Source organism: Mesocricetus auratus, unplaced genomic scaffold (genome assembly GCF_017639785.1).
Source record: "Mesocricetus auratus isolate SY011 unplaced genomic scaffold, BCM_Maur_2.0 Super-Scaffold_2245, whole genome shotgun sequence".
NCBI lineage: Eukaryota > Metazoa > Chordata > Mammalia > Rodentia > Cricetidae > Mesocricetus > Mesocricetus auratus.
The window spans coordinates 50,414,263-50,536,158 of NW_024429180.1; the positions used below are offsets into that span (position 1 = coordinate 50,414,263).

General features: G+C 42.5%; 2 protein-coding genes, 1 long non-coding RNA gene and 1 pseudogene across 3 annotated transcripts; 2 read left to right on the forward strand and 2 right to left on the reverse strand.

Annotated features, from left to right (window-relative positions):
• Positions 1–15,943: 15,943 nt before the first annotated feature.
• On the reverse strand, positions 15,944–20,185 carry Dok2 (docking protein 2). The gene is made up of 5 exons (XM_005070979.4): positions 19,982–20,185; positions 18,787–19,068; positions 18,474–18,561; positions 17,512–17,696; positions 15,944–16,971 (listed from the first exon to the last, which is right to left on the reverse strand). Exons 1-5 carry the CDS (start codon positions 20,051–20,053, stop codon positions 16,357–16,359), a joined length of 1,242 nt encoding a protein of 413 aa, XP_005071036.1. The 5' UTR covers positions 20,054–20,185; the 3' UTR covers positions 15,944–16,356.
• A 7,773-nt stretch (positions 20,186–27,958) lies between these two features.
• On the forward strand, positions 27,959–119,012 carry Xpo7 (exportin 7). The gene is given in 29 exon segments (XM_005070981.4): positions 27,959–28,068; positions 76,993–77,139; positions 79,407–79,500; positions 79,931–80,097; positions 81,410–81,475; positions 84,934–85,038; positions 86,858–87,023; positions 87,869–87,942; positions 89,559–89,678; positions 90,820–90,966; positions 92,529–92,701; positions 95,142–95,335; positions 95,975–96,080; positions 98,300–98,435; positions 98,942–99,015; positions 100,149–100,229; positions 101,233–101,296; positions 101,642–101,750; positions 102,870–102,976; positions 107,308–107,396; positions 108,672–108,779; positions 111,001–111,083; positions 111,451–111,665; positions 112,009–112,147; positions 113,210–113,370; positions 115,031–115,129; positions 116,548–116,675; positions 117,454–117,542; positions 117,545–119,012. Coding segments are annotated over 29 exon segments (3,438 nt in total). The 5' UTR covers positions 27,959–28,050; the 3' UTR covers positions 117,724–119,012.
• Positions 63,192–63,315, forward strand: LOC121138796 (annotated as a pseudogene).
• On the reverse strand, positions 102,153–103,443 carry LOC121134638. Its single transcript, XR_005871741.1, has 2 exons — positions 103,378–103,443; positions 102,153–102,294 (listed from the first exon to the last, which is right to left on the reverse strand). It is a non-coding gene; the product is annotated as an uncharacterized LOC121134638 (long non-coding RNA).
• Positions 119,013–121,896: the final 2,884 nt, after the last annotated feature.

Consider the following 121,896-nt stretch of genomic DNA (forward strand, 5'->3'; position numbering starts at 1 on the left):
AAACAAAAGAGGTATTTTATTCACTTGGGTGTCTGGAGAGAGACAGACAGGGAGAGACAGAGAAACGGGGAGAGAGAGAGACAGAGAGAGAGAGAGAGAGAGAGAGAGAGAGAGAGAGAGAGAGAGAGAGAGAGAGAGAGAGAGAATATTGAGGGCAAGAAAGGGCCAGGAGGAAAAATCAGCCTTGACAACCTAATAAATGTCAATTTCTGAGGGGGCTGAGTGGAAGATGAATCCTTAGAACTTTAATTGGAGACATGATGCTTTCCCTTTGCCAGCAGCCCCGCCTCCTGCAGATCCCTCTACAGATAGTGAGTCCCTTGCCTATCTCTAATTGATGATAGGCCTCTGTCTGCTAGGATTTGTTTCTGAGCTGTCAAGATGTGGGTGGGATGGGCTGAGGAGCAGGAAAGCAGCAGGATAGGGACCCCAAAACCCAAGAAGTTCAGCGGGGTTAACAACCGCACAAACAGGGCTCTCAGAAAAGACATGGTCCCTCCTGACTGGAAATATTTACTCTTGACCAGGCAGCAAGTCACATGGTGTTTTAATGGCTCCTAATCAGGGCAGGATGGGAAGAGAGAGCATGTTAAAGAGACATCTTTTATTCTCTGTTAGGGGTAGACCCCAGAGCCTCTGGGATGGTAGTCAAGTGCTCCACATTGAGCCACACCCCAGGCCCAGAAACGTCTCTTGATGAGCACTGAGCATTTCAAATGTTTGCCTGTTGCAAACATTACTATAACAAGGAATCAGAAGCAGGTCCTTGGCACTTATGCAAATGTATTTATAAGATACATTCCCAAAAGTGGAATTGCTAGGTCAGAAGAGACACATATTTAAAACATTGATAGCTATTGCCAAATTACCCTCTGTAGAGGTGATACACATTTCTCTTCCCATGAGAATGATGAGGGTGCCTATTTCCTCACAGCATCGCCATTACAGTGTGTTATCAACGTTCTGGCCCGTTGCCAATCTGATAGGTGAGAAAATTGTTTACCACGGTGTAATTTTAATTTACATTTCTCTTATTCTAAATGAGGTAGTGAGTAGTCATCTACATTTAAGAGCCATTTGTATTTTCTTACATTAGACACACTTTGCTAGCCATTTATCTCCTTTGATCTTCATAATATCCCTCTGAGGTATGAGGCAAATATTCATAATATCTGCATTTTAAAGTGATAAAGCTAACACTCAAAGCATATAAGATTCTGACTCAAAGTTACAGGTTGACAAGGCCGATCCAAATCACCTTGTAGGGTTCCCCCTATCCCCACCCCCCCACCCCACCCCCCACCCCCGTGTCAATAGTCTTATTTTTTTCATCTTACCTTCTCAATTAAAGTGTGCAAGTTTTCCCTGCTTTTGGATCAGCACAAGAACACACACACACACACACACACACACACACACACACACCAGAAGGACACTGAGATGTGTTAGGAAAGCAAGTCAAGGACCAGGGATCAGAACCCAGGCTTCTAGCATGGTAAATTACTGGCTGTGTGCCTCTGAGCAAGTTCCTTGACTCTCCAGGAAGACTTTTCATATCTGCAAAACCAAGATTTAAACAAAATCACCAAAGCCCCTTCTAGGGAATGTTTATAGTGGGCAGAACTCCGTGAATTTTTTATTATTATTTCTTTTTTAGTAGAGAAAAATAAGCATCCTAAGATAAGAACTTTCAAATCATAGGCATTTATGTGAACCTAGTTTAATCAAGGATGAAGAATAAGACAGCAGGATGGTGACAGGGAAAGGGACTTCGGGAAGAGTTGGAGAGGAAGGGGTGCTGCCATGGAAATATGCTGGAGCCAGAGGGATGTAAGAATCCATTGTAGAGTTTGCAGTGTTTCAAGCAGATTGATGCTCAGGTGAAGGCTTAAAGTTGGCCATGGAGGAAACCAGGCCACAGTGGAAATATTTACACCACAGCACTGAGCGAGTGCTGCAAATGAGAGGATTCTATCTCGCTTGCCCAGAGTTACCCATTCACCAAATTCATCTCTGCCTGAGGGGAAGCAAAATAACAAAACAACAACAATAACAATAATAAGTAACAGGGTCACCGAGGCATTGACAGACAGTGCGGAGGATAGGAGTACTGAGAAGATCTCAAAAAACAGCATTGTCATGCTTAGACATGGGCTACTGAGCACACTCTAGTTATCCAGGGCATCAGATGATTCCATGTTACTTCTAGGAGGAAGATCACAGACCCTAGAGCAAACATCAGAATCCCTACCCCCGTTCCCATAAGCTGGCTGTGTCACCTTGAATACGTTAACTGCCACACCTGAGGTTCTCCATCTGAAAAATGGGGAAGCAATGACCACTGTAGCTCTCTTGGTGGGGAGTGAGGACGAATGAGTTAGTACTTCAAAGGTGTTAGAACAGAGCGGTATGGCAGCACAGAGTCCTGAAGCATGAGGTTTTGGTCCATCTGTCACCATGGGATCTTGGGCAATTATCTTCTCCCCTCTGTGCTTGATTCTATATCTATAAACAAGGGAACTGGATCCAATCAGCCTTCTCCTCCTGTAGTGCCAAGGTCCTTTGGTCCATCATATGGGCTGTGCTCACAGTGAACACCACGCTAAATAAAATTTCCTCCCCAGGCTACCTCTGCCTTTCTCACAGCAGACCACAATGTCCTCTTCCCCTTCTTTCTCACAGTGGCCTCTCCTGTGGCTTGGTGCCCTTCCTTTCCCACCACACTCAAAGAACGTACTAAAATGACTAAGCATGGGTCTGTCAGCCTGCAAGGCTACAATTTCTTCCTCTAGCTTAGTGATACTTCTGTGTCACCATCCCTGGAAACCTGTGATGCTCAGGTGGTTGAGCCTCCTTCCTCTTGACCACGGTACATCCCCTAGTAGCATCCTATCACACCCTGGGGAGCTGTCAGCCTCCCCCATTAGACTCTTTGGGCAGCTCTGTGATGTTTTCTTCTGTGCCCCTCACCTAGCTAGAGAAGACCCTCGATAGCAGTAAGGGAGTCCAAGCACTGTGTGATACAAGCCCTCACCTACCCAGCCTGTCCTCATACTGTCCTCACACCATCTCAGCCTGGTGATTCCCCCCAAAGTTGTGAATGTTAGTGTGGAAAAAATCAGGAGAAATCATCCAGATTCAGACCTGGAATGGACACTCCAACCTGCTGGGCTGCTTATAGGCTGTGCAGTGTGCTCAAGTTTACAGCTTTTGTGAGCTATCGCCCATACTAGGGTGGGTCTTGGTGATGTAGTTGTCTTTGAGTCTTTTCTGCTCCTGTGAGTAACTCCTCCCCATACCCCTCTAAGTAACCCTAAGAAAAATTATTGGTTCACCAAGCTGGACTTTAGTGGTATCCATACTTTGGTCTGTTGCAGGGTCCCTATCTGGGGTGAGTAGACACGAGTGTTGTTTCTCTCCAGAAGTTTCGTCACACACACACAACAGGGAACAAATCATGTGAGGTAAGCTGGCACCTCATTCCTTGGTGTAGTAGCAAATCTGAGTTATTGGTTGGATTGAAAACTGTGTGCAAGCCAGGCAGTGGTGGCACATGGCTTTAATCCCAGCACTCGGGAGGCAGAGGCAGGCAGATCTCTGGTCTACAAAAGCTAGTTCCAGGACAGGCTCCAAAGCTACACAGAGAAACCCTGCCTCAAAAGAAAAGAAAGGAAAGGAAACTGTGCATTAGTGGAGCGCACACCCATGGATGTGTCTATGACAGTGACAGTGTGTCCAGAGATTAGCATGTATGTCACCAGGGTTGAATGAATTCATGATCGTGTCATCGGGTTAAATTGATGAGTTCATCGATCTCTTGAGAGATTGATAAGACTGCAGCATTACTGGAAATTGTGAAAAGTAGGAGATGGTATCTAGTTGAAGAAGGTAAGTCACCAGGTTGTATCCTTGAGGCTATATTCCCTGTCCCTGTCCATCATGAGGTAAACAGCCTCTGTTGCCATAATATTCTGTCTCACCACAGGACCAAACCAGGTGGCTGTGGACTGAACCCTCTGAACGTGTGAGCCAAAGCAACATTTTCTTCTTTTCACTCATATTTTGATCATAGCCAGTAAAAATAACTAATACATCCAGGAACTGGCTGGTCTGGAGACTGCCAAGCTACTCTGACTGTCGTTCTGCCTGCCCAGGAAACGCCCCGTCTATGGCTTCTCTTCTGCTGGGCCATGGGAGCTCTCTGATGCTTACAACGGAGGGTGGAGGAAGAGGACACATAGAGGGGGCAGATTTCAGTGTGCATGCAGCTTTAGCATCAAGTAAGGGTCCCTTCAGCGCCACGTCCCAGGTGCCTTCTCATCCTGGCATTGGCAGTCACAGGCTCGTCCTTCCCCCATAGCCAAGCCCAAGCCCCGCCAGAAAGTTGGTGTCTGTCTCCTCCCACCATAACCCCCCACTGCATTTTTCTCCACAGTACTTGCTGCCACCTGACTCACCTTCACCTCTAGATCTGCTTTGTTTCTTGGCCTTCTCCTATGAAAGTAAGTGAGCTCCACAGGGGCAGAGGTGTTTTGCTTCTTCATTCTCCAACCCTGCAAAACCAAGATGACCATCTGACAGTCTATTAGTGTTTGATCAATATTTGTTAGATGAATAAAAAAAAGTCCTGCCCTCAACTCAAATACATGCACACATGTGCACAAATACATGTCAATAACTATACCCGTGTGCACACATGTAAACCATTAAGGTCAGATTTCTGGGTGCCACCTAATTCCTATCTTAATTGGAGTGTTGGCTGATAATGAACTCCAGGCACGACCACTTTATGGGGCATTTGCCTTTTATAAGGTAGGCTTTTAGGAATGATAAAATCTTTTATGAGTCCATGGAAGGAAGCCATCATGGATGAATTATATGACAGAGGTATTTTGTAGTCCTTCTGTCCCAACCTCAAAGTGCTTTCAAGAAGGTCTGCACATGGGAGTCAGGCCCCCAAGCCACACAGCACCCAGCCTCAGTGCCTTGCTGGAATCACTTAGCTCTTTAACTCCTAGAAAAGACACATCTCAGTTCTAACCTTGTCCCCAGCTTCTAAAGCTCCTGATACTCCGGTGAGAAGTCATTAGGCTAGGGACCCTCAAGTGAGAGAAGAATCAACACACTGGCCCGAGCAGTAGACCCCACAGCAAGGGCCACAGTGATGACAGGTGAAGTGAGAGACCTTATCAGGAGTGTCCAACCTTTAACATGGTGACATGCCACCATCATCTACAAGTTCAAGCGATAGAACTAAGCAATCAAGTTAGAGAGAGAGAGAGAGAGAGAGAGAGAGAGAGAGAGAGAGATCTCCCAGTGTCTTGAGTAAGTTTACAACTTTGTGTGTTGGGCTGCATTCATAGCTACAAATGTGGCCTACCAATAAAAGGAGCCAGTGAGTTTATTCCACAGAAGAGGGCCCTGGGATAACTACCCCCTGCCCCTTACCCTTGTCTGTTCTGATCTTGGCTAGGCACTGACTTCAGATGATTCAGATAGGAACACTTCTGAAAAATGAGGGGGACTGCAGATTGTCCCTCTTTATGAGACATTCCCCTTAGTTAGGGACCCCCATCATGATTGGCAAAATGCTACCTCACCTTGGAGACAATGTAAAGTGAATAGACCCCACACATCTCCTGCAGGAGGAGTTGGTGAGGTAGCAGGATGTAGCCCTACCTCCAGCAAAGACCTACAGATGTTCACAGATCCCAGCAGTGGCATGTCTATAGACATTCAGAAGGTGTCTGCTTGCAATCCTGCCTGGTGAAGCAGAACACCTCTTAACTACTAGACACTGAACTCTAGCTAGACACTACAGTATAAGGATCCCCTCACAAGCCTGCCCTGTGTGAGCAGAACATCCCTTAAGCTACCAGAGCACTGGATCATAGATTCCCACACTCTCAGGTCTGGAGCAGAAAGACTCATTTCTTGAGTGTTCTACGGGAAGGGTTTCTGGGTTTTCCTAGAGTTGTAGGAAAGGCTGGAGCCAACACTGCTCCCCTCTGCAGGGGTAGGGCAGTAGATGCCAGGCCCAGAATCCAGGTGCTCACTACTTAGTCCCTAAGTGCAACCTACCATGCAGATGGTCTCCATTGATCTGCCAGAGATTTTGCCAACTGGTCTATTCTCCAATCAGTTCTTCCATCTCTCATCCCTCCTCCTCAGACCATCATCCATCTCTCTGCCTGGACCAGCAGGAAAGGGCAAGCTCTTAGAGGAGCCAGAGCCTACCCCTCAGGCACCTGTCAGCTGCCAGAGATAGCAAAGCCTTCCTCTGTCCTGGGGCTTTGTCATGGGTTGGTTATTCCTGCAGCTTCTGGCTGAGCCCCAGAGAGAGCCATTGGAGCCAAGAACAGGTGAATTATCCAGGAAGGTGGTGCATGCCTATCACCCCAGACAGAAGCATTGTAAATTTGAGGCCAGCTTGGAGGAAGAAACAAAAGGGAGCCAGTGAACTGAATTGTTTGTGCCTTTTGTGAGTTCATCCTGTCCTCTCTCCATTGTTCTACTTGATGACTCATGGAGACTATCCTGAGATCTGAGAACATTGGCATCTGACTGTCATGAGGTGCTTTGGGGGACAATGAGGACTTGCTATTGAATAAAGGGACACAGCTTCCACTCACCTTATTTAACCTCTTGGAGGCTGATAGTAAATGGCTACTACTCATAGCGTAGAGACAAAACGCTAAGGCTGGACCCTCTTTAAGCAGTCCTCCCCCATTCCTGGGGGGTTCTGCCTCTTGGTGTGGACCCAGAGTCTCCCTAGTTCTTTTCCACCACCCATTTCAGACATTGTTTCCAGCACATGCCCAGTCCTTTGTGATTTCTGCTGGCTCATAGAAACACTCTATCAGGGTCCCCACAGCCACCACACTTGGTTAGGACACAGAGTGTGCAACAAGCAACCAAAGAATAGGACACCCACCCAATAAAACACCCCAAATATCGCAACTCCAGATCCCTAGATTTCTACACACACACCAAAAAAAATACAATATGAATAGCCAAGACAAAATGCCTCCCCCAGAATCCAGGAACACTATTGCAATAGGCCCTGAAAAACAACAATTTAGCTGGAGCACAAAACAAAGACTTCAAAATTTAGCAATAAGGATTATGTTAGTGACCTTAAAAGGATATGAATAAATTCCTTCACGACACCATGACCACAAACAGTCAAATTAAATAATAAAAACAATTCAAGACATAAATATAGAATTTAACAAAGAAATACAGTCACTAAAGGAAACCCAAACTGATCTAAAACTGGAAATGAAAACCTCAAAATAGCAAATAAATCCTCAGAGGTTAGCCTCACCAACAGATTAAAAGACGTGGAAGAGAGAATTTCAGGTCTCAAAGACAAGGTAGAAGAAATGGACACGCCAGTCAAAGAAAATGCTAACTCTAAAAAGATCTAAGCAAAAAGCATCCAGGAAATCTATGAATAGACCCAACCTACAAATGATAGTACAGAGGAAGGAGAAGAAACCCAGGTCAAAGGTGAAAAGTTTCTACACCCCATATGCCCCTTTGCCGATGCAGCAATCCAAATCAGAACAAACCAAACTGAATTAGAAGAAGTTCATGTTTAAAGGATACAACGCTCCCAGTGGTCTTCCAGCCACGCCACCCCCCACCCCAGCCAGAGAGGAGACTGGAAAGAGAGACCTGAAAATCACTTGTCTATTTTCTGGGGGGCAGTTTCCTGTGGGAGTGGTCTTGAGCATCTCTGTGGGAGAGGTCATCATTTGGCATGCTTTCTGAGATGAAGCAGGGTTGGGAGGGAGAGAGGGAAGGGGGCTTGGGTGGAACTTCCACCATAACATTCCAGACTCTTTGGGAATATGGATGCCAAGGGCTAGGGTGAAGCTGCTACCATAACAAAACGCACAAAAATAATTTTAACAAAGTCATAGAAGAAAATTTCCCCCGTCTAAAGGAAGCGATGCCTTTCAAGGTACAAGAGGCATACAGAACACCAAATAGACTGGACTAGAAAAGAAACTCCCCACAACTTTTCTCAACAGGACACCAACAGCTCAGGCATTAAGACCAGCAATTAATAATGAGACTTCATGACACTGAAAAGCTTCTGCATGGCAAAGGCCACCATCATTGTGGCAGAGGAGCAGCACACAGAATGGAAAAGGATATTTAACAATTATACATCTGATAAATGCTTAGCACCTAAAACATACAAATAACTAAAAGAAAACTGATTAAAAACAATAACCCAATTTAGGATCACCTAGGAGATGGGGGCACACTGTGGGTATGTCTTTCAGAACATTCCAGAAAGAACTGGGAGGGAAAGAGTCACCCTGAACGTGGGTGGCATGACCCCCCCCCCAGGGCTTGGACAGATTAAAAGAGCAACGCCATGAGAAAGCATCAGCACTCCTCTATCTCTCTCCTGGGTCCAGCACGACGTGTGTCTCCTCTGCCCCACTACACCACAGCCACGGACTGACGCTTCTGAAACCCTGAGCTGAAAGAAATTCTTCCTCCTGCATGTTGTTCCTGTTGACTATTTTGGTACCTCAGGTCCGGACAATCCAACCTCCTCAGTCACTTGGTAGCTGCAGGAGTCATTCTGTTTCTCAAAGGAAGGGACTGGTGGGGGGGGGGGGGTGTCAAAGAGATAATGGCCCTAGTTCAGTCCCCAGAACCTACATTTTTTTAAACCAGACGTGGTGGCAAGCATCTATAATACCAGGTGAGATGGGAGCCAGAGACAAGAGAAGCTGAAGGGCCAGTTAGGCCAGAGTACACAGCGTAGCAGCAAAAACAAGAGAGATCCTATCTCAACAGCTAAGAGGCAGAACCAACTCCTGAGAGTGGTCTTCCAGTCTCCACACCGATGCCCCGGCACATGCACCCCGCCCCTCGCAAACCGAAGAATCAAAAGGAAGCGGAGGAAGAGAGAGGCAGAAAAGGAGGGGAAAGAAGGAAGGGCTTCCGAGCTTTCTAGAGCTTTCTCCGGGCCTGAGTCAGGCGGAGTCCTCTACCTCAGCGGCCTCCTGTAAGTGACCCACAGCCCCTCTCGTCCCTCTTTCTCTCTTTGATACAAGTCCATTACTCATGAGTTCACGTTGCCCAACACACCTTCCTACCCCCTGCCTTCTCTCCTGTACCACTGTCCTGGACTCAGAGATTAAGTTAGGGGGAAACAGGGGCTGGTTCTTGTGCAAAACAGAGCTCCACGGGGACTAGAGCACTGGGTAACGGGGTGGGGGTAGGGGAGAGTCGTTACCAGGGGAAAGCTGTCCCTATAGCTTGCTTTTGGTGCAGATCAGTCAGGGGACCAGCAGGAAATGGACAGCCTGAGTCTCAGCTGCCCTGAATTAACCCAAGCCTCGCACACACCCCTGGGCATTTGCTCAGGGACTTGCAGGGTGATGTTGTGGAGGGAAGACATCCCTGCTCACAGAGACCTGTCCTTTTAGTTCCCTTCCTTGTGGTGCCTCCCGATCCATGTGCAAAGTCACAAACCAACTCCCTGTGGATGTTCAAAGCCTCTGCGTTAGAGATTCTGTCCTCTGAATCCAGCAGAGATTCTCATAAAATGTAATCATGGCCGAGAGAGATGGAGAAGTCCACACGGCCTGTGCTTCCTTAGGGAGCAAATGAGGCTGTAGGCCAGAGGGGTTGCTAAGGCCCCTTCAGGCCCAGACATCCTGTCCCTTGCACTCCCAGTGTTAACGGGTTCCTCAGTCCCGGGGGCCTCCATAGAGCTCTAGGCTGAGCAGGCATAAAGCAAAAAGGGGGAACTGGGGAAAATCGTGAGCATCAGAGGGGACACGGCAGTGCCCAGAGTTCTATCTGTGTCTCCTACGACCTCAGCCCAGGCCGCTGTTTTGTTTTTTGTTTTTTGTTGTTGCTGATGTTGTTGTTTTTAACCAGTCAGACCCTGGCTCCAGGGGTAGGATTGGCCATCCTCACCTTCATCACTGCCTGGTAGCTCTAGGGGCCTCGTTTGCTCTGAGGGGTTGGACACTCCAAACATTTCACAAGAGGGTATTTTAAGAGGCTGAATGAGTACATTCTGGCCCTGGGTTCACACACACACACACACACACACACACACACACACACACACACACCCCACAGGTGCACCAGGCATGGAAGGTGAGAAGTTTCTAAAAGTACCATCATCCAGAGTACCACAGATCATTGCATATTATTGAAAAGAACCTTTATTTATCCACCTCAAGAAAAAAATGAGTTTTATTTATCCTTTTGATCAGAGTCACACACACTTGCAATCCTAGCTACTTGGAAGAGACAAGGTCTCATTACGTAGCCCAGGCTAGCCTCAAACTAACCACCCTGCCTTAGCCTCCCATCTGTTGGGATTATGGGCCTGCCTGCCATACTTGGGTTCAACAGCCTCTGGGCTTATGCCCACTCCTCCTCAACTTCCTCCTTCATTTCAATGAGTGCCTTCCGGCTGCAGGACAGTGTTCCCAAGATCTCCACTGACCACACCAGTTAGCAGGCACTAGCTGGGCCACCTGGTGCTTCTTCCCAGCCAGAGGCCAGCTCCCTTGCCTGGTATGAGCAGATGCTGAGAATATGAAAGAGGCCCACCCTGAGGCTGCCTAGCCTCCAGCCTAGCTTCCAGCCAAAGCCTTCTAGGCTATACAGCAGCTTTCCTGCCGGGCTCCACCATCCCTAGGCATAGCAGATGATGTGTACATCAGATTCACCCAGGAGAGGCCCCTGGCCATGCTTTCCTGACCTCTTCTTGACCTCTCTTCCTCTTTTCTTTGCTCTTTAGAACCTAGGTCTCTCTCTTATATTTTGGTTGTCAGCCTAGCCTTTAATGGCTGAGCCATTTCTCCAGCCCCCTAGGTCTCTCTCTTAAGCAAACCCTTCCACCTCTACAAAGTCCACGTCCACTCCGCCAAGACCAGGGGGAATCTGCTTGTCTACGACCTAATGACCTGGTTAATAAGATGAGAATAACTTGTCTGCTGCTTTGGGGGGATGCTGGGGGTGCAAAGGAGACTGTGGGTGACACCAGAGCTCCGCATGTACCAGGCACTGTCCTGGAAGCTACTCGTTCATTTGTTCCTTTCATCTTTTCCATAAACTTCAAAGAAGTGTAATGTTACCCTCTCCTTTTCGGTGCGTAGGTTAAAACTGATGCGTGTGCCAAGGACGCAGCTGCCACTGAACCCAGGTAACCACACTGCAGCCTATGTGCCCAACCCACAAGAAGAAGCTGCCCCAAGCACTCTACAGACATGGAGGTGTTGCAAGCAATCTGCATACCACTCCCCTGTCTCCACCAACCCTGGCGACCGCTAGGAGACTGACGGACTCTGCTCTGCGCTGGACAGTAGAGGACCGCAGCCAAGCAGTGATGTACAGCCTCCTGCCAGGGGGAAGCCAGCCTGACACCTAATCGGATCAGACACCCTTCCCAGGCCTCATTCCTCTGCCTCCTCCTCTCGGCTCATACCCCCACCCCGAGCCCTGAGGTCTGCAGCTGCCCCGCTGGATTTTATAAATGGTCCTTGCAGGAGGTGGGCACCTTGGCTAATTGAATCAGCGCCCAGGAGGCAAGAGGCAGGAGGCTGGTTAGCATCACAGATGAAAAGCGCTGGCAGCAACAGCTTGAGTGGAGTCACCAGGGAGGAGCCTGAGCGAGCCAGAGAGGCCCAAGCAATCTGGGATCTTCCTAGATGCTGGAAATCTGTAGTGGAACCTCCTGAGACACCCCCAGTGTAAGCATGGGGGACGTTTATGCAGATCACACCCAACACACACACACAGAGCTTGTACACTCTGGAGGAAGTAGGAACAGTGGGAAAAGATGGGAGTCGGGGAGGAAAAGAAGGAGAAAGAATGGCATTGCACGTGGGCAGTCATGAATCTGGGTACAAACCTGTAAGCTGGGGACCTGCTGTTCCTACCTACCCTGATGCCACTGCACAGTGAAGTTCTCAGCCAACAGCAAGTTGTATATAAAACCTGTAAGATTAAAGATGAAAAAAATTCCCCCTGCTTGGCTTGGTTGGTTGGTTGGTTTTTCTGTGTAGCCTGGCTATCCTGGAACTCACTCTGTAGACCAGAAAACTGTTGAACTCACACATTTCTGTCTGTCTCTGCCTCTTAAAGGTTCAAGCCACCACACAACTGCCTGGCATTTTATGGTTCCTCTTCTATGCTTGGATGTTTATATACATAAATACCATTGCATTATCATTACATGTAGTATTCCACACATAAACAAGCTCTACATGTTTGTATGCTAAGTGAAACAAGCTATGCCATACATATATATAAAATATAAATATTATAGGTATAATGTGAATACTATATAATATAATTTATACATTGTGTGCATATACATGTATTTATGTCATTTACTATATAGCAAATATATTAATATATATATAAGCATACATACCCACACACCATATACCCTAGGTATGCAGTTAGATGTCATCTAGGTATAAAATTCAGTGGTGACAATGGGTAGTAACAAATTTCTCAGAGCAGGTCCCTTCATTAAGCAACCTATGATTGCAATTAAAATATTAAGGCCATCTACAAGTGTCTTAGATACAGCTAAGCTTCTCGTGATATCAACGGGTACCAAGCAGCTTGCCTTGAGCCCAGAGACCCTCTCCAGGCTGATGCCCTTTGCAATTCCATTGCTGTTTCCTTACCTATGAATTTGCTCCTAGCAGCCTAGATGGCTCAGCAGCTCATCAAGGAGCCCTTGCCTCCAAGTATCTGCCTGAGCTCTCTCACGCTGCTTGTTTCACGGGCCCACCATCAGTAGTGCTCTCTGCTCCATGCTCCACTACGAACTTCTTGAGTTGGGTCTGAGGCTTTGGAGCCTTCCAGAATCCCAGCTTCTGGGTAAGGGAAACATACAATTGGAAGATGCTATGTTGTGTTTGCTGAATGAATGATGCACACATCATGGCGCCACAGCCGCAGCTAAAGCTGGCTAGAAGACACTCATAGCTCCCTTGCAGAATGGGGCACGCCCACTGGCTCATTTCCTCTCAGAGGGCACTGAAAGCCGAGTCAGCGTTTCCCCAACAGCCTTCTAAAGACGTTCATTGCCCCTCCCAGCTTCTCTAAATGCTCTACTTCCGCATCTGCCAGCCTTCACCCCTCTTTTCCCCAGTCAAGCTGTCCACCACTTCCCCTTGTGAGACCACGTGATCTCAGAGTAGAGCAACCAGAAAGTTCTCTCTTAAAAGTGAAGGGCGCAATGGGACAGGAATCGGCTCAGAATCCCGTATCTTGAAAGCGTGTCTAAACTTCCGGAGTGGAATCCTGAGTATCTAAAAGGGACCCGCTCTAAAAGGCAGACTCTGAAACTGTCCCCAGACGCGTCAGGCAGGGAAATTCGTCCCTCAAGACTAGGCACCCACCACGCCTGGCAAGTTTAGCCACTGCTTGCAGCTTCCACGGGCTGATACTGCCCCCTGCTGGGCATGTCCAGGATGGCCACATCACGTGCCACATGAGGAAACTTGTAATGTGGCCTCCTTTGCTTTGAGATGCATCTACCCCATTCCTGCACCACTGCTCTTCACCCATAACCTGAGGAGCCGGGGCCTCTTGCAGAATTGAACCCACACGATCCTGGAACTCAGACGGGATGCAAGCCTGGGCACAGAGAAAAGGGGCCGAGAAGCCTCACCCACACCAGCTTACTGACTCCTCCAGGAAGTGACAAAAGCTACTGGAAAACAAAACTTCGGTGGCCACACACCTGAGGCCTTGAGGGCATCCATCTGTGTGTCTGTTGCCCATTGCTCTCCTGGATTCTAGCTCCTCCTCTCGCTCCAGCCCGGCTCTGGCTGCACATACTGAGGCCATCTTAATCTCAGTGTGTGAGGAGCCAAGTTCTGGCTGGAAGCCGCCCTTCTTCCTGGGCCACATCGAGCAGACACCCACGCCACCGGAGCTAACTCTGTAACACATTTTGGATTCAGGGAGCCCTTCCATCAGATGACCTAACGTCCACCTCCCGGAGCTGCTGGGGGTTACTGTCCTGAAGGGGATGTCCCGGTGGGAATCCTTATCCAAAAGCCTTGACCCCTAACCCCCTTCTTCTCTCACTAGAGACAGCTTCCCCACAGCATATTCTGAATCTGCCAGGAAGATGTCACTCCTTCACCTGTGGTGGGTTTCGGTGTTGAAAAGACCTCGCGGTGTCCAAGCTATCCTGAGTCAAAATCGCATGCGACGCACCTGACTTGGGGAGAGATCATTGCCAGAGCCCGGCACTGAGGAAAAGGAGCAGAGATTCACAAATGTGTTTTCTACTGGATGTGTGTTGTTTTCATGTTAACACTAAGTCAAAATTCCAACTGGACGGCGATGGGCCAGGGATTCGATAGTGCCGCGCCTTCCCTCCTCTGAGTGCCCAGCTGCTTCCAGACTCGTTCTGTAGTTTCATCACTGTTCTCCCCTCCCACACCCCTCAAGTACCATCAAACTCCTTCCAGCCCTGAAAGGCCCGCCTTAAACACCACCTTTTGCTATGCAACCTTTCTCGGTCTCCCAACAGCTGTCTCTCCGAAGCACGCAACCTTGTGCTCACGTATGTCCCCTTCTCAAGGACAGTCGCCTGTACCTTGTCTCTCTGAGCTTCTCACACCCCGAGGCTGGGGAACTAATTCTACAGCTTCACACACGTGGTGTGCCATTGCGTGGACTGGCTGGACTAAGATGGCTTGACCGTTCCTCTCCACCAGCTCAGGGTCTGATCCTAAGAGAAACGGTAAGGACACAAAGTCTGCGGGGAAACCCGGCATAGCAGGGCCTCCAGCCCTGAGGGTTTGGGAGAAACCGCAGGGCTGGAAGGGCTTTTGGCTCCCACGGTGCCACAGCCATCCTCACTTATAAACAGCAGGGCTGGGGCAGGAGAGATGTCTCAGTAGGTAGTTAAGTACTTGCTGCTCGTTCAGGGAGACCCAGGATTAGTTCTCAGCACCCACGAGGCAGCTCACAACCGTCTGTAAATCCAACACCGTCTTCCGGCCCCTGTGGGCACTAGGCGTGAGTGTGGTACACGAACACGCAGGAAAGGAGAGGTAGAGATGGACAGTTGGCCAGGGTCACACATCAGGCAAATCTTACTCCTAGTGCAGAAGGGCACAATAAGTAATTCCAAGTCTTGGATAAAGGTCACCAGTCCTGAGTTCGATCCCTGGAAGTCTCATGATGGAAGGAGAGAACTGACTCCTGCAAGTTGTGCTTTGACCTCCAGTGTGGCACAAAATAGTAAGCGAATGTAATATATATATATATATATATATATATATATATATTAACATCAAGTGTTCCCTGAAATTCGGATTTTCCACCAATGCTTCATAAGTCCACTGTCATTTCTCTGTCCTTGCAAAAAGTAGACATGTTTGGGCATTTTCCTGCTTTGAGTGGACCTCACATTTCATGTGTTGGAAACAAAATCTCCAGCGTTATCTGCACATGGGTTTGGAGGTGGGGCCTTTGAGAGGTGACTGGCCAATGAGGGCACCGCCTTCGTGGATGAATTAAGCCACTTGTGGACCCCGTGCATTATCTAGGGAACAGATTTTCTCTCTCTGGTATACTTGCTGTCTTCTTGGTACATGGTGACCTCTGTGGTATTATCATGCAGGAAAAAAAGCCCTCACTAGATGCCTACTCTGTGTTTGTGGACTCCCCAACCTGGAGATCCATGAGCTCAAAACAAAACAAAACAAACAAACAACAACCACTACCTAGCCTGTGGCATTCAGTTACAGGAACAGAAAGCATTAAGATAAACACTTTCCCAGGGCACCCAGACCTTCTCAGGCCTAGACAATGTTTAAGCCCAGGGAAGACCTCACAGCTAAGTGAAGAAGTACTCAGTCAGTCAGCCAAAGCACCCATCCCACCCCACAGCATTCAGGCCACAAACAAGTAGTTCAATTTAGTTTAATGACTAGAAAACGCTGGGAGATGGAGGGATGACAGTCACCCTCCTTGCTAACCAGAAGCCAGGGTTCTCCCAGAAAGGGAACATTTGTAGGCAGGAGGCCTGCACGAGCCAAGGAACCAGAGCATCCGTGGAACTCCTTTTGTCTCCTAGCAGACATGGCCCAAGTTCCCTTTAGACCCAAGGCAGCGAGAGGAAGTGGGAAAGTCGTAGGAGGAGGGTGGGTCCCTCCAGGGCCCTCTTCCTGCTCTGGGCTGGTGACTCACACAGTAAGCAAACACAGCAGCCTAACCCTAGGGCTCAGGATACACAGTGACCGAAAGAGCTCTAGCAGAAACCCCCTCCATAGCTTCCAAAAACCTCCCTGGGGACCACTCTCCCATCTCCTGGCCACCACCTTACTTTGGGACTTTCTTAAGTACAACATTGTCATATTCCGTGACCTGTGGCCAGCCAGGCACAGAGGAGTCTTGCTGGAGGGGGCTGGGCCCCCCATCAGCAGTGGCCTGCTCCCTCCACGTCTCCCCCCGAGGCTCCCGTGGTCTGTCATATAGGGAGAGGGCAGCCATGCCCTCAGGCTCATCGTATATGTGGTCAGGTGGCGGGACCACAGGATCCTCTTGGATGCTGTCATATAGTGGATCAGGAAGGAGGCGTCGAGGACCTTTCAGGATGCCCCTGAAGCCCTTCCCCAGGGAAAGAGCCACTGTATCAAAGGGTACAGCATATTCTCCCTCAGGGCCCCCTGGCCTTATGCCGGGCACCGGTGTGCCAGGGGAAGGAGAAGGCAGAGAGTCGTGGGGCCGGGAATAGGGGCTTTCAGGCCGAGGCAGCAATGTGGGCATCATAGACCCTGTGGCTGGCAGGGGTGGAGGCCCAGAAGGAGCAACATTCTTCTGGGCAGCAATGGCCTCTTCTAGGGCTTGGAAGATCTCATTGCCTTGTCTTGTTTCAAACTCAAAGTTGCCTTCTCCTGAGACACAGCGTCTGCCAGCCTCAAAGGAAAACGTCATCTGTGGTAACAGGGGAAGGACATTTATTGGCACCGTTGTTTTCTGGACCTCCTCCCAAACATAGATGTTCTGGCCCCAGCCCCCCTCTACCAGAAACTTGTGTTCAAGCTCTTGTCCCTCTGCCCGTTTGTTGGGGTTGGTTGTTTATTTGGGGAAAGGCTCTCACTGCGTAGCCCAGGCAGGGCCCCCAACTGTCTCCTGCCTCAGTCTCCTTAGTGCTGACATTATAGTTGTATGCCACTACACCTGGCCGACTGTTTCTTCCTGACAGGAACACTCTCTCTCTCCTGCCCTTCCTTCCACTCCTGCATGAACTGACATTCAAAAAGTGTCTCCACTCCTTTGCCCTCCCCAGCCCTTTACCACCTCATCCCTCTCCTCGCCCAGACCTCTTAGCCTTCATTCCTGTCCCCTCCCCGATTCCCCCACCCCAGCTGTCTCTCTGGCTGCCCCCCAGACCCCCATCCTCTCTTTCTCTGCCCCTTTCTGGCTGTTCCTCTTAGGTAGCTCATCTTTGCTCTCAGTCAGCCCCTCACTCACCTTATCACGACCAAAGCGCCGAAGAAACCTGTAGGGCCAGTCATACAGCTGTGTGCCTGGCTCAGGGCCACCCCACAGCTCCAGGGAGCTCACCCCAGCCCGGAGAGTATAGGACCCTCGGAGCCGGCACCGCTCACTGGCTTCTGTGGGCCTCATGGTCACGGCATATTGCTTACAGGAGACCCCTGGGGAAGAGAAGAGAAGGAAAGAGGCAGCTACAGGAAACAGTGGGCCTCCTTCCACGCTGCCCATCTGAGGTGAGCAAGCATGCCAGAAGTTCTCAGGAAAAACTTGCCTCGTGTGACCTATGACCCCACCTCTGATCTTAAAGCCTGGGCTGCTGACCCCCCCTTCTCCCCTAGAAGGCATTATTCATGCCCTCAGCCACATCACTCTAATTCTGGGCCCACATCCTTCCTGCCAGTGTTGCCAGAGCCACAGCTTGGTTTTCTGTGCTCCAACTCTTCCCCAGTCACGGCTGGTACAGCTACAGGTGAAGCCCAACCCATCCCATGGGTGGAGCTTAAATGGAACAGTCTCTCTCTCTCTCTCTCTCTCTCTCTCTCTCTCTCTCTCTCTCTCTCTCTCTCCCCCCCCATGTCTCCATCACCAGCCCACAAAGCAAGAACCCGGCCTCCCTTATCAGCATTGTATTCTCTATTCACAGGACACCTGCACAGTCAAGCCCAGACAGAAAGCTAAAGCTATTCTTTACACATACAATCACTCGAGTCCCGAGAGGGTCAAGACCGAGGCCCTAGGCCTCTGTCAGGCAGGACAGGGTGAGCCAAAGGTGTCACAGGGGCAGGCTGGGCTCCAACCACCTTTGGGCCACACCAAGCAGCCAGGAAGAGGTGCTGATAAGCAGGGCCCCCAGTTACCACAAAACAGGAAGACTTGACCCTGCAACGAGCCCACATCTCCTCCACCCAGATAGAGTGCCCTGGGATCCTAGTCCTCACCTGTAGTAGAGCTGCTATACAATTCATTCTCCTCCATGCAGGGCCTGTCATTCTTTTCCTCCAGTCCTGGGGGCTCCTTCCTCTGCCCCTGAGGAGGTGGTCCCAGGTCTTACCACCAAAACCCACCCCCAGGCCTCCCCCAACCCAAATTCTTCCCATGAACACCCAGCCTGCTGGCTCTGACTACACTTGAGATTGGGTTCCCAACAGGAAGAACTCCCCTAAAAGCCTTTGTTTCTTCAACCACTTGCCCACAGGAAGTATCTAATGTTGCCCTCCCCTGTGTGCCCATGGGCTGCTTTGTACCCCTCACCGGGAAAGCCAACAGGCAAATGGCTTGGATCCAGTCACTGCGTTCTGCCGAGGGGGCTGCTAGCAGGTACAGGCGCTCCTTGGTCTCCAGGACAAAGGCACTGGTGTCCCTGGGACTGCTGGCCTCACTGCCTGCCTCGGCCACCCGTAAGCAGTCACTGAGGCGGACAACCTTCCGAGTGGCCTCTCCTCGCCGAGTCTTCTCTGGGCCATCTTGGAGCTCCAGTCTGGCTAGGGCACAGCCAGACTCTCCATATAGCACGGCTGTGAACCGGCGCCACTTCTGAGCCCAGCGTGACAGGTAGAGGCCAGGAGGGATCCACCAGAGATGGAGAGACAGTCATCAAAAGGGAGAAGAGGAACCGTGGGAGAGGGAGTGGGCAGCAACCCCGGACGGGGAGACAGAGGCGCATATCACAGACGAACAGAGAGGCGGTGAAGACCACAGAGATCATGGAATGAGAGAATTAAAGATTAGCCAGGAGACCAAGATCTGCAAGCTGGGCAAGGATCACAGTACGTGGCCTATGCCTGCAGAGTGAGGAAGACAGCAGGCCACCTGTCAGGTGCTGGAGAGAAGAGCCTGCAGAGTCACAGAAGCCTCCACCAGGGACAAGTCCTCACCCCACAGGGAGGCTCTGACTCCAAGGACTTCCAATGACTTTCCCTTGTGTCTCACTGATTAAGGAGTTGGACCATGAAGGACAAACAGAGAGAGACCAAGACAGACAGAGCTGGCGACTGAGCGACAGCAGAAGGCAAAGGACCTTCTCCTTCAGAGAGGCTAGGGAAGAGGGAAGTTAGAACACCCTGGGATCACAGTTTAGTGGCAGCCAAAGGTAAAAGGAACCTCCACTGTCATCCCAAACTGTCCCCTAACTCTTCCTTCCATACCCCTCCACATTACCCCCAAATCCAATAATGAGCAAGAAAAAAAAAAAAAAAGAGATGAAGTCAGCATCTGCTTCCTTCCCCTCCCCACACTCGAGAACAAACAGCCCTTGCCAAAGAGGGTCACTTGGGGCCCGTTTAGCGGGCACCTTAAGAAGGTGGGCATCTTCCCCAAGTTCTTGTGGAAATTGGTGGAGCACATGGTCTCCAGAGGGTCAGGGACATTAAGATCCCCTCTACCCCAGGAAGTGACAACACCCTCCCCGCAGCTGCTCTGCCCAGCCCGAGCCCAGCCTTGCTCTTACCTTGCCAAAGGTCAGCTGCTGCTGCAGAAGCAGGAAGCCCTGCTTCACCGCCGCCTCCTCCATCCTGACCATCGCAGGCTTCAGTGCCACACTGCCATTGCCTCTGCCCTCTCTCCTCTCTCCTGAGCCTGTTCCCCCTTCTCTCTAGCTCATTTCCTCTCTGCCTAGAGTTCTCTACTCTATTCTAGTCTGCTTGATGACGACAGACTGATAGGCCCTGTGGTTTCTTGCTCTGTGTGTGCTTTTTTTTTTCTTTCTTATGAGTACACTTCACGCTGAAGCTTCCTTCCTGCATTTCCAGTGAGTAACATGCAATTTCCAAAAGAGCAACTTTTAACACTTCTGCAGAAGCTGGCGGGAGGGACTGAAACTTAAGAACACAGAGACCCCCAAATCAAGTTCTACAAGAAAGCCAGCAATGAGGGTCCTGCACTCCAGGCAGGGTGCTGAATATATTAGAGCTGGGGGGGGGACCTCTGGGATCAGTCTGCACAACCTACTCATTGGACAGAGAAAACTAAAAGTAGGGATGGTCACCAGTTGTGGGGGCACACGCTGGTAGGATTTGCTGACGGAGGAAGGGGGATCAAGAATTTGAGGCCAGCCTGGGCTACACATTAGAATGACCAAGATCAAAACTCTGATGACAGCTTATGTTGGAGAGGATGTGGAGAAAGGGGAACACTCCTCCACTGCTGGTGGGAGTGCAAACTTGTACAGCCGCTGTGGAAATTAGTATGGTGGTTTCTCAGAAACTTGGGAATCCGATCTACCTCAAGACCCAGCAATGCCACTTTTGGGCATATACCCAAAGGATGCACACTCACACCACAAGGACGTTGCTCAACTATGTTCTTATCAGCATTATTCATAATAGCCAGAACCTAGAATCAACCTAGATGCCCCTCAGTCAAAGAATGGACAAAGAAAATATAGTACATTTACACAACGGAGTACTACTTAGCATTAAAAAAATAAAATGACATCTTGAAATTTGCAGGCAAATGGACAGAACTAGAAAAAACCATCCTGAGTGAGGTAATCCAGACCCGGAAAGACAAATATTATATGTACTCACTCATAAGTGAATATTAGACATAAAGCACAGGACAACCAAGCCTGCAGTCCACAACCCCAGAGAAGCTAGGTAACAAAGAGGACCCTAAGAGAGACATACATGGATCCACCTAGGAAGGGAATAAAAGACAAGATTCTCCTGAGTAAATTAGAAGTGGGGGGCAGGGAGGAGTGTGGAAGGGGAAAGGGGGAGGAAGGAAGGGGATGGGGGGAATGTATAGCTCACTAAAAAAAATGGCAAAAAAAAGTAGGAATGGTCTGAAGGGCCTATAAGGCTACCAGCCGAGATCCCGTGTCTCCCAACTCAGGCAAAGCTAAGCCTATTCCCAGTAATGTACTGAGATAGGCACAAGATTGGCAATAGGGGACCCCCAGCCAGCCAGCCAGCCAGCCAGCCAACCAGCACGCGCGCGCACACACACACACACACACACACACACACACACACACACACACACACACAGAAAGGGGGCGGGGAAGGAGAGAGGAATACATGTGTATGCACACACCAGTTCCATTATATGAAAGTATTTCCTACCTGCCAACAATACACAGCCCGGTAGAGAGTCTAGAAATAAGAACATTTCCTTTAGAGAAGACTTTTCCCCCAAGTGCATCTCAGCTTCTTCCTCACAAGTGTCCCGCAGACACATGGGTTTCGTGTGGAACTTAACTTAAACCACAGGAGCATCAGAATTCCCGATTCTCTTCCACCAGCCACAGTTTACTCCTTGACAAGGCCGTGCAGGCATGAGCACACCTGTTTGCAACTTACCTCCAGACTGAAGATGCTAATTTAATATTGATTTATATACATTCTGGAGATCTGAACTCAGGTCCTCAAGTGGTTTACCCACTGACTCATCCCCTGCCCTAATGCAACCTTTGTAACGCAACATCTCTCCGGCCCTAATCAGAATGCAGAAGCCATGCAGAAAGAGAATCTCTTTAGGGTAAAGTCATGTTCCATGGAGAAGTTCACCTTAGAGCCAGATGACTTGAAGAAGCAGTCTAGAATAGCTGGGGGAACTGAGAAGTAGACCATACTCCTGGGGGTAATCCTATAAAGGGTGTTTATATAACTCAGCCCATTTCTTCTACCAAGGGGCTTCGGTTGCACGTCATTCATACAGTCTGCTAGACATGCCATGTGCAGACCAAAGCAGCTCAGAAAGATGAATGGGACAGCTCTGGGGCTTGAGGGTGTGTTACTCTAGCTATTACCCTCAACCTTGCTACCAGGGTTTGGGCAGGTTGAGCCCAAACACCAAGGAGAACCACGAATGTTGTAGTAGGTACACTGACTTGGGAAGTGTCTAGGAAAATGAAATAGGGCATAGCCTCCTCTGTCTTTAGATCTTATATACTCTTCACTTCCTTTCTTCACCTGAGAAATTCTACTCAAACCCAGGTATATAAAACAGGTACACAGGCCGGGCAATGGTGGAGCACACCTTTAATTCCAGCACTGGGGAGGCAGAGGCAGGCCTCTGTGAGTTCAAGACCAGCCTGGTCTACAGAGCCAGGACAGCTAGGGCTGTTACACAGAGAAACCCTATCTCAATAATAATAATAATAATAATAGAAACAAACAAACAAAACAGGTACACAAACCAAGCATTTACTGATGATCAATCATAAAGAAACATTTTTAAAAGAAGCATTTGGTGTATGTGCTGCCATTTATTAAAGACAGGAGATGAGTGCATTTGCTCATTTTTACACAAATAACTACATTTGATAATGTATGACATGAAAACCTCATTAATCAATCCCCACAAAATACTCATTGAAAAGGAGGTACACTGAAGCTACTGGTGGTCTGGAGGGCCTCTGCAAGTCTACCAGACCAGAGTCCAAGTCTCCCAATTTGGGCAAAGTTGAGCCACATACCTAGTATTGAAACTCTCCTGCCTACCTCCCATCTTGCCTGCGGGGATCACAGATGCTATGACAGTATCAATTAACATAAAAATTGTTCTCAGTGCCTTTCAGTTTTCTTTTTACAATCATCAATGCTAAGAATATAGTTCATATAGTCATATAGTTCAGCTGGGCATGGTGGCACACACTGTAATTCTACCACTTGCACGGTGGAGACAGAAGGATCAGGAGTTCAAAGTCATCCTTAGCTACACAGCTAGTTCACAAGGTAAGCCTTGGAAACAAAAGCCCCCCTCCCACAAAGAAACTCATACATACTAACTATAAAATGGCAGTAGTATGTTTAAGTCATTTCAGATATTGTTGGAAAATCTCTGCAAATCCCAAGCCAAAATAAATGTAATAATCTTTTGTGAAAGATGTCAGCAATTCAAAGTAAAGTGTTTTGTTGTTGTTTGGGGGACTTCTTTTTTTCTTGCTTTTTTTTTGTTTTTGTTTTTATTATTGTTTGCTTGCTTGTTTTTGAGACAACGTTTTTCTGTGTAGCCCTGGCTGTCTTGGAACTCACTTTGTAAACATGTTGGCCTCAAACTCACAGAGATCCACCTGCCTCTGCCTCTGCCTCCCAAGTGTGGGGTTTAAAGGCATGTGCCACCTCTACCCAGCTCAAAGAACAGTTTTTAAAATCAAATATTCTAACAATACAATCCAAGGACATACTAATTTTATAAGTTCTGAGGAATGATAGCAGAAAAATAGTTTTTCTATTATCAAGATATTATGTTTCTATAGCAGCAGAAAATTTGGTGTGTGCAGTAAAAACACAGCAATTTGTGGCATATAATAATCTTGGATCTGAGCTAAGCTGTTTCAGGCAGAGCCTTTGGCATTGCATGATTTGACAGTAAGCACTGGGAACAGGGAGCGTGCTGTCGGTTTAGAAGCATAGCTACAATGAAGTCTTGCAGATCAATGCAGGATAGTACTGCCAGAATCCCCTTAGATTCATTACACATTTGGTTTTGAATTAATTTCTAGTGTTGCATGTTCAGACCCTTTTACGGTTGCCAATCTTTTTTTGTTTGTTTGTTTGTTTTTGCTGCTCCCTCCCCCATGTTCAGTTTCATGATCCTATACAGGGTTATGACTCAAAAGTTTAAGATCCCCAGCTCTAGAGTGTCCGGTCTACCTGGAACCTGTGTGATTTTTGCTTCTGCCTCTTGGAGAGAGATGGAGTTTCGAGTCACCCTGAGTGAAGGCAGAGCAATAGCCTTCAAACTCTAGTAGGCTAATCTTATCAAAAGCATAGATTCAGGCAGCACTCAGAAGGCAGAGACAGGCAGAACTTTGTTTGGTTTTTTTGTTTTTGTTTGTTTGTTTGGTTTGGTTTTTTACGAGACAGGGTTTCTCTGTATTGTTTGGGAGGCTGTCGGTCCAGCCTGGCCTTGAACTCACAGAGATCCGCCTGCCTCTGCCTCCCCAGTGTTGGGATTAAAGGCGTGCACCACCACCGCCCGGCTCAGGCAGAACTTTGTGAGTTCAAGGCCAGCCTGGTCTACAGAGTAAGTTCCAGAATAGGCAGGGCTACACAGAGAACCCTTGTCGCAAAAAAAAAAAAAAAAAAAAAAAAAAAGTGTGTGTGTGTGTGTGTTCTGAGCTGTGTGGGAGCACACATCTATAATCCCAACACTTGGGAGGTAGAGGCAAGAGGATTGCAATAAGTTCAAGACCAGCCTGGCCTTAATGGTGAGTTAGTTCCAAGACAACAATGGCTACAACAGCAAGACTGTGTCTCAAAGCATCAGAATCAACCTAACCCAAAACAAGAATGCCGATTCTGTTTTTAAATAATTTATTTATTTTTACCATTTTATATACACATCAGTGCTTTACCTGCACGTATGTTTGTGTGAGGGTATCAGATTTTGAAGTTACAGACAGTTGTGGGCTGCCACGTGAGTGCTGGGATTTGAACCTGGGTTCTCTTGAAGAGTAGTCAGTACTCTTAAACCGCAGATCCATTTCTTCAGCCACCTAGAATACAGATTCTTATTGGATGGCTCTGGTGTGACACTGCTGTAGAGAGAGTCAGGTGTGCAATAAAGAAAAGATGTTCGCCTTCCAACCTGAAGGTAAATGGATATATCCCACTCAAAACCACAAGGGGGCACCCAAGTTTACCAGATTCCTTGGAAACTTTTTAAACCTGGCCCCAGGTAGTCTAGATACCTCATCCCATCCCTGGCATTCAGAAGCTGGAGGTACTCTTCCCACAGCCATAGTCTGAAATGGGTAAGGAGTTAAATCCCACTAAGAAGATGCATGTCTTCCATCAAGTTCAACTTCACCCAGTCGGGTTGGGAATGCGGGCCTTCTGCCTGGGGAACCACAGCAGGAATCAAGACACCGTTCTCACAAAACAACAGGGGTGCCGAGAATTACAGGACTTTGGGGTCTCCAGTCACCACTGTTGGGAGGCAAAAGTGTCACAAAGGAAAGGGATTCCCAAGATTCAGATGGAGGGACAGGTGGGCTAGCCCTTGGCTTCCTCACTTAGGGGTTGGGCAACTCCAAAAGATCTTCTAGGTGGGGACAGCCACCCAACAGGCAGCTCTGGGCACACAAGAGGAAGGTTTCAAATGGGCAGAGAGATGATGTAGGCATGGAAAGGATGAAGGACTGGGCAAAGAAGTAAGACAGCATGAAGGCAGATCTGGTGCCTGAATGTGGAGGGTAGGACAATGTACATCCCTGAATCCATTGCTAGCCCTGCCTTTCCCCCTTAAGTATGTGCAACAGTTCTCCTGTATCCATGCTTCACAGACTGTAATTCAAAAGTACTAAATGGAACACTCCAGAAACAAGCAATCCTTAAAAAAAAAGTATGATGTCATATTTCCATTGTTCTACTTTATACTTATTATTACCTATCTCTTACTGTGACCACTTTATAAACTTTATCTTGGGTATATATGGGGAAATCAGCATAAAGATGTTCCCTGCTGTGTAATTTCAAACAAGGTATCCTCCAAGGATAAGGGAGACATATTGGTCTAAAAAAAAGATAGTTCAGTTCTCTGCACCCTGAACCAGGAGAGGCACTTCATAATTTTAAGAGCAAAATGACCAGAGATGAGCCAGAAATGAACAGAGCATTGTGAGGGAAAAGGGGTGTAGGAGGTTTGAAGTCAGACCACATGGCATATATTCAATGAGAGTCCCCTTTAAGGACTTTAAACAAGAGTGCAAAGTACCCGTATTGTGGGGTTAATTTTGCAGAGGTATGGAGATTGAACTACCAAGGAGAAGTACAGAAATCAAAGTAGGGCTTAGAAGAAATGCAACCGTCTTGGGCCAGAATATCAGCAGTGAGGATCGGAGTCGAATGGAGTGTGTATTAAATATATGTTCAACTGGACATGAAGGCGAAGACTGTGGAGGACTCTGATCATAATCAAGATCATCCCTGAGTTTATTTTGAGAAACCGGGTAAATTGAGAGAGGTGTCATTAGAAGGGTAAGAGAAAGGAAGAACCAAATGTATCAGGACAGAGACCTGCATAGTCTAGCCTATCACGAAAGTAGGGAAGCCAAAGAATGTCACTGCCACTGAGACTCCAAGAGTCTACAACTGTAGAACAACACAAAGTCAGGAAGTCCCTGACACCAGCTCTCCCCCCCCCACACACACATACCTCTTTGCCTGCCTCTTTACACTCATGGAACTAATGATTAGCCAGTGGAAGGTTGAGAAAGAGGGAGGGGGAGAGAAAGGGGGAAAAAAACGTGCGAGGAAGAGTGATTAACAGGAAAAGCAGTCGAAAGCTCTACCTTCTGCGCCCTAAATCTTCTAAGTCAGTCACTGAGCCAATTTGGCAGGCTGAATTCCAGCTACAGGGAAGTCTGGGAAATGTAGTTTCTACTTGCCCGCCCTACCTTTGCAAACCAGAAGACACACTAGGAGGAAGACGGAGGTTGAAATGACTGCTGAAAACCAACCCAATATATCTGCAACAGGAATACTGTGGGCCTGTTACCATACTCATTTGCACCGCAAGCAGCAGCCCCAGTAACAAGGCAGGTTTAGCTCTGTTAGCAAACTTAAAATAACTAATGTTGTCGAAATCCTGCTGATTTCATCTGGGAGCCTTGAATATAAGCCCGAGTAGAATCCAGTGGAAAATAGGAATCGACATTATCTAGCACAGGAAATTGTCGGTGGGGATTCGGGCCTCGGCGTGCAGATATTGACCTCACCCGACCGAAGAGGGACAGCTTTCCCCTTCACACTGAGCCAGGGGATCCTAAGCACCTCTCCCAGCACCTGACCTCTCCTGGGGGCTGCCTGTAGCACTGGTTAAAATAGCAATCGGATTTGTAAGATTAAACGGCTGCTCTTTACATTTTTTTTGATCAACGTTAATTCGAGGCTATATCCATGGCTGTTTATGGAGGAGAAAAAGACACTAATAAAAACAAGGCGATCGCTACGGGGATTGCTGGTGAAACCCGGATAAGAAAACAATGACCCTGGTCCACTAGAACAGGCTAGAACAACACAAACGCGGCCCGGTTAAGCACAGTGTCCTGGGAAGTCACGAATGGTGCAGGTATCCCAGGTGGAGGTCTTTGGCCCTGGGGCATGGACGTCCAGCGGCAAGTCAAGCAGGCCGCACGTGGAACCCCGGGTGCAGGGTTCCGGGTGTAGCCCTGACAGCACGGAGCCACAAGCAGCGTGGTCCGCTTCCACGCAGCGCCTGCCCGCGCGAGATCGAGCGCGGCCCCTTTAAAACCCATGTAAACAAAGCTTTGTTCCCCCAGCTCCCCTCCCTTGCGCTCCCCCGGCCCTCCGCTTCCTCCCACCCGGCGTCTCCGGGCCGCTGACGTTGCCCGCGCTTCTACGCCGTCCCAGCTGCGCTGCGCATTCTCCAACCTAAGCCGGCCTGCCGGGGCCTGCGCAGCCGAGCGGCGCTACGCCACGAGCGTAGAGCGCCGAGCCCCCAGCGCGCAGGCGCAGCGGCGACGACGGCGGCAGCGGCGGCGGCGGCCCCGGCCGAGGTGCGCGCTGGGGGGGAAGGGGGGCCTGAGAGGAGCATGAATGGAGCAAAATGGCGGATCATGTGCAGGTGAGCGAGCGGCGGGGGAGGGGGCGGCCGCGGGAGCCGGGCCGGGGAGTGCGGGGCGCACGCGGGTCTCAGGGCTCGAGCCTGCCCGGGGCCCGACAGGCCGCGTCGCCGTCGCTCGGAGAGGCCGAGCCGCCGCCCGTCCCGCAGCTCGGGGCCTTTCCCGCCTCCCGGACCGGGGGCCTCCGCCATCCCCTCCCACCCGGCCCCACGCCTCACGCGAGGCGCTGGAAGGGCAGCGTGGTCAGCTGGCTCGCACAGCCGCGGCCCGAGGCCTCCGCCGAGCCTTTGAGCCTCCCCCCCCCAGCCTGAAAAGAGAGGACCCCTCGCTGACTGTCGTGAGGGCCCCCCAGGTCGCACCGCCGGCCCTCCGTGATCAGCAAAAAGAGAGCCTCACCTCGCGAACCCCTCTCTCCCGACTCTTCCCTGTCGCCTTTCTCCTCACGCCCCCGAATCCGAGAGACCCCCCCCTCCGGCCCACCACCGCTGCCCCGAAGCGACCTCCGCTCCCACTTCCCATTGGCACAACCCGGAGGCCTGAGCACCCCGTCCTCCAAAATGAGAGCCGAGGCCTTGGCCCGCCTCCCCTCGCGTCCCCCTTGCCACAGCCTGGGAGTTGAGCGCCCACACCTCCCGTGAAACACGGGGTGGAGGGGGGTGTGTCTGAAACCAGAGCCGCAGGGTTGGGTGCAGACAGCTCTCGGGAGGGTCTTGATCCTGCTCCAGAGATGACTGGGGGTGCTTTGGGGCCAGGCCACTTTTTCCTCATAGATACGGCCAGGCCACGGGGGAGAAGTAAAAAGGATAGCCCATACCTAACCCAGTAGTAACTGGAGCAAGTGCAAGCTGTTTCTTGCAAGCTAGGTAAAGTTTTTTGCTGTCTGGGGTTTCTGATAGTCTTTGACAGTTACTGATGCAGATCCATTGTCCTTTGGATTTTCTGTGTAACAAACCCCACAGTTTTGGGGTTATGGGAAGTAAAGATCAGGCAGCAGAGTCGCCTCTATTTTACACACTGTGTGGCATCTTTCCCCAAGTTCCAAGAGTAGTCTTGTTCTGAGTATGTTTAAAAAAAAAAAAGTGGTGTGGTGGGACTTGTAGTCGTTTCTACAGAGGAGAAACTGATTAAAGACTCGCTTCGAAGGCTTGAGATTGGTGGAGTGGCACTCTGGAGTGGGTGGGTCTTACCAGGATAGAATTCTATCGCAAAACTTAACCACAAATGGAAGATCACAAGATTCGTGTTCTGCAGCAATGGGGTGGCCTAATTCAGAAGGAGCAGTAAAACATGACAGAGTGATGATAATAATAATAGTGTAGAAGCAACAGTAATAGCTGTAAAGGCATGAAGCTGTTCGGATGATTTTTTTTTTATCTTTACATCTTTAAAAAGTAGGTAGTTCAGAATTAGCTCTTACACTTAAAGGAACAGACCCAAAGCCCAGTGAGAGAGAGACAGAGAATAAACCCAGGTTTTTGACTTTTGAGTCCAGTTTCTTTGCTGAAAGGGGAAAATGTGCAGTATTCCAGAACTTTCTGGTTGTGCTGGGGATCAAATCCAAGAGAATAGATCTCCTGAATGCTGCTTCAGAGAGTGCAGCAGTCATTACTTTTAAAAATATGTAAACGGCCGGGTGTTGGTGGTGCACGCCTTTAATCCCAGCACTTGGGAGGCAGAGGCAGGCGGATCTCTGTGAGTTCAAGGCCAGCCTGGTCTACCAAGGGAGTTCCAGGACAGCCTCCAAGACAATACAGAGAAACCCTGTCTCGAAAAACCAAAAAAAAAAAAAAAAAAAAGTATACGTTCATACACACACAAATGGCTCCCACATCCACTGGGTAGCTCACAACTATCCAGAAAGCCACATCCGGGAACATCCAGGGGATCAGATGCCTTCTGACCTCCACAGGCATCAGGCACACACATGGAATACATTCATACACACAAGCAAGCATTCATACATGTAGTTTTTTAAATTTTTAAACAGGAGTACATCTGTGGGTTATGTCTCTATCTTTTAAGCAATACTGTTGTTGTGCATTAGAATGTCAAAATGCATCAAAGCCATCTTCATAGACTTGTCACAAGGAAGGTCTCATTTTTAGGGGGATGTTTTTCTCACACCCACCCAAAAATAGACCACAGAAAGAATTGATCAACTTCCTTAACGCATCTTGTTTTTATTCTTTTCTAAGTCTGTAATATGTCTCTCTGAATTAATTTGGAGTGCTGGGACATGCTGGGTTTTGTTTTGAATTTTTTTTTCTGACCACCAGGTTAAGTGTTAGTATTGGATATTTAGACCATTTCTGGTGGCATTTCAATACAAAACCTTGCCATGAAAAAGATGCCTTCTTCCTCAGGTTGGTTAGAGGCTAGTCTGCAGAACACTGACAGTCGCACACACAGACACACCGTGTAATAAAGAAGTCTATAGCTGATGACCAGAAGCTATGTGCATAGAACTAAGTAGTTGAGTATACTTTGCTGAAACCACCAGGGTGAGCAGTTTTTGTTTTTTGATTTTTATGCCAAGTAAGTGTTATGGCTATCAGATCTTCTCAGGCTTCTGAAATCTTGGGACATTATTTTTCTAAGGTATGTAGGGTTTTGGGGTTCTTTTTGGTGGGGGGTGGTGGGGATGGAGCCTTGCTGATCACAAGCTTCCTATGTAGCCAGTCTTGGCCTTGAACTTCTGATCCTCCTTCCTCCACTTCCCAAATGCTGGGATTATAGGTGTGTACCACCACGCCCAACTCAGGTTGTGTTTTATTGCGAATTTTAAGTGCCATGAAACTTTAGTCATGGAAAAATTGTAATACTTGGTTTGTCTGTGAGCCCTGTTATTGTCATAGTCAAGGGTCTTTAGAAGAGTGGCCTTAATGTAATGCTTTTCCTAATTCAAAGGTGTGATTTAATTTTGAATAGTGTAGTTACAAAGCATTGGGGGGGAACTAAAACTAAGCAATCATGATAGGTGAGCAAGCAGACTAAAATTCATGTATATATAATCACAATAGATGTTGGAGGGGGAGAGAGAATGTTATGTAAAGTTAAGGTGATACTCAATACCTTCTCTTACTGGCTAGTGGACTGCAAAGAGATAAAGATAACTCAGAGAACAGTGGCATTGAAAAGATTCAGGAGGGCGGGCAGTGTTGGTATACTCATTTAATCCAAGCACTTGGGAAGCAGAGGCAGGCAAATCTCTGAATTTGAGGCCAGTCTAGTCTACAGAGCAAGTTCCAGGACAGCCAGAGCTGTTACACAGAAAAATCCTGTCTCAAAAAAACCAAGAAAAGAAAAGAAAAAAGATTAAGGAGGATCTTGCTAACTGGAACTTGAGAAGAAAAAGAAGGAATCCAGTATAATTAATTGAGTATACATACATATGTTAGACATATAAATGAGTTATTTATTGAGCTTTGCTTTATAACTATAGCAGAAAAGACTTTGCAAAGTAATCATAGTTTTAAATTTCAGGTGCAGTAATTAAATATTGACTGTCAGTGTAACTCCAGGGAGTTATGAAGAATCATTACAGCTGGCAGGTTAAAATTTAACAAAAGTCCAAAATTTTAGCCTGATTATATAGCAAAAGTGAATGTTGTTTCAGGTTTTTGAAATGTGCAAAGAAATGATAGGCACAATCCACCTTGAGAACTTAGAATGAAAAAAAAAAAACCCACAACTTTAGTAACTTGGGGGGAGGTAGGTTTTGGAGATAGGTTTCTCTGTATAACAACAGCTCTGGCTGTCCTGGAACTCACTCTGTAGACCAAGCTGACTTTGAACTCACAGAGATCCACCTGCCTCTGCCTCCCGAGTACTAAGATTACAGGCATATGCCACCACTGCCCAGCTAACTTTTTCAACAACTGTGCAAAAGATGCTGAAGGAGAAAGACCCTGAAGCTGAAGTGCTGTATTCTCGTGTTCTCTTTGCACAGCCACAGAGATGTAGATAGAGGGAATGTGTTCTTTCCATGCATGGTTCCCTTCCTCAAATCCCTCTCAAATGTAGATTTTCGAAATAATGTCTATAATCTATTTTATTTTGTCATAGGGTCTCCCTGTGTTTTCTCAGTTGGCCTTTAACTCCCAGGTTCAAGTGCTTCTCTTTCAGCCCCGAAATAGCTAGAACTATAGGAATATGCTGCTCTGCCAGGCAAATATGTCTATCTTAAAATTATCTTGTGAGAAAAGCCTTGAGAACAATTAAGGGATGTTATCTATGCATCTGGTACCAAACAGAAAGTTTATGACAAGGATAAAATAATCTCTTAATTTAGATTGAGGTAATAGACGCATCAAAAAGATCCCCATTTGTATCTGACAGGAAATAGCTCCCATAGTTACCAGCTGGGTTTTCTGTCCTGTTGAATTTTGAAAGTGACACTGTACTATTGTCCTTCAAGAAGTGAGAGTAGCCCATTTAAACCAATAAGCTAGTGTCTCTCTCTCTCTAGATACAGTTCCTTTGCTCCCTTCAATATGTGTAAAGAAGATAGTGTTTTTATTTTATTTTTCCCCTACTTTAAGGCCAGACATTTGTTATCTCACAGATTTTTCTCAGGGCCAGGGACCTGGGAGTGGCTTATCTCAGATGGTCCCTGTTCAGGGTCTAGTTTGTTATAATCTGTGCTGTCAGCTGGGGCTGCAGTTTCAAAGTTTGACTGAAGATGGAGAATCTGCTTTCAAATGCACCTACTTTGATAGGCTCAATTCCTTTTAGGCTGTTGGTTGGAGTGAGGGGTTTAGTTCTTCACCAGCTGCTGTTTGGAGGCTTCAGTTCATCACCAGCCTCACCTAAACTCTTTAAACTCTCCAGTGATGTTGGCTCAGTATAAGTGACTCGTCTATGTTTCTTTTTGTTGATTGATTGATTGATTTTTTGGTGTTTTCAAGATGGGGTTTCTCTGTGTAACAGCTCTGACTGTCCTGGATCTTGATTTGTAGACCAAGCTGGCCTTGTACTCAACAGAGATCCACCTATCTCTACCTCCTGAGTGCTGGGATTAAAGACAAGTGCCACTGTCACCTTTAATCCCTTTTCTAATTTGCTGAAATGTGATCTGCCTAAAGACAGGTTTAGAAATTTTCATTTTTCAGCATGATGAAGTTTCATCAAGTGAATATTCCTTTGTCAGCAGCTCCCAAATTAATATTGTCTACACAGAAGACCCCCTGATGCCTCTACTCATAGTCTGTCATCCCATCCCAAGATAACTCCTATCCGATGAGTTAGTTTTTAAATGTGCTTTCACAACTCAGGCTGAGTAACTTGAGGACTTCAACTTGAAAGCCAGGGAAAGGCAGTAGTTATTTAGCAAAGAGGATATTTTTACTCACTTTTTGAGAACACGATAGAAGCTATGACAGAAAGAGGAATTGTACCTACTCAAAATTTTGCCCATAATTTCAAATCATTAGTGAGACTTAGAACTAAGGTTATGATCCTTTTTAGGTATAAATGTCACAATATTTTATTACATTTACAAATTATTTACAGATGTTTCTCTTTAAACTTCTTTGTGACCTAGTGCAAGGTCATATGCTCCTGGACGGTTATACCAAAATGAATTTTTAGGTAATGAGTTATAGTCCTTATGTCTCCCACAGTACTAGAGGTTGAAACCAGGCATATATGTCAGGCAAGTGATCTGCTGCTCATCTACATCCTCAGCACTTTATTTTTTTTAAAAAGTTTTAATTATATCTGTGGAGGTATGTGCACATGAATGCACGTGCCCACAGAGGCATTGGATTCCCCCTGGAACTACCGTTATAGACAGTTGTTAGTTGGCTGGCATATGTACTAGGTCCAAATTCAGGTCCTTTGCAAGAGCTGTATACACTTTTAACCCATTAACAATCTCTCTAGCTACTACTTTTTGAAATTTGAGATAGGTTTTCAATAGGTTGTTCAGGGTAGCCTTAAACTTTGAATCCTGCCCAGCCTCCCAAGAAGGTAAAATTTCAGGCATGTGCAACCAAGCTGGACTATGAATTCCATTCTTGAGAAAGACTTGCAGTGACTACCATAAACCATCTCCTATATTGTGTTGTAGGGACTCAGGGAAGGGTGCACAGATATGGACTCTCTGCCTTCGGGGCTTTCTGTGTGAGCTGGAGAGATAATAGAAGCCTGGGTTCTAGAGTTAAGACTCTAATGAGAGGCTGTGGTTTTGTCCCCATGTCCCTAAATTTAGGATTATTAATTACCTTTTCTCATGTTGTAATACCTCTGAAGAATGTAATTCTCTTATTTATACCTCTTAAAAAGCAGGAAATTTTTAATAGAATGAGGATAGTACCAAGGGGCTGACTTAGGGTTTCTATTGCTGCAGTGAAGCACCATGACCAAAAAAGCAAGCTGGAGAGGAAAGGGTTTATTTGACTTACACTTCTAGATCTTTGCTCATCATTGAAGAAAATCAGGACAGGAACTCAAACAGGGTAAAAACCTGGAGAGGCCACAGAGAAGTGCAGCTTACTGGCTTGCTCAGACTGTTCTTTTTTTTTTTTTTTAAGTACTTGGTTCATTTCTTTTTTTTTTTAAGATTTATTTATTTATTATGAATACAACGTCTTGCTTCATGTATGTCTGCACACCAGAAGAGGGTACCAGATCTCATTATGGATAGCTGTGAGCCACCATGTGGTTGCTGGGAATTGAACTCAGGACCTCTGGAAGAGCTCTTAACTCAGAGGTTAAGAGCACTGAGCCATCTCTCCAGTCCCAGACTGCTTTCTTATAGAAGCCAGGACCACCAGCCCAGGATACACCACCCACACATGTTGAACCTTCTCCCATCAATCACTAATTAAGAAAATGCCCTACAGTCTTGCCTACAGTCTCTTTTTTGCTTGTGTTTTGAGACAGGGTTTTTCTGTGGAGCTTTGGAGCTTATCCTGGAACTGGCTCTGTGGACCAGGCTGGCCTCGAACTCACGTGCTCTATCTGCCTCCTGAGTGCTGGCATTAAAGGTGTGCACCACCACTACTCAGTTGCCTACAGCCCAATCTTGGGGAGGCATTTTCTCAGTTGAGGCTCCCTACTCTCAGATGACTTTGGCATGTGTCAAGTTGACATAAAACTATCTGGGACAGGCATATGTCAAAGTCATGAGGAAGGGAAAGGAATTGTTAGCCACAAACACTAGACCACTAGTTATTCTGATACCTGCATCCTTGGCTCTTGACCACGGCAAACATACATACTCTTATGTATGTATGCCCACAAAACGCATATGCTGTTACTGCCACAAATGAAAAGAATACACTTGAGAGAAAAAAATAAACTACACATTAGCACTAATTGAACTTTTATGTGCTTGCCATTTTACAGTGTCCTCATATAAAGTTCAGAGCCATTCTATAACATAGGTATTGTAGAGATGTTAGTAATGGAGTTTTCCTTGAAATGAGTTGACTAAACAAAGAACTGCTATCCCTAGAAGACTGGAAAACTATTGGAAGGTTTAGATATGATTGTGGTATTGTAACTATCAGACTTAATGGGGTTGGAGAAAGGAGGATATCAGCATTTGGCCCTTCATAGAAGTTTACAGACTTCTAATATATCTTCTTTGAAAAAATGTCACGTCTCACATCCATTGCCTGAATTTCAGGAAGGGCAAGTACTAACCAAAGCCCAGATTGGCAGGAATCAGACTCAGAAATTACTTGATACATTTTGTTTTCTGTGCCATTCTGGGATCTCTACTATACTATCAAATGATAATTGCTGGCAACAAGTCGCTGTTTCAATTAAATTAAAAATTAGGCTTTTCAGTCATATTATGTGGGTAATGGTTGCCATAATGCACACATAAAATATTTACATTATCATGGACTTTTCCTGGTGTGTGTGTGTTCATGTGCAGGCTAGAAGTAGACATAAGGTATCTTCCTCAATCCCTCCATCTTATTATTCAGACAGGATCTCACTTAATCTGGAGCTCACCAATTTTGGCAATACTAGCTGGCCAGCAAGCCCCAGGGATCCTCCTATATTTATCTCCCCCACACCAGGATTATCAGTACCTCCCACTGTGCCTGGCTTTTTAGGGGGGTGCTGGGGTTTCAAATTCAGGTCCTCATTTTTGCATGGCAGCATTTTATCAACTGAACCATCTCCCTAGTCCTATCATAGACATTGCTTTTGAACAGCGCTAATCTAGAATAAGTATGGTTTTGAACCAAAGAGGTAACAAGCAGAAATGGAACATGTTAAAAAGTTGTATTCTTACATGCCGATAAAAATAAGCTAAATTATCCTTTCAAATGGGTATGATACAGATAGCCATATTGGGTGACTTATTTAAGATTACTTACAGCCACAGTGGTGGTGCACACCTTTAATCCCAGCATTTGGGAGGCAGAGGCAGGTGTATCTCTTGAATTTGAGGCCAACCTGGTCTATACATTGAGTTCTAGGACAGCCAGGGCTATACAGAGAAACCCTGTCTGGAAATCTCCCCCCCTTAAAAAAAAAAAAGACTACTTTCTACACTTCCTTCTGTTCTCTTGGCCAAGAGATGACAAGAACCAGTGTACATATAACAAAATGTAATTACTTGATAAAAGTCAACTTAATGTTATGCCCAGAGCACTTAGCAAAAGCCTAGGTGATGCCTTTGTATAGGTGTAAATAAAAATACATCACAAACATGGTATCTTAGAACCTTCTAGAAAAGCACATGTTAAAACAGCTCCTGCCATTTCTGGTTTCAAATTAACTTGTCACCTTGTTACCTGACTTGCTAAGAAACAGACTGGCATTATTTAGGACAGTATTACTATAAGGTGAAAAAAATGGTAGCTAAATAAAATCATCAGTAAGCATTCATTAATCAGGTTTTTAAAATCATATTCTGCATCAAGATTGCTAGGCATATGAGGATATAAATGTGACTAAGGTATAACTCAAAGACTTTAACAGCTAGAGATGTATGTCACTAATGGTCATGAAGCAATATCAGAGACATGGCATATGTACACATAGAACATGAGACACGGGTGTCGGTTTCCTTCACAAAGCCAAGAAGGCTTCTTATTCTAAAGAATGGTCAAGCTAGCTCTAAAAAACGCCTGGCATTCTCCAAGTTGATAACAGTGCCATATGCAAAGTGATGTTCTTCAATCATTCCAGGTAAGGAGTGAGGTTGAAGGTGGGAGACCAGAACACGGAAGCCTGGTGGCACAATAACTACTCTGGCAAATGTGGAGAAACTGAATCAGTATCGATGGAGTAAGACGTGCAGCAATAGTAGATGCTGGAAACAAACAGATCTTAAACTAGTAACAGGAGAGTGAGGGGGTAATAGAAAATAGAGGCTAAATCAGGTAGGGGTCATTTGACAAGTGTGTGTGTGTGTGTGTGTGTGTGTGTGTGTGTGTTACAGAGGTCGATGTCAGCCTTCTCAATCCCTTATTCCCTTGTTTTGTTTTGTTTTTTCATTCCCTTATTTTTTAAAACTGTCTCAGAACCAATTAATAGTGATATAAATGTGGAAAGAAAGCAGGCTTCCATGTTTCTGGGCTGCTGAGTGGAGAGTAAATAAATAAAATACTGAAGCAGGGAGTGAGATGAGTCTCAAGAATGAAGTTTGAGGGCAGTGGTGGCCCAAGCCTTTGATCCCTGCACTTGGGAGGCAGAGGCAGGTGGATCTCTGTTAGTTTGAAGCCAGTCTGGTCTTCAGAACAAGTTCCAGGACAGCTAAGGCTGTTAACACAGAGAAACCCTATCTCCAGAAAAGAAAAAAAAAAAAAGAGCAGTGTTTGAGGTACTTACATACATTTGAACACAGAGAAATCCAGTTGGCGTTGTATCTGTACACACACAGACAAAGGTTAGAATCCATATTTTCTCTTGTGTGTTTTGTTTTGCTTTGCTTTTGGGACAGACTTTCGCTAAGTAGTGAGCCCAGGCCAGCAGCTGTAAACTCATGGTGCTGCCTCAGCCTTCTAGTTTCTGTAATTTCAACCATGTTCCACCTGTGTTCACTTAGAATCTACATTTTCATAGTAAAGGACATTTCGGTAGCCTTAGGTGTTATAAGTATGTTAAGTGTTAGTTGGTCACAATGGATAGTTGTCATATTCCCTTTTTTGTTTGCTTTTGTTTTTCAAGTCAAGTTTCTCTGTATAGTCAAACTGACTCTGTAGGCCAGGCTGGCCTTGAACTCAGAGGTCCACCTGCCTTGGCTCCCAAGTGCTGGGATTATGAGTGTGTATTACCACACCCAGCCTAGCTATCTAATTGCTGACAGTAAATGAAGAGTTGTGTGAAAGATGGTTTATTTTGCAACAGTAGTGTCGTGGTTAGGATTATCATTGCTGTGATGAAACACCATAACCAACATAACTTAGAGAGAAAAGGGCTTATTTGTCTTATACTTCCATGTTACTGCTCATTGTTGATGTACATCAGGACAGGAACTCAAGCAGGGCAGGAACCTGGAGGCAGGAGCTGACGCAGAGGCTATAGAGGTGTGCTGCTTACTATATGGCTTGCTTTGCCAGTGCACAGTGGGCTGGTCCCATCCCCATTAATCATTAATTAAGTAAATGCTCTACAGGCTTGATCTTACGAGGTGTTTTCCAACTGAGGCTCCCTCCTCATGACTACCTTGTGTCAAGTGGACATAAAACTAGCCATCACAACTGACTCCTTGTCAACAAACACGTCACTGTTAAGCCACAGCCTTTCCTTTCTTGTTCATCTCCAACATCACACATTAATATAAACATCATAGTATAAAACATTTTACAGGCTTAAAAATTCTCTTTAAAATCCAAAGTCTACTTCTGTGTGCTCTTACAAAATCTAAATTAAACACTTTCTTACTTCAAAAACAAAGAATCAACGGGGCAGTAGTAGTGGTGCACGCCTTTAATCCCAGCACTTGGGAAATAGAGGCAGGTGGATCTTAGTGAGTTCAAGGCCAGTCTGGTCTACATAGCGAGTCCTGTCTCGAAACCCCACACACACACAAAAAAAAATCAGAGCACAGTCATAATAATGAACGGAGCAAAACCAAACTCCAAATGTGTAAATAACTCAGGGTCCAATGTCTGGGATCCACTGGATATCTTCTGGGCTTCTTCAAAAACTTGGGTCACTTCTTTGACTCTGCCCTCCGCAGCACACACAGCTTGTTTCTAGGATCCAACTGGCTCCAGTACTCAGTTGCTGCTGCTGCTATTCTTGGTGGTCGTCCATGGTTCTCTGACATCTCCTAAGTGCTGGGGTCTTTGGCTGCAACTGGGATGTACCTTCATCAATAACCTCTCTTGGGCTCTCTACAAGAACTCTCACCCTGCCACTCAGTGCCAGACCTCAGCTGTTCTCTGACCACTTTGTGCCTTTAAAACCAGTACCAATTATGTGACTCTTACACTACCAAGTTTGACTGTCAGCATGTAGTACAACCTTGGCTGCCTTTGGAACACAGCATCTGTGTGCTGACTCTGAAGAAACGCTTCTCAGATTTCACCTCAGTGATGCTGATTGCCTCTTTATCCACTAATTTGTTTTTGTTTTTTGTTAGAAACAGAGTCTCTCTGTGTAGCCTTGGCTGTTCTGGAACTAGCTCTATAGACCAGGCTGGACTCAAACTCAAGAGATTTGCATGCCTCTGCCTCCACTTCCATCTCCCAAGTGCTAAGATTAAAGGCTGCCACCACTACCAAGCACCACTAATTTCTTAACTCCAGCTAACCAGCATTAATTGTCCCAGTAAAGCAAAGATTTGTTTCACTTGAGTGATTCTGGTATCTTTTAATCAGAACTGATCCATCAGCCTCAGCTAACCAGAACCACATTTTTTTTTTTTTTTTTTTTTTTCGAGACAGGGTTTCTCTGTGGCTTTGGAGGCTGTCCTGGAACTCGCTTGGTAGTCCAGGCTGGTCTCGAACTTACAGAGATCAGCCTGCCTCTGCCTCCCAAGTGCTGGGATTAAAGGCGTGTGCCACCAACGCCCGGCTAGAACCACACATTCTTAACTCAAAATATGCAACAGCCCCAGTAGTCTTTAAGTAACTTACCTGCTCCTTCTGGAACTTTGTAAGCTAGGCCTTCATTGTCTGCATTTCTCTCAACGGTCTTCCAGAACTCTCACAGAATAGCTCACCAAGCTTTGAGCACTCAGTGGCTCTTCTAGCCAAAAGTTCCAAAGTCCTCTCCAAAACATATGTTCTGGTCTGTCACAGCAGTACCCTACTATCCTTGTACAGGTTTTTGCTTTGTTGGGGTTATTGCTGTGATGTAATGTCATGACCAAAGGACCTTGGGAAAGAAAGGGTTTGTTTGACTTACACTTGCACTTCACTGTTCATCATTAATGGAAGTCAAAAAAGGAATTCAAACAGGGCAGAAAGCTGAGGCAGGGGCCATAAAGGAGGCTGGCTTGCTCCCCATGGCTTGCTCAGCCTGCTTTCTTACAGAACCCAGGACCACCATCCTAGGGGTGGCACCACCCACAAATCAATTACTAATTAAGAAAATGTCCTCCCACAGTTGGATCTTATTGAGGCATCATTGAAACGAGCCAGCCCAAGTAAACAAAGATTCTGTTAACATTGGCAAGACCAAATTCTTTGTGACAGTCAGTATTGAAATTGGCATGCAGTTATGCAAAAAGAGCTCATCTTCTTAGGGGTTTGCATAAAGGTTGCAACATTGGCCAGTGTGATCACTGCTACCTCTTAAAGCTTTCTTTTTATGTTAGAGACCAGGCTGGCCACCACCTCACAGAGATCTTCCTGCCTCTGCTATCATGCCCAGCAACTAAAAGTAATACAACATTAAACTGCCCTTGATGTTTTATCTCTGTAGATCAATGTGTGTGGTTAGTTTTGGAGTCTAGGGATTGAACCTAGGACCTTGCTCATTGTAGGCAAGAACTCTATCAAGTCTCCCCATCCTATTTTCTCCTGTTGGAAAACAGATTGCCTTTTCTATATTCACTTCATCTGTTGATTCCTCCATCAGTTTGTATGGGGAATATTCAGAAAAGGCCTCTTTTTAAAACTCCTTTCTTCTGTTAGAAGATTCTTCTAAATCTTACATCACAATGTGTCTGGTCTTTCTTGCTTGCTGACTTAATTTTCCTGAAAAGTATCTTCATAGTTTATACAGCAGTGTACGTTTGAAAAAATGAGTTGAAAATGATTTAGGATTCCAGAGACTGAGAAAAACCAGCAGTGTGTGGGGTGTGCATGCCAAAGCCTTTCAAGAAATATCCACTTATAATTCTTTTACTTGTTTTCAGAGAGTAAATATGGAACTGTGATTTTTTTTTTCTTCTTAGAATCAAAGTACAGGACTCCAAGATTAAGAATTTCTGATTTCTTTTATCTTTTTAATGTTCTGTTTTGGATTTTCTTATGCTCCTGCCTTTTTGAGTCTTCTAAAAGAGTTCAGAGTGTGTTCAGAGTTTTCTCGTGGGAAGAGATAAGGAGAGATGAGATGCTTTGTTGTGGATTTTTATGTCAGTAAGAACTCTGTGTCCTTTTTTGTGCCTGTATCCCTTATCTTCTCTCTCATTCTTCATAACTTTCAAATGTTTGTATCAGGAGGTAGGCTACATGTAAGTAGGCCAGAGGAGATTCTAAGTCTTAAAATACTAGCAGCTAGTATCAAAACTATAGGTTGTTCATTATGTGTATAAATGAGTCTATAGAATAAAATCCAAAATGAGAACATTCAAGGAAAGTTGGCTGTATGTTAACCTCTGTTAGGGAATCAAGGACATGTTTCTATGGAGCAAGAAAGTATCATTTTATGTATGATATCCTATCACACGGTACTGCCAAGATTGTAGGTACGGATCACATGTGAGGACTTGAGAAGATAGGTGAAGTTTCTTTTCATTTTGGTGGATTTATTATTACTATGTGTGTGGGTATTTTGCCTACATGCGTATCTCTACACCACATGCATGTCTGGAGACTGCAGAGGCCAAAATAGAACATTGGATCCCCTGGAACTAGAGATAGAGCAAGTTGTGAGTTGCCATGTAGTTGCTAGCAGTCAAACTCCAGTCTTCTAAAAATGGAGCCAATGTTCTTAACCATTGATCTCTCTCTCCAACTCCATCTTTTTACTGGATTTTATGTTAGTTTTTTACTCTTCTCTAATAGATGATGTACTATAATTTGGAAATTCCACTTCTTTGAGGCATCAAAGCTATATAAATCATTAGTTCACCCAGGCATATATACATGTTTGTTTTAACATTGTCCTGACCTTTAATTTTAAACAGAGACAGGGGCTAAAGAAATAACTCAGTAGTTAAAGAGCACTAGTTGCTCTTCCAGTGGATCTAAGTTCCATTCCTAGTACCCACATAGTGGCTTACAACTGTCTCACTTCAGTTGCAGGTGACCCAATGCCCACTTCTGACCTTCACAGGCACACAGTACATGTGATTTAATATGCAAGCAAAACACCCATATACATAAAATAAAAATAAAATTTTAAAGTATATAAACAAACAGACCTAATTATATAGAACAGTAGTTGGTCAGCCCGCCAGCTCTCCCTCATCACCAGCAGGGTGAACTAAGTATTTTTAAATAAACATTTCTCTGCCAGTCTGCTGCTCTTTTTTTGTTTGTTTGTTTACCTACAGCTAAATATTTGGGATCTTTCATTTATTAATGCACTAATTTCGCTACATGCCTGTATTTATCTGGATAATAACTATCAGGCTAATGCAACAGGATCGTTTTATGTATGTGTTTTCCTACATTAATGTATATTACCACATGTGTGTCTGGTACCTTCAGATGCCAGAAGAGGGCATCAGATCCTGGAACAGGAGTTAGGCAGTTGTGGACTGTCGTGTGGGTGCTGGGAACTGAACCTAGGTCCTTCAGAAGGGCAGCTAGTGCTTTTAATCGCTGAGCCATCTCTCCAGCCCATTTGTGTGCCATCTGAATTTCAGTTGCAGGGGTGTTATAATAGCAAAAAGATTAAGAGGTATACAGCAATGATTACCATTATCTGCATGGTTAATCAAAGAAAAGTTTGTTTTCATCTTTGCTACTTGTTAGAATTTGATCTTAAGAAATCATATAAGGGCTGGAGAGATGGCTCAGAGGTTAAGAGCGCTGATTGCTCTTCAAAGGTCTTGAGTTCAATTCCCAGCAACCACATGGTGGCTCACGGCCATCTATAATGAGATCTGGTGCCCTCTTCTGACATGTAGGTATATATGCATGCTGGAAGAATACATAATAAATAAATCTTTTTGTTTGTTTGTTTGTTTTTGTTTTTATGGCTGGGTTTCTCTGTATTGTTTTGGAGGCTGTCGGTCCAGCCCGGCCTCGAACTCACAGAGATCCGCCTGCCTCTGCCTCCCAATTGCCGGGATTAAAGGCGTGCGCCACCACCTCCCGGCTCATAATAAATAAATCTTAAAAACAAAAAGTAATATAAATTACACAGAGGAAACCTTGCCTGGAAAAACCAAAGGAAAAAAAATAAAGCAGGGCATGATGGCAGCACTTGGCATGCAGATTCAGGTAGATCTCCAAGTCTGAGGCCAACCAGGTCTACAGAGGAAGGTCCAGAACAGCCAGAGCTACACAGAGAAACCCTGTCTCCAAAACCCAAAAACTTAAAATTAAAAGGGGGAAGAAAAAGGAAGTAATATAACTAAACCAGCTGTGGCAACACATACCTTTAATCCCAGAGACAACGATCTCTGAGTTCCAGGCCAGCCTAGTCTATGTAGTAAGTTTTAGGACATCCAGAGCTATACAGAGAGACCCTGTCTAAAAAAAAGGAAAGAACTAAGTAAAAGGACATTTACATTAGTAAGTAAACTGTCTTTGAATATAATGCCATTTTCCCTCATGATGATTTTTCTCAGCACTAGTTATGATAATGCTTAACACCAGAGATATTTCAGATGTGAAATTTGTGGGGGAGGATGTTTGTTTGTTTTCATTTTGGAGTATAGGCCATATATATTATGAGATCTTAGAGATGAAACTCAAGTTTAAGCATGAAATTTGTTCTATACATACTTTTTGCATATAGTCTAATTATAATTTTATCCACTATTTTCAGTGTACTGAAACAGTGTACCTTCACTTAAGCTCACCTACAGAATTTTCCATTTGTGGGTTCATATCAGCATTCAGAAAGTTGGGGGTTTTGGGTTTTCAGACTAGGGTTGGCCTGCCTGCATATTTTAATTGAAGTTATATGTTGGCACATGTGTGTTCAAATACAGATGCATGTACATACAACTTACTATGCCATAAAATGTAACTTAATGTTTTTAGTTCCAGATAGCTCTTAATGTCTATTCTAATGTTTTACAGAAACCCAGACTGTTTTCATTAAAAATATTTAAGTCGGGCTGTAGTGGTGCCTGCTTTCAATCCCAGCACTTGGGAGACAGAAGCAGGCAGATCTCTGAGGTTCAGATTGAGTTCCAGGACAGGGCTGTCTTGGAAAAAACAAAACAGAATGAATATTTAATGTTTGTTGAATCTATTCCACATGTATTTACATGTAAAAAGTAGAAATGTACTTTTTTTTTAAATAAAAGTTATGTTGAGTCAAGATCTAGTCTTAGTCTTAACTTCGCCACCCCCAAGAACTTTCTTGGATTTTGGTAGAGCAGTTCTCTTACCCTTTATCTGGGATCTGAATCTCTGTCCCTGTTATATGAGTTTCCCTTCATAGTGTCTACTCGGAGAGAAACAGATCCTATACCTGTGATTTTCTTTTTTTGTTTTTTTCTTCTCCCACCCCATCCTACCCTTATTTAGTTCTTTTCTACAATGAAAAAGATTGATATTTTACTTCGGTGTGCATGGCCCAAGTTTTTGTCTGCTGACTTACTTACATAAGTGTGGTGTTTGGGGTCACAGCATCTTTTTCTTTCATTTATGTATAGTGGTCTGCCTACAGACCAGAAGAGGGCACCAGATCTGGTTACAGATGGTTGTGAGTCACCATGTGGTTGCTGGGAATTGAATTCCAGACCTTTGGAAGAGCAGGCAGTGCTCTTAACCACTGAACCATCTCTCCAGCCCCCGACTTAGCATCTCACACAGGCCAGGCAAGAGCTCTTCCACTGAGTTGTATCCCCACCCTACTAGGCTGATAGTTTGTAAGTGGGTCAGTAGATCAATTCAGGTTTTCTTTTCTTTACTTATAATAAGTTATATTTTTCTAAGTTGTTTTTGTATTTTCAAAAATTTCTAACAGTCATAATATCTACACAATTATTGTTTCTTTTCCTCTTCACTGATTTTCTAGGATGAACTTCCTTTTTCATGTGCATCTGCCTTTACACCTTATTTCTACAGGCATATTTTGAAAAACTGTCTTCTTTTGTCTGGAACCTTTTTTTCTTTTTTAGAGTTATTTATTAATTTAATGTGCACCTTTGTGCGTGCGTGCGTGCGTGCGTGCGTGCGTGCGTGCGTGCGTGCGTGTGTGTGTGTGTGTGTGACTGTCGGATCCCTGGAACTGGAGTTACAGTTGTGACTGCCATTTGGGTGCTGGGAATTGAACTTGGGTCCTCTGGAAAAACAGTCACTGCTCTTCACTGAACCATCTCTCCAGTCCCAGTCTGGAATGTTTTAAATTTAGCTTTCACTTTAGAAAAGTAGTAGAGCCGGATATAGAAACAGAAAACCAGTTGTAGGATTCTTTCACCCAGTGAGGAGATGGCTTCATTTTCTTTTTGAGACTGGGTCTCTCTGTAAAAACCTAAGTTAAAATTTATGTAATCTGGGATAGCAAATTTAAGACCCTACAGATGTGTGCTACCACAGGACTTTCCATTGTCTTCAGTTTTTTCCTTTATCCAGAGTTCAGATCAGTACACACACTTTCTTATCTCCCTGTGACTGGTGAGAAGATTTTAATACTTTTAGAATATTTTTTTTAGTGATCTATTTATTTGAGATACTTTTCTCCCTGGTGCAGATTAAGAACCCTAAAGATTTGCTTACACTAGAAACATTCTTGTAGTATTTATTTAAATACCAGCTGTGGAGGTTTCTGGCAGGAATATTTGAAGCTAACTAGTTTGCCATATTGACCTTGTTTGTTTGCTTGTTTGCTTGTTTGTTTGTTTGTTTGTTTGTTTGTTTGTTTGTTTGGGCAGGGTCTTGCTGTGTAGTCCTGACTGGCCTAGAACTCACTCTGTAGACCAAGCTGGCTTCACATTCTTAGAGATCTGCCTAGGTAGTGCTGGAATTAAAGGTGTACACCACCATGCCTGAAAGTGACATTTTTATCCAAAGTCATACAACCAAAGAGAGCTGAGATTTAAGTTTTAACTTCAAGCTCTGTGGTCATTTAAATGAGAAATGCCCCATAGTCTCTGGCATTTGAATATTTGGTCAGTAGGTGGTGCTGTTGGAAGGTTTAAGCTGTATGGCCCCCTAGTATGCCCTCATTCCACTAAAAGCATAGGGTTGTATTATTATGTATTTGGTATGTACACACTTTTCACTGAAGACAAACTTCTTCTTTCTCATAATTAGGACTTTAAAGAAAATTACTTATTTTATATAGTATAGTTTAGTAGAACAAGCATTGGATTTGAAGAAAGACCTAAATTTTAATACATTTAATAGGGGTGTGACCTTGGACAAGTAACTTTAGCCCTCGGAACTTTAGTTCTCTTGTATGTAAAATGGTGTTGAGGCTTTATACTAACTAAATCCATAGAACCATTAAACCTGTCATGGTCCCGGAGAAAAGAATGCATGAATGAGATCTGGCTAGCTGACCTTTCTGCTCTGCCCCTTGTCTATACCTAACTTGCATTAGGAGGTCCTGGGGACTTCCTTTTCATTTCTTTTTATTATTTATTTGTGTGTCTGTATGAGTGTGTGCTGTGTGTGGGTGGGTGCTCATGGAAGCCAGAAAGGGGCATTAAATCCCCTTGGGGTTGTAGTTACAGGTGCCTGTGAGCTACTTGACATGTGTGCTAGGATCCAAACTCAGGTCCTCTGCAAGAGAAACAAGTGCTCTTAACCTCTGAGCTACCCCTCCTGTGGGGCTTTCTTTTCAAAACAACAATAACAACAACAAACAAAAAGCTGCAGGGTTTCTCTTAGGACCTTTGTTCCCTCAGGCAGTTTTGCTATTAACCACTAGTAAAAGCAGCAGTCCCAGCTTCTCTGGTGGGTCCTAGGTATGTATCACCGACCCCTGCTCAAAGAGAATTCTCATTGTGGCAATTTGATTTATTTTTTAAATTTGTACCCTCAAGTGCTTCTAGATGATTATTCTTCTGCCATGGCCACTCATTCCATGTCGGTAGATATAACCAGTTGAAAATTTTTATCTGTTTCACCAGGACAGTTTGAGCCATAAACTCTGTGATCCTGCATAGCATCCAGGTTACTAGTTTTCTGCCCTTTAAAGAATGATTCTATACAGTGCTTTCCTTACACAGTATTAATGTGCCAGAATTAAATAATACAGTCAACAGTCTGGTAAGACTAATCTCAAAATGGGCCAGAAAAGCAGCATTTCCTAAGTATTTTATGCCTCATAGGTCATAGAAATTAGGAAACTGCATATTGCCTATCTCTTAGAAAGTCATGATGTGTATTAGCATATTAAAGACCCTTGGAAATGCTTTAGTTTGAAACTGCTTTTACTTTTCACTTGGTAGTTCCCAAACTCAAATTTCTTTGATTCATAGAATCTTAGTAGCAGATGTAAATTGTTTGTTGTTCTATAGGTAAAGTTTTCTGGAGTTGTTTGGTTTTGTTTCCATTGGGTATAGAATAATACCCTTCCTTACTATGTGGTGTTAAGGGTAAACTGTGGGTGAGAGTGGAGGAAACACTTGAGTGGTTTACTATGCTTCTGCTCATTGTCTAATTCAGTGCCTGTTACACAAGACAAGTGCCTTACTTAGCACAGTCAAAACTTACTCTAACACCTGTAGGATGACTGGATGTGTAAAGGCACTTGCTGCTAAACCCTTATGGCAGAAAGAGAAAACTGACTCCTGCAAGCTGTCCTCTGATCTTCACTTGCACAGTATAGTACATGGGTATATATACATAAATAAAGTATATGTCTTCTTTTTTTGTTGTTTGTTTGGTTGGTTGGTTGGTTTTTCGAGACAGGGTTTCTCTGTGGCTTTGGAGGCTGTCCTGAAACTAGCTCTTGTAGACCAGGCTGGTCTCGAACTCACAGAGATCCACCTGCCTCTGCCTCCCCAGTGCTGGGATTAAAGGCGTGCGCCACCAATGCCGGGCTCAGTATATGTCTTCTTAATTAAATACTTTTTAAAAGTTTTTATTTATTTTATATGTACAGGTATTTGTAATGTCTGTGTATCATGTACATACTTGATGCCCTTAGAGTCTATAAGACATCAGATTCCCTGGAATTGTATAGTTAGGGATGTTTGTGAGCCATATGGGTGCTGTGAATCAAATTCTGGTCCTCTGGAGAGGAGATCAGTCAGTGTTCTTGACCCATGAACCAACTTTGCAGCCCCTTAAGTGGTTAAAAAAACAAAACTTAATCTGTCATAAACCCTAGGACAGTCTTTCTGGTTTTTCAAGACAGGGTTTCTCTGTATAACAGCCTGGAACTTGCTTTGTACACCAGGCTGGCCTCAAACTCCCAGAGGTCTGCCTTCCTCTGCCTCTGAGTGCTGGTATCAAAGTTGTGCACTACCATGCCCTATTCTAGGTCAGTCTTGATAGACTCAGGCTTCATCAAATCTGGGTTCCAAATTGTGTTATCTTCTTTTACGGAAAGTGTTACAAGGGCTCAAAGGAAATTCAAACTTGCATATCTTCTGTATATTTTCAACATATACAAAAACTGTTTAGAATAATATACAAAATTTACATAATTATTGAGAGATTATAAATTATCACTGTGGAGCAAGCACAAACACGTATTGATTCAGTCAATTTTATTTGGGTATAAGAAGGTTATTTCTAAATATACTTGAAGCAGAGCATGATAGCACACACCTTTAGTCTTAGCACACGGGAGGCAGATGTAGGCAGATCTCTATGAGTTCAAGGCCAACCTGGTCTGCACGGTGAGTTACAGAACAGCCAGAGCTACATAGTGAGATCCTGTCTTTAAAACAAAACTTGAGATCCATCATGAAACTATTTGATTTTTAAAGTACTTTGAACCATTGTGTTCCAGCTGAAGCATTTTGGTCTGTATCTCAAAAGAAGAAACTTCTTAGTGCTCATGTCTAACAGGAAAGGCATTTAGTTGATGTGCTAGCAGACCTTACAGGGACTGGGTTTCGTATCCTTTTCAAACTGTGCTTGTCTAGTTCCTTTAGATTCTGTTCCCATCACTGCCCCTTGTCACTGCAGTATCCCTCTCTGTGGTAACTACCAGCTGGTGGCACAGTTATTTATTTGTGGAGTTTATTAGTTACTGAATGGTATGCTAAAATAACTAGAAGTTACTACCTACTAACTTGATTTGATTGTAGAGGATCAGGCAGAAACTGAAGTACCCTGAAGAACAAGAAACTTACTGTCTGATTCTAGGTGTCTTTGTTCGTCCTTGATAAACCATGAGATTTTATTAAGAAGATACTGTGTTCAAATTGATACTGCAGTTTTGCCAGTAGAATGTTATATGGATAAAGGAAACTCTAAGGCCCTGAGTAATTTACAAAGGAAACATAAATTTTGCATTAAATTCCCACTTTTAGGGCTGGAGAGATGGCTCAGAGGTTAAGAGGCACTGGCTGTTCTTAGAGATAAGTCCTGAGTTCAATTCCCAGCAACCACCTGGTGGCTCACAACCATTTAATGAGATCTGGTGCCCTCTTCTTGCCCACAGATATACATGGGGGCAGAACACTGTATATTTTTAAATGTAGACCCTTTTAAAAGGACAAATGATGTCTCACAGACCCAGTATTAATTTAGTATTTTGATTTTAATGTAATAGATATAAACAAACATATCTAGGTATGAATTCCTTGGGACTACCACTTTTTTTGTGATTTTATTTTTAAGCAAAGCCAACTGCATTAAAGTTAACAACATACATGTAACATGCTAGATGATACAGTCTGTATTACTGATTATGGTGTATATTCATTTTGTTTCTACTGGGGTAAAATTCACTACTACAAAGTAAGGCTTACAGTAGTCACAATGGTGTGCAAACATCAGCACTATCTAATTGCAGAGCTCTTTTTTTTTTTTTTTTTTTTTGGTTTTTTGAGACAGGGTTTCTCTGTATTGTTTTGGAGGCTGTCCTGGAACTCATTCTGTAGACCAGGCTGGCCTCCAACTCACGGAGGAGATCCGCCTGTCTCTGCCTCCCAAGTGCTGGGATTAAAGGTGTGCGCCACCAATGCCCAACTTGCAGAGCATTTCATACCAAAAACAAACCAATGACCACTAAGCAGTCACTGTAAATTCAGTTTAGCATGCTGGTACACTGCAATGCAGTGACCCAACTGTTGTTTCTGATATAATGCCACCATTATGGAACAGTGTGTCTTCTACATACCAAGCCTGCCTCTGCTCCTTTTTAATTAGCCCAAGTATACCTGTGTGTAAATAGGCAAACAAAAGCAGTATCTAAAAGCAGGAATGAACATGGTTGAGCAAGTGTCTCTGTGGTAGAAGAAACCTCCTTTGTGTACATACCCAAAAGTGGTTATCTCTGGATCTTGAGCCACATCAATTCTCAGCTTCCTGAGTAACCAACACACTGACTATCATGGTGGCTGTACACGTTGGCATTCCACTAGCAACATATGAGTGTTCGCCATATTCCACATCCCACCAGCATGAGCTATCACTTATTTTATTAATCTTAGCCATTCTGACAGGTTTTTCCATTTTTTTTTATTTAAGTTAGAAACAAGCTTGCTTCACATGTCAATCCCAGATCCCTCTTCCTCCCCACCTCCTCTGCCCCCCCCACCAGACCTCCCAGCCCCACCTCCCAATCCCCATTCCGATCCCCAGGGAGGGTGAGGCCCTCCATGGGGGATCTCTAGAGTCTGTCATTTCATCTAGGGCAGGGCCTAGGCCTTCCTCCAAGAGTCCAGGCTGAGAGAGCATCGCTCATTGTGGGATGGACACCCAAAGTTCATTTGTATGCCACATTCTGAAAGGTTTAAGAAGAAATTTCAAAGTAGTTTTGGTTTGAAATTTACCTGATGGCTAAGGATGACGAACAGTTCTTTAAGTGTTTTTCAGCCATTTGACTTTCCTCTTTTGAGAATTCTGTTTAGATCTGTACCCCATTTTTTAATTGGATTATGTGTCTCCTTGTTACCTAGTTTTTTGAGTTCTTTATATATTTTTGAGTTCTAATATGTTTTGGATATTAGTCCTCTATCAGATGTGTAGTTGGTTAAAAATCTTTTGCCATTCTGTAGGCTGCTGCTTCCTCCGAATGAGGGCATCCTTTGCCATGCAGAAGCAATCTCAGTTTCATGAGGTCCCATTTATGAATTGTTGATCTTAGTGCCTGTGCTAATGGTGTTCTGTTCAGAAAGTCTTTTTCTGTGCCAGTAAGTTCAAGAGTATTTCCCACTCTATCAGGTTTAGTGTATCTGATCTTATGTTAAGGGTGTGTGTGTGTGTGTGTGTGTTTGTGTGTGTGTGTGTGTCACTGTATGAATGAATATGTGCAGTAAGTGCTGTTGCCTATGAAGGTCAGAGGTATCAGATCCTATAGACCTGAGGTTACAGGCAGTTGTGAGATGCCTGACACAGGGGCTGGAAATTGAACTCAGCTCCTCTGGAAAAGCTGTATGTGTGTGCTCTTAAGTGTTGAGCCATGTCTCCAGTCTCGATGTTGAGGTCTTTGGTCCATTTGGAGTTGAGTTTTATGCAGGGTGGTGAGTATGGATCTGTTTGAATTCTTCCACATGCAGTGTGACCAACACTGTTTGTTGGAGATGCTGTTTCTCTATCCAGTATGTATTTCTGGCTTCTTTATCAAAAATCAGGTGTCTGTAGGTGTGTGATTTGTGTCTATTATGTGTGATCTATGTATCTATTTTTGTACCAATGCCACTGTATAATTACTATAGTTCTGTAGTACAGCTTGAAACCCAGGATAGTGAGACCTCCTACAGGTTTTTTTGTTTGTTTTTTGTTTTTGTTTTTATCATTTGAAAATGTTTTAGCTATTCTGGGTTTTTTTTGTGTGTTTCCATATGGAGTTGAGAATTGCCCTTTTAAGGTCTGTGAAGAATTGTGTTGGAATTTTAAATGGTATTACATTGAATCTGTAGATTGCTTTTGGTTGGATGGCCATTTTACTTTATTAATCCAAGTGATACATGAGCTTGGGAGATCTTTCTTAAATGACATAGTTTGTATCACCCAAGTTTTTCACTTTCTTGGTTAAAGTAATCCTAACAAACTTTATATTTTTTGAGGCTATTGTGAAAAGTGTTTTTCCTGATGTCTTTCTCAGTCTGTTTGTCATTTGTGTATAGGGGGGCTATTGACTTTTGTGAATTACTACGTTGCTGAATGTGTTTATCAGCTGTAGAAGTTTCCAAGTGGAATTTTAAGGATCACTTATGTGTACTGTATTATCTAAAAATAAGGATGTTTCGACTTCTTTTCCAATTTGTGTTCCCAAGTCAGGCGTTGGTGGTGCACGCCTTTAATCCCACCACTCGGGAGGCAGAGGCAGGCAGATCTCTGTGAGTTTGAGGCCAGCCTGGTCTACAGAATGAGTTCCAGGACAGCCTCCAAAACAATACAGAGAAACCCTGTCTCAAAAAATAAAACAAAACAAATGATCTCCTTCAGTTCTCTCATTCTTGTAGCTACGACGTCAAGTACTCTATTTTATAGGTATAAAGAAAGTGGACAATGTTGTCTTGTTCCTGGTTTTAGTGAAATTGCTTTGAGTTTTTCTCTATTTCCGTTAATGTTGATTATGGGTTTGTTGTAAACTGCCTTTATTATGTTGAAGTATGTCCTTTGTATCCCTAATTTCTCTAAGACTTTTATCATGGAGGGGTATTAGATTTTGTCAAAAGCCTTTTCTATATCTAATCCAATGATTATGTGGTTTTTGTCTTTCTATTTGTTTATATGGTAGGTTACATTTATCAGTTTTATTTTATTTTAATTTATTATGTATATGGTGTTATGCCTGCAGGTATGCATGCAAGTCAGAAGAGGGCACCAGATCTCATCATAGATGTTTGTGAGCTACCATGTTGTTGCTGGGAATTGAACTCAGGACCTCTGGAAGAGCAGCCAGTGCTCTTAACTTCTGAGCCATCTCTCCAACCCTCATTTATCAATTTTCATATGTTGAACCATCCCTGTCTCTGGGATGAAGCCTATTTGATCATGGTTGAAGATCATTTTGATATGTTCTTAGATTCAATTTGCAAGTATTTTATTGAGAATTTTTGAGTCTTTGTTCATAAGGAAAGTTGATTTGTGATCCTCTTTCTTTGTTAGGTCTTTGTGTGGTTTGGGTACCAGGGTAACTGTGGCCTTGTAAAATGAATTTGTCAGTGTTCCTTTTGTTTCTGTTTTACAGGATGATTTGAGGAGTATTGGCATTAACCCTTCTTTGAAACTCTGGTAGAATTCTTCACTAAAACCTTCTGGACCTGGACTTGTTTCAATTGGGAGACTTTTAATAACTGCTTCTATTTCATTGATTTTAGTACTGAGTTTGATTATTTCTTGCCTTGCATTCCTTTAGGGTGTTATTTCTTAGTTTTGTTCTAGAGTTTTTGGGTGTGCTATTGTGCTACTAGTATGATATCTAGCCTTTTTTGTTTGTTAAGAATTGTCACGGTCATGTTATCTTTTCACAGCAATAAAAATCCCAGCTAAGACACATTGTGTCCTAGATTTCTTGAATTCTACCAGAGTTTCTTGAGTGTTTGTGCTACAGTTTTTAAGATTTAGCCTTTTCTTTGACTGAGGTATTGTGTCTTCAGTGCCTGAGAGTTTCCCATCTCATTATTCTGTTGGTGAGGCTTGTCTCTGTGGTTCCTGTTCAAGTTCCTAAATTTTTCATTTCCAATTTTCCCTCAGTTTAGGTTTTCCTTATTGAGTCTATTTCCACTTTCAGGTTTTGGATTGTTTTCTTCATCTCTTCATAGATTTCTTTAAAGAACTTATTCATTTCCCCTAAAGGACCTCTATCATATTCATAAAGGCTATTTTAAGGTCTTTCTCTTGTGTTTCAGCTGTATTAGAATACTCAGTGCCTGCTGTGGTAAGGTTGCTGGCCTCTAGGGGGGGCAATACTGTCCTGGCTATTACTGTGTTTTTACTCTGGCATCTAGGCATCTGGGTTTGGGGTAATTGTAATTCTAGGTGCTGATACCCGGTCTTGTCTTTGTTGGGGGGGGGGAGTTGTTCCTTAGTTTTTGTTTCCTCTCTGGTTTTTAGGAGAGTATGGTGGCTGTGTGTTGCGTGGTAGGAAATTCTTCAAGGATCCTGACAGGCATGGCTACTAAAGACTCCAGATAAAAATGTGTTTCCAAGTATTGGGAGCTGACACTTAGGAATAAGGATGGGCTGGGGCAAGGTGAAGAGGTCCACTGAAGGGGGGAAGGCTGGGTGTTCCATCAGGATCTGCTTAGTTCCCTGAGAATGAGTGCAGAGAATGAGGAGAGCCCACAGCAGAACATCTGCTACAGGCCTGGGGATGAGACTGGAGGATTGAACTTGAAGCAGTGGAGGCAGAGGTGAAGATCTACATAGTTAGTCTATCTATTGCCCTGCCAGAGTGGCCTGTGGGTTCCCAGGGAGTACCTGCTAGAGTTGAGGTCTGAAAGAAAGCAATGAATACAGAAATGGAGGTTAGGAAGAGAAGATGTGTGTGATCCAGTAGAAGCTGGGGGGAGGGGATGACTGTCTTAGTCACTGTTCTTTTGCTGTGGAGAGTCACCGTGACCAAGGCAGCTATTATAAGAGAAAGCCTTCTATTGGTGCTTACTTACTGTTTCAGATGTTCAGTCCATTATCGTGACAGGAAGCATGGTGGCAGGCAAGCAGGCAGGCAGAGAGACATAGAATTGAGCCTGCCGTGGGCCTTTGTAGCCTTGAAGCCCACCCCCCAGTGACACTTCCTCTAACAAGACCAATCTTCTCCAACAAGGCCACACCTCCTAATCCATCTCAAATAGTGACACTCCTGATGACTACATTCAAATATATGAGCCTAAGGGAGCCCTTCTTCAAACCACCACAGTGGCCACAGCTAGTGGTCTGCTGCAGAGCTGGACACGAGACTGGGGGATTGGATTTGGAGGAACTGAGAGAGCTAAAAATCTGCAGTCAGCTTGCCTATTTCCCTGTCAGAGTTCTCATTTAAGCATTTTTAAGAACATATTAGGAAATACATTTGATCTAAGTTTGTTAACTAAACATTTGGGCCGAAGTCCATGAATTCTTAAATGATACTCTAAAAGCATAATAAAATAATTGTTCATCTTCAAGCAAGGTAGGGAATCAATGTATTGTCTTGAAAGCTGGCAAGGAAAATAATTGAGATGGGCCTGAAGAGGTTGCTCAGTGAGTTAAGAAGAATGTAAAGGGAATATTCTCTCCTTAGAGCCCCTCCCACTCTTGGGAATTCTTACTTTTTCTTAATAAATCTACCTTTACTCTGATCCCAAAATAAAAATGTCAAGGTTGCAAAGAGTTTGGTTCTCAGAGGTGACTCACAATTGTCTATAACTCCAGTTCCCAGGGATCCAACACACTGTTGTAGACTCCAAGGGCACCTGTATCTGTGTGTACGTATCCACATAAATATATACACATAATTAAAAATTAAAGAATTGAGGTTTACCCTGGCCGAGAAGTAGTTCATCAGACACTTGTTGCCAAGTCTTATGGATCTGAGTTTGATCCTGTCTTAGAGGATTTTTGTTGTTGTTGTTTTTTGAGACAGGATTTCTCTGTGTAGCTTGGAAACCTGTCCTGGAACTTGCTCTTTAGACCAGGCTGGCCTCAAACTCACAGAGATCCGCCTGCCTCTGCTGAGATCAAAGGTGTGTGCCACCACTACCCAGCTTTAGAGTTTTTTTAATTGCTGTGAAAAGACACCATGACCCCAGCAACTCTTACAAAGAAAACATTTAATTGAGGTGATAACTTAGAGTTTCAGAGACTCAGTCCATTATCATTCTGATGGGGAGCATGGCAGGATGCAGGCAGACTGGCTACATCTTGACGAGAAGACAGGAACTCCACTGACTCACTGGGTGAAGTTAAGCATGTATGATGAGACATCAGAGCCTACCTCCACAGTGACACACCTATTCGCACAATGCCACAGCTCCCTTTGGGGGCCATTTTCTTTCAAACCACCACAGATCCTCAGGGTCCACATGGTGGAAAAAGAGAACTGACTCCTACAGGTTGCCCTTTGACCTTCACACTGCAGCAAACCAGCCAACTGATAATTGAAAAACAAAGCTGGGACTGATGGTTTATACCTATATAATCCGAGTACTTCAGAGACGATGGGCTGGGGTAGGGGAGGGGTGTGTGTGTGTGTCTGTGTCTGTCTGTCTCTGTCTGTGTTGGAGCAGGTGGGATTGTTGGTTTTGAGACTGACTTAGTATATATAGCCCAGACTGACCTTAAGCACTCACCTACCTCAACCTAGTATTTCAGTTTTTGTAAATTTCTTTAAAATCTAGCTTCATAGAGTACAGCTTGTTTACTTTCATATTTAGCCTATGATGATACATTGTGTTGAATATGGTTATCTAAACAAAATCTGGTCTGATACAAATATTGTCATGAAAAGGGAAGAGTTTTTTGATAGCCTTTTGAGATTGTTGTGGGTATTCTGCAAGTGGTAGTTTTGTTAAAGTTAGTTGCATTGTTGTAATCTAGTCTTTTCTGAACATTCCTTCCCTGGTAAGTGAAAACCCATTGGTCTGCAAAAGTATTTTATAATTCTCATATTGTCACATGCAGTGTTTTTATTCCAAAATCTTATTGTGTGCATGCCAGAAAGTAACATGTGGGAGTGGGTTCTCTCCTTCCACCATGTGTGTCTCAAGTATCATACTCAGGTCATTGGGCTTGAGCCATCTCTCTGGTCCTCATAGTTAAGATTTAATAAAAGTAACTTTTCTCCATCAAGCACAATCTCAAGTAAAACTGGCTAGGTTTTTGTTCTGCTTTAAAGGAATTGATGGCAGCCAGAATTCAAGACTATCCATATGCTTTGAAGTCACGTCATGGTTTGTACTAAAGTACCATTGGATTTGCCTGCCGTTACTTTATTTTTTAATTTTTTATTTTAATTTTAAATAGCTTGTTTTACATGTCAATCCCAGTTCACTCACTCTCACACACACACACACACACACACACACACACACACACACACACACACACACACACACACACACCCGCCTCCCACCCTATTGCCAATTCCTTCCACATAGGGGATATCTAGAGTCTGTCATTTCACTCAGGGTAGGCTCTAGGCACTCCCCTAAGAGTCCAGGCTGAGAGAGCATCCCTCTTTGTGCTATGGGCACACGATGTCTGTTTGTATTCCAGGGATAAACACTGATCCACTGCTCAGGGCCCCATAGGTTGCCCAGGCCTACTCACTGACACTCACATTCGGGGGTCCGGATCAGTCCCATGCTGGCCTCCCCGCTGTTGGTCTGGGGTCCAAGAGCTCTCCCCTGTTCAGATCAGCTGTCTCTGCTGGTTTTGCCAGCCCATGCCTGCCATTACTTTAATGTCTTTGCTGCACAATTTGTGCAGGTAGTCATACAGCAAAAAGATAGGAAGTATTTAGTGCCATTGTGAACAATAGCTTACGTCTTATAGACCACTTAGAAATTTCAGGAACTCCAGGGATCTGTGAACCATGGGTTTTGGGGGGGGTGAGGGGATTGTTTTTTTTTTTGTTTGTTTTTGTTTTTTGAGACAGGGTTTCTCTGTGTAATTTTGGAGCCTGTCCTAGAACGCTAACTCTTGTAGACCAGGCTGGCCTCGAACTCAGAGATTCCCCCTGCCTCTGCCTCCCAAGTGCTGGGATTAAAGGTGTACGCCGCCACCACCTGGCTCATGAACCATGTTTTTAAGAACTATAAACTAGAGAATTTTGTGTATTCTCTCTGGCTGATATATTGACCACTCTTGGTTGTATTTTGAGAAAAAGAAAATTGAAAATAACTTGTTTTTAAGGAATTGGCACACATTATGGCTTTCCCTGGCTCATCAAGAATTAAGAACTTGATATTTTATGACTGTTCTTAAATAAAATATTTAGGACTGTAGTGTTAGATTGATTGACAGTGTGCTTCAAAACACTCTATTCCGCATCATCTGAGAAACATATAAGTCCCTTTACTCTTTGGATTGCTGTATCTGAGCACATTTCTTTCATAAGTGTATGTTTGCTGTAGTACATGAGTTTGAAGAAAAAATATAAGGATAGAAAAATAAATCTTAATAATACTAAGGGATGAGTTATATTATTAAACAGACACAATATTCTTTCTGTTCCCTTCTGTTTCGAGGGTAAAGCTAAATGTTAGTTCTGATTTTCTCCTTAAGTATCACAGACATCTAAAGTCCATGCCTCTATAATAAAGGAGTCTGTCTGTATTGGGGCTTGGTGGCTCTTGCCAGTAATCAAAGCTTTTGGGAGGCTTTGGGCAGAGAATTGTTGTGAGTTCAAAACCTTGGCAACCTACTAACCTGCAATAAGTGAGACTTTGTATCACAAAACAAATGACAAAAAGCACCTGTTTGTTGACTACATGCATATATGTGTATATAGAATTTATATGTTCAACATTATTGAATATTATAAAATACATTATAAAGTCATTAAACAAAGGATAAGTTAACATTATGGTAAAAAAATATGTATTGCTGAGTTTTTGATCAGTCTGATCTGAATATTCAGAAAAATTTCATAAGGGGTTTATTTTTGTTTTTGAGGCACACTTTCATTATGTAGCCCATACTGACCTCATATTTGTAGAAGATTCTAATTGGTTCCCACCACCTACATTGGAATGCTCACAGCCACTTGTTATTCTGGCTCCAGGAGCTCCAACGCCCTCTTCTGGATTCCAAGGCACTTGCACTTACATGTGCACCTAGACACAGACATATAATTTAAAATAAAATCTTTCTTTTTAAAAGTCAACTTTAACAAAAATTTAAATTGTCATTTTTATAAATACTAGGTTGAGCTATATAAAAGTAACCATTATTGCAGGTCAAGAGGAATGGGCATTTTGACACTTTCATATGGTTCAACCTAACAGGAGGTGAAGAATTGAGCCTTTCTGGATTTGTTTTCTTTGGCGGGGTCCCAGGAATTGAATTCTAGTCCTCTGGAAGATCTGCTAGTGCTCTTAACCACTAAGCCATCTCTCTAGCCCCTGGATTTGTTTTCTTATTCATCCTCAGGAAAATAAGCATTGGGCCATATTCAACATCCTTTCAAAAGCATCTATACCAGAATATTCCTGAATGTGCTTAATATTTTACACTACAGAATGCATCATGGGTGCTAATAAAAATGTTACATTTTCAAACCAGTAGATATAGGATTTCAGTGAAATGTGTCCTTTTAAAAGCCATTGAGAAGTTCAGTGAGTGTGGGCACTGAGTGTATACAGTCTGACAGTCTTCACCAGGAAAATCTTGCTGTGCTGAGGCCCCTGGGCTTCTGTCAGTACCACATTAGCAAGTGGGGTCCTGAAATGAAAACAGGGAAAAGTTACCACAGTAATGTTCTAAGACTTGCTGGTCTCTGGAGAAAACTCTGGATACATTGCTACTAGCTTCTGTTGGGTCACCCTTTCCCAAAAATCTCATAACCTGACACAGTAGTTACAGAAGTTAGCACCACAAGCCAGATTGGTTTATTATTAGTTTCTATATTTGTATTAAGTGGCTTCTGGTAGTACAAGTCTTCATAGTTGAACTATCTGTTGCTGTTTGGGATATAGTTATTGTTCCAGCAACCATCAGAGACTGACCCAGACGACAGCCTCAGGGTGGGTAGGGGTGTGTGTGTGTGTGTCTGTGTGACTGTGTGTTTTAAAGGCCAAGTACTCAACTTTCTTTTCCCAGTGTACCTCTGAGGTATAGCAGCTATTCTCAACTCTGTCGGGAGTCAAGTAAGGGCATGTGTAGTCGGATTTTTTCTTTGGGCCACCAGCTCACACATAATGACATAGAGACTTATTATTACGAAAGCTCAGCCTTAGCTTAAGCTTGTCCTACTATCTCTTATAACTTAAATTAACCTGTTTTTGTTAATCTATATTTTACCATGTAGCTTTTACCTTCTTTTCTTTCTGTATGTCTGACTCCCACCATGTCTCATTGGTGTCTCCTCTGCAAGATTATCTCCTCCTACTTCTATCTGCCCGGAAGTCCCACCTATACCTCCCGCCTAGTTATTGACCATTCAGCTCTTTATTAAACCAATCACAGCAATATATCTTCACACTGTATACAAAAAACGATTATTCCACAACAGTCATGCGTAGGATAATGATCATTATTGACTAATTTTGTTAGGGTCTTAACAGCAGATATTGTAGTTTGGGATGTCATGAGTGTTGGAAACTTCAACCAGCCCCACTACTCCCATTCCAGAACCTGCCCCTGAGAAAGCCTGCCATTGGCAGCTCTACCTCCAGAGGGATTTAAAAGCCCACTCCTTATGTATCCCCTTGTGGTTTCTCCTATTTCTCTGGACCACCCAGGAATGCTTTGCTCAGATTAAACCTGGATTTATTAATTTGGCCTGATCTGATTTGTTGCATCAGCAGAGAGACTTAATATCAGGGTACAAAAACCTTCCAGTGGGTTTCTGAAGAAACTGTAGCTAACTGTGAGTGCTTTAATGACCAAGATGAAAGATAGAATGGAAGATAGAAAATCTGTCTTAGGATCATTTTTGTTTTGTTTTGTGCAACCCTGGTTGTCCTGGAACTCATTCATAGACCAGACTGGCCTGGAAATCAGAGATCTGCCTGTCTCTGCCTCCCATTTAAAGGCATGTGCCACCACCACCCAGAGACTAGGATTGACTAGGATCATTTCTTATTTGTGATCTAAATTTTGTTTATTTGAATTTTTCAAAATTGTATGCGTATTAAGTAGATTTTTGTTTGTTTGTTTGGGGTTTTGTTTCATTTTGCTAACTTCACAGCCATACCCTAAAATATTTTCTTATCCAGTTGGGCTGAATAGACCTAATTACCTCATTTCCTCAGATGAAATGCCTGTAATCTTACTGATTTCTAGACTTGAAGGACTTTCCAAAGAAACACTTGCCTGAAGATTTGATTAGCGAAGTGCCGTTTGTGGAAGGAGTGTTTCATGCTCATAAACTGCAGGAGCTAATTTCTGCTCATCCAGATGAGGAAAAGCAGATTGTCTCCCTGTCAGACGTGTAAGATTTGGTGCAGTTCTCCTGAGATGTTTAGGAAGCTCACGTCTGTGTTCTGGGAATGTGGCTGCTGTCGTTTCACCTGCTACAATGTCAAGTCAGTTTCAAGTGGTAGTGTACATAGAACGTTCCACCATCTTCCTCAGAATACTGTCCTTAAGCTAACTGTTCTAAAAGTCATGTGTGCCTTTTATTTTAAGTGAGGATTACTACAAATCTTAAATTTATACAGAAAACAAAACATCTTTAAAGTGCTTAGCACATAGTTTGCATCTAACAAACTAATTGTCTTCCTTTTAGGTAGATTTGATGTACTGTCATATCCACTGAAGAACCTGCCCCTTTGGCTAACCCTGCTTGGCCTCTAAAATTTTGGACTCCTTTTTTTTTTTTTTTTTTTTAATTCTCTCTTAAAATGTCTTAACCATTCAAGACTGTAGCCTGCAACTGTCTACACTCTGTGTACCCATATAAAGTCTTAATCTTCCAACCATGCAGTAGTAGGGCGTGCTTTACAGAGACAGGCAGATTTCTGAGTTTAAGGTGCACCAGGTCTACAGAAGTGAGTTCCAGGACAGCTAGGATTAGTTACACACAGAAACCTTGTCTCAAAAACATACAGAGTGGCAGTTCTTAGTTTTCTTTATAATGCTTTCTGTTGTTGTTGTGTTTATCACCCCCTCACATTCCTGTAATGTATTATTTCTTTCCTTACTAATGCCAACACCAGGAAGCCAAAATCTTTATTTTGCTTTATTTTACCAAGCATTTAGAGTGGTATATGGCACATAGTGGACACTCATGCCTGTCATTAAGTGGCTCCTGTTATCCATATGGTAGCTAGAAAGGGGGCTTAAAGAGTAGTACTATTTATGTATAGTCCAGAGAAACTATACATAAAGCACTGCAAAAGCCTCCTCTGACTCTGAAGCCAGTGTTCTTTTCATTAGCCTACTGCCTTGCCCATTTAGCTTACATATCAACTCAGCCCTCAGCATTTGGTCATGCTTGAAGAAAATAGCAGCCCTGGATATGTGATCAGCTGGTGTGTTACTCAGTTACTGCTACTTCTCAGAGCATTGTGTTCTTAGCCAGTAGTTTGGGAAATCCTTTTTAAAGAATATTTATGGTACTCAGACTTACTTTATGCTCTTAACAATAATTATATATATAAATGGCATATATCTATTATGAGTCATGTGGTTATTATGTTAATGCCGATGCTGTCAAGACAGTGAGAATCCCTAGAAGTGATGCATGCAGCAGTTCATCACAATAGGATTGGTGACAGTCCAACCCAGTCTCAGCAGACTTAAGTAAAAATCATCCAGTCCTATCATATTGTAACCTCCTAGCATGATAGACAAAGCATTCACCGCCTGTTTTCTTTATGAGAATTAGTTCAAAAAACATAATGCCAGTTTAGGAAGTAAAGATAATGAATTACCCTTACTTATTTCCTGCAACAAGTTTATTAATGAAAATACTAGAGGGAGTGAAGAGATGGCTCAGCAGTTAAAAGCATGTCTTGCTTATAAGGGACCCAAGTTTGATTCCCAGCACCTACATTGAGCATCTCATAACTACCTGTGACTCCAGCTCCAAGTGAGGCAACACCCTCTTCTAACCTGTGGTACCTGCACATAACGACAGGCAGGCACACACCCATACACATAAAAATGGAATTTTAAAAGATATATTAGCTCTGTCAATTAAGCCAATCAGGCTTCTTTCTCCAAGGGGGTCTTGTATGAACAGCAGTCTCCTTGAGAGTATGTTTACCCTGTTGCCTACATGGGTTGTCCTAAGGGACCTTGGAGGCAATTTTCTGGATGCTGTTCATGCCTCTATCTCAGTGCTGTCCCCAATCTAGTGCATAGTGCCTTTGGGAAGCCCCAGGGCAGTACCAGGGATTACACTAGTCAGGCCGCCATGTCCATCGACATTTCATAATATCACTGCTTTCCTATCACTGCTTAGTTTACTCCATGGGGTCATCTCACTAGGGATTTGTAAGGGTAGATCTATATTTTCAGTTTTTATTCAGCTATGTAATTTAGTTTACCTTGAACCAAATTATTATTTTCTTATATTTAAAGTCGAAGAATCATAGTTTCAAATATCCCTCTAAAATGAGGACTCTGTAATGTTCTCTCACATCCTCTGCAAGCAGATCTTAGCAATAAATTGATTTTGAGTTTGTTTGTGGATTTTTTTAATTGGATATTTTATTACCTGTCATAAAGTTGTTGGGATTTTTGTTTTGTTTTTGTTTTTTTCCTAGAACTCACTCTGTAGAACAAGCTAGCCTGGAATTTACAGAGATCCACCCACCTCTGCCTCCCAAGAGCTGAGATTAAAGGCATGCACCATTCCTGGCTGGATTTTTCTTTCTTTCTTTCTTTCTTTCTTTCTTTCTTTCTTTCTTTCTTTTTTTTTTTTTTTGTTTGTTTTTTTGTTTTTCAAGACAGGGGAATTGGGGTATTGCTTATACATGTAGAGGTCAGAGAACAACTTCTCTCCTTCTACTATGTGAACTCAGGCCACCAGATTTGTCTGTGAGTAGTACATTTACTCACTGAGCCATCTTACCCTGTTTTTAATTTTATTTTTATTGTTAAATTTGTTTTTACTGTTTTTTTAATTACTAAAATTTGAGTAGTAAGTACAGTTTCTACCTTCCATCTCCTGTCCCCATAGTTCCCCTTTTTCCTATTTCCACTCTATGTTGTACATGTGTGGGTTTTAGCAAGGCTATAATATTATGCTTTTATTGTTACAGAGTCATTTCAGTGCTCTAAGCACTCCCTGTACTCTCTCCTTCATCCATCCGACCTTGAACTGACAAGCACTAACTTCTTACTTTTTCTACACTGTGGTGTTTGCCATTCCCAAGATGTAAAATACAGTTGGAATCACTCAGTATATCACTTCTTCAGTTTGGTTTTATTTGTACTTAAGTTCTTGGTGTCTTTTTGTTTCTAAGTTTTGACAGTATAAATTTAAGTTACTATAAAATTTGTGTATAAGTTTTGATGCAGACATGAGTTTTTAGTTTTGAGAGTTATATATCAAGGAACTTAGTTGATATATGTTAAGGGTTCCGGGACAGGCTCCAAAACTACACAGAAAAAAAATTCATCAATGTGGACTCCCCAACACTATCGCATTACAGTGTAAGTTACCTAATAACTCAAAACAAATAGCTCTTGAAAACTTATGTAACGTTCACACTTTGACTCCTTTAATGCCTAACCAATAGGTTATTGCTTTCTGAGATTTAAAGTCAACTTTTTAACCATTCTTGCTACATAATAAAGATCACTGTTAAGTTTCTTTAAAATCTAAAATATCAAGGTAATACCTCACTAGTTTAACTTGTTAGAGATGTGGGGTGGCACTATTATTCTCCATGTATAGTCCTGCTTGTAGAAACAGTTTTTAGGGGAATGGTTTGTTAGTTGTGTCTTGTTGCTGTTGTAGAACACTTGAAAGAAGCAACCTGAAAAAGTACTCATTTTGACTCTCAGTTTAGGGAATACATCCCATCATAGTGGAAAAGTCGTGGAGGAGGGAGAATCTCTGGGCTGTGGCATTATAACATGTGCTGACTGGTTCATATTTCTTGGCAGCTGACCGAGAAGTAAAAGACTTCGGCCTCTAATCATAAGGTTGGCCTCTATGGCCTTATACCATTGTGGGTCATGTCTAAAAGGTTCCATAACCTCCCAAACCAGTGTTTCCAGTTAAGAACCAAGTATTCGGGCACATGACATATAGGGAACATTGTATACTCAGACCATAACAAATGCAAAATAGCAGAAAATCTATTTGCATGTGTTTGTTTAAAACTGCAGATTTGGGCTCCCAAATAACTCAATGCCCACTTCCTGTCTTGGGGTGACCTGCTTGACTTATATATTCTTTATTTTTTACTTTGCTATTTTCATAGTATTGCACACTGTTTTGGTCTTTTAATACTGTTAGCATGTCAGAATCAAGTTTTATAGAAGACATTTGAGAAACAGCCTTTTGGTTTTTATGAAGAATCAAAAGCCAAAAAAGCACACACAGGCTTAAACCAAACAGGTACCAGCACTGAGAAGGGTAAATGGACATGGACTTCAACCACTAACCAAGAGCTATCTGCAGGTGATAGCCCACTGGCAAAAGAAAAACCCTTTTTTTCTCCATCGGAGTTTCACTGGTCTTTTAACCACATCTCAGTGTAGGCGCCGTGCCCAGGAGTAGTTGATAAACACAAAATGAACTCATTTTACTTCGTTTGGGCTTTTTGTTTGTTTGTTATTGGTCTTTGCTTGTATATTTTTTGTTTTCATTTTTGTTGTTTTGGGTGTGTCTGTTTTTTGGTTTTGTTTTCACTTTCTGAACTTTACAAGTCAAAGTTTGTTTTTAAGAGAGAAAAAGACTTTAAGTTGGATAGGGGAGGAATTGTAGGAGGGGAAAATGATCAAAATACATTATATGAATTTTTTTTTCCATTAAAAAGTGGATTAGCCAGGTGGTGGTGGCACATACCTTTAATCCCAGTACTCAGGAGCCAGAAGCAGGCAAGGCCAGCCTGGTCTACAAAGTTCCAGGATGGCCAGGGCTACAGAGAAATTCTGTCCTGAAGAAGAGAAAAAAGAAGAAAAAAATCACAAGCAACAAAATTCTGTATACTTAAAAGTCTTTTTTTTTTAGACCAGGCGTTGGTGGCACACGCCTTTAATCCCAGCACTCGGGAGGCAGAGGCAGGCGGATCTCTGTGAGTTCGAGGCCAGCCTGGTCTACCGAGCGAGTTCTAGGACAGCCTCCAAAACAATACAGAGAAACCTTGAAAAAAACCACCAAAAAAAGTCTTTTTTTTTTTAGTTCGTGTGAGTGCAGGTGTCCTAGAAGCCAGAAGAGGATTTTAGAGCCAAAGTTCAGACAGTTGTGAGATGCCTGGTGTGTGTGCTGGAAACCAAACTTAAGTTTTCGAAAGAGCAGCAAGTGCTCTTAACCACTGAGCCATCTCTCCAGCCCCTATGTAGAGCTTTTTGTAGCTTTTAAATCTAATTATACTACACAGTGCCAAAAAGCTAACTTTCTGTTTTCCTGTGCTAGGGGTCAAACCCAGGGCATAGTTGAAGATCTTGGACTTCTTTTTGTGTTTGGAATATTAGTTTAAAATATTGTGCAGCTTAGTAGGAAAAAATTATTTTAATTAAAGCTGTTACTTTACCAGCCTAGTGGACTAAACTTTAACATGAATTAAGTAGGCATGTCCAACCTATGATTTGTATGTTGCAATGTGGGAAGGTTTGAAATCCCTACATTTGGATGAAAGCCTAAAGTGAGAATGCCCCTCCACATAAATTCTGTCTCCAGCCAGCAAGATCAGGGATGGGAAGTGGTCTTGATGACTGAACATGACTTGCTTCTTAAACTGTTTGGCTTCCATACAAGCTGACCAGCTCACAGTTGTCTTCTTGGGACCCTAACCCATCCTCTTGGTATTCTTGGACTATCTTGAACTTCTTGTGCCTGATTCCATCATTACCTTCTTTCGGATTCCTCCTATTTAAGTGAAGTGCGTTCTTGGGCTGTTTCTTGAAAAGAGGACCATGGATGAGGAATGAGTGTGACTTTGCATGTCCTAAAATTGCTTTGTTCAACCTTCACTCTTCGCTTGAGTAGAAGAGCCTTCAAGGTTGAAGATCATTTTCAGTTTTCTGAAGGCACTGTTCTTGGGGCTTTTGTTGCCACTAATGTTTTAGTGATGGCTAAAGCCATCAGTTTCTTGATCTTTTATTGTTTTGTTTTGCCCTATCCCCTCCTTCAGTTAATCAATTTTCCATTCTCTTTTCTACTACTTATCTGTTTATGGAATCTTCTTTTCTAGAAAAAAATTATTACTTTTGATTTGAGAGAGAGAGAGAGAGAGAGAGAGAGAGAGAGAGAGAGAGAGAGAGAGAGAGAGAGAGAGAGAGAGAGCGCGCGAGCACATGCACTGAAACAAGCGTGGAGATCAGAGGACAATTTGAGGTATCAGTTTTTGACTTTGAATTCATATGGTTCCCAGGGATTGAATTCAGCTCATCAGGCTTGGTGGCATGTGGCTTTGCTTTATCTACTGAGCCATACTAGTGTATCTGTTTGTCCTCAGTGCTCTTTGATGTAGCTTTCCCTTACATTGAGCACATCCATTACAGTAGACTGTTTCAATCTGTTGTTCTTGAGTTGGGAAAGCTTTTTAAATTACTCTGAGAATTTCTTCTTCCCCATTCTCTGTAATGTCTGTAACTCCTATTAACTGGATGTTACTAAAACCTGACTCACTACTTTGTCTTAACGTTGCTCTTATTTTCCAACCTAGGTGTTTTGTTCTGTTGTTTATGCAACTTTAACTTTATTATCATAGCTCTGTCTCTTCTATCATATTTTTGTTTCCTAAGATCTCTCTCTCTCTCTTCAGTGTCTTTTTCCCTGGCACCTTTGTATTCCACACTTGGGGTTTACTGTTGTTTTTAAATCTCTGGTGGGCTCATCCCCTTCCCTTTCTTCTTGTCCTTTCCTGCTTAGTTTCTATTCTCAATTGATTCTTATTGCTTGTTTAACTCTGCCTTCTAGGCTAAGGTTTTCTGTGGATTGCTGATAATCCTCAATTGCTTGTTGAAAATCAAGATGGGTGTCTACTCTGGAGCTAATGGGAGCTCTTAGATGAGGTGGGTGAGCTTGGGTATCACAGTAGTCTGTGTACATTTCCTGGGTAACTCTAGTTTAGTCATATATTATTTATGACTTATTAAAGCTTGCCTGAGGATTCAGAAAACAAAGTCAGCCATCTTTGATCTCAGCAGGTAGAAGCTAGGAGGTGGTGGTACACACCTTTAATCCTAGGACTCAGGATTAGGAGATATACAGATCTGAGTTCAAGGCCACTCAGGGATACATGAGATTGAATCAGTCCAAAGAGTAACAGCACTAGAGGGATGTAAAAGAAGCAGGGTCTTCGTATTCAGAAGGAAGCATTCATTCTCCAGCCACATTGAGGAGAGGCAGCAGGATCAGCCCATTCAACCTGAGGTAGTGGTAAGAGCTAGTGGCCAGCTACTTTGCTTTTCTGTTCCTCAGCTTGAAGTTTGATTCCCAGTATCAGTCTCTGGGTCATTTATTTGTTTATTGTGTTACACTCCATGTCAGTGCACCTTCAACTCTCAGTATTCAAGGGCAGAATTCTGCCAAACTCTATCATGGTGAGGAAAGACTTGGTCATATCATATGGAAGCAACCGGTTGTGAACCTATTTGGAATGTGGAGTGCATGTGTTGAGTGTACTTCTTACTGTCTCTCTGTCTCCCGTGCTAAGAAAGACAGGCATTTAGAAACATGAAGTAAGGAAGAATACTAAGGCATCTGGGGCAGCACACTTCACTCTACTGTAAATGTACATTATAAACCAAGCTTGTTTATTCCTTTGTCCCTACTGAAAAGGAATTTCACTGTTTTTGAGAATATCCTGATTCTGACTCTCTCTGACTCCTCACATGATTTTTTTAAGGTTTTTTTTTTTCTTCTCCTTATTGCCCCATTGTCGCCCTTCTGTAAAACCACTGTGATTTTACTCCATAAAAGGGGCCCAAGAGGTGGATTCAGGGCCACTCTCTTTAACCCAACTTAGGAAGCAGTCACTGGCTAGCTCTTGGGTGCACCCCAATAAAAAATCAAGATTGCGTCGAGCGGTGGTGGCGCACGCCTTTAATCCCAGCACTCGGGAGGCAGAGGCAGGCGGATCTCTGTGAGTTCGAGGCTGGGCTGGACCGACAGCCTCCAAAATAATACAGAGAAACCCTGTCTCGTAAATACTAAAAAAAAAAAAAAAATCAAGATTGCTTCAAACTCAGCTCAAATTGTATTAGTGGTCTTATTCTTACTGCTGGGATTAGCACCTGATCTACATAGCAAATTTTAGGACAGCCAGGGCTACTCAGTGACACCCTATCTCCAAAAAGCAGACACTCCTATAATGAAATCTACTCACTTCTACAGGAAATGAGGAGCTCCTATCATTAACTTGTACAGAGTCACACAGGTACAAGATCAGTGACCAAGCTGCTGAACAGTTAGAATCACTCCTCTCTACCTAATTTTATGTAGTGCTCTATGTTCAGAGGATTATGTTAACAAAATTTGGCAGAGTTAATAACCAAAGCTAAGCCAAAGTCTTGTTGTACGGTCAGGCTCCTTACACCTGTTTTCCTGTAGTGAACCATTGAAGTCAGAGTTGCAGGAGGGCACAGGGGAAAAGCCAGGTCTTTTCCGGGAAAGTGTAGGAGCCTGCCTCCTGGGAAGCACTTCCATCTAGCTAAGCCGGTGTTTTCTAGCCTTCTTTTTTTTTTGTGGAAAGCTGGAAAACCAGATATTTGTTCAACAGTTTTATCAAACTTTAAAGCTACACTGGGAGGCCAAATGTCCCTGGGTCATTTTATGCTGTTTATATGAAACCTCTGTAAATCGATCTTAATGCTGCAGCTTGCAGGCCTCTGTACTATTTGTGACTGTGACAAGGAACTTAAGTCAGCTTCTAGTGACAGATTAAATGAATGCTAGTGGGTTAAATATATAATTAAAAAGAACATTAAATTTCCAGGTAGTCAGTCTGTTTACCTCATAAAATAATTTGTTAGCATGTTTTTGCCTATATGTTACCCACAGTGCAAAGATCATGTGTGTTTATTATGTTAGAATTGGTTCATATTTTGAGTCAGTGTGGAATTTTGCAGTCTCACATGGTGAGACTCTTACCGTCTTTATCTAATGCAAGCAGCCGTCTGCAGAGCAGTATCACTTGCTGAAGTATGCATTTTATCTTGGTTTAAGTCAGTAGACACTACACAGCACCTGCAACCAAAAAGTGTTACTGTCTCAGTACTCTTTAAAAAGTAGGATTTCCCAAATACATCCAGAAACCTTGCCTTAGTTATTTACTGAGCAAATAAGAGACAACTAGTTCCAAAGGCATGAGTTGATGTAACTAGTTTCCAGTGTAGTTACAGGGTATTGGTGGGCATCTCTTCCATTACCATAAGAAAACAATGGACAGAACAAATACCTGGAGAATTGGGGAAGGCTGTGTCATTGTACATTCAAAAAATGCACAAATTATAAATGCACAGCTCAGTCAATATAAAGTAGACATTCATGGGTAACCTGCACCCTTACTAGGAAGCAGAATATTTATTCATACTACTTTCAATGCTTTTGGCTTTCCATTTGGGAACCATTCGATTTACAGAACTGTAAGTTTAGCTTTAATAGACACAACCAAGTTTCTGACATGTTTGAATCAGCTCAGCTTGACTAGCGGTGTGTGAAATACATGAAGTACAGTCCAACAGTGATCTTGGCTTTCCATTTTATCTATTATAATGAGTATCTTTGTGATTTAAACTCCTGTGTCCTAGAGATGCCAGAGATTACAAACCTTTGCCTGTTGGTTGTTTGGATACCTCTGAAACACATATTAATGTCTAATGGATACTGGTTTCATAAACATTTTTTCTTAAACTAAATTTTAAAATAAAAAATTTGTGTATGTAAACATTCAGATTGCTGGATAAATTTTTTCTACAACCCCAGTATAATAAGCCTCTCTGAAATAACTTATGAGAACTTGACTGATAAATATGTAAATAAAACCAAATTAAATGTATAAAACCAAGCTGGTCTTGGCTCCAAAAGGTTATCTTCTGTTAACTTTATAAATAGGAAGAGACTTTAAGTGTTTGGTTTTTGTTGTGGTGGTGGTTTTCTGCTCATTTAAACTACCAATATTTGCCAGGCTTGGTGGCATGTGCTTTTAATCCCAGTAGTTAGGAAGCCAAAACAAGCAGATCTCTGTGAGTTCCAGACACACACAAAGCAAAACCACCAATAATACGAACAAAATAGAAACTAGTTACAAATTCAGTTTTTAATTAGCTTCAGGCATAGACTTTCTGTCTTTTTGGGCTTTATGAATTCTGATCACTATTCATAAATTGTTGCTGCCAGGCTTGGAAGCACATGGTCATAATCCCATGACTCTGGAAGCAGATGCAGGAGGATTGCTGCAAGTTCTGGCCAGTCAGAGCTCCATAGTTAGTCTTTGTCCCTAATTAAATAAACAAAATCATTACTAATTAAAGGAGTTGATTTTGAAAAAAATAAGAAAAACAATAGCTGAATTGTCTTTAAAATAATTAAAGATAAGGCATTTTTTTCCTGCTTATAGAGTATTATAAGCTTTGACATGGGGACTAAAGAGATGCCTGAAGTTAAGAAAGCATGCTGTTTGGAGCATGGCAGCACATGCCTTTAATCCTAGTGCTTGGGAGGAAGAGGCAGGCTGATCTCTTTGAGTTTGAAGCCAACCAGGTCTACAGAGACAGTTCAGCCAGGGCTACACAGAGAAACCCAGTCTCATAAAAAACTAAAAGTAAAGACACACTACTGTTACAGAAAACTGGAGTTTTGTTCCCAGCACCCACATAGGAACTCCAGTTCTAGAAGATCTGGTGCCCAGTTTTGATTATCTTGGGCATCTATGTTAATGTGTACAGATAACACACATATACACACAATTAAAAATAAAGTGTTTCTTGGATTATAATCCATAGTTTTTGGCCATGAAGCAAGGCATGACTGTTGGTTTGGTTTGATTTGGTTTGTTTGTTTGTTTCCAGACAGTGTTTCTCTGTGTGCCTTGGGTGCTACCACTGCCCAGCTAAAATATTTCTTAAATCACATAGTTGTAGTAAAAAGTTCAAATTATGAGGCTGGAGAGATGGTTCTTTGGGTAAGAGCACTTACTATTCTTCCAGAGAACCTAGGTTCAGTTCCCAGTACCCTAATTATGTTGCTAACCACTGCCTATAACTCTGCAATCAGGGGATCTAACTCTTTGGCCTCTATGGGCACCCACACACATATGATGCTCATAAACTCACTTAGGCACACACTCATACACACAAATAAAAATAATTATAAATTGTAAGCAAGGTATAGTTACTCCTATAATTCCAGCACACAGTGACAGAGAGAGGTAGGTTTGAGGCCAGCCTGGTCTGCATATCAAGTTCCAGACCAGTCAAGGTAACATAGAAGTCTCTGTTTTTTTTCTATTTAAAAAAAAAAAAATCCAAGGGCCAGCAAGATGGCTCAGTAGGTAGAGGTTCTTACAACCAAGGCTAACAACCTCCGTTCTATGACTGGGTCCCAAGTGGTGGAAGGAGAGAAGTTCTGCAGTTGTCCTTCTCTTCACACTCAGGCCACAGCAAGTTCATAAGTTCATACACACACAAATTAATGTAGTTTTTAAAGGCTAACCTTTACATTTTTCAAGTTACAGAAATTTCAAATCTCCCATAATCTCACTTCTCAGTTGTAACTAATGTTATTTTCATCTAGATTTTCTTACAGAAATTGGCATACAAATGAGAGTATACTTCTATTTTGCTCTTTGTTCTGTGTGTGTGTGTTCATGCATGTGTGCAGTGCACACGTGCCACAGTGGTTGTGTTGAGATCAGAGGACATCTTTGTAGAACCCATTCTCTCCTTCCACTGTTATGTGGATTCTAGGGATCTGAGTTTAATAGTGACAGAGGCCTAGCCATCCTAGAGTGACCAGCTTTGTTGAGGAACAGCAGCAGCAACTTGCATGGCAAGCACCTGTACCTGCTGCCGTCTTGCTGGCCCACTGTTGGTTCTTTTACCTACCAGTAGTAATTGCCACTCAGTTTTAAAGAGTTCTTTAGTTATTCCTGTCATGATTTGATACTCATTATTAACAATAACATACCATGTTGACTCAATATTTTTTCTAAGAATACCCCTCCCTGTCCATCTATCCCATTTACCTTGTAGGCCCACCAGGTAGCCCATTTTCTGGCAGAAGTTCAGTATCTTCTCTTTTAATATCCCTAACACTAATGGTTTTTAGTGTGCAGAATGCCAGTGAGGAGGATCTAAATGGGTTGGGCATGGCCTAACTCTTTCACCAATTCTTGTTTATAGTTGAAACATCCTAATCATGAAAGTTAGTAAGTCCTCTCTGGTTTTGGTTTGTTTACTTGCTTATTTGTTTATTTGTTTTTCCATTAGGACTTGAGTTCTACACCTTCGTTTTCTAATACCATGGTGGCTTCTGTCAGATAGCAGTCAGGTCAAGGACACACTCAGGAAAACACCTACAGATCTGATCCATGGGTTATGCTTGTTTTCAGTTTAATACTTATATTTAATTAATGGAACAGTATTGAGCCCTTCCCAAAGAAAGTATCCTAATCTGTGAGGGGATATCTCCAAAGTAGTTTTTTTTTTTTTTTAAGCAGTGAGGCTAATTTGACTGTTAGGTATTTGACAGGCTGGGATAGTCACCACTATACTAACGAGGATGACGTCCTGTTAGGTTTTGAAAACCAATAGTATACAAACTAAGATAGATTATACAAGCTATTTCTGCTTTGTGGTGTAATACAGTATCCAATGTACAAACAAAATGATTTTCCTTATATAGAGTCAGCTCTTCAGCTAAATCTTCACACTTTGAGGTCTGTGGTCTCAACATTAGTTCTTATGTTGAAATAAGTGTGTGGGGGGTTTTTTAAACATCATGTGACTGTTTCCTGCCAAAATCAGTCTGACTGTAGGCTAGAGTTAATGGTCTGAGTTTCTTGTAATAAAGCAGTACTTTGCTAGTTTGAAGATTACCTTTCCAGTTTGTAACTGTGCTTTTCTTTGGTGGCATCAGATAGAAGTTGCTCTGTGAACAATAGGCATGACAGTTTTAAGAATAGAAAATTGCCCTTCGTATCTGGAGGCGCTGTGTGTGTGTGTGTGTGTGTGTGTGTGTGTGTGTGTGTGTGTGTGTGTGTGTGTGTGTGTGTCAGACAGACTTACAGGCAGGCAGGCATCATATAATGTAGCAGTAGGGAGAAGTTGACCATCAGTTCTCATGCTGTGGTGCATTGTTGCCACTGTTAAGTAAGTGCAAGTAGCAGCTTTGATACTAATCAGATAATGAGTTAAATTATTTTAGGTTATGTGAAAACACTAGGAACAGAAGATCATACATGCCTCATTCCTCTTGTCTTCCATGAGTACTTGGGTCAGCATAGAAAAGGTGATTGTTAGCCCTGTGTTTTTAAGACACTGCCCCTGATTCTGTGGGAACAAGACCCATTTGCTCTAGAAACACAGAGCTGGAGCTGTTGTTCTGTGTAAATGGTCAGGTTGGTTTTGTTGTTTGTAAGCAGTCTTGTTTTATGAGCTGAGAATTCATTCATTACCAGTCTTACTCCTAAGTGTTTGTCTGCTAAATTAGCAAATCAAAACTGCAACTACAGCCCCACCATGACCTGCATGGATTTGGTTATAAGGGATGCTTAGCCATCCTAGAATGAACAGCTTTTTTGAAATAAGCATAAAGAAGAGTTGCTGTGGGGAAGCTACTAGAACTGATTGATCAGACTGTAAGGAGCCTCATTATAGGTAAAGCAGCAGCAGGTCTGTTTAGAGGGTGTCTCTTCAGGGTGTGCTGACTGAAGCTTAGGCGGTTGATGCATTAACTAATAGCAATTTTTTTTGGTTTTGTTTTTCCAAGACAGGGTTTCTCTGTAGCTTTGGAGGCTGTCCTGGAATTCACACTGGTAGACCAGGCTGGCCTCAAACTCAGAGATCCACCTGCCTCTGCCTCCCGAATGCTGGGACTAAAGGCATGTATCATCACTGCCTGGCCCCTGATAGGAAATTTAAAGCCAAACTTTCCTTTTGGGTATTGGTGTCTTCTTAATGCTCCTGTTGCCTGTTTTAAAACATTTTTTTTTTGCTTTTGTTATGAGGGAATCATTTTACACGAGGAAAAAGAAGCCTGATGTTGAAGGCCAGCCTGATTTACATAGGGAATTCCAGGACTTCCAGGGTTCTATTGAGAGACCCTGTCTTGAAAAAGAAAAAGAATGTGGGGATTTATAGTTAAACTGATTCCATTTTCAATGGGGTCTTCAGCCAGGACTGGCAAGGATAAAATGATATTCATAGTGTTTTGTGGAATGGATTTCTCCTTTATATCTGTGTTTGTGAGCCATGCGGAGTGGAGGAATCAGATAGTACTCACAGAACTTTAGACTTAAGATCTGACTTCACAGCTACAAATTTCTCTACTTTGAGCTGAAGAAAGTGAGAAGTAGCTGGGAGTCAGGAGAAACAAGTGAGTCTCACTGGCATCCCAAAACACTTCTGTTTGTTCCCTTTGGAGGATGAAAGATGGAGTTTTACTCTCTAGGGGTTTCCTGGAGTAATGCTAATGGTGTCTACCTTTGTTGCCTTTTTTCTGCTGGCGGGGATTTATTAATCACATTGAATAAAATAGGAAAACTTTCCTATGGGCTTTCCTGCCTTGTGGAAGAGCCTTGTGAAATGACAGCATAAATAAAAAGCCTTGGGCAGGCATGTAATACATTTCAGGCAATTTCTACAGCTTGTTTCAATATCACTATTCTTGTCAGAATGGTCACTGCTAGTAGTTAGATCCTTCAAACTACTTAACTTACTTGCTTACTACTATTGAAAGTTCTTAAAGTTCAAACCATTCGTTAAAAACTAACACATTTGCTGTCTTCTTCAGTCAGTGAAAAGGGGTAATTAAGTGTGGCTTTAACTGTTTCTCTTCAGCCTTGTCTTGAGCATGAGTTGAGTGGAAGTAGATTTGTTTTTATCTCTTTGGTTGTAAATAAAGCACACACCCAAAACCCTTCCTGCTCCTGGAGCAGGTTCAAGATTTGGAGAGACGTGTTTGTTTGGGGGCGTTTCCCTTGTCTTATCTCCAAGTAAGCAGGCACTAGGGTTGAATTTATTTTGACCCTTTCACTTTAAATGTGGAACTGAAGCAAGAATTTAAATATATCAGAAGAGTGTGTGCTGCACTTGAGACATGCGGGACTCGGGGAGGAAGGTGTGTACTATATTCTCAAATGTTCTCCGAAAAGCTTTGTTGGGGTGATGTCTTTATCCACATAGGTAGCTGCAAGCTAGCAACTACTGAACAAAAGGAAAATATTTAAAACCATGTAAAGGTCTGTGTTGCATTTAAATTGTGTGTTATGTGCTTGATTTTAGTGACAATTCCCCTACTGGTACTTTTACAATTGATAACAAAAGTTTTGAATTTTTGTTTGAAATTTTTTGGAAGAATTTAGGAGGTAGTTATTTGCAAGGCAAAGTATGTCCTTTGTGTTTATTTCCCAAAAGAATGACTCAAAATTGCATAGACATTTTAAGCATCCTATCATTTTGTTTTCTAATGCTTCAAATAAAAGCACTATAAAATAAAGGGTATAAAATAAAGACTACTTGGCATCTGATGAGTGGCATTTCTTGCTTCACTGAGCATGGTTATCTCTGTCCAGGAATTTCAAGTTAGAGTGTATTAGATAGGTAGTTACCTAGACTGACGTATTTCTTACTAATCTTTTCCAGAGCCTGGCCCAACTAGAGAATCTGTGCAAACAGTTGTATGAAACAACAGATACAACCACTCGACTACAGGCAGAGAAAGCCTTGGTTGAATTCACCAACAGTCCTGATTGCCTGAGCAAGTGCCAGCTGCTCCTCGAGAGGGGAAGTGTGAGTAAGAGCTAACCACTCCTATAGGGCAACAAGAATTCAGGAGATGCTCTGGCATACTGGGGGGTCTCTGCTCTGAGCAGTAAGGTGTCTGTATCCATTTTACTATTGAACACTATATCATGCCAGCCAGGTTAACAATGGCCTCATCAGTAAACTCTTTACAAATATATTTCTGTCCTGCTCCGTATTCCTGGGATGCATTCTCTATTTTTATGCTTCAGTGTCATCTCGGGGTTAGAGTCCTTTATAAGATAGAAGGGGGTATACAAGTCTTCGTTGTTACATAAACTTCCTGGTCTCTCTTTTTTCTCCTCAGCTCTGCTTACTGCTTGCTGAACAAATCTAAGGAACCATGACCATGATAATGAAAATTATTAAAATGTTTTGTTTTGTGGGGGTGTTTGAGGCAGTCTCACATGGTTTAGGGTAGTCTCAAACATGCTGTGTAGCTGAGGATAACCTTGAACTCCTGATTGTCCTGCCTCTACCTCCCATGCTGAGATTTAAAGTGTGACCATGTCTAACTGGGAAGTTTAGGTTTTAGAATTAGAATCTCTGCAAACTGAGGTTGAGGAGATGAGTGGTTAAGAGCATAAACTGCTCTTGAAAAGGACCCAGAGTTTGGTTCCCAACACCCATGTCAGGTAGCTTTCAAATGCCAGTAACTCCAACTTTGGGAGCATCAACACCTGACCTTCCTTAGACAGAGAAATAATAGCATAAACTTAATTAAATTCCTTTCTGTTTTTTTTTTTCTATTTTCTTTTTTAACTTTCAGTTGTTGGTTTTGTTTCTCTAAAGCCTTGGCTGTCCTAGAACTCATTTTGTAGAACAGACTATCCCTAAACTCAGAAATCTACCTACTGCCTCCATACTGCTGGGATTGAAGGCCTATGTCATCACACCCAGTTTGATCTTATTTTTCTTGCTGTTTTTTCTGCTGCCTACCTGTATTATCCTTTTCACAGATAAAAAAGATACTAAGAAATAACTATAATTACTGTGAGCCTGGTAGAAGTGGAAATAGAAATGATGGTACAATATCGTGTCTTGAACAGCAATGTTTCCCTAAAATTTTTGTTTATAAATGTTTTTGGGGTAGCGAGATAAGTGCCATGAGTTCAAGGCCAACCTTAAAGTTAGACTCTGTCACAAAAAACTATATCCATCATTTCATCCAACCATCCATCCTTCAGGCCAAAAGAATATAAAAATGTGAAAGGGCTGATTTGTCAAAAATGGAATTCTAACTGACTTACTGTTTAGTTTTCATTAGTATTGTCATTAGTGTTTCATTAGTATTGTTGGTTAAAATCACCCTTTTCAGGTTCCGGGATTTTTCTAAATATCTGAAAATTACAAAGTCAAGTCTGGTTGAATACTGGTCTGACTGAGGCTTTCTGCACATCTGTGCATTTTCTAGAAGTCATTGTTTACTAACCGGTACAAAGCGTGTGTCTTGGGAGATGTACAACCAGCTCTTTTCTTTGGCCCCTTGCTCCCTGACAGTTAGCAAGATATGAATAAAAATTTACATTTTATGTTTTTACAATAAACTGTTCGGGTGTATGAGTATAAATCACATCCAAGTTACTTGTGTAACTTTTTTTTCTGTTATATTACTCATGCTGTTTTGTTTTTGAGATTGGGTTTTACCTAGCTTTGAACTCACAACTGCCTCAACCTCCTGAGTCTGGGATTACAGGAGTGCAGCACCAACAATTTCTTTTTCTTAGTCTTAAGAATCTTTTCTGCCTAGTGGTGTTAAGTAAAAATACTAACATGAATGTTGTCTTTAAGACTTGACTTCATGGACAACTATTTTTGACCTTCAGTTAGATTACTTTTAGTGGTTCTGAATCTCTTCTGTTGTATGGTTTTTATGTAAAATCACCATGCATGATTCCTCCTTGTGTTATGACCAGTTGGAATGTTTTAGTGCTCTGAAGGTCCAAAATTAAAAGCCTCACTGGAGAATAAGATAATATTCTATTATTAGGACATAAACTTTCCCAGAAGTAGTTCATCTGACGTTTATTGTAAAACCATCATATGCACTTCCCCAGAGCTGTGCTGATGGACAGATACAATTTGGAGATAACTATGTTCTGTCCAACAGTTCAGTTTTCCTTTTATTCTAATTCTGTCCTGTAGAAATGTCACAAGGTGAAACTTTGTGAAACACCATTAAAACATGTCAGAACAAACCTTATAGCTGATTTGGCCAATACAATGTTTGATGGTTTTTTTTCCCTCTTTTCCAGTCATCTTACTCCCAGTTGCTAGCAGCTACATGCCTTACCAAGCTTGTGTCACGAACAAACAACCCACTACCATTGGAGCAGCGGATAGATATCCGTAAGTATGGAACTTTCTGCTTTGTCTTACAGAAATCTGGTTCCTAGTGTACTGATAGTAACTAAATAGTTAAATAGTTGATTGTACTTAAATGTATCTAGGATTCAGGCTTTTTTATCCAGAGACTTTTGAACAAGTCCTTAGCAGTCTCTAACTTACTCTTAGTGATCTTAATAACCCTTGCCCATAACTGAAGTCAATAGGGCAAGCTTACGATATAGTCTAAAGCATACACAGAACCCTGGATTAGTCCCCAGATCCATGAAGACCATCATTGTCATCGTCTTAAATCTCAAGCCTCGTTTCTCAATAGCATAAAGAATTAAGAGAGTTAAGTCTGAGTTTACTGATTCTGCCTGTTTAAAATGTTGTAAAGACTGGCCCTCTGTGTTTAAAGCCTCCTTAGCATGCAGACTGTTTCATTTCTTAGGGAACTATGTGCTCAACTACCTTGCCACTCGGCCAAAGTTGGCTACTTTTGTGACACAAGCACTCATCCAGTTATACGCCAGAATCACGAAGCTGGGCTGGTTTGACTGTCAGAAGGATGACTATGTCTTCAGAAATGCAATCACAGATGTCACAAGGTTTTTACAGGTACAGTGTACATGTATGTAAGAGAGAGAGAGCATGCATGTATGTGCTAGTGCTATAATAGAAATGGGGAAGCAACAGAAATAGACTTAATGCTTACCTACTTTTTTTCATTACATAAAATATCATCTGAAATATTTTTCTCCATCTTTTTTTAACACTATGTGTGACCATTTTGCATATCAGTATAAATAAATCCTGTCTATTCTGAAGATTCCTATACACTGTTCCGAGCTAAAATGCCATAAAATAATTAACTGGTATACCATAGAGAAACAATTTGAGAAATATATCTGTCAGTGAACTTGAAATTAATCAGTCAGAAAGATAAAAGTATTTATGGCTTTCAAAGATATTTCCAAATAATCTTCAAAAGAGTTCAATTTTTGCCAGGCAGTGGTGGCACACGCCTTTAATCCCAGCACTCAGGAGGCAGAGACAAGCAGATCTTTGAGAGTTCTAGGCCAGCATGGGTTTACAGAGCGAGTCTGAGGACTGTCTTTGAAGGAAAAAAAAAAGCTCAGTTTTTTAAGAATACCCTATTCTCGTATCTCAGCCCTATAAGCTAAGCATTATCTTTTGTTTTTGTAACTTAGTAGGTAAAAGTAATGGGAGCTGGAGAGATGATGGCTCAGTGATTAAGAGCACTACACAGACATCTGTAATGAGATCTAGTGCCCTCTTCTGGCCTGCAGGAACACATGCTGGCAGAACACTGTATACATACTAAATAAATAAATCTTTAAAAATAATAATAATTAGTAGCATTGTTTGGGCTATGAATGAGACAGAACAAACTTTTATGTGTTAATTTTGCTTCTTTATTTTTTACTCTGTGAATTTGGGTATTTTACATTCCATGTAAGTTTACAGACCTGGAGTCTGTAGAGGCCAGAAGAGGGCTTCGAATCCCCTGGGCCTGTTACAGATGGGCGCTAGGACTTGGACCCCAGGTCCTCTGGAAAACTGCTGAGCCATCTCTCCAGCCCCCCTCTTTACTTTTTTCTTAATGTTGTAAATAGTCCCTTTTAAAACTTGAAACATTTGTCATATGCCTAGAAATATGTTTTACAGTTTCTCTTTTAATAATGTTATTTTATGATGCTTTAAGAAGCTTCCAAATTTGATACGGTTAAATGCAACAGTCTTTCTTTATGGAAGGTAGTCTTTATTTTCTATAAGCAGCAAGTTGAAACTAATTCCTTGCTGCCTTTTGTGTGCAATTTTCCTGAGAGCAAGGAATATGCAATTAAGTAGTATGAGTGCATTCCAAAACCAGGCCATGCCAACTTTCTCCTGTGCATTTGTTTACCAGGACAGTGTTGAGTACTGCATCATTGGCGTCACAATTTTATCTCAGCTCACCAATGAAATTAATCAAGTAAGTGCTACAGCCTTCCTTATTGAAGTAAGTGACACATTTTCTTCTTAGTATTGGTGCTTTCTGCTGTGTGTGGGGTGATGTTTTTTGGCAGTTGTGTGCTTTTGCGGTAAGTGATTAATGCCTTTTTGAAATAAAATAGATCCACTTGGTTTTCCTCTGTAAATGCCACCCACATCACTCTTTTTAATCTGGCCTGCTTCTGAGATCACCAAAGTATATTACTCTCTCATCAGTTTTCCTTATTAGTATCAATGTTCTTTTTAAAGATGAGAATGATGATGTCATCTATGTCAAAACCATACCAGAATATGGGAAGCTGAGGCAGAAGAACCATTATGAGTTTGAGGCTGACCTGGGCTATGGATTTCAAAAAGAAAGAAAATACTGCCTTACTCTAGTAAAAGAGTCTAATTGTAAAATAGCAATTATAAAAGTGAAATCAGTGTGGCTCATCTGCTCCTGTATACATTATTATCTGTTAAAGTTATTTAAAAATCAGTCCCCAGGCTTAGGCTTGTTGCTCAGTGGTAAAGTGCTTAAGGACCATGCTTCAAGCCCTGGTAGTCCTGGTGGTTTGCTTCTGTAAATCCCAGCACATGGCAGTTGTAGACAGAACCATCAGGAGTTCAAGGCCACTCTAGACTAGAAATCCTGTCTCAAAAAAGAAAAAAAAGGTAAATACAATTTTTTAAATAGAAGTCAATCCCCATGTGTTACTACTAAAGGTCTTGCTGGTGATCTTTCGGAAGGAATAGAATGTTCCTTTTCCAGTTACTCATTCAAGTAGTCATTGATGTCAAATCAAGTGTTACAGAGGAAACACCAGTGACTGTTTTCTTCTTCTTTTTTAATTTTTTTCCCCTTTTTGCTCTGGCTATTATTATTTTAGTTGTTTGCTTCTGTATATAGCTAGAAATTTATAATTATTGAACAGGCCAGTATTGATACTAGTTGTGACATCTCACATTAAGTTGCCAGCATATTAATTACTTTCGCGTTATTGTTGCTATTGCTAATAATTATGCAAATGTTTTATTAACCCTGAGAACGTTTAATTGTAAGTTGGTACTCTTTTAAATCTCTAGACTGTTCAAACTGGGAGTCTATTATCTGTTAGATGCAGTTGCCATTGTAAGCAGTAGTTATCAAAGTACCAATAGCTTAGACTTTTGACTAACTGATGGGCTACTCTAAGCTAAGCTCTCTAGTGAAAATTAACTGATTTTGTTCTCAACAATCTTGTGAGGTAGGTATTGTGGTGTCCCAGTTTATGGATAAGGAAACTGATACATGATAATTTGTCTACAGTTTCATGGTTAATGAGTTATACTATCTAAATTTGAATCCACGTAGATAGCCAGAACCTGTGTTGTTAGCATGCATTAACCAAACACAAAAACCATAAGCTTAATGTTCTCTCTCAAGTTTGTTCCCACCCTCTAAATATGAAAGTTGGTATTAAAAAAAAGTTTTTCCTGTGTTTTACGTAAATGATCGGGGTATTACATGGCTCATAGGGTGACCCTTGCTGCTTTACGAAGTTCCAGCATTTCAACTTCTCAGATCACAATCCTCCAGTACCCTTTTACTTCCATTTTTTAATGATTGTCACTGTTATGCCTTGCTCTTTGGAAAATTTTATGAAGGCTTTGGTAAAAGATACGAGTGTGTACAATGGTAGCCTCTTTAAACAAAGTAATTCTATGGAAAAATTCCCCGACATCTTCGAACCATATAGCATGATAACTCTGCCTAGTTCCATTCAAGTTAACACCAAGCTTCTAGAAAATTTTCATAAGTAATATATGCTTGATAATTGATAATCAAGATTTATAAATTCCTGAGGCCTGCTCAGGTTCCCAGGAGTGTTTGTCTAGCTTCATCTTTGCTTGCTTTTAAGCTTTAAAACTGTTTTTGATAAACTAATGACAAGAAACAACAATATTCTATAATGGAATGTCTGATACCCCCAAGGTCAGGTATTTAGACGTGTCCCTGTTCCCTCAGGGGCTTGAAGAAAGTTCCTGCTTGTAAAAAGGGAGACATAAATTCTTATTTCTGACCAGAGGAACTTGTGGCCCTTCCATTAACATGACTGCCTATTGTCAAGATCAATGCTAGCTTCCTCAACCCCTGATCCCAAGCCACACCCCAGCTCCCGTGCCTCATGTCTCCTATTATTCCTGTGTAGAGTTTAAAAGGTGACAGCCATCTGGATTCACCCTCAGATCCTGTCTCTACTCCACACACCCTCTTTAGTGTCTGAGCTCTTAGCAGAGCTGATCACTGGCCAAGGTAGGGGACATAGCTCCATGGTAGAGGGCTTACCTAAAGCACAGTACCCAAATTCAGTTGCCAGTGTGAGGGGTGGGGTGAAAATGTCCTTGACATAGTTAACATGTTTATTACAGTCATGTTTATGTCAACAGTTGTATATGGTACTACGTATGTCTAAAACTTAGCAATGGCCTGGCATGGTGGTGCATGCCTGTAGTCCCAGCACTAGGGAGACAGAGACTGGTGGATCTCTGTGAGGTCAAGGCCAACCAGGTCTACAGAACAAGTTCTAAGACAGCAAGGATTACATAATGGGACTGTCTCAAAAACAAAAGCATAGCTTCATCATATAAGACATACAGCACAGTGACATGGACAGTAGAATTGGAATGTTTTGAATCTCCTAAGTAATTTTCCATTATTTATTGGTTGTCACATTCAAATCAGAAATATATTTCTCTTTACCACTCCTGTTGAACCTAGAGGTGACATTTTGGAAGGTTTGCTATATCACTCTTAATGTGACTAAAACACAATGAACCCCTTATGGATGCATTGATCAATAAATGGAAGAAATTTAAGTTTCAATGAGTGGTAGATTACAAATACTGTAGACAATCTTAATTCTTTTATTTCACATGCTGAGTGTTTACTATATGTTAAAGATACAGGCTATACTATTCTATAGCAGCTGAAGAAAACAGTGGAATAAGAACCTTAGAACCATTTAAGATCTCATTTCTATGCTAGAAAATGTAGGTTAGAAAATGAAGTGAGACTACAAGTTCATGGCCATTACTTACTGTTTTGAAATTGGACAGTTGCTTCAGCCCTCGTGAGTTAACAAAACCCAGCCTTGCTGCTCTGTCTGATTTAGTAGCTTAGCCATGATATGACTGACATGACAGCAATTGCTTGCAATGTGTGCCAACACTTTGTGCAGTTTTGCTTTTCCTCTACACACTAGAGAGAAATGAGATCATGGTAAATGTGAGCGACACCTCCCACTGCATTCTCTACATCTTTTACTAGCTCTTATTTAACAGTAAATATAGATATAAAAATGAATTTTGTGTTTATATTATATTGTTGAAAATCCATCAGGTTTATTTAAAATCTACATCCCCCCCTTGGGAATTAATTTTAAAATTTGCATTTGCTTATTCTTTTCTACACAGGCAGACACCACCCATCCTTTAACCAAACACAGAAAAATAGCCTCTTCTTTCCGAGACTCATCACTGTTTGATATCTTCACACTTTCCTGCAATTTACTAAAACAGGTATGGTTATAAGTTAGGTCATAATTCTTGGTTCCTTTTCAGGGGTAAGAGTTGGTGGAGTTTGTTAGAAGTGAGCACCTGACTGAACCCACCCTCTCTCACATTACACACCATCTAGAGACAGAGAAACAGCCAGCCATGTTGATCATTGGCTTAGAGGAAGGATTGCATGGTTTCCCCCATTTAAAAGCTATCCCTCTAGGTAAAAAGCAGTAAGTGAACATTTATCCCTTGTTCCTATCTTCAAGGAATCTAGTTTACTACAAGGTTAGAAACTTGCTGTTTGTTACTTTATGGCCACATAAAATGTCTATACAGAATGGAAGCCTGTTGGCTTTATAGAGTTTAGATTCTTAAGTGTTTTGCAAGCAGGTTCAGACTACATTGTTAGTATATAAAACTAAGTGATTCTTCTATCCCCTGCTGAGTTAAAAGCAACAAATAAACAAGCAACATCTGTAAAGAAGAATAGGCTTTGAAATTTTTAGCTTTCACTTAGATTTAATAACCTGAAGGGATATGTGGTATCACATAAGGGAATTATCTGCTTTAAATAGAGAGCTGGCTTTAATTTCATCTATTGATAGCATTAAATTTAATCAAAAAAGTTACGTAGAATGCTTGACACTGGCTCAATCCCCAGTGTCACAGAAAACAGTAAGCCTGTCACAATGTAATATGCCTAGGCTACAGAATAAGGCCCTATCTTACAAAGATTAAGGAAGGGAGCAGGGAGAATCCTACATATTTGTAACAGTGATCAGGTGGCGTTTTCAACATGGAAAACTACTCTGAGTTTTTTTGATTCACTTTTATGTGTTTTTATTATCATTTTCTGCTATTTACCAATTTTAGCTCCAGAAACAAATCTGTATTGTTTTCTTATCTTTTACTCACTTGATTATACTCCAAATTTATAGATATTCCATTATCCTGGAAGCTGCTAGGCAAAGCTCTGGTACCCACAGAGCTGTGATATCTGCTGAAAAAAATTGCTTTTGAGAAAACGAAGGATCAAATCCTTCTTCCTAATATTATTAGAAATAATTAGCCAGGTTATCACTGAGGCCCAGCTAGTGGATCCTTGGAAACAGTTACCACAGATACTATGGACCAGTATCTAGCCTAAGTCTACAGATGCACTGCAGATAAATGTGTAATATTCAGGAGTAATTTTGTTTTAATTCTAATTAGAAAAATGTTTGGTATTGATGCTTTTACAAAGAAGAAGGAAATTGTAAAACTTACTCTGAACTCTATCCATAGCTTTATTTCAACCACCCGAGAAATGACTGAGATCACTCACTCAGACGCCACATCCTGTACTCCTCAGGGTTCCCAGTGACCATTATGATTACATGTGAAAACGAAGTGTTAACCAGTGGATTTCTCTATAAATATCAGCTGCATGTTTTTACATTTGTGTTGATACTGAACAAAAGAACGGATTTTTTTTCATGATAACATTGTTAATAAAAGTGCAACATCTTTCTGGAGTAAAAACATTTTACTGGGGCTGGAGAGATGGCTCAGAGGTTAAGAGCACTTGGCTGCTTCTTCCAGAGGTCCCAAGTTCAATTCCCAGCGTCCACATGATGGCTCACAACCATCTGTAAAGAGATCTGGTGTCCTTTTCTGGCCTGCAGACATACATGCAGGCAGAACACTGTATAAATAATAAATAAATAAATAAATAAATCTTTTTGAAAAAATTTTACTGTACTGAAGTACAGCCCTCCTTTTCTGGCTTAGCAACCTACTTCTAAAGCTGGGAAAAGAGAACTGTTTGGAGCTCATTCATTATGTGACAATTTTCCAGGCATCGGGAAAGAATCTGAACTTGAATGACGAAAGTCAGCATGGCTTGCTAATGCAACTGCTCAAACTCACCCATAACTGTCTGAACTTTGATTTCATCGGCACATCTACTGATGAGTCCTCAGATGACCTGTGTACAGTACAGATCCCCACCAGCTGGAGATCAGGTAACAGCTCCAACCGAAGTCTGAGTTGCCTGCCCTGTGTCTGTAGAATAATCCAGAGAGGCCCTGTAATTCTTTCTTTACTTTGAACAAAACTTAGTGTTTTCATGTCTTTGTTTACAACATAGTGAGAATTTGTGGAGTCCTGTAGATTCCCCCAAGCATTACAATTGCTAAATAACACCAGACACTTCTGGGGAGTAGGGGGCTTGTTTATTTATTTAATTTTATGTATATGGGTGTTTTGCTTACATGTATATCTGTGTACTGTTTGCGTGTCTGGTGCCCTCAGAGACTACAAGAGGATATTGGATCTACAGGAATGGAGATACAGACCGTTGTAAGCCACCATGTGGGTGCTGGGAACCGAACCCTGGCCTCTGGAAGATCATTAAGTACTCTTAACTACTTAGCCATCTCTCCAGCCCCCACTTCTGTTACTTAAAAACAAGATGTCATAAAGTGTCACTTACCAGTGGTCCTAGCTGATACAGGAAGATCCCAGGTTCAAGGCCAGCGTGTATATGGCAAGACTAAGTCTTAAAAAGACAAAAAAAATAAAAGAAAATTTCAGCATGTGTTTTTTTTCCCTGAGGACAAACTGTGGAAAGAGGGGTTAAGATTACCTAAAGTTCCTTGATAGTCAGAAAGATAAACTCTTCATAAAGGAGCTAAAATCAGTACTTTTTTAACCTAGAAGAAAAGAAGAAAATCCCATTCGTTTATCACTTTCTAAAAAATAGATACTCTTTGACAGATTATCAGAAGAATATGGTCCCTAATATATAATGCAGGAAAAAATGCATATAGGCATAGTAAAGTCATATCCTTTGTCTTTTTTCTCCTAGCATTCTTAGATTCTTCGACTCTGCAGCTGTTTTTTGACCTGTATCATTCCATCCCTCCCTCATTCTCACCTTTGGTAAGTCAGAATCACATTTTCCAAAACAAACCTTTTTCTAGAAAGTAGCACTGCTAAGTAAACCTTAGGTCTGTTTTGTTTTTGTAAAATCATAGAAGTATACCAGACATCATGGCCAGAAGATCTATTTGAGTTCAGAGACAGCATTGTCTACATATCAAGCTCAAGGACACCTGGGACTATATAGAAAAACCCTGTTTTGGTGAGGGGAGGTGATAGAAATATGGTGTAGATGTTATAGGGTTAGCAGCAGAGTCTTTGTTGTTTTAATTCTTTCTGTCTATTTTCAGGTTATGGCTAATGTCAAGCTCTTTCTATCCCATCTTGTGACTATAACCTAGTGATTGCCACAGGCTAGTGTGTGAGGATTCATTTGGTCCTTGTCTAGCTAAACATTGAGAATGGCATGAGATGTTTTGAAATCCTTCAATTACTCCTGTTTTCCCAACACATGGGAAGTGGATGCCACTGTATTGGAAATTTAAAGTCATCCTATCTCCCACATAACTACTTTGAGGGAAAGAAAAAAAGAAAGTCTCTGAGGCCAAAGTTATATAGTGATGAATGATACAATGAAAAGTCAGTTTGTTTTTCTCCCAAAAAGCATTGGGATGATGTCTAGCAGTAATGTACGTGCCTTAGGTTACAAGGTCATTCAAATTCTAAAACCTTGTTGGTCCTGGGGTTTTTGGACTTACATATATATATTCCACATGAAATATACACAGGAACATAGTAAAATAATGGAGGGTCTGCATGGTGTTTCTGCAATGGATCACTTGCCTGATCATTGTACTTTTCCAAATTAATGCAGGTCTTCCCTTTGGCATGAATATGAATTCAGTATTATGTGCATCTTTAAGTCACTTCAGGAAAAAGTAGCATAGTCAAGAGGGGTAGTCAGTGAAAACACTGTTTATAATTGTGCAGACTTAGTGACCCAGTAAGGCATGGTGACACGTGCTGTTTGCAGATGGTGGGAGTGCAGGCCTGGGAGATCTCAGCCTGTATACTAGGAGACAGCTGTACAGCAAAGGCTGTGGCAGTTTATAAAGAAACTGCCTGCTTATAGTCCAGCCAGGGTGTGGGAAGGACAGCATCTTAAGTCTTTCTACCTTCTGACCTCCTAGTGCTTCTCTAAGGCTGAAGCCAGCCCAAAGCAAGAGCAATAAAAGTCCACCTTCCTGGGAAGAAATCGTGCAGAAAAGACCAGAAATTAGAGGCAGAAAGACAGACAAGTCATTAGCACAGTGGGAAAAGGAAGAAAATATTTTTTTCAGGGCATAGATTTGACCTGAAATTTTATCATATAGTTCTATAAGCAGAGCTTGATTTTGTTAAAACAAAATATCTAAACCTCAGGCTTTATTAAAGCTATAAATTGTGCAGCATTTTTGTGTCTTAAAAATATATATAAGGAGGAATCAAAGAAGTGACTGGAGTAGCCAGAGATAAGATATACTGTCTAAGAGAAATTTCCAAGCTGAATGTAACCGTGTGTGTCGCTCCAATGAACTTGGATCGGATGCAACTTTCTTTGATTAAGCTAATGAGTATTATAGGAGGCCGTAGCTGCCCATCTTACTGAGTATGTCTGTGCTGTGCCTTGCTTGCAGGTATTGTCCTGCTTAGTACAGATTGCTTCAGTCCGGAGATCCCTATTTAACAATGCCGAGAGGGCCAAATTTCTCTCTCATCTTGTTGATGGTGTTAAGCGAATACTGGAAAATCCACAGGTAAGGTTTCTGAGAACGTACTTGTATACTGAATTAGTATATGACTGAAGTCTGAAGGAAGTTCATCAAGAGCTACACATGGCAGAAACCCAAGGAAGCAGCTTAGTCTTCACTTCTGAAGATCTATGGATAATTTGGGGCACATTTGCTCCAGAGAGGTCCATTAGTCCTGTAGCTCTGGAATACAGAAATCATGGGAAGAGGTCATCAAATACAAGCCAGCAAAGATGGAATCAGCGATTCCTGCTCCCTCAAGAAATTAAGAATCTAAAAATTAGTTTTGTTTCTCAGTGTTTATATTGATATCCATAATCTAACATACAAGGCCATCTTTAGTTAGAAAGGAAATGCTTCTTTGTCAGAGATATGTTCCATAATTTGATGACTTTTTTTTTGTACCCAAAATTGATCTAATACTACTTCCAAATATTCTCTATAGTTGGGAAAAAATTTTTGAAGCAGTGTATTTTAAAATAAACTTTGTCCCTCTCTTTTAAAATGCCTTTATTCATTCAACAAACTGTATTAAGACTATGTGCCAGGATTGTGTAAATGAATAAAACAAAGTTTCTACCCTGATCACTAATAAAGAATAATACTCATAAGGAAATACAAATACTGATACCTTTAAATTTTTACAGTACTGGATATAATTATATACTAGTATATAATAAACATCTAATACTTGTGATACAAACGTGAAACACTTGTGCTGCTTTCATTTAGAATAACTAAGGTGCTTCACTTAGTAATTGTTTTGACATATATGGAAATGAAATTCATTAGATTCCCTTTGATCTGTGAGAAACAAACACATCAAAGATGGTGCCCATTTCTGCCACTGATCACCTTACAACCTTGGGCAAGTAGTATGATCCTTCTAAATCCTCTTTCTTACTCTGCCACTTGAAGCTAATGACCCCATCTCATGTGTGAATAGTTTGAACCAATAGGATAATAAATGTGATATTTTACTTGTTTTGAAGCCTTCTGTGCCATTGTTATTGTTCTCAATCATGATTTGTAGCCCTGAAGCTGAAAAATAGACTCTTGCCCTTTCCCATGCTGTGCCAAGAACATATCATTCTTGGATTGTGGTGATCATATTTTCCATTTTATTTTCTTCCTATGCCGTTGCCAGAGTTTATCAGACCCAAACAATTACCATGAGTTCTGCAGACTACTGGCCCGGTTAAAGAGTAACTACCAACTGGGAGAATTGGTAAAAGTGGAAAACTACCCTGAGGTTATCCGGTTGATAGCCAACTTCACAGTGACCAGCCTACAGGTTTGTCTTTAATCACTGTGTCTTTCTATTTAATTATTGGGATTTTGTCTTTTGCATACTGGTCTTAACCCTATAAAAATATTATTGGAGTTGAAATATAGCTTGATGGTTGAGCACTTCCCTAATATGTGTGAGGTACTGCTTCAGTCCTTGGAGTCACAGGAAGAAAAAAGAATATTTTATTACACTCACACATACCCATAACATACCTGCAAAGTAGATAACATTGCAGACTATTTACTTTTATAAGAGTGTAAGAAATCCCAGCACTCAGGAGACAGAGGCAGGAGGATCTCTGAGTCTGAGGCCAGCCTGGTCTACAAAGTGAGTTGCAGGACAGCCAGAGCTGTAGCACAGAGAAACCCTGTCTTGAAAAACAAACACAAAAGAGTGTAAGAAAGGATTAGAGTTGTACTCAGGGGTAAAACACTTGCCTCATATTTGTGAGGTTCTGCATTTGATCCTAGCACCACAAGAACAAGTTTAATAACTTTGGTTAGAGGAACATGTAGAAATGATAAGGACAGTATTTAAATTAGAAGGGCTAAGGTCGTATCTCAGTAATAGCATACTGAAAGCTCCCCTGAGTTTAATCTAGTACTGAGAGATGGCAAAACCTTTTATTATCTCTCTGAGCAGCACAAGATAAAACTGGGACCTCGACTGAAGAATGAGAGAAGAACCCTCTTCCTCTTGTCATATAGCAGCACATGAGTCTCTTACTGTGTGACTTACATCCCAATCACCTGAGAGCTTGAAAGAACACGGGGCGTGGGTCTCCCCATAGTCTCTGGTTCACTAGTTCCAGAGTGGAACTTTGGCATCTCTTCTTTCTAATAAGCTGACAAGCAGTTCTCCTGTGTTCTAATGTCTCAGACCTGCTTTCATGCATCTTTCCTTGTCGTTTAGATTTATACAGTCAGCACAGAACCACCTTCTTGCTCAGTAAATCTTAAATCTGAAATAGGGTATTCATTACTTTTTTGTTGGTATGATAAAATACCATGACTAAAAGCAACTTACAGAAGAAGGCTATATTTTCAGAGGGATGTGTCCATTATGGGCCAGGCATGTCTTAATAACAACACCCAGGAGGCAGAGGCATGTGGATCTGTATGGGCCTCATCTACATGATGAGTTCCTGGTCATCCAGGGCTATATAGCAAAACCCTGTCTCAAAAGAAACCAATGAAAAGAGTCTATAGTGGTAGAGAGGCAGGTAGCAAGGGACAAGCATGATGGGCAGGGTCAGGTCAGGAAACTGAGAGCTTACATCCTCAACAGAAAAGAGAAAATTAACTAGGCAAAGCTATGAACTCTCCAAACTGCCCTTGACAGACTTCCTCCAACAAGGCCGCATCTCCTAAACCTTCCCAAACAGCATCACCAACTGGGGACCAGGTGCCCACTGGGGGCATTTACCATTCAAACCACCACTAGTAGCTAGCTCCAATGAGTTAACCACCAAAAACTTAGTTATTTGTTATTCTTTGTATCAAATGGCCTGGGATTTCGTGTACTGAAATGAAAAGCATGCCTCTTATTCTTTTGTTGATCCTCAGCACTGGGAATTTGCCCCAAATAGTGTGCACTATCTCCTGAGCCTGTGGCAGCGGCTAGCAGCTTCCGTGCCATATGTGAAAGCCACAGAGCCCCATATGCTGGAAACATATACTCCTGAGGTCACCAAAGCCTACATCACTTCCCGTTTGGAGTCTGTGCACATCATTCTGAGGTAAGGAAACATGGAATCCACCACACTCCCTAACCAGCAACCTTGTGTCAGATGTGATAGAAGTCACATCTCAAACTGGCAAGGGAGATGTATGTAAGCTGTTTGCTTACGACCATTTGTCTTTGTCTTTCCTTCTAATGCCTTGTTCGTGTCCTCTTGTATCACCACTCCCAGTAGTGTCTAATAGAAACATATTGCATGTGTTTGTCCTTATCACTGATTTTCTTTCAATATAAGGACCATTCATTCATAAGACACAGGGAGTAAAAATGTCTAAATATGGAATTTAGTAAAACTTCCTAAGGAAGTAGTTGGCTAAATGAGATTACAAGGTCACATGATAATCGACTCTAATTTCAGAGCTTGTAAGGAGATGTGGTTCTAGCAAGCTCATCCTTGATTTGTCATGGTAGCGTAAGAGTTCCCATCAATCCTAACTATTAACTGGGCCAGAAACTCAATGTCAGACCATGGCTAGACACATGGTTCAGTGTTTAAGAGCACTGGCTGCTCTTCCAGAGGACCTGGGTTTAATTCCCAGCACCCACATGGCTAGTCACAACTGTCTGTAACTCCAGTTCTGGGGATCTGACTCCCTCACAGACATGTGTGCAGGCAAAACACCAATGCATATAAATTAAGAATAAATAAAAAGGAGCCAGGTGGTGGTGGCGAATGCCTTTAATCCCAGCACTCGGGATCACTGTGAGTTAAGGCCAGCCTGGTCTATAGAGCTAGTTCCAGGACAGTCAAAGCTACACAGAGAGACTCTGTCTCAAAAAAACAAAAAGAAAGAAAAATGTGAAGCCTTTTAAGATATGTCTTATATTAAATCAAGTTGCCTTTGTTTGTGGTTATTGTTTTGTGGGGGTTGTTTGGTGTTTGTCCTTTATTTGCTCAGAGTGGGTACACTCAATTGTCTTTAGTCTGTGCCTGGTTGGTTGGTATGTGTGTATATTAGGGGTCAATTTTCTTTTTCCACCATGTAGTCCCAGAGGCCAAACTCAAGTCATCAAGCTTGAAGTGCCTTTATCTGCTGCGGGCCCAAGTTTGTTTTCTTACTGTTTATGACAAGGTGCTTCAAAATACGAGTATTCATGAAGTTTACTGGAAAGCCTTTGTCCAGTTCATCTGGCTTCCAGGGTGGAGGGTGGAGAAATGTGTAGCCAGTTTTAATAGCTGTATGCTTTTGGGTATGTTCCTGCATTTCCTTTTTTTGTAAATTACAAATAGTAATGAGACTATCTGTGATCTTAGAAGAGTTAACCCAGCATTGTATATAACATGGGAACTCAGCAGCCAGCTCTTGACTGCTGCTGCTTCTGGCATTGCCCTGCTAAAAAAGTAGAGATCTCACCATAGGGCAAGGTATTACAAAGTCTGAAAACCAATAGATAAGGTAAGACCTGGTACAGAGCCATGGTTCTAAAATCTGAGGTAGGAAACTGAACTCTATCATTTTGGTACCAAAATATACTTGGGAAAACTGGGTATAAGCCAAGCCAGTTTATAAGCTCTGTTTAAAAAAGAAATCCCACTTAGCATGATTATTCTTATAGTTTGCTGTATAGCAAGATTGAGTTTGATAAAATATGGGGATCATCAGAGTTTTTACATTGCTGGGAGAAACGTACTGCCTTTCTCATGAAAGTTTCTGAATTCCCTGACCTCATTTGGCCACAATAACTTGAAGTGCAGGAATATGTACTTAAGAGTTCCAAAGTATACAGTAATCAGAAAGATTGGCTAGAGGTGCCTATGGTAGCTCAACAGTTGAGTACTTGCTGGGCATGCACAAAGCCCAAGTTGAATCTTAGCACCACAAAAGCAAATTAAAAGCAGGGGGATGGGGATTACTCTTTACTGGTCTTCAGGATGACTCAGTGAGTAAAGGTGCTCTTCTCCAAGCCTGACAACCAGTCAGTTCCCAGGCTCGCTTGGTTAAAGGGGGACACTGACTCTTACAAATTATCCTCTGACCTACATATATCACACTTGGGCATGCATACATACATAGCTACAGTAAAAATGTAATCTTAAAACACACATCATCAATCTCAGCACTTGGGGGACAGAGGGAGGCAGATATCTGAGTTTGAGGCCAGTCTGGTCTACAGAGCAAGTTCCAAGACAGTCAAGGCTACATAGAGAAGATACCCTGTCTTTAAAAAAAAAAAAAAAAAAACCTTTTTTTTTTTAAAAAGAAGGAAAACACTGAGTGCCAAGAGCTCAGAGGGGTTAGAAACAAACATAAGGCTGTCAGGCTCAATGGCAGACAAATGCTAAGGAATTGGGAAGATTCAGTGGCAACAAAAACTTTAAATTTCCTTCCTTGGAAAAAATTAATGTTGATCCTCTACTGTTGAGGAGAAAAGATCTGCTGTGTCAGGAAATTAATGAGCATTTTTTTAAAGAGGGTTATCTTCTTTCTTGGGAATAGGGATGGCCTGGAAGATCCCCTAGAGGATACAGGTCTGGTCCAGCAGCAGTTGGACCAGTTGTCCACCATTGGGCGTTGTGAGTATGAGAAGACATGCGCTCTCCTTGTGCAGCTGTTTGATCAGTCAGCCCAGTCCTACCAGGAGCTGCTGCAGAGTGCCAGCGCCAGCCCAATGGACATAGCGGTGCAAGAGGGTAAGTACAGTATCCAGGGAGCACAGAGATACTGTCAACCCCCTTCACCTCTGTGTTCCTCCCTTTGCACCATCCCCATCGTCCGTTCCCCACAATGTCTCCCCACTCCCCACCAAAACAAGGATTATCTGCTATTACCTCCACACACAGAGTGAGTAAGTGAGTGAGTGAGTGAGTGAGTGAGTGAGTGAGTGAGTGAGTGAGTGAGTGAGTGAATGCCATAGGGCACCAGGGTGGAATAACAGATCATATCCACAGTGGGTTGTTTTAAGGAAGTACTGCACTCCAAAAATAATGGTCTTGTCTGATACAGGATTGCTTATTATCTGATCAATTTCCCTCTTGGTATCAGCCTTATTAGAATAGAATGGAAGCTATCCTCTATCAGAAAAGTTAGATTTTATAGCTTTACTAGATTACTCTTTAAGATTAAAGAGTCTTGCCAGATGGTGGTGACGCACACCTTTGATCCCAGCACTTCAGAGACAGGCAGATCTCTGTGAGTAGGAGACCAGCCTGGTCTACAAAGCGAGTTCCAGGACAGCCAGAACTATGGAGAAATCCTGTTTGGGGGGCTGGGGGGAAGAGTTTTCTACAACACTAGCAAGGGGACACTAAGAAGTGTTCTTGCTACTCAAGGACGACTGACATGGTTGGTTTACATCATTGGAGCTGTGATTGGTGGCCGAGTTTCTTTCGCCAGCACTGATGAGCAAGATGCTATGGATGGTGAGCTTGTCTGTCGGTAAGTGTGTGCCCCATGGAAGCCTTTCATTCTGCTTGACTTCTCAGCACCTGTTGGCCTCCTGATGCTTTCCACCAACTGTAGAACGCCTTCTTAGGCAACTAAGTGCCCATGAGGATGTGATAATAAGCCAGGTAGCTCTTTTGTGCATAGCAAGAGCCTGTAATTTACACTAAAAACATTTCAGCAGTTATCAGCAAAGAAATGTTGGTTGCAGAATTAGACTAATGAGGGATAACTATGGATCTACTCAGGGACGGTATCTAAGAGTTAAAGAACATGGGTGTATTTGCAATGCTGGCAAGGGTCTCAAAGAAAACTGATTCTTTGGTAACACTCCTGCAGCTTGTCAAAGCAACGGTTTCACATTATTTTGTATCTGTGTTCTTTTATTAAAAACCACTGAGTTACAACTTCCTGAAGTTTTCTGAGTTAAAATAGGGAGGCAGAAGCCAGGTATTGGTGGCACACACCTTTAATCCCAGCACTCGGGAGGCAGAGGCAGGAGGATCTCTGTGAGTTCGAGGACAGCCTGGTCTACAGAGTGAGTTCCAGGACAGCCTCCAAAACAATACAGAGAAACCTTATCTTGGAGGGAAAAAAAAATGGGGAGGCAGAGGCAAACAGATCTCTGAGTTCAAGGCCAGTCTCAAGGTCCAGGCCATAATGAGAGCTTACCTAAAAAAAAACAAAAAAAAAAAAAAAAAAAAAATTTTACTATGATAATAAGCCCATTGCATGCTAATATAACCTTCTTTCTTGTTTATTCATTGAATGCTAACATAGCCCTCTCTCTTGTTTGGTTACTTGTTTCTGAGATTGAATTCAGGGTCTTACGCTGGGCATGTGCTCTGCTACCAACTGGTATCCTCAGCCCCCCTTTCCAAAGGGGCTTTTCATCTCAGAAACAAGTAAATAAATAAATAAATAAATAAATAAATAAATAAATAAATAAGAAAGATGTTTATGAGAAGAGTAGTGTTATTTACAGTTTTAAGCCTCTGTTGTATGTAGGGTAGCTGGAGTCTCAGCCCTGCATTAGTCTGTGGTGATAGCATGTATCCTGTAGCTTCTGGAAAGCTACTGTACATTACTGCAGGAGTGTGAGTAGACAGACCAGAATGTTACCGTGTGTTAAAAAGATTGTAGGACCATACAGAAAGCTGCCATTGTTAGGACTTCTTCTCTAGGGACGACCCACAGGAACCTGGTGTCTTACATTGTATTGGTCCCAGATATCTCAGTCTATAAATCTTAGTCTTCTAAAAAATTGCCATTTGTGTCTTTTTACTCTTATGTTATCAGATGCTCTTTCGACTTTAGGTGCCCTAACTGTAAGAAAAGTGTGCATGGCATCGCCCCCCTAGCATTTTTTAAAGGTAGTGAGCAAAGATTCCATAAGAATGAAATCCGGGACCTTTCTGATACTACATGTGTGTCATAATAAATGCAGTTTAGACAGTGTCTTGTAGGCTGTTCTCCTCTTGGGTGTTGCAACACAGTAAGCAAGTCTAATTTACTCATGATATGTTGCAAATAGTTGCTATCTTCATTCTGTCAAATACCAGATGACTCACTTATAAGAATACCATTCTTCAGCCAGGTGGTAGTGACACATGCCTTTAATCCTAGCAGAGAGGCAGAGACAGGTGGATCTCCACAAGTTTGAGGCCAGCCATGTCTACAAAGGAAACTCCAGGACAGTCAGGACTGTTATACAGAGAAACCCTGTCTCAAAAAAACCAAAGAGGATACCAGTATTACTCATTCAGCATTGACCACACCCTTGTTTGGGAGAGAAAGGTCTGGAGCAAAGGACTAAAGTCAGGCAGTAGTGCATCTGCTGTTTTCCCTGAAGGTGGCCCTTGACTGGGACCTCTCTGCCATGTGTCTCCCTCCCTTTCCTGGCTTTGAGAAAAAGAGACTGAGAAGCACTGGGGCAGTCCAGTCTCAGAATCTGCATAGATGAACCTGAATGCAGAAGATCGCTCCATGCACGATCTCACACAAGTTCCAGCAAAAGACAGTTACCCTTATATTCATGTTTTACTACTGTTTATAAGCATAAGTAGAGACCACCGTTTCGGGCCTGCAGAAAAGATAATTCACAAAGTGAGGATAAGGAGAGAGACAAGTGTGATGAAGTTGAAGTAGCTTCTGTTGTTTAGAATGCCCAGGATATCCTGCTGTTGAGAGAATCATCACTCCTCTTCCTCCAGGGTGCTCCAGCTTATGAACCTGACAGATTCCCGCTTGGCTCAGGCGGGTAATGAGAAGCTCGAATTGGCCATGCTGAGCTTTTTTGAGCAGTTTCGTAAGATCTACATTGGGGACCAGGTGCAGAAATCCTCGAAGGTAACAGACTCACAGTTAGCTCCATTTCTCACTTCTCGGGTGCAGAGTTGCTGATGGAGGGGAAACAGTTGATCACAGTTACAATAAGTCTCCAGATTTCCAGTATTGAGATAATCCAAATGTTTTCTCTTAGTCTGTAGAATTCTGAGAATCGTCAACAAATTGGTCCTGTTTCTCTAGTGCTCCATATGCTTAACAAATGGCCAGTCAAAACATCTGTTGTACTCCCCCAGATTGGCAGTTCTTAGTCTCTATACATGAATTAATGTTGAGAACAGCCGGTAGTTTTGGCAGTGTTTGAAGAATTTCAGGATTGAAGGGGTCCAATAAGAGAACACAGCCTCCATCTAGTATTTAGAACATTGAAGCTAGCCTGACCCTTCAGTACATACTGAACTGTCCTACATCTTACCTGCTGAGTGTGGACACATTTTAGACAGCCCAGGGTTGTGATTGTTCTAATCTATGTCATTTGATTATTTTCTCTTAACTTTGCATGACACCAGCTGTACCGCCGACTCTCAGAAGTTCTGGGGTTGAATGATGAGACGATGGTGCTGAGTGTCTTCATAGGAAAAGTGTAAGTGTTGTGGCTCACCGTCAGCAAGAGGCCCTGCAGTCCTGTTGCAACTGTAGTGACCCAGGCACTTTGCTGCCACTGCCTTGCTATTCTAGCCTTGATCGTTTGCGTCAGAGAATTGTGCATTTGAGTGTGTGACACGCTGTGCTTAGAGATATGGCCCGGCCCCAGAGCATTCCAGGCTTGTGTAGAATTTACCGAATCTTCTCTTTAGCCTCTGGAATCCCAGTTGAAATCCTGTCAAGGCATTCACAAAATGGAGCTCCTCCCCAGTGATTGGTATTTGTCCTCTCACTCTCGGGCACTGAGCTGTCCGGGATGCCCAGAGTAGGCATTTGTTTTCTGGTGCTGATTTCCATTAGGAATGCCTGCCACACCCCCAAGGGGAGAGCCTAACATGGGCTTACTCTTCTCAGGAAGCATCATACCCTCCAGGAGTCTCAATCTCCAAAATCTGCTCCTGCTGTTTGAATGTCTTCAAAGTTGGTGCTTCTAATTGGCCCTTTTCCTGTTTTTGTTTTTGTTGTTTTTAAGTTATGTCCCTTGGTTACATTTTCCTCTTTTTAGGAGCTCTATTTATCAAAGCACACACTAGGAGTCAATAATAACCCAGGGCTGTGTGCAAAGTACTATTTTACTTCCTTGCAACTGACCCAGCTTAATCACTGATCTCCATGTGCTGGTTAATTAATAATTTAAGATGGAAAAAGCAAAGGGGGTCTAAAGGACTCTGCCAGCCAAGAATCCAGAAGCAAGGGCTACTAGAGTTCTGCAGCTGACAGTGGATGGTGCAGGTGCAGAGTTGCATACGTCTGCATGTTATCACTGCCGCAGAAATCTCTTACCCTTGCTGCAGAAATCAGCCCTGGAGTGCCCCAGAATTCCAAGGGCCTGGGTATGGGCCAGTGTAGCTTTGGAACCAAGTAGTGAAGATTATCTGAAGGATAATTTTTCTAGTCAACCAAATGTAAGTACAGAGATTTTATACCCTTTTTTTTTTTCCTGTGGTCGTGATGTCTGTGAATTGGTGATACAGATGTGTGGTGATTTTTGATTGATGAATTTCTTCTTTCAACCCACAAGGAAATCGGATGCATCCAAAGTTTCTCTTCTCTTTTCTTTTTTTCCTCCAGCATCACCAACTTGAAGTACTGGGGGCGTTGTGAACCAATCACCTCCAAGACGCTGCAGCTTCTCAATGACCTCTCCATTGGATATCCTTTAAGCTAGACTCTGAGCAAGTTAAAAAGAGAGTCACATGGTTTTCTGCTGCTGCTGTAACTTGGGTGTAGCTTGGACTCAAGTGTTTTCTATTTTCCTAGGAGCCAAAGGCAATACACACAGAGTCTAGAATAATTCCAAGTCCCTAAAAGTGAAGCACCACACAATATAATAGTTACTATAGATATATCCCTGACTGGTTCTAAGATTCGTAAATACCAGGGACCTGGGACCTGGCTCACTGATGTGCTCTCTGTAACTAAGTTCTTAGCATCTGTAGTGAAAGCAAAGCCTCTGGCTCTTTGGTGTAAGAGCATCCTGACACTAAGTTTTCCCACAGTAATGACTTGCAACCCTTGATCTGAATGACATCTGCTGTGAAGTTTGGATTGCTTCACAGTTGGAAGCCAGTTAAGTACAAAAAACACTGTACAATTTCTTCAGCAACTTTTTCTCACATCTTCAAAGAACTTCATAGTGCCAGGCGTTGGTGGCGCACGCCTTTAATCCCAGCACTCGGGAGGCAGAGGCAGGCGGATCTCTGTGAGTTCGAGGCCAGCCTAGTCTACAAAGTAAGTTCCAGGACAGCCTCCAAAGCTACAGAGAAACCCTGTCTCGAAAAACAAAAAAAAAAAAAAAAAAAAAGAACTTCATAGCTAGTTCCTTTATAAGTAAGAGAGGACTCTGTTCACGATGCACAGTAGATACTTGGGCAGGGCTTTAAGGCATAAAGTCCCTCTTGAAATCCTGCCAGGAGGAGCTGGCTACTCTGGGATAGTCTGACTCTAAAGAGAAATTATGGTACTTATTTTCTTTAAAGTAGCAGTTTGGTGTGTGTATTCTCTTACTAATTAAAATACTAGCAGACACTGTTTCCTGTTTGACAGTACTACTCTCGTGTCGTTTAGAAAATAAGATTGTTAGGGAAACATACTCTCTCTGAACATTTCTTAGTTTGTGCCCCACTTTTCCTTGACTGTGTCCCTTTGTCTTTACATACAGTAGTGTAAGGAAACTAGTGAAGCTTAGCGCGGTACAGTTCATGCTGAACAATCACACGGTGAGTGGTCTCGGCCTTCTCCCTGTCTGTTCTCCAACTACCCACATACACTTCCTCAGCACTGCAAAGCAAGTGCTGCGATTGAGGCCCTGGGGCCTGCATCTCTGCCAGATTGCACTCCCATCGTCAGAGCTGCTCATGATGCCTGAGCTGTATTAAAGTCACCTACTGCTGTGTATGTGTGTCTATATACACAGCAGGGATAATTTTTAAAAATTAAAGCATCCATGTATCCTTACAGAGTGACCATGTGTGCAAGGGCTCAGTAATTCTGAAATTACTGGCTTCCATTCTACTTCTAACTCTTGTGTTTATCTTTTTAACTTGTTTTCTTTTTTTTACTAGAGCGAGCACTTTTCATTTTTGGGTATTAACAATCAGTCCAACCTGACAGACATGCGGTGTCGGACTACCTTCTACACAGCACTTGGGCGTCTCCTCATGGTGGATTTAGGTACTACAATAAACTCTAGTAGCTCAAGAAGTAATCTGGCCCTGTACTAAAGTTTTATCTGAGGACAGAGTAGTAAATATGGGGGAACTCTTCTCTGTTGTTTCAACAGTAACAATAGCGTCTGAAATAATACCTCTTTTCACACACACACAAAAAAAAACAGATCATGCTGTCATGCTCCCTGTTCTGAAACAGAGTAACAATATGCAGCCAAGTTTTCATCTTGATATGCTATAATAAAAAATTCTCAGCCGGGCAGTGGTGGCGCACGCCTTTAATCCCAGCACTCGGGAGGCAGAGGCAGGCGGATCTCTTTGAGGCCAGGCTGGACCGACAGCCTCCAAAACAATACAGAGAAACCCTGTCTTATGAAACCAAAAAAAAAATTCTCTTCAAGCTGGATACAGTAGTGTGCACCAGTTATCCTTTATTTGGGAGACTGAGACAGGAAGTCTGGGTTCGAGACCAACCAGAGCAGTATAATGAGATCCTTGTCAAAAACAGCTTTTTGAAGAATATAAAATTCTCTCTTTGACAACCACATCTGTAAAATAAGAGAATTATTGAGATTCTTAAGTGCATGCATCTTGTTGGTCAGAATCACCCCCACCCCATGCTAATAAGTGAACCCACCTACCCAGTCAACAGAGGGTTAATTATGTAAGTCTCCAGTGCATAGGAACCAGGGAAATTTAGTCACCTGGGTAACACTGGTGGTCCAACTAATCATTGATGCTCAGTGGTGTTTGTCATTGTGGTTTTGAGCTATTTTAATTTAATCCTGTTAAAATGACCGGGGACCTAGGTTTATGAAACGCTACTAAAGAAAGCACATGTGAGCAAAGCCTCCAGAAGCATCTCACCTAGCTTTAGCACAGCAGGTTCTTTCTGGACTGATGCATTCTCACCAAGTACAAAATAAACAGCATATAGTACCTTGTGCACATGCATGTCTCTGCTAACATGTGACTTTTTAATTACTCCTAACACCCATTGGGTTAATAAAGGGAGCCTTTGGATTGCCCTGGGACCTCCTCTTTTACCCCATCTTATTTCTCAAGCATTCACAGCTTGGATTTGTTGGCATCAGAGTCACACCCTGGGTTGTTTCCCTTTCAGGAGAGGATGAAGATCAGTATGAGCAATTCATGCTTCCACTCACGGCAGCATTTGAGGCTGTGGCCCAGATGTTCAGCACTAACAGCTTTAATGAACAAGAGGCAAAGGTGAGTCCTCTACCTATGAACCAGTTGACTTCTGGCTAGAGTCAGAGCCTGGTAAACCCAGGATTGGGTAGCTACCAAGAGTGTGCAGCTTATCTACAAACTGTCTCTTGGTTGGCATATGAACCTCTTGTGCTCTTGAGACTTTTAAATTGAAGATCTGGTAGTCATAGTCTTTTCCTATTAAAGTGTATTCTTAAGCAGTGTCTAGAGATTGTTGTGTACATTTTTAGATGTATCAACATGAAGTTACAGTTTCTTACTGCCTTTTGAATAACTGCTATGTCTTGAATTATGGCCCATTTTAATTTTTAATGGTGTTTACTAGTGATTTCACTGTTTTTCTAGAACAGTTCTGCAGGTAGTTGTGATATTTTGTTTATGATCTAACAAATAAAGCTTACCTGAAGATCAGAGTGCAAATCTGCCAGCCACACCAGTTAGCCATAGAAGCCAGGCAGTGGGGGCTGGAGAGATGGCTCAGAGGTTAAGAGCATGGACTGCTCTTCCAGAGGTCCTGAGTTCAATTCCCAGCAACCACATGGTGGCTTACAACCATCCATAATGAGATCTGGTGCCCTCTTCTGGCATGCAGGCATACATGGAGGCAGGATGTTGTATTCATAATAAATAAATCCTTAAAAAAAAAAAAAAGAAGAAGCCAGGCAGTGGTGGTACACACCTTTAATCCCAGCACTCTGGAGACAGAGGCAGACAGATCTCTGTTAATTCAAGGCCACCCTGAGCTACAAAATTAATCCAGTCTAAAAGAGAAGTAGAGCTCACACAAAGGTGATCTTATCATACCTTTAATCCCAGCACTAGAGAGGAATATAAGGCAGGAGGACAGGAGCTCAGTGCAGTCTGAGGTTTGGTGGAGACAGATATAGTCTGGAGATGCAGTCTGAGGACAGAATTGCCCCTTTGACCTGAGCATTGGTAGAGGTGAGAACTCTCTAGTAGCTGGCAGCTTTGCTTCTCTGATGTTTACCCAAGCTTTATTTACTAGACCATAAACAAAATATCATAGTCTTTGCAAAAAAAAAAAAGACAATCTTATCTGTGTTTTCTACTCTTAACTTTGTTTTCATACTTTTCTTGGAGTTAATTCAGCTCTTTCTCACTGTTAAAGCTGTAAGCTGTAAAACTATAAGTGCCTCTAAGCATATTCCAAAAGTTTTTCTTTGTTTGAATGTTTTTTAGTTTGACAATAGTCTGTACCATCTTAATTATTTTACATGTATAGTTTAGGTGTTTCTCCACTATCATGAAACAGATTTCCTTTTTAATTGGGGAAAAAAATGTTTTCACACCATATATTTTGATCACAGTATACCCTTCCCTAGCTTCTTCCAGATCCTTCCTACCTTCTCCACTCACCCAAAACAGATTTTCAGAACCCCAAAATGTTGATTGGTGACATTTTCATTGTCATTTCTTATTTCTGTGAAGATTTCTTTTGAGGGACCTAGGAATTTCAGTTCTGTAGTAAGGCACTTACCTAGGGTGCTGGCAGCCCTGGGTTCAAACCCTAGCACCACAACAAACAAACACTATGAGAGAATACTCTTTGAATTTCCATATCCTATGTGTAGAATTTCAAGTCAGTTTTGTAGTTCTTGATTTCTGGCTTTCAGAATTGTCATTTGATTGTTACTCTCCTGTTTTGTTTTGGGGTTTTTTGTTGTTGTTGTTTTTTATTTGTTTGTTTTCTTCATACATACTTACATGTTTGTGGATACCCATACCAAACTGGGAAGACCTGAAGATGTTAACATTGGTAGTAGTGCTTTCTGCAGGATTCCTAAGGGTACCCAAGCTGAGCAGAGAGACACCAAATAGCAAAAGGGGTTGATGGGGGGAATGTGAAGTTTACCTGACAGTTCATCTTGCAAAAGCCTCTAGTAGCCAGTAAGATGGGTAAGGACATTTGTTGTCAAGCCTGACAACCTGAGTTCATTGCCCACAGAGTGAAGGGAGAGTACCAAATCCTTGAAGTTGTCTTCTGACATTCACTATGACATAGATGTGAGCACACGTGCACGCACACAATAAACAAATAATGTTTAAGAACCACTTTAATTTTGAAAGATGATAATCTAAGAGGCTTTATAGCAAGATAGAGAACAATATCACTCTGTGTAACTTTCTCAGCTTTGTACTTGTGTTTGTACATTGAAGTCATTCTAAGGGGAGTGCACTATTACAGAACATACCAGCAATTAAACCTGTAATATCAGCCACTACCAAAAATTTAGTTAAGAGTTTCAGTGAATGCTAGCTCTCTCCCATCATCTTAGTTCTATTCAAAGCAAGTAAAATTACATAAAGAAACCAGGCTGACCATGGGCTGCAGTGGTCACCCATTATTTCTGCCATGGCCCTTGTGACAAGTCTTTTAGATTGACATACCTTAGGCTAGAAAGTTGAGCTCAAGAGACTGAAGAGATGGCTCAGAGGTTAAGAGCACTGACTGCTCTTCCAGAATTCAATTCCCAGCAACCATATGGTGGCTCACAACCATCCGTAATGAGATCTGGTGCCCTCTTCTGACATGTAGACATACATGGAAGCAGGATGTTGTATTCATAATAGGTAAATAAATCTTAAAAAAAAAAAAAGAAAGAAAGAAAGAAAAGAAAGTTAGTATCAACTCAGAATTGTTTTCTTAAAGAAGACTGTTCAAAGCATAGTACAGCACCTTTTACTAAACAAGTCAGAATCCTCAGATTCCCAGGGATTTCACTAACATGATAGATTTTTTAGAGCAATCATTCTATTATTTAGGGTGCCCAAGTAGAGATTCTGTTAAGAACAAGAATATTGGATTTATAGTTTGTAAAGAGGGTGATTGCACATGCACAGAGTGTATGGAGGCAGGGCCAGCTTTGTGGAGTCAGTTCTCTTCCTCCTTTACATAGCCCAGAGATCAAATTTAGGGCACCAATTTGCCCAGAAAGCACTTTACCCACTGATCCATCCTACCAGCACCAGATATGGTTTTTTTGTTTTTTGATTTTTTTTTTTTTTTTTTTTTTTTTGTTGTTTTTCGAGACAGGGTTTCTTTGTATTGTCTTGGAGGCTGTCCTGGAACTCCCTTGGTAGACCAGGCTGGCCTCGAACTCACAGAGATCCGCCTGCCTCTGCCTCCCGAGTGCTGGGATTAAAGGCGTGCGCCACCAACGCCCGGCCAGATATGGGTTCTTGATGCAAACTATATGCCCTACTCTGAGAAGCAGCATGACCCTGGGAGAGTTACTAGACCTTGTCCATAAGGGATTAACTCATCAGTCTTATTTCTAGGTACTGAGCATCCTGGGAAGGTAGTATGTATACTCCCTTTCTCTTCCTCTTGGTAGAGTACCTTGAGTTTCTTTAAGATAAAGAACTCAGGACATAGCCTTTTCTGCCTTTATATGGCCTTTTTTCACTTTTGAAAAACTGGGTTATTTTGATTTCCTGATTTTTACGTATTTCTTTAATGTCTTAAACTATCTTCAAGAGTCCTCTCCTGAGCCGGGCATTGGTAGTGCACGCCTTTAATCCCCGCACTTGAGAGGCAGAGGCAGGTGGATCTCTGTGAATTCAAGGCCAGCCTGGTCTACAGAGCGAGTTCCAGGACAGCCTACAAAACAATTCAGAGAAACCCTGTTTCAAAAAACCAAAAAATTAAAAATTTAAAAAAAAAGAATCCTTTCCTGGCATGCATGAGGTCATGGATTCAAGCTCCAGCATGGGGAAAAGATTTAACTTATTTTTGCAATAATGACCTATGAACCATACTATTTTTCTGAGTGTGTCCCTTATCTGAAATATCTGGGCCAGAGATGTTTGAGATTTCAGGAGGCTTTTGTAGATTTTGATATATTTACATGTATATAATGAGATACCTTGAGAAAGGGATGGGACCGATGTCTAAATAGAATTTAGACACAGAATTCACTTGTGATTCACATATACCTATGTACTTGGCCTGAAGGTTACTGTGTTTTTACTATTGTTCATGGGGACTTTTATTCTTTTTGCAGTGCAGAGAACTTAGGGGTCACAGTACTGACCTGTCTCCCCTGCTCAATGAGTTTCCTAATGTATTCTTCTCCATCCCTGGGCATACTGGAAATTATTTTGTATTTCGGAGGATTTTGGATTTCAGATTTTGTTACAAGAAACAAGTTTTCAAAACTAATTTTCCAGGTGAAAAGATTCCATTCTAGCATGAAGAAATGGATTCAAAATGGGGAGAGGGGTTGTCCTGTGAAAGGATTGCAATTGTCTGCAATTCCTTTCAGAGGTTATAGTTGGGGTGTTTCTTCTGTTTCTACATCCTGCTACAGAGAACTCTTGTTGGCCTAGTGAGAGACCTGAGAGGGATAGCTTTTGCCTTCAATGCCAAGACCAGCTTCATGATGCTCTTCGAATGGATGTATCCTAACTCATACTAGAAACATATTGTACAAACAATAACTGGAGTGAAGTTATATGCTTGGAGTGGGAAGGACAAATAGGGAGGAAGTTTGATGAAGCAGGAAAATGGTTTTCCAAAAAGTCTGCTAAGCTCATGATGCTCAATGCTGCCCTCTGGCTAGTACATAAATGAGATTGTCTCCCAGTTTCTCATCTGGATTCCAGATAAAAGTTGCAATGGAACCAAGCACCAATGGGGAACTAATGTACATGAATGTTACTATGCAGAAGCCACCTATGGTGGTGCACACCTTTAATCCCAGCACTCAGGAGGCAGAGACAGGAGGATCCTTAAGTTCGAGACCAGCCTGGTCGACAGATCAGATTCCAGGACAGCCAAGCTACACAAAGAAACTGTGGATTGGGGGGGGGGGAGTCCACACATGGTCTCCCATGCCTATAATTCCAGCAGTCAGGAGAGTTAGACAGGAAATCATGACTTTGAGGCCAGCCTGAGCTACATAGCAAGTTCTGTCTAATGAAAGAAAAGACAGGAGGGGAACATTAAAAACAAAAACTTGTAGATCTAGGAAGTATGTCTTAACTTTACTGATTTTATGACCTAGAAACAATTGGTCATTAAAATTTGAGGACCTGTTTTTCCAATAGTTTCTCCAACATGAAATAAACAGTTGCTCTCCCATCATATAATTGGTAAAGTATAAATGAAAATATGAAATACAGGGGCTGGGGGCTGGAGAGATGGCTCAGAGGTTAAAAGCACTGGGTGCTCTTCCAGAGGTCCTGAGTTCAACTCCCAGCAACCACATGGTGGCTCATAACCACCTCTAATGAGATCTGATGCCCTCTTCTGGCCTGCAGGAACACATGCAGACAGCACTGTATATATAATAAATAAATAAATCTTAAAAAAAAAAAAGAAAGAAAGAAAGAAATACAGGGGCTGGAGAGATGACTCAGTGATTGAGAGTACCAACTGTTTTTCCAAAGGATCCAGATTCAGTTACCAGTACCCACACGGCAGTTTACTTGCAGTCAGATAAAAATGCACGTAAAATTAAAATAAATATTTAGAAATGATTAAATATGTTCTTCGGAAGAAAGGAACTGAGAATTGAAATATATCCCTCAGTGCCATGAGGGGGTGGGGATTGTTCACATAGGAAAACTCCCCAGGTTAGCAAACAAGACAGGAAAATAAAGAGCTGTGAACAACTATTTGAACACTGTGTCTTTTGGATTGAGAGTTTCTTCCTTAGCATCCCCGTTATAGCTACCCCTCCTACATGCCAATTCTCCAGCGGGCAATTGAGCTCTGGTACCATGATCCAGCCTGCACCACACCTGTGCTCAAGCTGATGGCTGAATTAGTTCACAACAGGTAAGCAGGATGGCAGCTGCTCTGCTACTTGAGAACCCTCAGGTGATTGAGTGGGTCTCTTCCTTGTGCTCTGGGCAAATTGTGGAGCACTGCTATCAAACATGAAAGCTTCTAAAAGTGTATGTTCTTGTTTGAAAGAGGGGTACTCCTGCCATACCAGGCCATGCTGTCTACAGGAAATATATCATCAAATGAGCTCAGGACATCCTTTTTGTGTTTGTTTGGGGGCATTGAGGCAGGGTCTCAGTAGTCCAAGTTGACCTTAAACAATATATAGCTGAGGATGTCCTGAAACTTCTGATCTTCATGCCTCCTAGGTGCTAGGATGACAGGAATGTAACAACATCCCTGATTTTTTCAATGTTGGAGATCAAACTAGGGCTTTCTGCATGCTAGGAAACACTCTTACTGAGATAGATCCTTTTTCCCCCACAGCCGGGATATCTATTCTTAATAAGAAATAGACTTGGCGCCAGGCGTTGGTGGCGCAAGCCTTTAATCTTAGCACTCAGGAGGCAGAGGCAGGTGGATCTCTGAGTTCGAGGCCAGCCTCCAAAACAATACAAAGAAACCTTGCCTTGAGAAACAAAGAAAGAAAGAAAGAAAGAAAGAAAGAAAGAAAGAAAGAAAGAAAGAAAGAAAGAAAGAAATAGACTTGGCAACTAAGGGTTTTTTTTTTTTCTCCCCCCTGCCCAAACATATACAAGTTGATGATGGTACTCTGTCCATCATTTTTTATAGTAGTGATATATAAGAAAGATACATAGTTTTAAATACCTTTTTGAGAATTAATCTTATTTTTAATTATGTGTATGGGTATGTACACGAGTACATGTGCCTCTTTAAGTTTTTTTTTTTTTAATGGTGACAAGTGGCTCACACTTAGGATCCTAACACTCAGAAAGCTGATGTAGGAGGATTGCCGAGTGTTTCAGGTTAACCTAGGCTACAACGTGAGACCCTGTCTCAAAACAACAGAAAAGGACTTGGGAGCTGCCTTAGTGGGTAAAGTGTTTGCTGTGAAAACAGGAGGACCTGCGTTTGTATTCCCAGCACCCATATAAGTTAGGTGTGGTTATACATATCCATAATCCATACAATGAAAGGACAGAGATAAGCAAATTCTTAAGGTACGCCAGCATCCAGTCTAGGCAAAACTCTGAGCTCCAGGTTTAGTAAAGCACTTTGTCTCGCCAGGTGGTGGCGCACGCCTTTAATCCCAGCATTCAGGAGGCAAAGGCACAAGGATCTCTGTGAGTTGGAAACCAGCTTGGTCTACAGAGGGAGTTCGAGGACAGACTCCAAAGCTACACAGAGAAACCCTGTCTTGAAAAAAAAAGAAAAAGAAAAAAACACACACACTTTATCTCTAGAGACAGTGGAGGAATCAGGCATAGTGGCACAACCTTTATTAGTCACTGCATCTAAGGCAGGTGGATCTCTGTGAGTTTGGCTAGCTAAGGCTACATAGTGAAACCCTGTCTAAGGGGGAAAAAAAGGAGGTAGAGAGCAGTGTAACAAGATGCCTGATCCCAGCCTTTGGCCTCCAAACACACAGGCAAGCACACATGTGTGCACACGTGCATATACCACACATCACATAGTCGTTCATTAGCCTTAACTGTAGCTAGACCATGATAACAAAAAATTTCAATACACCACATTTTAGATTTGTCTTACATTTTAGGACCTCTGGATCTTATAGGCCTTAACTAGTCAGCTACCATTTGTTGCAAGATAGAGTAGCTAAAAGAGCTATTCTGACCTCATGAAGAGCATTTGAGAACCAAAACGAAGATTGCTAAAATGGATCCTTCCTTGCCTGATATTTGATTGTTAGAGCAATCCAAGTCCCTTGGTGTTTTCCTTAGAAAGTGGTAATGGTGTTTGCACCCCTCCTTCTCTTGCCATCAAGAATGTGGATAAATGTAAACTAAGGCTTATGAGTTAAAAAGCTTGATTCTAATCTACCATCCTGTTGTTTGGGTTGGTTTGGTTGTATTTTAATTTTTTCATTGTTTGAAGAGCAGAACTTGAACCTAAAGTGGTGGGCTTTAAGAAATAAGCGACATCGTTGGATAAAGTATGGTTCTTCCCTCAGTGGAGGAAGCAGTTTGCAGCAGTAGTGCTGAGTCACCTGGAGAGCCAGTGAGAATCTAGAGCATCCTGGTCTGCCAAGAAAAACCTTTGACTCTTTGTGCTTCTATTATTTTCTGCTCAGATCTCAGCGACTCCAGTTTGATGTCTCATCTCCCAATGGTATCTTACTTTTCCGAGAAACCAGCAAGATGATAACAATGTATGGTAGGTGCTTCAGAGAGATGTGTCCCTGGAAGTGAATATAACTGTGTGTGGTCTCAGGTTAAACTAACAGTAGCTGGGAGAGCATTCCCATGGGGTGCGGTATTCCTTATACATGAGTATTAGACTGCCAAATGTCACCAAAGACTTGATGAAATGTATATTATCTATGCCTTTAGAATAGGAGGGTTGAGATGACTTAAAAACTATGAACACCAGGTGTGGTGACAAATATCTTTAATCTCAGTACTCAATAGGCAGGGACAGGCAGATCTCTGAATTCAAGACCAACTAGAACTATGTAGTAATACCCTCACTACAAAATGTACTATGAACAATGGTTGTGTAACTATTTCCTATATTTACTCAGGCAATCGAATCCTGACACTAGGAGAGGTGCCAAAGGATCAGGTCTATGCTTTGAAGCTCAAGGGTATCTCCATCTGCTTCTCCATGCTGAAAGCTGCTCTCAGTGGGAGTTACGTCAATTTTGGAGTCTTCCGGCTCTATGGAGATGATGCCTTGGAAAATGCTCTACAGACTTTCATCAAACTGCTCCTCTCTATTCCTCACAGTGACCTCCTGGTAAGCCCTAAGCCCCATTGGCAGCATCATACTTGGATTGTGTTAAATTTTCATGCCTGGGATGGTGACCAGAAACTACAACCTCCTGCCTTTAATCCCAACACTCAGGAGAAAGAGGAAGGCAGATCTCTGAGTTCAAGAACAGCCTGGTCAACAACAAGGTCCAGCCAGGGCTATATAGAGAGATTGTCTCAAACAAACAAGAAACTGAACCTCATTCCTTTCTGCTATAACTATGTCTTTTGTTTCCCCAACTGAAGGAACTATTTTGTTAAAAATCTTCTCTCTTTGTGTTTAAATATCAAAAGATCCAGTTGATTTTTCTTCCTTCTCTTTTGTCCAGGATTACCCCAAGCTCAGCCAGTCTTACTATTCACTACTGGAAGTCCTGACCCAGGACCATATGAACTTTATTGCAAGCCTGGAACCTCATGTCATCATGTACATCCTCTCTTCTATTTCTGAAGGACTTACTGCACTTGGTAAGGATCTAGGTTATCTGGTGTGTGCCAGTTACCAGTGTCTAAAAACATTGCTGCTTGAAAAATATTGGCCTTGACAACTCAATATGCTACTCATGGTGTAGTCTCATCAAGCAAGTGCTTACTGGTCCTGGCACAAGAACCACTATGTGAGACATTCAGGATAGAGTGATACTTGCAGAGTTTTTCATCTGGTGGGTAAAACAGATAACCTGAATAGACAAGATACTTGAGTTCACCATAATCATACCTTTCATAATTCATAGGGTGAATACAGAGGAATAAGTAATTTCCTGGTCATGAGAAGATGAGGTCAGGGAAAGCCTGGCATCAAGTACATGTAAAAGCTGGATAGGAGGTCCATGACAGGTGCAGAAGGGTTATAGAGGAGTAAAATAAAGCTGAAAATGAGCAGAAACAATGTGCACATGAGGCAAGGTCCCCTTGGGTGCATTAGATTGATACATAGCCCATTCTAATCAAGGTCAATGTTGACAGGCTATATAAAATTGGATTTGATGATGTCTTCTTCCACCAGTGACTCAGGCTCATACTTCAGGTCCCCTGGGTGCTACAGCTCTTTCTGTTCTTAGCAGTATGGTTTTAGATGAGTCTCATTATCTTTCCAAGCTGGTGTCTCTGTTGTCAGAAGCCACACTTAAGTCTCCTACAGTTCTCAAGAGTATATATTAGATAAAGTACTTGTAAAGTAGTGATAACCCACGCCTTTAATCCCAGTACTCAGAGGCAGAGGAAGGTGATTCTCTGAGTCCAGGCTAACTTGGTCTACAGAGCTAGTTCTAGGACACCCAGGACTATACAAAGAAACCTTGTCTTGAGGGAAGCATCTAACAAGGTATTTGGCACAAATATAGTACTCTAATAGGATTTTTTGTGTTATATTATATTGTATTTCAAAGTTAAACTGAGCCTTGTGTATACTCAACAGTGACCTTGACTAAGGTCCCAGCCTGAGTACTCTTACGGGATTGCAGCCAATATTAATCTATTTGCCCAAGTCATCAGTAGCTCCGTATTCATGCTCTCCCACCATTCTTCCAGATACCATGGTATGCACAGGCTGCTGTTCCTGCCTGGACCATATTGTGACATACCTCTTCAAACAGCTGTCACGAAGCACCAAGAAAAGGACAACACCCCTGAACCGAGAGAGTGACTGCTTTCTGCATATCATGCAGCAGCATCCAGCTATGATTCAGCAGGTAAGGAATCTAAGGGTTAATTGGCAGTGGTGGTGTGTCCCACAGTGAATGAACTTCTACAAGAATGGGAAGACCAAGCAAGCTGATGCACATCACACTATGTTCATGTTCTTTTTAATTTTTTGAGACAGGGTTTCTCTGTGTAGCTTTGGAGCCTATCCTGGCACTCACTCTGTAGACCAGGCTGACCTGCCTCTGCCTCCCGAGTGCTGGGACTAAAGATGTGTACCACCACTGCCAGACTATGTTCATGTTCTTAAAATGGCAGTGGATTTTGAATCCGTTAGATCTGGAAAACATCTGAAATTATCTGAGTGTCACCCACCCCACACTTTGATCCTGTCTCATGAGCACACACTTCCATGAAATTGCTCTTATCCCTCACAGCTGGGAAGTGGAGCATGAGTTAGCCATACCTAGCTTCTTTAGAGTCTGTGCTCCTTTTTGCAAAGTAGGAACAAGAATGCAGGACAGGGCTGAAGAGATTGCTCAGTGGTTAAGAGCACTGGCTACTCTTCCAGAGGTCCTGAGTTCATTTCCTAGCAACCATATACTGGCTCACAGCCGTCTGTAAGGAGATCTGGTGCCCTCTTCTGGCCTGCAGGCATATATGCTGGCAGAACACTGTGTACATAATAAATTTTTTAAATTTAAAAACAAAAGAAAAAAGAATGCAGAACAAAGCTGGGCAGTGGTGGCACACACCTTTAATCCCAGCATTCAAGAGTCAGAGAGAGGCAAGTGGATCTCTGTGACTTACAGGGCTGGGATTGTGGCAGCATTTGCTGGGATGCACAAGGCCCTGAGTTCAGTCCCTAATACTGCCAAAGAATGCAGAGCAACAGAATTAACAAACCATAGAAAAACCAGTCCGTGATATGTTTGTATTTTATCTGTTTAAGATTGGCAATTTGCAAAAATACAGTGCCAATCCTGGCAGTTGTGGTGCACACCTTCAATCACAGCATTTGGGAGGCAGGGGCAAGCAGATCTCTGTGAGTTTGAGGCCAAGCCTGGTCTACAAAGCAAGTTCTAGGACAGCCAGGACTGTTATACAGAGAAACCCTGTCTTAAAAAAAAAAAAAAAAACAATGCCAAATAGATAACAAAGTAGCATCAGGTCAGTAGTATGGCTTATGTTCAAGCTCATTGCTCTTTAAAAGTAACAGTAAAATTATTCACAACGTAATCACATTCTCAAAGTCTCATGAAGCTGTCTTCTCTAAGACCAGGAATGAATAAGCAGGAAGCTTTTGCCTTCTAACTTTTTGTTTGGTTGGTTGGTTGGTTGGTTTTTGAGACAGGGTTTCTCTGTATTGTTTTGGAGGCTGTCCTGGAATTCACTCTGTAGACCAGACTGGCCTTGAACTGACAGAGATCCACGTGCCTCTGCCTCCCGAGTGCGATTAAAGGCGAGCACCCCCAACACTGGGCTTCTATTTATATTTTGTATGCTTCATTCACCCCATCCTGTTCCCCATAAGTCAGAGTGAACAGGGAAAGACTACCTATGAATAAAATTTTTCTCAAAACAGAAGACCAAAATAAAGATTCACAAATATTTTTCTAGTTTATCCTGTATAGAAAAGGCCTGTTTGAAGCCTGTTCTCCCACCTAGAGTAGCTGCACACTCACTAGACCTCTGCTTTCTTGCTTCTAGATGCTGTCCACGGTGCTGAACATCATCATCTTTGAAGACTGTAGGAATCAGTGGTCTATGTCTCGACCCCTCCTTGGCTTGATACTGCTTAATGAAAAGGTAGGCAAAGACCAGCAAGAGGCTCAGGAAATGGGTACTTATACCAACCAACCCTGACAGCCCAAGTACTGTTCAGTTGAATCTTTTCCTTATTTTATGTGTATGAGTGTTTTGTCTACACATATGTATATGCGCCACTTGTGTGCCTGGTATTCTTGGAAGCCAAAAGAGGGCATCGGATCCTATAGACCTGGTTATAAGCTGCCATGTAGGTGCTGGGAACCAAACTGAGGTCCTCTAGAGCAGCCAGTGCTCTTAACTGAACCATCTCTCCAGGAAGCTCCCCTTCTTAAGAGAGAGAGTGTGTGTGCTGTTAAGTGTAATGCTACACAATTTAATCCCAGTGCTCAAGAGGCAGAGGCAGGATAATTTCTCTGAATTCAAGGCCAGCCTGGTCTATATAGCAAGTTACAGCACAGCCAGGTAGTGAGACCCTGGCTCGAAAAGAAAAGGGGTCTGCAGAGATGGCTCAGTGATGAGTGTGTTTGCTGTTCTTCCAGGTGGACCAAAGTTTTGATTCCCAGTCCCCACCCACATCAGGGAGCACTCAACCATTTGTAACTCCATCTGCAAGGAATCTGATACTTTTCTGCCATTTGAGGGCGCCCAGACACATACACATACAGAATAATAGTAGAAATAAATCTCTGAAAACAAAAAGAAAAGGTAGGAAAGCCATCTCCTGTCCCAGTCAGAGGTATATAATGTAATAAGCCTTCACACAGCTGTCACTTGGCAAGGGGGTATGGGCCATTGACTAATTATGTCCTGTTCCTTCTTGCCTGTTAAAGTCTACACACAGTCAGGTTTGGTGGCCTGTGCTTCTAATCTCAGCATTTGGGAGGTGAAGGCAGGAGGATCAAAAGTTTAAGGTCGCCGGGCGGTGGTGGCGCACGCCTTTAATCCCAGCACTCAGGAGGCAGAGGCAGGCAGATCTCTGTGAGTTCGAGGCCGGGCTGGACAACAGCCTCCAAACAATACAGAGAAACCCTGTCTCGTAAAACCAAAAAAAAAAGTTTAAGGTCATTCACAGCTTCACAGTGAGTTTGAGGCCAGTCTGGGCTACATGAGGTCCTGTCTTAAAAGCAATCCACAAGTGGCAGTTAATGGAAAGGATGAAGGAGCACTTTGCTTTAAGTAGTGATATAAGTCCTTTGAAAGGGAAAGCTGTCCCTAGACATCAGAGCACATGAGACCCAAGCTCTTGATCCAGCTCTGTCATAAAGCTTGAGATTCTCTAAAAGGGAATCTGAAGCCAGGTCTGGTAGCACAACTCCAGCACCTGGTAAGTGGAGGCAGAGGCAGGTAGATCCCAAAAGTTCAGGGTTGTGATGATTTTTGAATTGTGGTAGACACTACTTTCCTTAAGAGCATTCATCTGCCTTCTCTCACCTTGTGTTTTGCTCCTTGACCCACAGTATTTTTCAGACCTGAGAAACAGCATTGTCAATAGCCAACCACCAGAGAAACAGCAGGCCATGCATCTGTGTTTTGAAAATTTGATGGAAGGCATTGAGCGGAATCTTCTGACGAAAAACAGAGACAGGTAAGTATCTGGATTTTACCAAGAAGTGCTGTTATTTTTCAAACCATTGAAACAAGGGCAGTTCCATAAACATCTCTGTTCACCAGATGTGATCTTCCTAAAGTAGTGCTGTCTACTAGAGAGGCAAGCTACAGGTCTAAATTTCTCGATGGCAAGTTTTAGTAGTAACCCAAGTAACCTAAAACATCTAAAATTACATTTCATAAGCTTGACATAGATTGATAGATTCCTATACCCTGGTTATGCCAAACATACTTTGAAGTTTTGTAAAAGCTTAATTAACTATCTAGATTATCTTCATTATTTAATTTGAATGAAGGCATTTTAATAAAAAAGTGATTAGACTGTGATGGGAAACTAGATTTAAATATTATTAAACTTGATTCAGCTCTCAGTCTCACTGGCTCACGAGCCATCTGTGCTTAGCAGCTTCTATATTGGACAACACAGCTCTTTGTCCTCAGTCTTTTAGTACTAAGGTTAATTCCCATCTCTTGTCAAGCAGTTAAGGTTGGCTGTGGTGCTGCCATGAGTCCAACTTGGCCCTCCCAGCTCCAGGTTTGACCATCTCTGGCCTGCTGTGAAGTTACCAGGAAAAAGTGGAAGCATAAACAAGGCCACCTTTCCTAATAGTCCTAAGACTAAGATTAGCTGGCTAGACACACAGTTCCTGTGTTCTACTTCTCAGTAACTGTTTCTGTGCTTAGGAAAACAACGTTTTAGGCAAAGACCTTTCATTTCTACCTCCTCCCCCAACCCACATGCATCCTTTCTGCAGGTTCACCCAGAACCTGTCAGCATTCCGTCGAGAAGTCAACGACTCAATGAAGAATTCCACTTATGGAGTGAATAGCAATGACATGATGAGCTGACAACTCTTGGACTCTACCTGTACAGAGCAGCGTCCCTTTGGTCTGGTCCAGAGGTTGAACAATTGCAAGGGAAGAGGGCCTGGCTGATCCCAGCTCCTTCCTCCAGAGGTGTGGGGAAATGGCAAAGGTCACCTAGCCGTTTCACCAGGAAATATGGGGGTGTGTGCACTCACTAAGGGGCAGGGCGCTGCTGGTTCCTGGGGGACTGGGTGGGAAGGGTGGTGGGAGGAGACAGAGACACAGTCCGTCTGAGACTCCAGCCCCCTCCTGGGGCCACCCAAGCAGGGAGAGCCCGGTGTCCTGCCACAACCTGCCTTGTATAAACATGTACATTTTTTCATAACATTTTGAACAAGGTTTATATTGACTCAAGTTTAAAAACAAAAAGTGTGACTGAAAACTTTTTACAGAGTCTAGTGCACCAATGCTGATGTGAGGGTTATGTATGGCGAGTGAAGAAAATGTGTATTGTGGTGGCCTGAAGCTTTATTGGACAAGGATGTGTGAAAGTGCAGAGATATATTTAGTGACACAGTGTAGAGAGGCAAAGAAAGGAAAATCTCCAAATGTATATTTTTTCTTAATGCCCTTTCCCCACCTCCACCCCCAATGATGCGCTCCTGATGCTGTATTAACCCTTGTTGTTAGGAACTCTGAGCCATGAGGGAGCACCAACCTCCCCATTCATGGATGCTGCCCTAGGTCCCCCAGCCTCCTGCAGTGACAAATAACTCCAGCTAAAAAATTCTGGTGTTCTTATCTCCATCCTTTCTCTCATTTTACTTACCCTCATCCTCAGACAGATGCCTCTTGCTGTTAAAAGATGGATTTATGTTTTAGGATTCTTGGTCTCTGTAGGGAGACGATGGAGAATTGAGCCATTTGCTCTCTTGTTGAGCAATTTGCATGAGTCCACCAGAGGCCTGATGTGTGTGGCCATGACTTTGTCTTCCCCAGCCCTTGAGGCAGTGTGTATGGATGTGTGTGTGGATATTTATGTATGTACCCTGCACTCATGAATGTATGAACTGGAGGAAGTTACTACAGAGGAAGGGTTCTTAATAACAAGGTCTACCTAGCATGAAGTATTTAACATTTTCCCTTTAAAAATATACATTTTTATAAAATAAAAAACATAATAAATGTTTTGAATATTAAAAAAGAAAAGTGAACCTACAGAGGAAAATTCAATGGAGAAAGCTATTTGCCTTGTACTTTTCCACAACCGTTGCTGCTAGTTGTACACATCTCTAGTTCAGCTCTTACCCATGGGACATTAATCAATTAGGTTTTATTTTTATTTTCCTCAACCCTCACAAACAAGCCTGTTAATTTTCCTTCTCCTCTGGCGACTGTGTGGTGAATCTTTTCTTGCGTGATCAGGTTGCGGATAGACTTGTAAGGGTGTTTGCTGCATACAGTGTAAGCATTGTGACCGCCAATAAACTTCAGTGGTTTCTACTGAGTTGGTTTCTGCAGTCAAATGTAGTGTGTCCCGGAATGTGTCTCACTTAACATGGAGATATACAAACAACCATGCTTTCTTTTTTAAAAGCCAGTGGATACAGAAGTCTCTCTGCCTTATAAAATGAACTCAGACTGTATCTGACTCAACTCTTTAAAGTATGACTGGTTCAGCTGACGTACTTGAAGCATAGTGTTATGTTCTCCAAAGTTGTCAAAATGAAGCCACTTTTCCTCTTTCCAGGTAATGAAATGACTGTCTGCTTACAATCAGTAGCTAAAGAAAGCCTCATTTTTTAGTCTTTCCATCTGCTTCTCTGATAGAGACTGGGCAAATGTTTCCCCCTGGAATGCCACAGAATGCACAGGCCAGATCAAGCAAATAAAGTTCACTAGTTTCTGGGATTCATGACCCTGTCCTGCACAGTGCCTTCAGTGTGAGGAATCTCCATTGCCAGAACCAGTGAAAAAGCACCAAAGTACAAGACAGTTGTGTGTATCTTACCTACACAGGTCCAAATGTTAATCCTGTGCACACTGTTAGGTGTTCTACTGCCTGCTCATTCCTAAAAGGCAAAAAAAAAAACCAAGAAACTATGGTTTTTGTGCCTTTAAGGCAAGTAGAATGGCAAGGATTTTGAGGTAACAGTTGGATTCTCTGTGTAACAGAGCTGATTGTCCTGGAACTCACTTTGTAGACCAGGCTGGCCTCCAACTCACAGAGATCTGCCTGCCTCTGCCTTCCAAGTACTGGGATGAAAGGCGTGCACCACCACCTCCCAGCTAGGTAACAGTTGGTCAACAAAATTCCAGTGTCCTTCCTTCTCTCCCACAAAGTAATCCCAAAGGCAAGAAATTCACTGGACAATAATATCGTTGGTGCATCACAACAGTGTCTCTGTGGTTAACATCTTCCACGGCCCCACCAAACTTTGTAAATCTTAAGGGTGTTACTCTTCAACTGACAAAAAAAGTTACCACCCTGGTGTGGTATTGAATGCCTTTAACCCCAGCAATTCAGAGGCAAAGGCAGGTAAATCAAGGATCAAGGTCAAGCAGGACTACAAAGAGAGACTGTGTCTTGCCCAAAAAAAGGAAAAGAAATGAAAACAGGATGAATTCAAGGTGATCCATGGTGGCTACCCAGCAAGGCCATGCTGGGCTATGTGGTACCTCTTTCCCTTCCTCTCTATCTCACACACTTTAATAGTTTCATAGGACTTAACCTAATATGAAATCCAGTTGTCTCTAACTTTCTGTGTTAGAAATCATGGAAACTATTTGTGGGTATCTATGCTGTTCCTGGGCACTCAGAGCATTATCTACACAGTGATTCCTGGGATCAGCTATTATGAACACCTAAATTCTTTTACCGATGATTATTAAATTTTATTATGTGCATATGTATTTGTTAGCTTGACCCAAATAAAAGGTAATATTTTCCTACTGAAGTGAAAACCAAAGAAAAGATTTTACCCAGTGTTGAAATGTTAGGTTCTTAAATTCTATTCTTTGATACATGTTCTCATATAGGCCAGGTTAGCCTCAAACTTATATTATAACCAAGGCTAGCCTTGAATTACTGGGCCTCTTGGCTCCATTTCCTAAGTACTGGTATTATAGGCATGTACTTTCTTGCCTGGCCTGGCTAGGCTTTGAAATTTTAAGAAGTAATGACTTTTCAGCAGAAGAGTCAATTTTCTAATGGAAAGTGACAATCTTCCAGGATGTATCATCTTTCTCCAAAACACAAACTTACACTAAGTACTCTACTGGACAGTGTTTCAGGATCATGTGATGAATTTCTTCTAGGCACACAGACCATTTTCCTAAAGAGCCAAAACAGTGTCCAAGTCAGCTCTGTCCAAACCAGAATTTCTGATGAGAGATCTACAAACCTAGGTTGTTAGCTACTAATGTGTCAAGCAAGCACCAAGGCAGAAATGGAGAGGAAGAGCAGTTGGGTTAATCTGAAAAAGGCCTTTAAGTATACTTTAGAAACAAAGGAATTAAATGTGTATCGCGCCGGGCGGTGGTGGCGCACGCCTTTAATCCCAGCACTCGGGAGGCAGAGGCAGGTGGATCTCTGTGAGTTCGAGGCCGGGCTGGTCTCCAGAGCAAGTTCCAAGACAGCCTCCAAAACAATACAGAGAAACCCTGTCTCGTATGTATCGCCCACCCACCCCATCCCATCCCACCGGGGAGGGGGGGGTGTCTCTGGAGAGATGGCTCAGTGATTAAGAGCATTGACTGTTCTTGCAGAGGTCCTGAGTTCAATTCCCAGCAACCACATGGTACCTCACAACCATCCATAATGAGATCTGGTGCCCTCTTCTGCCATGCAGGGGTACATGCAGGCAGAACACTGTATACATAATAAATAAATCTTTTTAAAAATGTATAAAACAATGTGTATCCCCAACTGTAATGAAACATTAGCATAAATGTAGATCACATTTAAGGGGAGAGGGTCTTCCTTTCAGTTGTCTTCTGGGTGGGTGATACTCTAAACTTTGAACACTAGCTTGTTAGCCACTTTGGTATACTTCAGGAATAGTGTTCATTAGAAGAAGCAGCTACCAGACAATGGGGCTGAGACCATCGGGGTGAAGGGTAGAGTCAAGTTTGAAAATGACTTTCCTTCCTCAGCAATTCATGGTTCTCAGGACACCCTGACCCTTGTCATCTGTCCATTCATGACATTGGCACCTGCTGGTCAGGGCTACAGAAAAGGAGTTGGTGGCATCAAAATATTGATTTCGCCTCTTCTGCAGAATCCATTAACAGCATACAGTGACTTTAAAAGTAAACAGGGTGGGCTATAGCCCAGTGGTTCAGCATGTACCAGCCCCGATTTTAAAGATTTATTTAAGTTTAATAAATTT

What these genes read in the sequence shown, in the direction of transcription:
- Dok2 (XM_005070979.4), bottom strand. Translation starts at nt 20,053, where the DNA reads ATGGTCAGGATGGAGGAGGCGGCGGTGAAGCAGGGCTTCCTGCTTCTG. An exon ending in AGCAGCTGACCTTTGGCAAG is followed by an intron (nt 19,069 to 19,981) that starts GTAAGAGCAAGG and finishes CGCTGGGCTCAG; the next exon opens with AAGTGGCGCCGGTTCACAGC. An exon ending in GTATAGCAGCTCTACTACAG is followed by an intron (nt 17,697 to 18,473) that starts GTGAGGACTAGG and finishes TCTCTTCCCCAG; the next exon opens with GGGTCTCCTGTAAGCAATAT.